Source organism: Nelumbo lutea, chromosome 3 (genome assembly GCF_056320005.1).
Source record: "Nelumbo lutea isolate HS-2025 chromosome 3, American lotus-T2T, whole genome shotgun sequence".
Lineage (NCBI taxonomy): Eukaryota > Viridiplantae > Streptophyta > Magnoliopsida > Proteales > Nelumbonaceae > Nelumbo > Nelumbo lutea.
This window is the reverse complement of record NC_142686.1, coordinates 50,155,732-50,299,910: the sequence shown is the minus strand read 5'-3', so window position 1 is coordinate 50,299,910 and position 144,179 is coordinate 50,155,732. Positions and strand designations below refer to the sequence as shown.

At 39.6% G+C, this 144,179-nt stretch overlaps 3 protein-coding genes and 1 long non-coding RNA gene across 6 annotated transcripts; 1 reads left to right on the top strand and 3 right to left on the bottom strand.

The window, feature by feature from the left end:
• The first annotated feature begins 4,932 nt into the window (after nucleotides 1-4,932).
• LOC148864890 (uncharacterized) lies at nucleotides 4,933-8,442 on the top strand. 2 transcript variants are annotated; one of them, XM_088974323.1, is made up of 4 exons: nucleotides 4,948-5,031; nucleotides 5,257-5,458; nucleotides 5,574-5,697; nucleotides 5,830-8,442. In XM_088974323.1, the coding sequence occupies exon 4, from the start codon at nucleotides 5,950-5,952 to the stop codon at nucleotides 8,245-8,247; it is 2,298 nt and encodes a 765-aa protein (XP_088830449.1). In that variant the 5' UTR covers nucleotides 4,948-5,031; nucleotides 5,257-5,458; nucleotides 5,574-5,697; nucleotides 5,830-5,949; the 3' UTR covers nucleotides 8,248-8,442. The 2 variants fall into 2 exon arrangements, with proteins under 2 accessions (XP_088830448.1, XP_088830449.1); XM_088974322.1 differs by lacking the exon at nucleotides 5,257-5,458 and having other exon boundaries at nucleotides 4,933-5,031.
• Nucleotides 8,443-37,540: 29,098 nt separating this feature from the next.
• On the bottom strand, nucleotides 37,541-77,685 carry LOC148864889 (flowering locus K homology domain-like). 2 transcript variants are annotated; one of them, XM_088979002.1, is made up of 7 exons: nucleotides 77,499-77,685; nucleotides 65,709-66,010; nucleotides 40,151-40,400; nucleotides 39,226-39,374; nucleotides 38,806-39,087; nucleotides 38,325-38,519; nucleotides 37,541-38,024 (listed from the first exon to the last, which is right to left on the bottom strand). In XM_088979002.1, the coding sequence occupies exons 2-7, from the start codon at nucleotides 65,988-65,990 to the stop codon at nucleotides 37,851-37,853; spliced, it is 1,332 nt and encodes a 443-aa protein (XP_088835128.1). In that variant the 5' UTR covers nucleotides 65,991-66,010; nucleotides 77,499-77,685; the 3' UTR covers nucleotides 37,541-37,850. The 2 variants fall into 2 exon arrangements, with proteins under 2 accessions (XP_088835128.1, XP_088835129.1); XM_088979003.1 differs by having other exon boundaries at nucleotides 65,709-66,037; nucleotides 77,499-77,636.
• A 4,557-nt stretch (nucleotides 77,686-82,242) lies between these two features.
• Nucleotides 82,243-93,327, bottom strand: LOC148864888 (uncharacterized). The gene is made up of 3 exons (XR_016108985.1): nucleotides 92,864-93,327; nucleotides 91,947-92,107; nucleotides 82,243-82,463 (listed from the first exon to the last, which is right to left on the bottom strand). It is a non-coding gene; the product is annotated as an uncharacterized LOC148864888 (long non-coding RNA).
• Nucleotides 93,328-118,287: 24,960 nt separating this feature from the next.
• Nucleotides 118,288-121,100, bottom strand: LOC148864887 (uncharacterized protein At2g34160-like). Its single transcript, XM_088979728.1, has 5 exons — nucleotides 120,864-121,100; nucleotides 120,064-120,112; nucleotides 118,969-119,031; nucleotides 118,808-118,872; nucleotides 118,288-118,677 (listed from the first exon to the last, which is right to left on the bottom strand). The coding sequence occupies exons 1-5, from the start codon at nucleotides 120,999-121,001 to the stop codon at nucleotides 118,576-118,578; spliced, it is 417 nt and encodes a 138-aa protein (XP_088835854.1). The 5' UTR covers nucleotides 121,002-121,100; the 3' UTR covers nucleotides 118,288-118,575.
• Between the last annotated feature and the right edge of the window lie 23,079 nt (nucleotides 121,101-144,179).

Sequence of the window (144,179 nt, the reverse complement as noted above, 5' to 3'; positions counted from 1 at the left end):
ACAACATGTATGCATGTATATTGTATATCAACAATTTATAGTTTAAAAGTTTTTTCTTCCTAAAACATGATCACTATGTTATTTACACATAATAATGTTAGTATTGAATTAACATGAATCCTACTCTTAACCTTTTCTTTCAAACCAAACACAACATTAGAGTCTGGAAAATAAATAAACTTAGAAAAAAGTAGAAAAATTGGACCAACCCGAGCCTAACCTGAATCAAACCCAAAGCTTTAGGGTTGGAGGTTCAACAACTCGATCAGGTTGGGTTAAGGCTGACCTCAACACAACAAACCCAGCCCAACTCGTACCATAGATCAGCTAGCATGGCCATGGCCATGGCCAGTTCTACTGGTTAAACCTCTTTTCTCAATTCTCATGTGGTGGCGTTTTAAGTATGTCCATGCCTTACCTTCAGAAATTGACGTGATTAGATTTGAATTTGTAATCATCTACGTTAGAGAAAATCCTGACCAAGCCATGTAATCAGACTATTGGAAGAATATACTGGTGAGGTGAGGAGTTGTGGACCGTTAGTTGTTTTTGGATCTAACCATATCTGCCCCTTGATCAATGATCTGCCATGGCTAATGGCTATGGGTCATGTGAAAGTTTTTCATTGATCAAATAGTTCCTATAGTTGTAGCCTATAGTTAAAGGTCTTCAATGTTTGGTTAATTGGATGTAGGGGTGGACACGAGCTAAATTTTTCACGAGTTATTCGAGCTTGGCTCTGCTCAGTTTAAGTCAAGCTTTGAGCCAAGCTGGAGCTCAATTTATAGGCTTGTTTTTTAATCAAACCAAGTTTGAGCCTAATTTATAGGTTTATTTGCTTATTGAACCAAGCTCGAGTTTAAAAAAGCTCAACTCGTGAAGCTCGCGAACCTAGTCAAGCTTCTACTTATATGTATATATGTATACATACATACATATAATTCTTACATATATATATATATATATAATATTTTTATTTTTATATACAATAATAACTAATTATTATAATTCTTACTTTTTTAAATATAAAATAAAAATAATTTATATATTTATTTATTTTTATAAAACATTTGGCTCACAGTCGAGTTCAAGCTTATTATGAGCTTTTGACTTAAGCAAACTTGAGCTTAAGCTTTATTGGCGAATTGAGCTTGAATACATAGCTATTCGACTCGGCTTGACTCGAATCCACCCCTAATTGGATCTTGTGGCGTGGGTGTTTGATTGATTAGGGAAGCATGCTCATGGCCATTATGCTGCATCATCTGTTCGGCATTCATAACTGATGACTCATATCTTTATGCCCCACCATGTGACTTGAAAAGGCCCTACACGGTATGTTATAGATCTTACATGGATACAGAGGCACTGTAGGCGTGGCTAACTAATTGGGTTGTCTTTATTAGGCAAGGCTAAGAATGAATTCACGTCGCCAAAACTAGGGTTGGATATGAGCAAAGCCAAGCCGAATATTTTGCTATTCAAGCATGGCTCATTGAAACTGCGTTAGGCTTGAGCTCAAGCTCGAGCTTGGTTCGAGATAGAGACTTAAGCTCGAGCTCGACTCGGTTCAAATATTTCAAGTTCAAGCATGGCTCGGCTCGAGCTCGATTGCAAGCCATATTTTTTCTAAAAAATAAAAATTATACATATAAAAATATTTTTATTATTTTACATACAAATATTAAGAATTATAAAAATTATTTATTATTATACATATAAAAAATAAAAAATATACATATAAAAACGTTTTTATTTTACATTCAAAAATAAGAATTATAAAAATTATTTACTATTATACATGAAAAAATAAAAATATTATATATAGTAAAAATTATTTATTATGTATATGTATATGTATATGCATAATAAGAATAACTCGTGAGAAGCTTAGCTTGTGGCCACCCCTAGCCATAACCCAGTCTTGGAGGGACCTCAATAAAAAGACACGTAATAGTGTTTGGTACCAAATTTGTTTCTCCAAAACTGATTTTGCCATTTAGGCGTTTTCTTTCTCTCCTCCATTTTTCACAAATAATATTAAATGCCTTGGGTTCTATTAACACCAAATATGCATATAATATGGAGTTACTTTTCCAAGCCAAAGACGGGAAGAACTCCCCATAGGCACCCCACGGCCAATCCCTCCCATGATATACATGGTAGATGTTTCCAATGCATGAGGGAGATGTGTTGTGGGACACCTAGGGTATGCTCTTTGGGGAGCCCATCCTAACTTTATAAGCGATAGTTGTCATACGAGAAAACAACTAGAGATGGCAATTTTCTCCATCCCCGACGGGGACTTGACTTCCCCGACCCGATGGGGTTGAGGATGGGGATTGTTTTGGCGGGGTGGAGACGAAGAATAATAGGAATCCATGGTCGGGGATGGGGATGGAGGTCCCCGCCTTGCCTCGACCCCGATATATATATATATATATATATAGTATCAAATCATATTTAAAACATTATTTATAATTTAAAAATTTTATTTATTTTAAGTAAATTTATTTTTCAAAAGTACTATTCTAAGAAAATTTTGGGGATTTGAGTCATAGCGGGGAAATCATTCCCATCGGTAAGGTGCAACTTGGGCGGGCCCAACCCGAGCTCGAACTGGCCCAACCCAGAATTTTACACGGGCTGGGCTTGGATTTTTGGTCCTTGGGTTGGGCTCGGGCCCAAGAAGTAGGGCTTTTTTACTTTTTTGGGTCGGGCTTGGACCTAGCCCTTCGATTGTCCGAACCCGACTCAATTATATACATTTATGCATATATGCGTATACATGTAAATGTAAATGTTGCATAGATATATTGAATGCATATTTACATACATACATAAATATATGTATATATATTTGCATAAATACATTTATATATGTATAATTTTATAGTGGGTTCATTGACCAACCCGAGCCCAGCTTGGGCCTGAGCCCAACTCGAGTGCATCAAATTATAGGGCGGGTTGGGAAAATCAGGCTTGACATCGAGCTTGGGCCTTAATCCCAAATTTTAGGGTCGGGCCTAGGTTGACCATAAACCCGGCCTAACCCACCCAACTTGCACCCCTACCCATCGAGGATCGGGAATGGAGGATAAATTTTATCCTTGACAGGGATTGGGGACAGGGATGGGGTTAATTTCAAAATCAGGGGCAAGAACGGGGAATAGGATCCCCACCCCAAACGTACCCCTTTGCCATTCCTAAAAGCAACAATGATATCAAATATGAGATAAATAGTATAATGTCATATCAACAACTGTTTTCTTATAAAAATGATAATAGTGGGATTCAAAACGGCACCACCCTTGGGACAATTCATCCAATGCACCAACTAGACCACCCCTTAGTTGGTTGAACATGAGATAGATGGGTCAAAGAAAATTATCACATGCTATTTCAGACTTATTTAGGAATAGCAATGGGGCGGAGATCATATTCCCAACCCCAACTCTGATTTTGAAATAAATCTCTATTCTCAACCTTAATTCCTATCAAATATAAAAGTTGTCCTTCATCCCTCATCCCCGATAGAGACTCTAACCACAAGGACCTTAATCTCAAAATATTTTTTAAAAGCTAATTTACTTAAAATAAAGGTAAATTTTAAAATATAAATAATATTTTAAATGAACTTTAATTGAGCCAGGGACTTTAATTGAGCCGCGGACTCCGTTGCGTCGGGTATATGGCGGGGATGGGAAAAATTGCCATCCTTAGACTTATCCTCTAAATAAAAAACACGTGGCAAGTTAAGTGGGTTTTTCTACGTGTACGCCCAATTCCTCGGACGTAACACGTAAACGCCACAGCGGCGAGATGGGAAGCGTGGGGTTGGAAAAAATAAAATTCAGTGTGGCGCTCGCTCGCACACTCGCACACTCGCACTCGCCGAAAGGAACGGGGAAATGTCGAAAGGACCTGGCTTTTGATCAAAATCTCTCTCAATTTATTCCGAAAAGTAGCGACCATTACGAAACTACCCTCCTACGATGCGGAAATAGGACTGCCCTTCATCGTCATATACCTCCGTATTTGCAAAAACAACAAATATACCCTTCTAACCATTTCTCTCACCCTTAAATACCCTTCCCTTCATAAAATCTTCTCCATTTCAACCTCTTTCCATCACAAAAACCCTGATTGCTGTTATTTTAGTCTGAAAGGGCTTTGAATCTAAAACATTCTTCGCGGGAAAATTGGTGATATTGCAAATTATTTGATAAATATAAGTCACGAATGCGATACCCATTTACCATATACAGGTAAGCAATAAATAATATTATTAGTACCAATCAGGTAGCATTTACCTCATGAACAGATTTCCCACAAGTAAAAATTTATGTGTGGAATATATTCTTAATGTTTGATTAGATGTTATATAAATAAAGTTTTTATTCGTAAAAATGAAGAAAAAAGAGTAAAAAGAAGGAGCAAGAGAACTGTAGATGACAATATTGATTTATGATAAATTAAAAAATCTTAGTTTGACAATATGGGCTTTAAATCTACTTCATAAACACTCGAATTGATATAACAACGAGATAATATTTGTGAAGCTCATCACCAAAAATTTAAAAATAAAAGATAAAAGAGTAGGTTAAATGGGGTCACATTAAAAATATTAAGAAAAAATAATTAATCAAAAAATAAGAAAGAAAATATGGCTGATTTCAATCAAAAAATGTTTTTTTATGTGGGGCCCTCTAAATGAAAAAAATATCCAACCATCCATCATGTAGTTTTTTTTTTTTTTTTTTTTCGAGAAAGAGATGTAGGGTATGTTTGGACCCGGCTCCATCAATTACCAAAGCAAATTAGGTCTTTTAAAAGACTAATTAGATGAGAAGAAAGGAGGGTAATTTGGTAAATGTGGAAATAAGAGGGGAAGAGGATTATATTTTGACGTAAATGCCCTCTTTTTAGCCTCTGCCCTAGCTTTTTCTCGCAAAAGCATTCGGAAGCCCTTCTTCCGCCCATTGCCCCTGCAATTCTCAATCTCCCAACCTCTACCCTTCCCTCTTTCAGGTATTCCTCGTTACCCGCCAAATTCCTCCTTCGGTTTTCAAATTTGTTTCTCTGCGTCTTCGCTTCTGCTCTTTCTTCTCTTCTCCCTCAAAACCCTAATCTTGGTTTTGGGGTTTTACTTTTGTTTGATCTTCTTAATTAGATCTCTATCAGATTATTCCCTGTTTCTGACCTTCGATTTTTTTTCTTGCTATTGTCTTTTTTTTTTTTTTTTTCTTTCTGCAGCGTCTACCCAATGGAAGTGCTCCAATCTTTCGAAGCAGTTTCTGTTGGATTGAGAAGTCGTGTTTGAAATTAGGGTTTTTTGGGTTCTTTTTTCTTTTCTTGTGGGAATCCGTTTTTTTTTTTTTTTTTTTTTTTTCTACCGTGGTGATATATTTGCCGGAGTTTCCGTATTGCTCGAGCTTGTCTTTCTCTTTTTTCACTTGTTAGTATATTTGGTTTTTGTTCGTTCTGAGTGTGGAGTTTTGTATTTTATTTCTTTGTTTCTTCCTAAACTTAACTTTCAGTTTTATTTCATGGGTTTCTTCTTTATTTGTCAGCGGTGGTGGTAGAAATCCATGTGTCAGTGGGAAAATCATAAGGGTCTCGAGGTCATTGTTCTTGGCGATTCACGGATTCGAGAAGCAAAAGACGAAGAAAAGAAGCTAAAAGACGATTACCCAGGTAGAAGCCTTCTCTCTCTCATGTTCTTCCCACTCTCTGGACTTATTTCTTTTAAATTATTTGTTGAAAGTTTGATTTTTTGAAGAAAAGCGAAGTTGTTGTTTTATTTACAATAACACTTTTGCAAGCCAGGTTTGCTTGGATAACGGGTATAAAGGCAGGATTTGCAACAATAAATTGAGCAATTCGCTTGAGAGATCGACGGGTTTTGTTGGTTGATATCTGTATTGTGAATCTGTGGTTCGTTTTTCAATGGCTAACCACGAATTGATTCTCGGGCAAAATCATGATTTAGCACTTGGACAAAATCAGCAGTTGGCTCTGGGGCATAATCATAACTTGGTTCTAGGACAGAACCATAATTTGGGTCTGGGGCAGACCCACGACCATGACTTGGATTTGGGGCAAACACACGACCGTGAGCTTGGTTTGGGACATGTCCATGACCATGAACTTGCCCTGGGGCAGTCCCATGACCGTGAATTGGGTCTTCGGCAGACACATGGCCATGATGGAAAAGAAGAGAATGAGTTAGCATTGGGTCAAAATCATGATTCTGATGCAGGTCAAGACGATGATGACATTGATGACAATGATCATGAATTGGCTCTTGCTGCACAGAATCATGAGCTGGTTTTGGCAGAGAACCATGAATTGGCTGCTACAAACAACCATGATCTTGATCAAAATTTAGAGCTGGCTGTGGTCCCGAACCAAGAGATGGGTATAGAACCTGCCCAAGATATGACTCCTCAGCAAACTCAGATAGTAGCTGCTCCTGTTCTTCAGACCCGGTCTCTTGTTTTAAGTCCAAACCACCAACTAAATGTTGGTCAAGAGTTTCCAGATGTCAAGAGCTGTCGCAGAGCATTAAGGGACACTGCCATTGCTCTTCATTTTGAAATACAGACGGTGAAGTCAGACAAGACACGATTTACTGCTAAATGTGCAAGTGAGGGATGCCCATGGCGCATTCATGCTGCAAAGCTTCCGGGTGTTCCAACGTTCACAATCAGGACCTTAAATGATCAACATACATGTGGAGGAATCACTCATCTTGGCCACCAGCAAGCATCAGTCCAATGGGTTGCAAATTCTGTGGAACATCGCCTTAGGGAGAATCCACACTACAAACCAAAGGAGATACTGGAGGAGATCCACAGGGTTCACGGGATCACCCTGTCATACAAACAAGCCTGGCGTGGAAAGGAGAGGATCATGGCTACTGTTCGTGGGTCATTTGAAGAAGGATATCGCCTCCTTCCACAATACTGTGCTCAAGTAAAGCGTACAAATCCAGGGAGTATTGCATCAGTTTATGGGAACCCAGCAGATAATTGCTTCCAACGTCTCTTTGTCTCATTTCAAGCATCAATCTATGGCTTTGTGAATGCATGCAGGCCACTTCTTGGACTAGATAGGACTCTTTTAAAGAGCAAGTACCTTGGGACTTTGCTTTTTGCCACTGGTTTTGATGGGGATGGTAATCTGTTTCCTTTGGCCTTTGGGGTGGTTGATGAGGAAAATGATGATAACTGGATGTGGTTCCTATCTGAATTGCATAACCTACTTGAAGTTAATACAGAGAACATGCCAAGGCTTACTATCTTGTCAGATAGACAGAAGGGTATTGTAGAAGGAGTGGAGGCAAACTTTCCAACAGCTTTTCATGGGTTCTGCATGCGTCACCTAAGTGATAGTTTTCGAAAGGAGTTCAATAATACTATGCTTGTCAATCTTCTTTGGGAAGCTTCTCATGCTCTCACAGTTATTGAATTTGAAGCAAAAATACTAGAGATTGAAGAGATCTCAACAGATGCTGCTTATTGGATTCGACGTATCCCACCACGTCTCTGGGCTACAGCATATTTTGAGGGAACACGATTTGGGCATTTGACGGCAAATATAGTTGAATCATTGAACTCTTGGATTCTTGAAGCCTCTGGTCTTCCAATAATTCAGATGATGGAGTGCATACGGCGGCAGCTAATGACTTGGTTTAATGAACGACGTGAAACAAGTATGCAGTGGACAACAATACTTGTTCCTTCTGCTGAGAGGCGTGTTTCAGAGGCTCTTGAACGTGCAAGGACCTACCAAGTGCTCCGTGCGAATGAAGCTGAGTTTGAAGTTATTTCTCATGAAGGAACAAATATTGTGGATATTCGCAATCGATGTTGTCTGTGTCGAGGCTGGCAGCTTTATGGTTTGCCCTGTGCCCATGCTGTTGCAGCACTTCTCTCCTGCAGACAGAATGTTCATCGCTTCACAGAGAGCTGTTTCACAGTTGCAACATATCGCAAAACATACTCACAGACCATTCATCCTGTTCCAGATAAAAGCCTCTGGAAAGAGTTATCAGAATCTCAGAATGGAGAAAACAAGACTGTTGAAATTATCATAAACCCACCCAAGTCACTTCGGCCACCAGGACGACCAAGAAAGAAGCGAGTTCGTGCTGAAGACCGTGGCCGTGTGAAACGAGTTGTACATTGTAGCCGTTGCAATCAGACAGGTCATTTTAGGACAACATGTGCTGCACCTATATAAGTATTTTTTTGTTGACAATCCCCTATATTAGCAGATTGGGGGTACTTCCATTCTCTTGTGCAAATAAGCTTAGGTCTGTTTAATATATCTGCAGTTTCTAATAGTTAGTTTTAGTGAAATTAGAGCTAGTAAGGTGGTTCAATTTCCAGATAAAGCTTCATAATAATAAAATGATTTTGAGGATTTGATTCATCACTTCAACTTTTTTTTTTTTCAAAATGTGTACAGTTTGATGGTCGTAAAATTTTTCATGGTTTTATTTTCCTACCTACTTCACTCTTAATGATTTCTGTTCTACATTATTCATTACATGGCATTTCATATTTGTAACCGGTCCTCAATATTTTACTTGCAGCATTCTATGAAATCTAAAATGTGATATTGTGCCTATTTTCCAGACCCATAGTTCTTTATGCTTTAATTAAGTGGTCTTATTTTTTGAACATTTACTTGATGCTTTTGTTACATACGACATTGTACATGGTTATAATAGGCACATGGCATGTCTGTTCAGATTATCCGGTCATAGTAAGGAACATATCCTTAACAGGCTACATCCTACATTGAAACCTTTGCTTCACTTTCTTTGAGTAAACTATGACTATGAGTTAATTGTTTTCCCAATGAAGTGATGAAGGTGCAAGACCTCTGTAGATGAGGATTATACAAAGCCAAGCAACAAATATTTCTCATCTTATGTTGGACTAAATTCAAACTGTTCCCTATTCTTGATCCTATGATCAAGAACATTTGGATTTTTAACTTTGTTAAATATCATGGCATTGGGGGGGATTCTTTGTACTATGCCAATCTTATCCTATGTGGCTTTTGTTGTATCAGAGGCTGGGACTAATAGTATTTCTGTCATATTTTTTGACTTCGTTTGCTCATCTGAAGTACTTGGTCCTCCCCTTTACAGGGAAGTAAGATTGTACTACTAATTGTTTTCGTTTAATAAAAACTTGTCATTACCATAAAAGAAATTGGCAAATGCTGTTTACTTGGCATGTGTGAGTATTTGACTTCGTTCTGTATAAGGAAAACAATAGGTGTATACTCTATAGGTGCACATTTTAATAGATGAAACAACCAAAGCGGCTATTCTTCACAACTTACAATGAATCAATTTGGTTACCAGTTTCCACGTTGAATCAGTTCAGAAGGCTTTGAGTAGCTCATGGGGCTTTTTTGGCAATCAGTAAATTTAGATTGGTTCATGGTGGATTACTATGCTAAAATAGTATGCTAATTTTTAGTATTTTTTCTGACATTACTTACAGATAAAAAGTCTTGCCCTTTTTTTAACCATGAAGAAGTTAATTCCGGTTCCACAATTTTGTATTTTATTGTGCTTCTTATTGATTTTGTCATGTCAAGTTTCGTCATGCTCCTCTGACTGCTATTTTAGGTATGTTATTGATAGTTAAAAAAAATATCTTAGTATCGTTTGTCCTTGGTCTTGCAAATAATTCTGTTTTTTCATACATGATCAGGTTGTCATGCACAGTTTGCTAAACCATTGCAGTTTTGATGTTTGTTTTTACATAAAAGCAGTGCTATATAGTAACTTTTTTATGCTATGATTCTCTCTTATCCACGTAAGTGGCCAGACAGAGTTCTTTAGTTGGAAATTGCCTGTTGTCCTTGGATCTTCACCTGTATAGTGGGGTGGTTAAAATCTTAAACTACTTCATGCATGGCCCATGCCTCAAGGATATATGATCAAAAGCAGAAAAAAGCAGTTTGACAAATAGGGTTAATTCTGTGCTGGGTTCTGACTCAGCTTGCTTGACATGTTGCTGGATGTCATACTTGTATGTTGGAACTGATCTTTGTGGTTCTTATCAGACTATTTTGAATTCAATGTCATGAGAGAAGAATAACGTGGTAAAGGAAATTTATTGATAAATAGAAAGCACCAAATACAGACACTAGACCCACACCCAATACAGCACACACAATCCACTATTTACAGATGAACCCTAAAAAAAAGGGGTTCTAGCTGATAAGGGCAACTTTTGGGCCCTAATATCAATAAAAATAATCTTTTTAACATAATTTCTAGAATAGGCTATTTTTTTTTAAATATCAAATAAGGGCATGATCACTGTTCATCTCCTTTTTCCCCAGACCACTGTACAAATCTCCACTTCCGATATCCTCTTCTCTTCTCTGCATCAGAATAGAACTGCAATGAGTTATTCTTCTGAAGCAGCTAGAAGAATACATGAAACACCATACTAGGTATACGAACAAATCGGTGGTTTGGTTCAAGGTACTAAACCTGTTAGAGGTATCTGAAGCAGTTTTGAATGTTATTAAAGCCTGAAAAATTGGGATTAGAAGAGGTCTGAGTATGTTAAGTAGAGAAGCAAGATATATATAATGAAATGCAAAAACACAAGAGTGGGTTTTGCCATTTTTGTTTGCAGCAAGCCAACAATTACAAGGGTGAACAAAAAAGTAGATATCTGTGATCAATATTTATTAATCTTGGGAGATATTTGTTCGGTGGTTTGAAGGAGAAAGGAGATGTACAGTGTTTTTGTTCCTATTTTAATAATTGTTTGAACAGTGTTTTTGTCCCTATTTGATATTTTTGTTCCTACTTGATATTTTTAAAAAGATTATTTTTATTGATATTAATGCCCAAAAGTTTCCCCGCTACAATCCCAAAAAAATGTAGAAACTTGACCAAAAAAAGTTTTGCTCGAACAGAAACTCCTATCCCTGACTGCTAACAAAGCAGCAGGTTACTCAATAGCTCTTGCTTCTGTTTGAAACATCTTATCCCCATTCAGGCCGATTCCAATGTTAAAAACAGGTATTCGGCCCTGCTCTTTTTCTCGTCCACAATTCTGCCATTTTTTGCTTAAAGATTGAAATCTTCTCGGGGTAGTTCCTGTAAAAACCAAATAATATTCTACACGGGTTTGATTCCTCAATATTAAAAATAGCATAATTTCTTGATTTCTAAATTGCCCGGGCAATTTCTATGATAAGGTAAGATAGATCTCGATTTCCTTCTCTACTTGTGGGAATTCATTCACAGCTGCAGCACTGCACATACAAACAAAAAAACCCGAGAGAGATTCAGAGTCAGGGACATCCTCCTTGAGAATGGGAATTGGAAAATATAGGCTCTGAGAGAGCTATTCAATGCGAATACAGTGGAGCACATCACTCAGATACATAAGTATTCTCAGATCAGTGAAAACAGGCTGATTTGGAAAGAGAAAAACAGCTACCTATTGCGTAAAATCGGGTTACAGATGTTTTACCGACCAAAACCCCTCATCATCACAACCAGCTGCTCCTTGGAAAGTCATATGGAATACAAAACTTCTTCCAAGGTTCCACTTATTCATTTGGAAAGTGATGAGGGCAGATTTGGCCCTCCGGTGGAATTGTGACACGTGGCACCTCGTAACAATTAGGCAAATACCCAGTCAACAAACTTACGAAGTTGGTGACCCACCCGGGCACTAGTCTGGCCGGCCTGGTGCGACCTACGCGCGGCCTACGCGACCTGCACGCGGCACGCGCGATCTGCGCGCGGCCTGACGCGCAGCACGCGTGATCTGCGCGTGGCCTGACACGCGGTCTACGCGACCTGGCACGCGGCTTGCGCGACCTGGCACGGCCAGCGCGACTTGGCTGACCTGGACCAGCCTAGCACATGATCCGGCCAAGTTGCCCATAAGACGCCCATCGATAAACTTGGCGGCATACATACCCCACGAGCTCGGTAGCTCACCAGGGAGATCACCAAAGAGCCAGGCAGCTCAGTAGAGCTCGCCACAAACAGTTCGACAGAGCTTGCCACAGGCAGCTCGCCCCAGGGAGTTCGCCCCCAAGCAGTTCGCCCCTAGATAGCTCGCCACTTGTAGAGAAGTTCGGTACATGAGTAGTTTGGCGTATCGCAGGAGGATCTCCTGCCTGACGACTTGGCCTAGACACTGACCCGCCGACTGACACAGGCGCCAACCTGACGACCTGGCCCAGACACCGACCTGCCGACTGACGTAGGCGCCGCCCTGACAACCCGGCCCAGGCGCCGACCTGGCCGCCTGACACAAGCGCCAGCCTGACGACCTCGAGGAGTTCACCACCGTACCTCGGTTCTGGCAAGATGTGACAAGTCTTACCGCTTGGAGGCTTTTCACCCACCTAACCCGCGAGGACTCCGGTATATAAAGACCTCACCCCCCAAAGGGAAAGAGGATGAAAAAAGGGAAGTAACCCCTGCTCTCTAGCTCTCTCATATTATCTTCAGAGCTCTCTACAATCAAAGTGCTAACTTAAGCGTCGGAGAGCCCCCGCTAGGAAAATACCCCCAGGACCTCTGATTCAGTTCTCGCAGGTCCCTTAGCTCCTGCCGCCTACAAAGAGGAGGAAAAGGTGGAGTTTTCGCAGGTCCCTCAGCTCCCGCCACCTACAAAGAGGAGGAAAAGATGGAGTTCTCGTAGGTCCCTCAGCTCCCACTACCTACAAAGGAAAGAAGACCGCCTCATGCTGAGGGCAGTTGGATTGCACCACACCAGGGAACTCCACTATTCTCTAAGTCACCGGTTGCCTAGTAGGGAGTTCGCCACCAGGTAGCTCTCTGCCAGGCAGTCCCCACCAGGCAGTTCGCCACCAGGCAGTTCGCCACCAGGGAGTTCGCCACCAAGCAGTTCGCCACTAGGGAGCTCACCACCAGGCAGTTCGCCACCAGACAGTTCGTCACCAGGTAGTTCGCCCCTAGGCAGTTCTCCACCAAGCAGTTCGCTAGTAGACAGTTCACCACCAAGTAGCTCATCACTAAGGCACGGCACCACCGGGTCAAATAACGAGATACTTAGCCAAAAAAATTCACGTCACAAAACATGATACATGGCCGAAAATGTTTACATCAGAAAGCTTGTTGGAATGGAATAAAAACGATAGATAAAATGATCTTTCTCAAAGAACAAGATCAATGCTGCTCTCTATGCAATGAGGAAAAAGAAACATGGCAACATGTGTTTTTCTCATGTCATTATGCCAGAGCTGTGGCTCCTTGCCCAAATAGGAATAAACCCAGATGACCTCCAGAATAGGCACCTTAATCAATATCTGCAATACTGGATTGAATCTAAGCTAAGCTACCTCCCTATAGCTAAGCTACCTCCCTATAGACACTCAGAAGAGCTACATTGCAAAATTTCTTATTCTTTTTAGGCTCATTTGAGACATGGGAAATGCAAAAGTCCATCGCCAATTCACTTCACACCTAGCCCAGTTACTTGAAATGGCCGATTCATTTATGAGCCCAGGTCCACATTTAGCAGAGAAAACACAAAAGAAAACAGTCTCTTGTCAACAACTGGACCACTTGATATTTACAGATGGAGCCTTCAGAATAGGTACAGGAAATGCGGCTATTGGTTTCATAATACTAGCCGAGGACTTATCAGTTGTGCATGCAGAAGGTTGAACAGTCAAAGCTTAATCAGCAGCCCAGGCCGAATGGAGAGTAGTAATCGAAGGGTTAAAGGCAGCAAGCACGCTTAAAATCAGATCGGCTTTAGTTTTTTGTGGTTCAGCGAATGTGGTACGAGCTATACAGGAAGAAGGTGATGTAGAATGGGACCTGTTACATCTCAGAGATCAACTTTGAAATATTTTGCTTGATTTTGGTAATATATGTATAAATCATATTAGCAGAACAGCAAATACTGCTGCCCATGAATTCGCATACAATGCATGTAAATATAACAAACCCCTAGTAGAGAGTAGCAGCAGCAATCCTATATGTAAATCGACATTGAATGATCTCTCCTTTGTCCACTCTCTCTCTTTTAAATTTACATATTCAAATTGGGTTGGCATTTCTTCACCAATTTTTTTTATCAATAACAGAAATTTTCATTGAATTCAATTACGAAAATATTACAAACAAGCGGATGACTGCATGAGCAAAGAAAAGAAAAGGTGTAGAGTTAGAAATAAGCTCACAACAAAGAATTCCTAGCCCATAAGGAATTTGCAGTTTTTTCACCCAGCTGTACTTTATCTCAAAATCTTGCTAACCAGTTGAACTTTTTCCTCTTATTGCTGTATTTTCACATGCTAGGCTTATCTTCCTTTAACTAGCTAGTTTACCACCACCTCTGAGTCATCTTCGATAATCAGCCTCCTAATATTCAGGTCTCTTGCCTTTAGACTCCCTTCCAAGACTACTAATATCTCTGCCGTAAAAGAGTCACCCTCACCAACTGGGCAAGAGAAAAGGGCTAAAGCATTTCCTTCCTCATTTCTGAAAATTCTCTCAATACCTGATAGCATTGGATTCCTAATGCTACTACCATCAAAGTTCAATTTTATATAACCAGTAGGAGGGGGAATCCAAGGACTTATGACCCTTTTATCCTGGGCAGAACTTGCTATTTTTTTTTTCCATTTTCTCAACAAATCATTCACAATAAAGTATGAAAACAGGTATAGGGATTTCAACCAATGTGCTAACCTTATTGGATCAGCTCTATTAAATTCTCAGCATTCTTCTCTTTATCCTCGGTGATTTTAACCTGACACAACTAGGGAATAGAATGGAACAAAATTAGACCTGAGATACATTCCGCTTCATTCCAAGCAATCATATTCTAGATGGACCGAACCCTATTAAGGCTGCAAATGGATTGGATCGAATGGACACAAGGAAGATCTAAATTTGATTTGTGTACATTCATATTCAAGCCGAATCTCATCCATCAGATTTGAATTGAATTTGGATTGCAATTTGATATTGAATATCATTAATAAATTAAACTAAAAATGACCAAGATATTTATATATAATTAATAAAATGATTTAAAAATGATTTTGATATTGTATATCATGAGCAAAATATATTAAAAATAAATTTTATGAAGCGTAAATCAATAACTCTTTAGTAAGGGCACAACATTTAATCCAACTTTAGACAAATAGTGAAACAATACATTTTAGGTATATACAAATATATACATTCAAGTCAAATCCAATTGAACTATATCAGATTGTATAGGTGTGGACCCATGTTCGATCCAAATATAAACGGATCAAATTCAAATCACACTTGAAGAATCCATTTTATATTCCAAATCAGATAATCAGATACCATTTATAGACATGCAATATAGATATTAAATAAAATAAGGGAATTGGATCCCCCACTTGGGCATGAATCCTGCTATGCATTTTTTTCAGTGGAACAGACTATGATACAAACATGTCAAGGAATTGGATCTTTCTTCTTCTTTGCATTACATGGCAGACATTACGGGTAGGAGTATCAATTGGACCAGATTTGGTCCAATCCAATCCGATTAAATATGAGTCCATTAAAGATGGACCAAGTCCCAATCCAACTTATCAATGCTCTGGAGATTTTGGACCAGTCCAGTTCAATGTATGGACTGTACAATCTGTTCAAATGTGTTTTGATTTAGATTGGTTCCAATCCAAACCTGGTCCATTGATATACTTGTATTCATATCTTCTATCAATATGAATCAGATATTGGTTCAATCTGGCCCAATCCAATATAAAAATCTATCATGATGGATCAGGTCCAATCCAATCCAATAAATACTTTGGACCATTAAATTTGGACTGGACCAATTCAGTATGACCTATAGGTCCATCCAATCTGTTCAGATTCATTTTTATTTAAATGGAATCCTACCCAAAACCGGTCCATTGACACCCCTGCGGACTCAGGCTATTACTTGGTGTAATGGTAAAATCTTGAACTAACAAGCATGAGAATGCAGACAAAATTTGAGGTGGTTAATTTGTGCAAAATAATATCAGAAACTTAAGGTTGTGCTCAGTCCATCCCTCCCAACACCCCGATAACTGGGACAGGATCATGTGAGGACTGCACTGTCTACCCTTCCCAAAACTCATGCAGCATTCTTGTGGATTTTTCTACTGCTGCACAAGGGTTGGATCTAATATGCTTGCAGATCATACATTTCTTTTAACAGTGTAGCCCATAGGAGAAGAATCTGGATCTGCTGTGAAGTGTTAACAGTAACAAATGGTGTAAGCCAATGGTAAGTTGCCTATCAACGTTGGGCAACCATCCCCTAATACGCACATTGACCCGAAATTTCCAGAAGTCCAAACAGCTACCCAACGCTGATGGCAACACAGCGTTCGCTTACAGCAAATCCCAGCTCCAGGAGAATGAACATTTTTCCCATATCATAAATTTTAGTAAATTTGTTCTTAAAACAACCTTGTTATTACTTTCAGGCAATGTTGTCAAAATCTTACGATTCACCTTGTGAATCACGAATCCTAAGGTTTCGATTTGAATCTTTTGTATAAATCATTTTTGATGATCTGCAATCCGGTTGGTCTTAGTTGCCGGTCATCTTGCCTTTGACAGAGCCGAAGATGCCTAAAACAATGAAGAAATTGGAGACTTTCGGGGAGGAACCCGGTTGGAACACTCCGAAGCTCAAGTCAGTGTTCTAGAGAAGGCAGGAGAAAATGAGACTTCAAGACCAGAAAGCACAAAATATCACATACCTCATTTGGAAGATGGGGGCCTTTTATAATCACCCTGTACACTCACTCCCATACTTCTGCCAGATCGGACATCATCACCTCCGCCAGATCGGGTGTCATCATCCCTGCCAGACGCCAGTTCGGGTGTCATAACCTCTGTCAGTTGCCAGTTCGGGTGTCATAACCTCTACCAGTTGCCAGTTCGGGTGTCACAACCGCCACTGTCCTTGTCAGGGCCGTCTCTGCCACATCTGAGATGGCGGTGGCAGGTGGCCATTGGAGGGCGACTGTCATGTGTTGGACCCCTAATAAGTCAGGCGCGCCGCCTCCATTTACGGGCTTCCTGGGCTTCAGGTACGGTTGTTCAGTCAGGCGACTTGGAGCCGAAGTGGTGTGCGAGGTGAAGTCTTGAGTTCGGATAGAAGTGTGGCTCGGATTGGCCTGGGGTGGGTCAGCTCGGGTTTTTGCCCTTTGAGCTCCTTGTAAGACTCAGGACCTCTAAGGGAGAGCTCGGGTTCTTCCTTGGGGAGCTCGGGTCGTGGGTTCCTTCTGTTTGGGGGAGCTCGAGACTCCTTTCCTCGGAGCTTGGGTTGTGGGCCCGCTGCTATGCCGAGCTGGCGCTTCTGCCAGGTCACTCTCGGTTGCTTCTAGTGTCGCATGGCCAAGGGGTCGGGCCAAATCTCCCTCCATCAATTGCCCCCCACTCCCCGTGCTCGGGGTCCTGACCCGGCGTGGGGAGTTCACGGGATGACGGGTGGATTGGCCTCATGACGCTTTGGCCTTGGTTTGGAGCTTCTCCGGTCTGACCTACTTGTGTTTTTGGCCCGATCAGGGTCGGCATGGTTCGACCAGGGTCAATCCCGGGTTGCGTGCAGCTCACACGCGGATGCCAAATGGTTTTAAAATTTCAAACATCGAAAATGCGCGCTAAACTGACTTCTCCTCAGGAGGCGTGCAGCCGGTTTTGTGGGGAGCCGTTGGATGGTTTTGATCTTGGACATTGATGCGCGAGTATAGTGGCTATAAATAGTGGGGGGCCCCTGGTCACTTTCCTTCTCCATTCTTCAGCATTCATTTCTTGAGCTCGCGCCCAAGGCTGTCAGCTCATGTCATTTTTCATAGTCCGGTAGCTTTTCCCGGTGAGTCCTCATCCCTTTTTTTGATTCAATGTCTAGCTCGGGTAGCTTAGATAGTCTTTTGGGGGGGGTCAGATGCTAGTTATACAAACCGAGCTACTGCCCCTGACAGCCTTAGTGAGTCCGAGGCGGGGCCCGAAGTAGAGCTCTAGGAAGAGCTCGAGTTCAAGCCCATAGGCCGAGTCACCTCGGGTAGCTTGGCATCCACCTCTCGTCGAGGTCAGGTGCCAGACAAGTTCGGGCCTTCCACTATGACGCCCGAGAGGCTTTGGTCCCTTGTCGCTTAGTACAACCTACCCGGGGAGTATACTTACATTTTACCCTCGGGCAACTTCCCTTGGGAGCACGGTCCGGATGAGATCGTGATATTCCAGGAGTAACTTGTTGCCTGGCTGCGCCTTCATTTCCACCCTCTCATCATCGAGGTCATGAATCACTTCGGCGTTACTGTTGGTCAGCTCCACCCGAACTTCATTCGTAAATTTGTTGGGACCATCTCTCTTTGTATCGAACACTGCCTTCTCTTGGACCTGGAAATATTTTCCGCCATTCTTATGCTCAAGAAACAAGTGGGTCCCCTGCCTGTGCGTAGGTGGGCCTACTACTTGTCACCTCATCCGAGGTTCAAGCTCTTGCACGATCTTCCAAATAAGGTCACGGCATGGAAGTGGGACTACTTCGTGGTTCGAAGTGCCATGGGATGGTCATTTTCTACCGAGTGGGCATTGGTTGTTCCTGACCCCGGTGCCACGTTAGATGAAGAAACAGTGAAGGGCCTCCAGGACTGGGCCCGGCTTGGACTCAAATTCGAAGTGTACCTGACGGAGGCCAAGCTTATTCAAGTCGGTCTGAGTTCGGGTAGGTTTCTTGCTCAGAGGCTTGCTTTTGCTTTGATTTTATTTCTGTCTTTTGACGTCGAGCTCCGTTTTGCAGGTGTTATGGAGGCTGAGAAGACTCGAAGTGCGAACTTGTTTGATGGTATGAGGAGGAGGAAGCGAGCTGCTAAGCAGGTCCGTGCTGATCCTTCCCGGGTTGCGGAGCCCGAGGCACCGAGAATGGAGCCTCCTGGGGAGCCCGAGGCGGCCCCTCCATTTCAGGAAGCGGCAGGGGTCCCCTATGCCGAAATAGCTTATACCCGAGTTGTGCCTTAAGGCTCGGGAAGTCAGGATGAGATTGGGAGCGTGCTGACGCCGAGCTACGCTCTCCGAAAAAGTAAGAAGGCTACTTTCCCTGAGGAGGTCGCAGCGTGGGCCGATCTTCCTACAAATCTCATAGGCGCTCGTGCTGCATCTCATGCCATGGTGATAATTCGAAGTTGTTTTTTTTTTTTTTACCGAGCTGATTTGTTCTTGTTCTGGCAGGTGAACTTCTCTATCCACGCTTTGGCAATCCAGGCGGAGAGGGGCTTGAAGCGAGCACAAGCTGCCGAAGTGGCTTCCCGTGCTGTGCGAGTCGAGCAAACGAGGTCTCGGAGGGACAAAGAGGCTTTAGGAATGGTGGTGAAACACATGGCAGACCTGAAGTTGGACCTGGAGCATCAGGTCAAGTACCTTCAGGATGATATCAGGGAGAAGACTGAGATCTTCTCTCAGGCCGTCGAGGAGGCGAAGGTGAAAGCCATTGAGGATTACATCATTTCGCTGCGCTTTGATGGCATGATGGTGGGTTCGTACAGAAGGGGTTTCAAGTTGAGTCGATGGATGATAAGGAATACGTACCCCAAGCTCGACATTAGTGCCATAACTACTTCGCGCATCACTTAGGAAATAGCTGCCGCAGCTGATGATGATGCGGACTCCCAAGATGAAGTGGGACCTTCGGGTATTATCAAAGTCCCTTCTGAAGGCGAGGAAGATGTACCTCTGGGCATGTGAGCTTGTTGCTGTTTTTTTTTTGTATGAAATGTAAACAAGATTATTTTGCAATGAATAGTCCCCCTTTTTTGGCAAAGTGTTGGGCAGTCATTTTCTCTTTTCGCCGAACTGACTATGTTGCTGAACTGCTAGACTTAGGCCCCAAGGCGAGTTAACATAGTAAGGCTATACGCCCGACCTGTTCTCGGCCCGGGTTAGTTAACAAGCTGAATTGGGCCCTGGGCTATGCACCTCAGGATCCCTACTCGTGCAGCTTGCTTCGTTGATGAGGTGCCAAGGTCATCTTTAGCTCGGTATTCTGGCCCTTAGGCTCTGGTAGTGGCTCATGACCTGCTTAGTTTGATAACTTATAGGTAATATCGTCTTAAGTTGACGATGTTCCATGCCTGGGGTATCTGTTTACCCTCCAGGGTCTCGAGCTTGTATGCTCCCCCGAGTGCTCTCTTTACTCGGTAGTGTCCTTCCCAGTTCGGCCCGAGTTTGCCAACGTCAAGCTTAGGTACCATGATCTTGTGAAGAACCAGGTTGCCAACGTGAAAGTTTCGTTTCTTAACTTTGGTGTTGTAGTACCGAGCTACCCTTTGCTGGTACACTGTGGTCCTGATGTATGCGAGGTCCCTCACCTCGTCAAGTAGGTTGAGGTTGGTACATAGCTCGTCGTTATCAGTATTGTCATTGTATTCTTCCAACCGAAGTGAGGGGATTTCGATTTCGGCTAGGATGACTGCCTCCGTGCCATAGGTGAGGTTGAAGGGAGTTTCTCTAGTGGCGGTCTTCTCTGTAGTTTGGTATGCCCATAGGATATTGGGCAGCTCATCTACCCATAACCCTTTAGCTCGGTCTAGCCTGGCTTTTAGTCCGCGGAGGATAGCTCTGTTTGTGACTTCTGCCTGACCGTTTGCTTGTGGGTGCGCAACCGATGTGAAGTTTTGTCGGATCCCCATTCCTTGACACCACTCTTGGAATTTGATGTCCTCGAACTGCTTTCCATTGTCGGAGATCAGCACCCGAGGTAGCCCGAAGCGGCACACGATGTTCTTCCAGAAGAAGTTCTGAACGTTTCAAGCTGTGATAGTTACGAGAGTTTCGACTTCAACCCACTTGGTGAAGTAGTCTACTTCCACTACTAGGAACTTCCTTCCTCCTGTTGCTGGTGGGAATGGCCCGAGTAGGTCGATACCCCATTGTGTGAAGGGCCACGGGCTGGTGAGGTACTTGAGGTCGGCAGTGGGCTAGTGGTGAATATTGGCGTGCTTTTGGCACTTCTCGCACTTCTTGACTAGCCCGACGGCGTCTGCTTTCATTGTTTGCCAATAGTACCCATGTCGTAGTGTTTTCTGGGCAACGACCTTGCCCCCCAGGTGTCCGCCACATAGGCCTTCATGAATGTCGTAGAGTACGAGCTCGACTTCGGGAGGTCGCAAGCAGCGCAGGTAGGGGAGCGTGTAGGATCTTCGGTACAACCGTTCGTCTATCATGACGTACTTGGCTGCTTGGCGCTCTACCCTCTTGGCGGCGTTGCGGTCTGCGGGAGGGTTTGATGTAGCAGGAAGCTCGCGAGTGGATCAATCCAGCTCGGTTCTGCTTGGGCGACAGAAGCGACCTCCTTTGCCCCCCGGAGAATGCTAGGCCGAGGTAAGTCTTCTATGTACATAGTTCTCATGGTGTTGTCACTGGTGCTGGCTAGCCGAGATAGGGCGTTGGCCTTAGTGTTCTCTGACCTCGGGATCTGCCTGATGAAGTGTGACTGGAAGCTAAGCAGAGCCTCTTTTACCTTTTCCAAGTAGGTGATCATAGTTGGCTCGCGGGCTTCGTATTACCCTGTAACTTGGTTGACCACGAGCTGGGAACCATTGCAGATGACTATGTGTTTTGCCTTTACGTCTTGCGCCAGAGCTAGCCCGGCTATCAGCGCCTCGTATTCTGCCTCATTGTTAGATGCCGCGAACTCGAAGCGTAGCGCGTACTCCAGTTTTGTGCCACTCGGACCGTGGAGAACTACACTGGCTCCGCTGCCTTGCTGATTTGAGGAGCCATCTACGTGAAGGATCCAAGGCTATTCATCCCAGTTCACGCTCGGCCTAACCAGGAGAGATACCGAACTGGGTGCGACCTCACGGGGCTCAGACTCAACCGGCCTGGGAGCATTGAGCTCACCCAAACTGGGGGTCTTGTGCTCAACCGGGCTAAGGACCTCAGAGCTGAACGTGCATTCAGCAACAAAATCTACCAAGGCTTGAGCTTTGATAGCGGTTCGTGGCTTGTACTAGAGGTTGTACTCACCGAGTTCGATGGTCCACTTCGTCAATCGATCGGAGACCTCGGGCCTGAGTAATACTTGCCTCAAAGGTTTGTCGGTGAGGACGATGATGGTATGGGCTTGGAAATACGGATGGAGTTTGCGAGCCGCAATGACCAGTGCATAGGCTAGCTTTTCTATCTCCGGATACCTCGTTTCTGCTCCCTGCAATGTTTTACTAACATAGTAGATGGGTCGTTGGACCCGATCTGCTTCCCTTACCAGTACCGAACTGACCACTTCGTCGCTTGCTGAGAGGTACAATTCTAAAACATCACCCTCTTTGGGCCAGGTCAACATTGGGATACTAGTAAGGTATCTTTTGAGATCGTTAAACACGAGCTGGCATTCTGGGTTCCATTTGAACCCTTTTCTTTTCATTGCCTTGAAGAAGGGCAAGCAACAATCTGCTGATTTAGACATAAAATGACTCAAAGCGACTATTCTGCCGTTTAATCTCTTAATCACTTTTACTTTTTGGGGTGGTCTCATATCTAGGATGGCTTTTATCTTGTCCAGGTTGGCCTCAATACCGCGTCGGTTGACGATATACCCTAGGAACTTACCCGAGGTGACACCGAAGACACACTTGTTTGGGTTTAGTTTCATGTTAAATTGACGCAGAATTTGAAAGACATAATGCAAGTCTTGTATTAATTCATGCGAAAACTGTGTCTTGACGACCATGTTGTCTACATAACATTCTATCTTTGTGCCAATTAAGGGCTAAAACAGCTTATTCACAAGCCTTTGAAAGGTTGTCCCAACATTTTTTAGTCCGAAGGGCATAACCTTGTAGAAGTACAGGCCAAACTCGGTTATGAATGTGGTTTTTTCCTCGCCGGACGGGTCCATCCTGATTTGGTTATAGCCCAAGTAGACATCCAGGAAGCTTAGCAACTCGTGTCCCGAGGTCGCATCCACTAGGCGATCGATCCTGGGGAGGGGGAAGCAATCTTTTGGGCAAGCTCGGTTCAGGTTAGTGTAGTCGACGCACATGCGCCACTTGCCAGTTGCCTTTTTTACCAGAACGGGGTTGGCTACCCAGCTCGGGTAATGAACTTCCCTTATGAAGTCTGCTGCGAGGAGCTTCTTGACCTCCTCATCGACTGCCCTCCAACGTTCTAGGGCTAAGTTGCGTTTCTTCTGTCTAATGGGTCTGACTATAGGGTCAGTATTGAGCTTGTGAGTTATGAGCATAGGGTCTATGCCGGGCATTTCTACCACGGACCAAGCGAAAACATCTAAGTTACTAAGTAAGAATTGCCATATGATGATGCGCAATCCGGTCGGTCTTAGTTGCCAGTCACCTTGCCTTTGACAGAGCTGAAGATGCCTGAAACAAGGAAGAAATTGGAAACTTCCGGGGAGGAACCCGGTTGGAACACTCCGAAGCTCAAGTCAGTGCTCTAGGGAACGCAAGGGAAAATGAGAGACTTCAAGACCAGAAAGCACAAAATATCACATACCTCCTTCTTTGGGAGATGGGGCCTTTTATAATCTCCCTGTACACTCACTCCCATACCTCTGCCAGATCGAGCATCATCACCTCCGCCAGATCGGGAGTCATCATCCCTGCTAGACGCCAGTTCGGGTGTCATAACCTCTGTCAGTTGCCAATTCAGGTGTCATAACCTCTACCAGTTGCCAGTTTGGGTGTCACAACCGCCACTGTCCTTGTCAGGGCCGTCTCTACCACATTTGAGATGGCGGTGGCAGGTGGCCGTTGGAGGGCGGCTGTCATGTATCGGACCCCTAATCAGTCAGGCACGTTGCCTCCGTGTACGGACTTCCTAGGCGTTAGGTACGATTATTTAGTCAGGCGACTTAGAGCCGAAATGGTGTGCGAGGTGAAGTCTTGAGTTCGGATAGAAGTGTGGCCCGAACTGGCCCGAGGTGGGTCAGCTCGGGTTTTTGTCCTTTGCGCTCCTTGTAAGGCTCAGGACCTCTAAGGGAGAGCTCGGGTTCTTCCTTGGGGAGCTCGGGTAGTGGGTTCCTTCTTTTCAGGGGAGCTCGGGACTCCTTTCCTCGGAGCTCGGATTGTGGGCCCGCTGCTGTGCCGAGCTGGTGCTTCTTCCAGGTCACTCTCGGTTGCTTCCATGTGTCGCATGGCCAAGGGGTCGGGCCAAATCTCCCTCCATCAAATTTCTATAAAAATTTTGTACTTTTTGTTTGAATCCTACAATTTCATTCATAAATCTTACGATTTCTACGATTCACTATAATTCAAATAAATTCAATTAAGAATTAATTCTATAATTTATCATTTTTTTGGTTATATTTAGTATTTCCAAGGGAGCCTTTTTTAAAGCCGTTACTAGAAAATGATTTGTTTATTCTATTTAAGACTAGAAAAGAAATTGAAATTATTTTCCATAATATGTAGATCAAAGAACCATTGTATGTGGATTCATTTGATTTTCAAGCCCAAACTTGATTATATCAACTTAGTCTTCTCACACTTTCATATAAGGGTAAAATACTTAAACTACCCTTACGTTTTCTTAAGTTTTCTGACAATGGACAGGGAGACTGTTATGGAAACTGGAAAGATGGAAAAACTATTTTACTCTTCATTTTTCTTCAAATTTTCAAAAGTGTAATATTTCTTCAAATCTACTCCTGTTCAAAGCCTGAACCTTACCATCAATCTTGCCTCTGAGTTTGTCCAACTGGGAACCACGGGTCAATAATGGGAACTGATGGAGGGTGATTTGGCACGACCTAGTAAGTAGAGGTCACATGGACACGATCAGCTTGAAGGATGACAACTCAGCGAGGAGAGCCCGGTCAACAAAAGTTTGAGCTCAGGTATTTTGTCACCTCGACCCAAAACTACCTCGGCGTAGAGTCGTCTCAGCATAAAGGCACCTCGGCACCCAATTTATTTCGGGGCCAAAAAACCGAAGTATCAGTTCTTGGCCAAAGAACCGAAGCACCACGTAATCGACTCCAGAAGCTTCTCCAATGAACTCTGAATTTCCCGGGATCACGACGCCTAATAACAGGGCTCATCCTCACTCCGCCCGAATTGGAGGAAAGGGATAAACCTTATCAACTGGCGCATTTCTCAACTTTGAAAATGGAACGGATCTTATCTATGCAGCCCGGAAATCCCAAAGCCTTTTTGTAAGGTTCATGACTACTCAACTATATAAGGGCATTGATCCTCAAGGTGACGGTACACGCGGTTACTCACATTCAAGCTCTCTAGCATTCATACTTAGCTCACAAACACACAGATTACTGACTTAAGCATCGGAGCGACCTCACCGGGTCCTCGACCCCGGTCCCTCTAAGCACTATTTTGTAGATTAATCTCACCACGCGATTATGTCCAGGCAGTTCTCCAGCTAGAAGCTTCTAGATCGTGCATCATCAATTGGCGCCGTCTATGGGAACTGATCAAAAGGTCATCCCGATCCCAGTTGTAGTTCTAGTTTTTGCTCCAACCTCAATGGATTCTTCCAACAACATCGGGAAAAACATCGAGATAAATGTCACCGGGGGGCAAGATCAATGACCAACCCTCCCCCAAGGCCCCATGGTATGTATTGGCCAGTTTACTATTCCCCTTACAACTTCAGGGGTCCTGTCACTATCTGTACCATAGGTAGAACTGTTCATGGGCCGGGTGGCTCGACGGGTCGGCCCGGCCCGGCTCGGCCCACGGACGGGCTTAAACAAACATATGGGCCCATGGGCTTAACATCGGGCCAAAAAGCCCAACCCACAATAAATTCGAGCTGGGCTTGGGATTTTCCAAAATAGCCCGGCCCGAGCCTGGCCCGGCCTGACCTATAACTAAACCTAAAAACCCTAGTCGAAGACCCCCTCTTTTTTCACCTCTTTGCCTCTTTACTTTCTTTTTTCCAACCGAACCATTCTTCTCCACATCCTCCACAGTTCTCATCCTCACACTCTCAAGCAGCCACACAACCGGCGAGGCGGCAAACGTTCACCGACACAACCACTCCGACGGTGAGTCCTCACTCCTCTCCTTCTCTCTCTCTCTCTCTCTTTCTCTCTCTTTCTTTCTCTCTCTAACTCTCTCGTTCCTCTTCTCAAATCTCACTTCTCTTTCAAATCTCAGACACCGGCGACGACAAGGCGGCGAATATAGGCACCAACGAGTTCTCTCTCTCTCTCTCTCTCTCTCTCTCTCTCTCTTTCTTAGACGTGGACTGATCACTGTTAAACTTAAAATCGCAAGTCACAGCTCATAGACCACAGTCACCGCGAACTCAGTTTCGGCAAACACAATCATCGGCGAACACATTCACCGGCGAACACAATCGGGCTTCGGCCTTTTTATCAGAGCCAGGCACGGGCCCAAGTTGTAGGCCCATTGGTCGAGTCGGGCCAGGCTCGGGATCAAGCCTAACAAATTTTCATTAATGAAGAGTAAAAGCCCAGTCCGAGCCTAGCCCGGCTCGGCCCATGAGCAGGTCTAACCACAGGGCACCACACAAATGAGCGTCCTGCTCCCCCTAGTGGGTGTGACTTTCTCTGAGCCATCCGTGGTCCCGTTGGAGTCGAGCACTCCCAATTTCATGACCTTGTTCAGTGCGTCCGGACGATATAGGTCCAACAGTTTCAACAATATCAGTAGTACTACCTATACCAGCAGTATCAACAGTAGTTCCCACCACTACAACCGAACCAGCAGCCAATTCCACCCCGACACCTAGGGTTGCAACTGGGCCAGAACCAAAACCCATCAGGGTGAGGGGACCTCGTAGGTGCCTGTCCCTCCCAGGGGTCAGACTCCACCTCATAGAAGGAGGGTCGATCAACATACTCCTCCAGTATCACAAGGAAACGTTAAAAATAGGCCTAAGGATAGCCAGTTCAATAGGGCCAACCCGCCGCGGCACTCCCAATAGGAGAACAATGGATTGTAGGGAGATAACAACTAGCCCGAAGCTAGAGGCTCGAACTCAAGGCCAATCCCTTCCATGCCTCATGATAGCAAACCAAACCGAGGTCAGCAGCACCAACGCTGAGCCAGTGAAGAAGCAACAATGGCAATGCCACAAGACTCATTGCTTCTCGTCCAGAAACAGTCTGCCAGCGAAGCCAAGCCAACAAGCAGAGCGATTAAAGAAAGGGAACAAGTGAGCTCGGTGGCAACGAAGACTGCGCCTCCCTTGCTTAGTTGGTCATCTCCTCTGTCTCCCGAGCTCCTAGCAACCCCAATGCTGAAAGATTTCAAGGTTTCACCACTAGACAAGTGTGACAGGTCATTCAACCCCAATGAACACGTTGGTTCTTTCTAGTCTCAGATGCACCTAGCTAGGGCTAACGAAGCTTGCATGTGTGTGGCCTTCTCCACCACATTCAGAGGAGTAGTTCGGACCTGGTATAGGAACCTCACACTGGGCTCCATTACGAGTTGGGCACAATTTGCCGATCTATTCACTGCACATTTCATTATCAACAAGAAATGCCCGAAGTTGCAAGAGAGCCTTCTGACGTGGTTCGGAGGGAAGGGGAGTCAATCAAAAGTTACATCAAACGCTTCTACGACACTTGCCTGTAGATATCAGTCCTTGATCCAGTGGTGCATCTCACTGCAACAAAGAAGGGAATCATCCACAGAGAGTTCAAGTGGCATGTGGTATCCAACAAACCAAAAGATATCACCGAGTTTCTTAAATTGGCAGACCAGTTCATTGGTACCGAGGAGGAGATTAACCAGAAGACTTATAATCCACCAATTGAAAAGAGGAAGAGAGAGAATGAAGGGATGAGCAACAATGTGCAGAAAAGAAAGAAGAATAAGTCCCCGAGCAGGGAAAGAAGCAAGTCAAGAAGCAGGTACCCCTCGCGCGGCCACAAGTCAAGTCGGCGTTCCAAGACTCCGCTAGTAGAGAGAACAAAATATACACCTCTAAATGCTAAGCGAGGAGTGATCAATATGAGCAGCTACCAGAGGAGAGGCCAGTTCACGGAGTGATCAATATGATCACTGGCGGGTCCATCATCGCGGGATGTACATTAGCAGTTGGGAGGACTTCAGTCTGTGAATTTGAGAATGAAGGCGAAAACCCGCCAAAACGACCTCAACTTGAAGAACTTATCTACTTCACTGAGGATGACGTGCGCGGGATCCAATACCTGCATGATGATGCTTCAGTAATGAAGCTAAGGATCAACGACTTCGAGGTGAAACGCATTTTAGTGGACTTAGGCAGCTCAACAGACATACTCTTCAAGGAGAACTTCGACAAATTACAGTTGCAGCAGAGCGACCTAAAGCCGACAGATACACCCTTGGTAGGGTTCAGCGGCAAAGAGGCCAGGCCTCTTGGTTGAGTCACAGTACACGTGGAGGCAGGCACGTGGTCGAATATTGTACGATTTGAGCACACATTCTTGGTGGTCACGACTCCGTCCCCCTACAATACAATAGTAGGTCAGCCTATCACACGTTTTACGTGCAATAGTGTCCACTTACTACTTAGCGATGAAGTTCCCAACTGACTACAGCGTGGGGGTCGTGCGAGGTGACCAGCTCTAATCCCGTAAATGTTACATAGCCGCTTTGAAAGGAAAAACAAAGCTAGCCGAAGACATCGCGCTCGAGCAACTAGCGGAGTACACCGAAGAGCGAGCTGCCCCGACAGAAGAAACGGTCTACATATCGGTCTCTGATGCTGAACCAACCAAAACTCTTCAGATCGGTGCCTCAATTAACGAGCCACTTTGAACTCAACTAGTAAGTTTTTACTTAAAAATTTAGATATTTTTGCTTGGTCCACGGTAGAGATGCCCGGGATTGACAAAAAAATAATAACTCACAAGCTTAATGCCGATCCTTTAGTTAGGTCAATAAGACAAAAAAAATGTAACCTCACCCCAGAACGATGGAGGGTAGTCGATGAGGAGGTGGCCAACCTGGTTCTGGTGAAGAAGGCCAACGACAAGTGGTGCATGTGCATTGACTACACCGACCTGAACAGAGCCTGCCCGAAAGACTGCTTCCCACTTCACAAGATTGACCACCTAGTGGATGCGACCGCAGGGTACAAGTTGTTGAGCTTTCTAGACGCATATTCCAGTTACAACCAAATTATGATGGATCTTGCTAACCAGGACAAGACTGCATTTGTAACTGAGCTCGGGCTATATTGTTATAAGGTTATGCCCTTTGGATTAAAAAATGTTGGGGCAACTTTCCATCACCTTGTAAATAAAGTTTGAGCCATTGATCAGCAATAAAGTAGAATGCTATGTTGATGACATGGTCGTGAAGACCTAGTTTTTGAACTCTTTGTTAAATGATTTAAATAACGTTTTTCAAATTTTAAGAAGATATAATATGAAATTAAATCCGAATAAGTGTGTCTTCGGAGTCACCTTGGGTAAAATCCTAGGCTACATAGTCAACCGACGTGGCATCAAAGCCAACTTGGAAAAAATAAAGGCAATCCTATATATGAAACCACCTCAAAACATAAAAAAAGTCCAGAGGCTGATTGGCCGGATAGCTGCCCTAAGCTGCTTCATGTCTAAATCAGTGGGCCGATGCCTACCCCTTTTTAAAGCAATAAAAAAGAGCAAGAATTTTGAATGAACCGAAGAGTGTCATCTCACATTTGATGAGCTAAAAAGGTACCTAAGTACCACACCGGTTTTAACTCGACCTGAATAAGGGGACGAGTTAAAACTATACTTCTCCACGAGTGACGAAGTAGTTAGTTCGGTATTGATCAAAGAAGTAGATCAACGACCCATCTACTAGGTTAGTAAAGTTTTGTAGGATGTAGAGACTAAGTATTCAGAAATCGAGAATCTAGCATACACGCTGGTCATAGCAGCCCATAAATTTCACCCATACTTCCAGGCCCACACTATCGTTGTTCTCACCAACAGACCCCTGAGGCAGATTCTGCTCAAGCCCGAGGTGTCTGGAAGATTAATGAAGTGGTCTATCGAGCTGAATGAATACGACATCCGATTCGAGCCACGACCAGCAATCAAAGCCCAAGTCTTGGCAGACTTCGTAGCAGAGTGCACATTCGGTGCACCAACCCCTGAACTGACCGAGCTCGCTCATACGTTGGAAGCGTCAACTAGTGCGACATCGGACCTAGTCAAAGTAGTCCCGACCTAGGACAAGGAGCCCTGGATTCTCCATGTTGACGGCTTATCCAACCAGCGAGGAAGTGGTGCGGGACTGATACAATACGACCCAAGCGAGGTGAAGCTAGAGTATGCTTTTCGGATCAGATTCGAGGCGTCGAACAACGAGGCAGAGTATGAAGCACTGATTGTCTGGCTGAACTTAGCAAAGGAAATGAGAGCAAAGCACCTTATCGTATGTAGCAATTCACAACTAGTAGTCAACCAAGTCATTGGCGAGTATGAAGCCCGCGACCCAACTATGGCAGCTTACCTGGCCAAAGTTAGGGAGATCCTGCATAACTTCAGCTCCTGTTTCATTAGGCAAATTCCAAAGTGCTAGAATGTTGAGGCCAATTCCTTATCATACCTAGTGAGCACGAGCGACAACACTGCGAACTGTGTACATTGAGGACCTACCTCAACCAAACATTCTCGGGGGGCAGAAGAGGTCGCTCCCGTGTTGCAAGCAGAATCGAGCTGGATTGACCTGCTCGCAATTACCTGCTCCATGGGACCCTACCTGCAGAACGCAATCCAGTTAGGAGGGTAGAGCATCAATCAGCCAGGTAAGTCCTCATAGACGGACGACTGTATAGGAGATCCTTCACGCTCCCTTACCTATGCTGTCTGCGACCCTCAGAAGAGCTTGTACTTCATGACACCCATGAAGGCTTGTGCGGTGGACCTTTGGGGGGTAGAGCCCTCGCACAGGAAGTATTAAGGCAAGGTTACTATTGGCCCACAATGAAGGCAGACGCACTTGAGCTCATCAAGAAATGTGACAGATGTTAGAGGCATGCCAATATTCACCATCAACCTGATGCCGATTTGAAGTACTTTACCAGCCCGTGGCCCTTCGCACAATGGGGAATCGACATCCTCGGTCCTTTCCTGCCGAAAACTGGGCAAATGAGGTTCCTGGTTGTGGCAATAGATTACTTTATGAAGTGGGTGGAAGCAGAGCCCCTGGTAACCATCATAGCTTGCAACATACAGAATTTCTTCTGGAGGAGCATAGTACGTTGATTTGGACTATCCTAGGTGCTGATATCCGACAATGGGAAGCAGTTCGAAGATATTAAGTTCCAAAACTAGTGTACCGAGATGGGGATTCAGTAAAACTTCACCTCGGTGGCACACCCTTAAATGAATGGACAAGTAGAAGTAACTAACAGGGTGATACTTCGCGGATTGAAAGTTCGCCTAGCCCAAGCAAAGTGATTGTGGGTGGATGAGGTGCCTAGTGTCCTTTGGGTCTATAGAACTACTATCAAGACTGCGGCAGGTGAGACTCCCTACGTATGGTACAGAGGTGGTGATCCCGGTAGAGATTGAGATACCCACATTGCGACTTGAGGTCTATGATGAGTAAGCAAATGACGACGAGCTCCATACCGACCTGGACCTGGTAGAGGAGGTGTGAGACCTGGCCTACATCTAGACTGCGACATACCAGTAGAGAGTAGCTCGGTACTATGATGCCCAAGTCAAGAAGCGGCAGTTTTGTGTCGGCGACCTAGTTCTCCAGAAAGTTATGGTACTTGAGCCTAGCGTGGGTAAGCTCGGACCGAACTAGGATGGTCTGTACCGTATAAGATAGGTGTTCGAGGAAGGCACATATGAGCTCGACACTTTGCAAGGGAAGTAGGTACCTCGAGCATGGAACATCGACAACCTGAGAAGGAACTACTTATGAGTCCACAACTCCAAGGTAAAATTCCTCTAAGTCTATGGGACCACCAAACTAGTCAAAAACACGACAAATCGGAGAGAGGACTATGAGTCACTCCCAAAAGCCTAAGGGCCACGGTGTCAAGCTAATAGAAGATCTTTGCACTACAATAAGTCCTAGTTGCCTCTTCGGCTTGGGCAAGTGAGTAGCCCGTGTATAGACAGGTCGGGTATGTACCCTACAGTGTCCGTCCACTTCGGCGTACAACAACACAGGGTTATTCCTACTTGGAGTCCAGTTCGTTAGCTCGGCACTTCAGGATAACCAACACTTAGAAAAATCTTTTGCACACATTTGCACACATAAGGCTTTTTAGAATTATGATGCTTCATTAACAAGAAGTTCCGAGTATATGGCAAAAAAACAAAACAAAACAAAACAACATATAGAAAGGAAAGCAACTACTACTACAACGAGCTCGAAGGTCCGGGACATACACTATATACAGGGGGTCCAAGAAAAGAGGCAAGTTCAAACATCAGACTTTCCAAAATCTCCTCCAGTAGGTAGGTCGGTCTCCATTTGGTCCTCCTCCACATTGTCTCGACCTGCCTCCTCTGACGGTCTCACTTCGAGGAGTTCATCATCACTTTCTCCCTTGGAGGAGTCAGGTTCCTTGTCGGCCTCCTTTGCCATCTCTGGAGTAACTGAAGACATGGAAATGGATCTCAGGTTAAGCTCGGGGAACTTTTGCCGCACCAGCCACCTACAGAGCTTGAAGCTCGATCGATACGAGCCAGAACCGTACTCGGCTTGGAGGTGTCGAAGATTTCGATGCGCTCCTTGATCATTGCCTCAAGGTTTTTGTTCTCCCAGTGGAGAGCATCCTTCTCCCCCTTGAGCTTCTTCTTCTCTTCCCTTAGCAGTATAATTAGCTCCTCCTGGCTCCGAGCTCTTTTATTTGCCCTAAGAATTTCACGCCAAGCTAAGTCCAGCTCACGGTAAAGCTTCTAAGCGTTCTCTTCGGCCTCCTGAGCTTGCTTCAAGCGGATCTCAGATTGATAGACTAACGAGTGGATAGCAGAGTTCACCTAAAAAAGAAAGAAAGCGTAAGTATCATTGAAAAAAGGATAAGAAAATAGACAAAGAGGTAGGTTACTTACCACCATGCAATAGCTGGCTGCTCTTCCTCTGAGCTGACTTGTTGGCATGTCAGCCCACTTCGCGACCTCCGTAGGAAACACTGCATCTTTGCTTTTAAGGAGCCCGAGCTTCAGAGTCATTATGCTTTCCTTTGCTAAAGGGGGTTGAGGCTCGGGCACTGAAGTACCTTCGGGTACACGGGGTGGGGTCTCCTCACCCTGATCTTCTTCCAGGTCAACAACTGGAGGATGGGGATGAACATCCTCCCCTAGGAGCTCGGCAATGGTTGGCTCTGGTGCTACAACCTCGGGCTCGGCAAGAATTGAAGAGGTAGCCTCCTCTAGACGAGATCTTCTCGAGGCCTTTCTCTTCCCTTTCTGAACACTCTTCAAGAGGTTAACAGCGTCAACACCCGTCATAGTTCCTACAAAAGAGAAGAAAAAGAGAAATTTTTTTTCTAGTCAGTTACGAACTGAAGTAAGCACAAATAAGAGAAAAAGAGAGAAGTAATGTGTGTGCCAAGGTAGAGGTCTACCAGGAGGACTCAGCCCAGCTCGCACAAGCTTCTCCTCAGCCAGGAAATCTTCCATCTCAAGGCCATGGTCCCTCCAAGAATGGATGACCGCCCTGGTCTCTGCATCCAGCCTCACGCCGGGGTCCTTAATGGCCACTCGCCAGTGAGTTAGGAATGGCCATCCTTCGGGGTTCTGAACAAAAAAATACCTTTTCTTCCAAGTCGATACCTTGTTCGGGTTATCGAACAAGACCTTGAATCCGAGGCGAGGTGAGATATAGTAACTTTGTCGGGTGTTGTCAAGCAGACAAGAAGAATTTTTCTTAATGGAACAAATTGAGCTAAAGGTATCTAGGGAGAGAGGTCAGTTATACTCGTGGAAGAGTGAGATCATACCAACAATAGTATAGATAGAGTTTGGGTGAACCTGATTGATAGTGACGTTAAAAAACTTAATAATTTCTATGATGAAGGGGTGGAGCGGGAAGCGCAGCCTAGGTACGAGCTACTCCTCAAAGACCGTGAGCTCATAATGGTCATGAACCCAAGGGTATTGACCCAAAGGAATGCTGAAGACAAGAGTATCGGGTAGACAATAACAAGCTATTAAGGACAACAACTTGTCTAAGGTCATCGTGGAAGGACCGAAGTTGTTTGGATCCCGACCTCGAGTAGAAGACGAGACCCCCTCTCCGTAGGTCGGCCGCTCGGCCTAAGATTCGGGTTCCTCAAACCGAGCTAGCCCAACATCAGGTAAAGGCATTTCTCCTGAAAGGTTCAAAGAGGAGCTCTTTAGCGAAGAGCTAACCTCACTAGTGGGAGCTAAGGGCAGTACCTTAGCACCCCCGGGCTCGCTAAAATCACTAAGTAGACTATTTGTGCTAACGCTAGACATATTGGACAGGAGAAAGAAAAAGAAAAAGGAAGAAGGGGACAACCAGCACAAGAAGACGAACTCACCAAAGAAGGCGGTAACGACCTCGGACACAAGGGGAGAGAATGGTGAGCTGAATGACTTTGACGCGATCTCAAGAAAGCTTAGTTACACAAATTTTGGCGAGGATAATGGGCCCTTCGGCCCCTATTTATAATCCACCACATCCAACAATCAATGATTGTGATCTGTGTGATCCAATAGCTCCCAAGAAAACTAGTTGCACGCCACCCGAGGATGAAATCAGTTGAGCAATCTAGGTCACTTCCTGGTTGAGCCGAATGGTTGAACAGGTCCGACCAACGGTCTACCCTCCATGTCACCTAGACTTCGTGCCAAATCCACCTAGGCTCGTCATGAACTCCCCGCACCGGGCCAGGACCCCTGGCACGAGGAGTGGGGGACAATTGGTGGAGGGTGATTTGGCACAACCTAGTAAGTAGAGGTCATGTGGATGCGATCTACTCGAATGATGACAACTCAGCAAGGAGAGCCCAATCAACAAAAGTTAGAGCTCGGGTATTTGGTCACCTCGGCGTAGAGCCATCTCGGCATAAAGACACCTCGGTACCCAATTCAATTCGGGGCCGAAAAACCAAAGTATCAGTTTGGGGCCAAAGAACCGAAGCGCCATGTAATCGACTCCATAAGCTTCCCCAACGGACTCTGAATTTCCTAGGATCACGATGTCTAAAAGCAGGGCTCATCCTCACTCTGCCCGAATCGAAGGAAAGGGATAAACCTTATCAATTGGTGCATTGCTCTCCTTCGTGAACGGAACGGGTCTTGTCTATTTAGCCCGGAGACCCTAGAGCCTTTTCGTAAGGTTCACGACTACTCAATTATATAAGGGCATCGATCCTCAAGGCGAACGTACATGTGATTACTCACATTCAAGCTCTCTAGCATTCATACTTGGCTCACAAACACACAGATTACTGACTTAAGCATTGGAGCGACCTCACCGGGTCTTCGATCCTGGTCCCTCTGGGCACTATTTTGCAGATTGATCCAGCTAGTCACGCGAGTACGTCCAAGTAGTTCTCCAGCTAGGAGCTTCCAGATCGCGCATCATCAGGAACCAACAGGAAATTATAGAGGAATAAAAGGTGAGTTATAGAAAGGGAGAGGGTTGGGGAATGAGATGGAGATATTTCAAGTAGAAGAGACCGGTTACAAAGAGAAATTTGAGGGAACTGTCTTTGTTTAGTTTTTAAAACTGTCCTGGAGAACGAACCGATCAAGGGTCTGGTTCCCAGGTCGAATGGTCGGCCTTTTCTGACAAAAAATAAAAAAATTAAAAACAGTCAAAACCGTTCAAACGGTTAACCTTCCGGGTCAATGGTTTGTTGACTAATATGAATGGTTTTTGGGAAAAATCTGGTTTTGGGGAAAAACGGAACCGGTCATTTTTCAGTCCAGTCCGGTTTTGAAAACCATGTTGTTTACTAATACAAAGAAGAAAATTAAATAAATAAAAGGAAAGCAAAAGAGAGAGAGAGAGAGAGAGAGAGAGAGAGAGAGAGAGAGAGAGAGAGAGAGAGAGACGACAGAAGAGACAACCACCAAGGAGCCTGAAGAATCTGAGCGCATGGAGATGATAGATGTTCAAGATGCATGGAGAAAAAAGTGGGTCTAACAGACATCATTCAAGCAGAAGCAGGGGACGTGGGCACTGGTATTAGGTGGAGCAAACCACCTTGTGGTTTTGTGAAGATTAATGTAGATGCAGCCAAAACGAGTTCAACGACTAAAGTGGCCTTAGTGATTCAAGATCATACCGGTACCATGTTGCTAGCCCGATCTTTGCCCATTCATGCTTCTTACTTGGATTCGGTAGGGGGCTAGAGGCAATGTCCTTCACGGTCTTCTTACAAGAGATTGGTATTAAGGTGATGCTTATAATATTGCTCAACCTACACCACCCACTGTGGCAGCTTCAAATGGTGCTGTATAGACCATTTACTTGGTCCTCTATTCCATCTTTTCTTTCTAACATCCTTGTATCAACTATCAAATGTTTCATTGAGTTAGTTGAATGAAATTGCCTTTCGGCTTCTTTTCAAAAAAAAAAAGATATCAGGTTCTATTGTTTCTCTTTCACCTTCAATCTTATAGAAAGAAATATGCAACAAATCAAGAGATAGATTGTTGGCAGTTTTGTAACTGATTTGACAAGTATGTTTTTCAAAGAATTAAGGGTTTGGGGACAAATCAAGGACCCTATTTGAGAAGGATGATTGGGGTGGAATTGTCTTTCTTAGTGTGCTTGTTGACAAATTAGAAACAATCGTTGAGTAATTCTACTGTATCATTAGTGCTGTAGTGGTTTTAGGTCATGGGATGAAATTATTTGGAAATAAGACCAAGAAAACTTTTGGTGAAATCTCTTTTTAGAGGGAAAATGAACTTTGAGAGACCTGATTGTACATGGAGCATAATAGTTGAGCCTTCTTTATTGGCTGGTAAAAATATCAGAATATTCTTGTGAAAAAAAAAGATTATAGTAGATTATCATGGCTGATCCATGGCGTAGAAGAAATTGAGATACTTGGCTTTGTTTTAAAGGAATGCTTTCAACTTCAATATTTTGAAAAAGGGAATTATAGCTGCTGATGATGATTACAGCTTTCTAAATATGTTTTGGGTGGAGAAATGTTTTGAAAATTTGAAGAATAATGAAGAGTAAAAACATAAAATAAACACTTTCAACCATAAAAAGGTAAAACTGAGATTTTAAAAAATATATATATAAATCATCTGACATCACATGTTAACGGATCGTAACGACATATTAACAGAAGATTTTGTTCATTGTCAGAAAATTTAAGGGTATTACTGTCGATTTGCTAAAGCATAGAGGTACTTTAAGTATTTAACCCTATATTTAGCCTTTTTTAATATATCTATATTTACGTTTTTTTGACATGTTTGTAAAAATTGCAAATAATCTTACGTTATGATAACATTAACGATTCGATTCAATTTTCTCTACGATTTTCAATTCGATTACAATTTTCAAAACATTGCTTTCAGGTACGTTTCCCAGAAAAAGAAAGGGGCAAGAATGACAAGAAAAAAGGAATGGCATCACTCGAAAGGGAATCAATACACAAGAATCAAGGTTGGATACTCAGAATAACCAAAATGTGAGAGCAGCTACATGAGTGAAAGAAGAACAATGGACCAAAAGTATGACCAATGTTCGCCTATTGTACAAATGAAAACTAAATGGTAACTTTTCCTAATGCTAAAGCAGACAGCCACAGAGCAACATTTCGATGGTACAACTACCTCCCTACAATTTTCTGGTCCTTGTGACCAAGCAAGTCCGATCTAAGCTTATTGTCTCAGTAATGATCAGATCTTTTTGCATACCTAATACCCATAGTTTGTGCCATAGGTTGAGTCATAGACTCCAGCAGCTTGCCCTGCATTATTGGATGGGGGAGATGCGTACATGGTACCGTAGGTTGGAAAAGCATTATAGCCTTGGTCAGTACACCCACCAACTGAGTTCTGTGTAGGGCCTGCAGCTTCGGCCATGAAATTCTGCAAACCAAGAATATTAGTTATTAGCAGACAATCCAACAAAATGTAGTCATATGCTTGAAGAGCAGTAGAAACACAAGGCAACATGCATTCCCCCATCCATGCATCACAGAGACCATATGGGTGTCATGCAAATATGCAAAACGGAGTAATTGAAAGATAACTTCCAAAATTTATGCCATTACTCTCCCAATTAATTCAAGCTAAAGGAACATAGAAAGATGAAACAACTTTGGTGTTATAGTCAGATAGATAGATCAATGAAGAGAAAAAAAAATCTTGTTGACAACATAAACATGCCTGTATCAACTGTTGAGCTGTCTGAACTTGAGAAGCAGTTCCATTGATCTCGACAGTCATTTCCCCAGGCACACCCCTTGATTCCTGTATTGTAATGGTTGCCCCACTGGAACGCCGGATATAGCTTATATTTGCACCAGCAGTCCCAATTACAGCATCAGCATAGGATAGTGGAATTTGCATGTGCTGTGTGACCTGCAAACATTAAGAAAAAATAGCTTTAATATCAAATTATTCTGTAGACTATGTTCAATATGGCAGAAGTTGAAACGTCAATTCTTCTATTTGTTTATAGCCTTGAATGAGAATGATCCAAGTCAGGCTGTGAATGTTCACATCTTTGGTAGATCAAATTTTGGAACAGTTTTCTAAATAAAGCACTTTCAAACACCAAATTCATTATCTTTAAATTTATTCTCTTCATAGATTTATAGATTGAGTTTCATCCATAAAGAAAACAACATCAAGAAAAAAAATGTACCTGAGTGATCATTGGTGATGGATGCTGCACATTAGTTGAAGAATGAACTCCCAAAGGAGCCTCTCTTCCATATGCAGAGAGAGCCTGGTGAGGTTGTTTTTCCAAAGGTGGCAGATCAGCTGATGGATAATAATTATCGTATTGCCGTGGGGGTGGCATGTGTTGAGGAATAGTCCCAAAGCCAGGACCACCACCAACATTTGGGGGTAGCCCTTGTGGAGGGGGGCCCCAAGACTGATGTGGTGGCATGTTCTGTTCCATTTGGGGATTTGGCATTTGCATCTGCAAGGGGAAAGTCCAATAACTATTCAAAACCAAATCACTTTATTTAATTGCATGTCCTTGTTATGTAATCTCCATGGGTCAAAATGACCTTTAAGATGCTATTATCCAAAAAAAAAAGGATGAGAATAAACTTACATGTATTTCAAAAACTGGAATTACACTGTGATCAACTAAAAACTTCCTGAGATGAGAAGCAATGAGCTCAACGGCTTTGTGCACCCCAGCAGGTTCCCCTTGTATCTCAACAACTCTGTCATCTTGTAGTGCAACAACTGGTAGATGTTCTGTATTTCAAAACAGCTATGAGACAAAATGAGGAGTGAAGAAAATATAATGCATATGCAATTTGATGGCAGTTTAAGAAAATATGCATACTCCCACGCACATGCAGAATTTAATAAATAGGGGTAAGGATTTTCTTCTCTCAATAATGCACAAGGTTCTGGCAACAAGCCATACCAATTGGGTGTAACTGTTGAATGGCCAAAGAAGACATAGATGTTCCCTGCATAACCCAGGCACTCCTGAGACAATTAAAGACTGTTATTTTTCCCCTTATTCTGAGCAACTCTCAGAAATGAATTAGGAGCTATTTTGGACTTGGTGTAATGGTAAAATCTAAGTCCTACAAGTATACGAATGCAGGTTCAAGTCTGAGAGCAGTCCTTTTCTTTTTTGATAATTTCTGAGAGTATTCACTTTGTGTAAAAGACGGGGGGAGAGGGGGGAGAGACAAAAGGTTATGGTTGTATCCAGTTTACTCCTGGTCCAGAACCAACGTTGAGTAATGGCCTATTTTTACTCTGAAATGAATTGATGAGGTTGCAAAATCTGTGGCCAAAATAGATTTTTGAAGGATTGGACATTATTCACCTTGTAATGAAACAGGCATTTGCCCAAATCCTTCCTGGTTGTGCATTTCAGATCTCCTATGACAATTCTTTGTTAGTCTTATCGAGGGAAAGGGAAGCAATATAGATTAAGGAAAATTTAAAAGAGAATGTGAAGAAAAAATGATCTAGCTCAAGATGTACATGTTAGGGATTGAACTGAATAGTACCTGGTCCAAGAACTCGAATGACACAACTTGATTCTTCTTGAACAGATTTAATCGTTGCTCCCTGCCTTCCAATCAAACTTCCAGCTTGTGAAGCTGCAACTAGTAGCCTTGATGAAATTGTGCCACCAGAACTTGGAGGACGAGAAAAATCACCATCTAAACCATCAACAATGCGCTTATGAACTCTCAGCAGAGCATCCATTGCAGGAGGCACTGAAGCATCTGGCTCTTCCTTTGCCGAAATCATTACCTATTTAAGAATTAAGCAGTCAGTAACTAACAAACATAGCTAGGTTAAATTAATTTTACAAAAAAGCAAAACCTTTTTCTAGTTCAGATGCACAATTGATACAGACCCAGACTCCTCTTTGTTTTTCAGAACAATCTAAAAGAAAAACCTTGCATATTATCTCTGAAGCTTGGTCGAAAGAGTTAACTTGATTTGAGAGGATCAAGCAGAACCACTAGTAAGAACCATAGTTTTCAAGGTGCCAAGGCAAGGCTAGCCGCCTAGGCGATGGATTTTTTTAAGTAAAAATTACATATCCTAGGGTATTTCCCTAGGTTCCATAACCAACTTTCTTTAATAACAATCCATAATTTTCATAAGAAAATTATAAACTTCATGTTTAAGTCAAGAAAATCAACATATTTATGAGAAGAAAAAAAAGAAAGGAAAGAAATTCTAAAAATATAGAGGCCGGACCCCTATTTTTGTTATAGGAAAAGAAGAAAAGAAAAGGTGGAAGAAAAGAAATGTGTTGATTAGACAAAATTTTAAGTTCAAAAAATATAGGGGCTGAACCCCTATTTCTGTTATAGGAAAAGAAGAAAAGAAAAGGTGGAAGAAGGAGAAGAATTAAGAAGAAGAAGAAGAAGAAGAAGAAGAAGTATTTTATTACACAGTATGAAAAACTCCTTGGCGACTGGGCGAGGCGAGTCTCCAAGGGTGCCTTGTCGCCTAGGCATTGCCTCGACAACTATACCAAGTAGCCACAAACAAAAAAAAAGTGAAAATGGGGTAGGTTTTCTATGCTAGTTTGGTAGCACTTCATGAAGCCAATACACTGGAACTGCATCATACCTGATAACTTAGTATGCTTAGTGGATTCTTGTCCATCAAGACTCAAGAGATTTTAAAAAATGGGGTATGTTATCTACCCTAGTTTGGTAGAACTTTATGAAGCCACTACATTGGAACTACACCATTCCTGATAACCTAGTATGCTTAGTGGATTCTTGGCCATCAAGAAATTTTAGCAAACAGACTACAATCTTGTGGAATCTGAATCCTTTCATCATCTTCCAGTGCATTTGGAAGGAGACATAATAGGATGTTGGAAGGCAGATGGCACAAGGCTCAAAAGCTTATAAGCATAGTTGAAAAAAGTAAAAAAAAAAAACAGTGTTCTCATGTCATGGTATCAATATTAAAAGAGTTCAAACTTCAACTGAGTCCAATTTTCAGACTTTGTAATGGCAGAGGAGCCTTTGCTTTGGCAGATTAGGCTGATGGTTCTTGTTGTTTTTATGTTCAATATGTTGCAGACCCCATGTAATTCAAGGCTTCTTGGCCTCCTTTCTCCTTTTATTAATAAAATTTTAATTACTTATCAAAAACCAGGAAAGTAAATAATAAGATAATAAGAGTTCCCATTGGTAACCAAAAATATATAAAAAACAAAATTGACATGCAAAGAAAGCCCAAAAACACAGGCTCACAAAGAGCCCAAAGACATATGGGCATACAACAAACATACACAGAGCAAGGTCCTTAAACCACCAAAGCACCATCCAAATACATGGAATCTCTATCATATTTTAGCAGATCTAGGGACACAATGGAACAGAAGATTCAGCCTATATACCAAAGATGTAGCAAATTAGAAGCTTAATTATGGACAGTGGACACTATCACTTGAAATAAAACATTGGCATGTTGATTTGGGAAGCATGACCCTACCCAAAGAATAAGCAGTTCAGCTTCATCTGGCTGAGTTCATGATACAAGACAATTTATATAGAGCCCAAAGAGGCTAAGGCAAAGTATGCAAACACACTATAAATACTGAGATGCAACCCCAACATTTTGGCATACCCCAACATTAAGCTGTAGACAGACACAATCAAGATGTTCATAGGTGCTAATAAACCCATTTATGATACACTCTCTAGACCAAGGATGCCCTTTTATTAACAGTAAATGGGAAAAATATAGAGGTGCAAGTCAGGTTGTCCAAGTTGAAAGACTTCAACTATTTTGCAGGCCCATTCAAATTTTGAAAATGCTTAACCCAACCTGACCAAATTGCACCACTAAAAAGAAAGTCCTCCCCCCCAACCATTCTTTGAACTTACATATTCTTGTTGACCAATAAAAAAGGACAACGCAATCCATGCATGGGTCCTTCCCCTCTTTTGTTTGGCAGATGTGTGAATTACACTCTTTCTCCTTTCTACTTAAATGGAACAAAGACATTCTTTAGCAAAATAACAAATCAATACACACTTCGAAAACTTCACCTGAATTTCTCTCAAGGAAGTTAAGTGTTAACTTCATGTTTGTCCCCCAGTATCAAGCTAGATGTGATTGAGGAGATCCACAGGTGGCAATGGGATGGACATAGGACTCGTCAGGGAAGTGCTTGGTTCTGTGCACATCATATTAAAAGGGGCTAATATTTGGATTCCAGAATGACAACTTGTTAAGATGGACTCAAAGGTTGACAAACTAATTTGCAGATACCCTTGACAGGGGTGGTTATAAGACGAATCATTCATTTTGAGGATTGTTCAGTTTAAGATTCAGGAAAAATGCAAACCATCATTCAGATGGATTCCTAAGGTTGGGAACAAAGGGCTAAAGATCTGAATGTTAATAAATTGATCATAGAAGGAGACTCTGAGACTGTAGTGAGCTGGGTAAAAGAAGACAACTCTAGGCTTTGGAACTACAGCAATGAAAAAAGGAAATTTAAATAGCTGACTAAGGACATTGAAGTTCGATACATGGGTAAAGAGAAGTGCAAAATTCATTTGCAGATGGCCTAGCTAGGCAAGGGTTGAATAGGAGTTCTGTCTTTTGCACTCAGTTGTAATTGTTCTTTTTATTTTGGGTGTATGTTGGCATTTTTGGGGAGTTAAGATATTTTAGCTGACCTCCTCTGTAATCTTATTCTTAATTAATGAATCTTATTGTTATAGATTAAAAAAAAAAGGTTGGGAACCAGCAGTCCCGTGATGGTTTGCTATACTTTCTTTTAACCTTTCTTGTATGCCACATATACAGATATGCATCATCTTTAACTGGCTTGGCCTTTTTTATCAGTTTTAATTGGCTTGGCTTTTCTTCCATTTCCATTCACACAAAAGGTATGGAATTTTTACCATCCTCCACTAATTATTCTCTATGTTAACAAATCTTTCTTTACCATCCTCCCTAGAATCATAGGGAGCTGCACCCCCGCTGCTGTATGTTGGAAAATCTGGAAAGAAAGAAACAGAACGCTATTTGCACAAGTCAACAAAGCAGATTTGGGAGAACGTTTTTTTATTTTTTATCAATAACTCAACATTTTATTAATATAGATTTAAAGGTACAAATCACAAGTGTTTATGGAAGAGATAGCAAGTCTTTACCTACTTATCACAAAAAAAGCAAGTCTTTATCTCCCCCTACAACTTTCCTTACAATTGTGCCCAAAAACTTTGTTCCCTCTGTTGGCTGTCCTTTGAACCCACTGAAATCTCACTTCCATCTCTCTAGTCTGCCATTGGAACTTCTTCAGATCATTTCTATACTGCCATAGTGCTGCCTTCCCACTCCTCAACCACTCCACCATAGTTCTCAAGGTGACCTAGGCGAATTTTAGAGATCACCTCACCCAACGCCAAGGTGTTTTTGTACTAGGCGCTCACCCATATTATATATATATATATATATATTTCAAATGTGCATATGTTTTATTGGTTTGTTTTATTTTATTAGAATACACCCCGTTGTATGTTATCATTTTTTATTAAAGTGATTCTCTTTTATATTAAAACTACGAAAGTTTCTTTGGGTTCGAGACTTTGAGTTCTGAACCAAGAGCTGAGAAGAGAAACCAAGGGCTGAGAAGTTTCGATTGTTCAGTGCAAGTTGTCGAAGACCTCCAGGTATGTTTCTAAAACTTTTTTTTTTTTGATAAATGAGTAAGATTTTATTAGACCAGTAAATAAGAGTTACATGCAACCCATGGAAAGGCACGAGATGCGACTGTTTCTAAAACTTTCATGTATTTTTTCGCACTATTTTTTAATAATGCGTTTTTTGAATGAAACAGGGTCTCCACCCCCTTAAAAAAAGTCCAGGTCATCCTCTTGGACAACTTATTTTGGGAACAAAAACAGGGCTCTACCCCCTTATTTTTCTCTCTTTTCTTAGCTGCACTCCCCCATTTTTGTTGGCCTGTATGTTAGCTATGGCACTTTATGTTTTATTCAAATGATTTTATTGCTAGCATACAGGTATGTTGGTTAGTATAAAAAATCAAAAAAGTAGCTTAAGAGGGGTTTGGATATTTATTTTATACTTTCAAATTCCACCGCGGCATCGCCTAGGTGCCTTGACAACTATCCACTCCACCACTACCACTGGAACTTATTTGGGAGAAAGTTTTTTAGAAGTGCTTGAATTACAAGATTGTAATTTTGATAATTTCTTTGGTTGAGTGGTTCCTGTTCTTGGGTATTATCTTGACACCCCACTAGTTTGTAATTCTTTTTCTCTTTTTCTCTAATAAGGCTACGAATAAGCGCTTCTGGGGCTTAGTGTGTTCAAGAATCCAAAAGCACCCAGATATAAATGCTTGGTAAAAAAAGGCAAAAATGGGTTTTTTTGGACCCAGAAGCCCGTTCAAAAAAGCCAAAAAATGGCTTTGGCTTTTTGCATTTATGAGAAGTGTGCTTTCATATTTTTCAAAGAAAAAGCCACACCTCCCCAATCTATAAGCATAACAAACGTTTAAAAAAAAATACAATTGACCCAACAGGATGTATTTCCTTTAGAACCTAGATTTTCATATTGTTATATATCAAGTTTTCTTTCAGCTTTTTTATATAGGTGGAACCTCACTTAGTTCAGGCCCCTCTTACCACACCTTGTGTCTCAGGCTCTAGGAACCCCTTGTGCCTTCGTTTTGCTTCTTGCTTTTAAAACACTTTGTCTATTGTGTACCCATGTGTTATGTATGTACACCTCTGTATAATTTATGGCTATATATTGGTAAGTATATATATATATATATATATACTGTTCAATATATAGTATAGTCTCGTTAGGTTTAAAATGTCGATATCAGTGGAAATGTCGGTCATCCAAATATAAGAAACATATCGGAAATGTCAGAAATATCGTATGGAAATATTGTGAAAATTATAGACGGTGGAAACATTGTAAAATATGCAAAATATAGAATAATATTTTATGAAATGACAAAAGAAGCATAGGCACAGATTTTTAAATTATTATCTTGTTCCAAGTTATTAAACAAAACTAAGATACTAGGGTTATAGACAAAAGAATACGTTCTGAAGTTGCCTTGTAAACCTTAAGCTTTAGAACTTCATGATAGAATTAGTTAAAGCAAAATTTAAACTCGGAGAAAATGTAAATGGTTGTAACAGATCAACCAAATAATCTTACTACAGAAATAAAAACTATTATTTAACTTCATGTTTGAAATGAATATTGAGCTAGCTCAAAGTTGTAATCATGTAAGTTAGGTGGACAATAACTTGTTACTTCACATATGTTATAATACTATCACCAACTTAGGTGGACAATACTGTCACCAACTTATGTTATAATACTATCTCTTGTACTCCACATAGTACTGGTAGTGTTCAAAAGGAATATGTCAATTCTGGTAAAATTACATGTTGCTACCCATGGAAGTGAAAATGGAAATATGTCGTGGATACTATCTCTTGTACTCCAAGTAGGTCTGGTAGTGCTCATTGGGGAAATGTCGATTCCAGTAAAATTTCATGTCACTACCCATGGAAATGGAAATATGTTGTGGAAATATTAAGGAAATCAGGGAGATTTTAAACCATTCTCGTATATATTACTGTACATGTGAACTGCATGCATGTTGTTTGTAAGTATCTATAAACCAGGCTCGGTCCAAAATGACCCAGACTTGAGTGAATCAGGAAGCATGATTCAAGAAATACTATGCCCAGCCATAAAGTCCTTTGGGCCACAATTGGGCCGGCTGAGCCAGATGGTTCAGAAATAAAAGCCACCCCTAACTGGGTATTCTTATTCTTCCACAAAATGCCTTTTGTTTTGGTGCTGGATTGGGACATAAATATTATTTACATCATAGATTGAGAAGTATCTTTGTTCATTTTACTAAAATTCCATCTTAAATAAAACTTACTTTTTTTTTTGAAAAAGGTAGGGTAAGTTATTAAGAAATGGAAATAGGATACAAAATAGGTCCCTTTTAAGAGAAGCTAGGCCCAAAACCCAGACTACATTACAACTCAAGAAGACTTCTAGAGTTCAGATGGGCTCCAAACTCCCTGGTTTGGAAGCCTTTTACAGATGCAGTCCAAGATACCACTTTGCCAAAAGAATTAGAAATGAGGTTGTCCACTTCTTTAGCCTTGTTCTGGAACACTATTGTTGCTCTCCACCCAGATGGTGCTGATCACTGCGGCAGGAATTGTTCTCCATACACTTTTGGCCAAGTTGGAAAGCCTTAAACAATCCCAACACCATAGCAGATCCAACACAGGATTTGGCATGACCCAGGATACACCCACAGAGGAAAGATAGTGATTCCATAAAGACATGGAAACAGAACAGTGGGGGAATAAATGACTGTTATCCTCTTCCTGCTGACCACATAACACACAATTTAAGTCTTGAATCGGAATTCCTCTCCTCATCAGGTTTTCCTTAGTGAGGCATCTATCCAGGGCAGCAGCCCAGACAAGAACATTTACTTTGGTAGGGGCTGTCGCATTCCAAATAGTAGCAGCTGGAAAATCAGGTTTGTTACCTCCTTCCAAACATCTGGCAAAGGACCTCACTTGATTAATCAGCTCAAGTGAGGTCCAACTATCTTCTTCCAGCAGGCTTATGGTCTGATTGGAAATCAGCTCAAACAGTTCCCTCACTTGATTAATTTCCCAATCCTGAAGTTTCTTCTAAATGAGGGGTTGCAAGATGGAGTTGTTTAAGACTTCATAGCACTCAGCCACCAAATCTTCCTGATTGTCAACCAGGGGATACAAGTGAGGAAACAACTCTGCCAAAGACCTATCTGAACACCATTTGTCTTTCCAGAGTTTTAAATGCCGACCATTTCCCACCTTCAGAATCAAACCCCTATTCAGAAAGGGAACAAATCCATGATCTTCTTCCAAAGGGAGCACCCTAAGGAATCAACACTAGAGCTAGTTATCCAGTAACCTCTGTCTGTGTCGTATTTAGCTGCAACCAGTCTCCTCCACCAGCTATCCTTCTCTGTCCCAAATCTCCTGATCCATTTTCCAAGGAGGGCTTCATTAAATATTTTCAGTCTCCTAATCCCCAGACCCCCTTTTCCTTTGGGAGAACAAATTTGGTCCTAACCGACCAAGTGTACTGTTTTTCCCTCATCCCAGCCTTTCCATAAAAAACCTCTCTGGATTTTTTCCACCCTTTGGGCCACTTTTGTTGGAATAGGGAAGAGAGAAAATAAGAGGGCATATTTGAGAGGGAGTTTTTAAGGAGAGTGATCCTGCCTCCCAAAGTTAAATATTTGGCTTCCCAAGAAGCTAATTTTCTTTCCAGCCTTTCCACCACCGGATCCCAAATCAAAGATGAAGTACACTTAGCTCCTGGAGGCAAACTAATATGGTAGGCAGAAATCCAATTTGACAGGCAAGGACCTCAGCTAGAGATTTGAGATTCTCAATCCTGCCCACTGGAATTAGTCTACACTTAGACCAATTTGGTCTCAGCCCTGCAACCACTTCAGACCAACTCAGAACCCCAAATAGAATTTCAAGTTGATCTACTTCTGCATCAATGAAGCAAAGAGTGTCATCTGCAAATTGGAGCAGCTGGACTTCCCCCCCCCCCGGGCATGACAGGCCCAACTCATCTACTTTGTTCACAAAAATAGTTAAGGTCTCCATCACACAGATAAATAGAAGAGGGGAAAGGGGATCCCCTAGTCTAAGGCCTCTGGTACTTTTGAAGAATCCCGCTGATTGGCCGTTCACTAAAATTTACTTTGGCATAAAATGAAAGATGCTAACTGCTCTATAATTCTGAGGATCATAAATGGTCAATATTTGGGCATACAGGCAAGTTGTATATCGATCAACCTTTTCTTTGATCAGAATAGCTTGAATTACAAGTTACATTAGAGCCACATATTAGTAAATTTATTCACAGGGCCATCTTCGCCTTCCTTTCTATCCCCTTCTGATTATAAAATGTTTTTTCATCAGGAACAAAACAATTTTGTTAGTTGTTATAAAAGACTGTTGTACATGTATAAATGTGCAAGCACCCCAACTAAAGGGTCTACCAATGCAGCCCATCCCTTTTATATCCTAATTATAATATTCTGTGTTACAAGTTCCCTCTTTTGAGGGATCAAACCTCAATGTGCATGGTTCCACCCTGCCCCTTGTTTTGCCAAGGTATCAGTAGCACAATTAGCTGACAATGTACACCAAGTAAAGGTTGTTGTTATCTCCTTTACCAATTGTTTAATCCCTCTATATCTATGCTCCCAAGGACCCAAGAAGCCATTCCCCTACCAGCCTATAACCACTCATGAGTCACAATCCACCTGCAGGTTCCTGAGACTAAAGGTTTTTCCAGCTTTAGCCTTGCTGAACCACCAACAGTTCTGCCCTTAAGGAATTGTCAGAACTTGTAGGTCCTGAATATAGTGCTAAATGCCCAACACTGTTACTGTTTCTTAAATCACCCCCCAGACCTGAAATACCTGGGTTGTAAAGCCGCATCCATCAAAATTTAATTTTATTGTATTAAGGTGGGAAGTGAACCACCACAAAATAATAATACTCCTTGTCAAAGAGGAACAAGCAACAGCGTGCCAATTACTAATTATATCATCAATGGAGAGTGAAGAGAAAACATCCACAGACTTGACTCAACATGCCACTCTAATATGAATGTATTCAATGATAATAGCTCTTATAGATTATGCTTTCTCATCAAAGATTTTGCATTCCTTTCTTCCAGCACACACCAAAGAATAGCAGCAGTGATACAGCTCCACAAAATTTTCCCCCCCGTGTGGAGAGAATAAAAATGTGCTGAACAAGGTATGAATATATTCCCAGGAAGCAAATAAAATGTTAAGGTGCTGTTTGGATAGAGTTTTCAAGAATCCCTTTTGTACTTTTGAAAGCACAAAAAGATGAAAAGTAGCACCTTTACAATTTTTTGCACTTTTAAAAAACAAAGTACAAAAACCGCCAAAAGCACAAAATCACCTTTTTATACTTGTGCTTTTGGGCCCCTAATATACTTTATACTTTCTAAAACATGGCCTAAATGTTCGTATCAAGGATCACTTTAATTTAGTTATGTCCATGGATTAGATTTATGAGATTGGCACTTGGTGTTGCTCATAATGTGGTCTGATGGTAGTAGCATGAACCTAAAAGCAGGCCCGGGCTTGATCAGTGTTTCAAGAGGATGGATAACCTAGGCTCACAGCCTCACAGTAAGGCTCATTTTATAGCATGCACTTCATCTGAACCTAGATGCACTCTAACCTGGTTCGTAGCTATGTTTTGATGAATTAACCTTAAATTTAATGTTCAAAAGGGTAATTTACTATATTCTAGGTTGTAACTAAGATATTTAGATTTTAAACATTTTAGCCTAAGTATGGACTTGAATGCACAAGGCTATAACCCTTGTGTCAATAACACAACGCTCTAACCAATATAGGTAATAGGTGTTCCGAAATATGTTATGTCTTTCAGAGTTTAAATTTGCATGTTTTTGTATATCAAGTTTTTTCTTTTGTTTTTTTTTTTTTTTTCAAATGAAGGGCCTCACTTTGTCCACATGCAAACTTTTCCTTTGCACCTTGCACCACAGGTTCTAGGAACCACTTGTGCTTTAGTTACAACTTTAACTTTTAAAATACCACTCCAAAACTTTTCAAAAGACTTTTAACAGTTAAGGGCTTAAGGCAAAGGTTAACTCAAAAGCAATATAAGACAACAAAAAAAAACCTTTGACCCATCTTAGTCATAATTGTCCTAATCATACTTGCATCATGCTAAACACTCGTTTGGCCGCTACAGGTGTGCCTGTGGATGTATAATAATAAAAACAGTAGACATACATACTGAACAGTAGTCAGAAGATGTAACCATTCACCTTGTGTTATATGTATGTGTGGACCAACCCATTATTATAATGAAATGCCACCAAATCAGCTTTGACAGAGGCATCTGCACACTTGTCTTGATGTTGAAGCGAGGCAAGCACCATTAATAATGTCTTGACCCACATGGGGTTCTAAATCTAGAACCCCATGGTACAAGATTTGGCTTGCTTCTGAAGCTGAAGCATCGCTTTGGGGAAGACGAACGGAGGTGGGGGATGATGGTGAAGTGGCAGGGTGGAGGACACGTGGCCAGCTAGGGATGGAGAAGGGGAAGTTCGGCGGTGTGAAAATGGAAGAGGAACAGTTGCAGGAGGTTAATCAGTCCCGAAATGCTCTATTTAAGGCAATAAATTCAAATATTTTTGAATTAAAGACTTTTATTAATGGTGGTCCTTCCTTTGCTGGCGTGGCCAGGAGAGGAGCCGGCCCGGTCGGTCTCAACCGAGTGGCTTTATCTGAACCGGCTGGAAGTAGGGGCAGCCCAGCCTTTAGACCTTTGAAGACTTTAAGTGAGCCACGTGATAGTTTAAGTTGTCACGTGGGTCAGGTTAAGGAGAGGGAGATGGTAGACAAGACTTACCATCTATCATCTTCCAAATCAGGTGTGTATGAAACGAACAAGGTTCAGGGGCGGCAAACAGAAGCTGGAACTAAGTCTCTGAGCTGGGCCTCTCAGCGGGATGTTGATGAACAGCTCTCTCTTGCAGTAGATCACCCAAATCCGCGATACCTGAGGGACAGAACAGAAGAAAGGGAGGAGGAAGATAAGGGTTGGTTAAGGTGTAGTTCCGAAAGTGAAGATGAGAAGGAGAGTTCAGAAGAAATTTCAAGCAAAGGGAGTTTGGAAGACGATGAACTCCAAGGAGATCAAAACAGGGAGACTCTAAATCTGATGGGTCTCTTTCTTGGAGATTGGGAGTGCGCACAAGTGGAGTCTGGGGCTGATCGGAAGGAAAAGTCAGTGTTAGCCAACAGCGCAGATCAAACCGACGGGAGGCAATTCCAATGCCCACAAGGGGATAAGCCTTCACCAAGTCTTGAGGCCAAGCAAGAAACTGAGATGGCGGCAGATCATGTTAACCCAAAACCGAACGGGGATACACCTCTGAGAGGTAAACAGTCGGGTAAGAGAAGCAGCCTGCGTGTAAACCAAATGACGGGGAATGTTTCCCTCCAAAACGAAGAGACAGAAAACTCCAATTTCTCTTTACTGGGTTTGGCTTCCACCTGTCCTCCCTTGCATTTCGCTCTCCCAGTCGGTTTCAGGTAAATCTGTCAACTTTGTAAATTCATTTTTTTCTACTGATGAGGTTGCTTTGTCCCTTGTTCCAGATTCCCTCCCCAGTTCAAAGTCTGAAGCCCATAGTCAGAAGACCACAAGAAGTTTTCAGAGGGTGTTGGAAGGGGAGATGAAGGCAAAGGGAACTTGCAGGGATAAAAGAATTTGGGGAATCATTGACAGTATAATGGGAGCAGTTGAAATAAATGAATTATGGAGGAAGGCTACAACTGGGACAGAATCGGCTTATAGTGGGGAGGCTGAGGGCAAAGTTGAGGAGATGGCTAGGAGTGGAGAGAACAAAGATATTAAAAGAGGGGAGGATAGTAAGGAGGACTCAATAGCAGAATTTTTTGGCAAGCTAGGGTGTAAACTTAAGAACCCAAATGACCTAAAAACCTTTCTACAAAAAAGGAGGAGAGTAAGATTAAAAGAAGAAAACTGAGTGAAGTTGAGAGGTTAAGGAGAGATATTGAGGGGGATAAGAAGTTTGGGGTGAGAGGGGAGAAAAGGAAAGGGATTAAATAAATCTCTGGTGAGTTAGGGTTGAAGCCTAAATTTGAAATGCGGATCCTAAGCTGGAATGTAAGGGGGATGGGTAGTGCGAGGAAGAGAGCAACTATCAAAGAGGTGGTTAAGAAGTTTGACCCGGATGTGGTGTTAATTCAAGAATCCAAGAGATCTGATTTCGACAGTAGATGGCCAAGAGGTGTGTGGAGATCAAGGGGGATAAGGTGGGCGACTGCTCCATCATGGGGAGCTTCAGGTGGGATTGTAACTTTGTGGAAAGAAGATGTGGTTGTAGGGGTCGAGGAATTAATAAGAGATGGTTTTGAATGGGTCTTAACAAATGTACATGGCCCCAACGACTACAGGCAGAGAAAGAAACTGTGGGAAGCGTTGAGTGATATTAAGGGCCTCTGGGAAGGACCCTGGTGCGTGGGAGGGGATTTTAATGTGGTGAGGTTCAAAGAGGAAACTAACAATCCGAGTCCGAGGGTGATTACAAGCATGAGGAATTTCAATCAATTTGTGGACACCTTTGAACTTAAAGAAATCCCTCTTCTAAATCACAATTTCACCTGGTCCAACCTACAATCTAGGCCGTTTTGCTCCAAGCTAGATAGATTCTCGTTTTCAACAGATTGGGAAGAGCACTGGGGGAATCTAACTTCTAGGGCACTCCCTAGACTTACCTCAGACCATTGGCCCATAGTGATGTGTAAGGAGGAATTAAGAGGAGATGGACCTACCTCCTTTAGGTTTGAGAACATGTGGCTGGCTCATCCGGGATTCATTAAGAAAATCAAAGACTAGTGGGAACAATGTAATCGGTCAGTAGAGTGGGAGGGTATGAAATTCCACAAAAAGCTTCAATTTCTAAAATACAAGATAAAAGAGTGGAATCGGCAGGAGTTTGGAAGATTGGAGGAGAGAAAGCAAACTTTGCTGGAACAATTAGAGGACTTGGATTTGAAGGAAGGGGTTCCTTTGGAGAGGAAGACAGAGAGTTGAGGTGGAGTGTGAGGAAGCAGATGGAAGACCTTTCGCTCTAGGAGGAAATAAGTTGGAGACAGAAATCTAGGTGCAAATGGTTAAAGGAGGGAGACAAAAACACGAGGTTTTTCCATTCTTTAGCAAATAGCAGAAGAAGGAAGAACTTCTTTTCAAAATTGGAAGTCAAAGGTGAAGTAATTTCCCACCAAGCAGAAATAGCAGAGGCCTTTGTAAATCATTTTAAATCTATTTTCAGAAGGCCGGTAAATGTGATGGTTTGGATGGAAGGGCTGGATTGGCCTACTCTAAGTGTAGCGGATAGGGAGGGGCTAGATAAGGTTTTTGATTTAGAGGAGATCAAGGAGGCAGTATTTATGATGGATAGGACAAAAGCTCCAGGCCCAAATGGATTCACAATGGCTTTTTATCAGGATTGTTGGGATATTGTGAAACAGGATATTATGCGGGTATTAAGGAATTTCATAGGAGGGGAGTAATTAATCAAGGCTTAAACTCCACTTTTATTGCTTTGATCCCAAAGAAGAAAGAGGCTTCACACCCAAAGGATTTTAGACCTATCAGTTTGGTGCATAGTTTGTATAAGATAATTGAAAAAGTGTTGTCTCTAAGGATAAAGAAAGCTCTTCCTTCTATTATTGCACCCAATCAAGGAGCGTTTGTGAAGGGGAGGCAGATCACTGATCAAATCTTGATTACAAATGAGAATTTGGAAAGTTTCAAGAAGTCCAAGAAGAAGGGTGTGGTTTGCAAACTAGATTTAGAGAAGGCCTATGACCTAGTTGATTGGTCTTTCCTAGTGGAGGTGATGAGGAGTTTTGGGTTTCGAAACAGATGGTGTAAATGGATTTGGGGTTGTGTTAAGAGCTGCTACTATTCAATCTTGGTGAATGGAGCTGTAAGGGATTTCTTTCATGCCTTGAGGGGAATAAGACAAGGAGACCCAATCTCCCCCTTCCTATTCACTCTGGTTGTAGATGTTTTGGGCAGACTAATTCATAGAGCTGATGCGAGGAACTTAGTAAAAGGGTGGAAAATAGGAAGGGAGCAAGTACCACTAACACACTTATAGTTCGCAGATGACACATTTCTTTTCTGTGAAGGTGGGGACATAAATTGGATAGGGAACCTGAAATTGGTCGTACAATTATTTGAGCAGATGTCCTATCTAAAAGTGAACTTTGATAAGAGTTGTTTGGTGAGTGAATTTGGAGGAGAGAGAGGTAAGTGAATATGCGAGGTTATTAGGGTGTGCAATTTCGGATTGGCCATTAACTTATTTGGGTCTCCCCTTAGGAGATAACCCCATGAAGGACAACTTCTGGAACCCGGTTCTAGAAAGACTTGAGAAAAGGCTTACCTCATGGAGGAAAAATTATCTCTCTCTAGGGGAGAGAATCACTTTGATTAGGTCTACCCTAGCTAACCTTCCTGTTTACTTTCTGTTGATGTTTAAGATTCCCGCAAAGGTCTCAAGTAGAGTGGAAAAGTTAATGAGGGATTTCTTGTGGGAACCAGGAGAGGAGAAGAAAAACCATAGGGTGAGTTGGATGGTGGTAACTAGAAGCAAGCAGTAAGGAGGGCTTGGGATTGGGAATATCAGGAAAAGAAACATGGCATTGTTGGGGAAATGGTTATAGAGGTTTCCAATGGAAAATGACAAACTCTGGACGAAGATTGTGGCTAATATACATGGGCTAGAAGACAATGACTGGGATCCAGGAATCTTGGCAAGGACTACAACTGCTTCTCTTTGGAAATCCATTCATGATTTGCTTCTGGTTTTCTCCCCTTGGAAAAAATATGATCTGAACTCTGGTAATCTCGTAAAATTCTGGGAACAGCCTTGGGTTGGGGACTCATCTCTGATGGACCAATTTCCTTATATGCGTTGTTAGATCTGAAGAATGAACCCATTTCTTCTTTCTTAGTTCCTTCTGATTCTAATTTCGGTTTTAGATGGAATCTAGGGTTGAGGAGAACAATAAGGGATACGGATTTGGGATGCTTATCGTCTCTACTAGCCACCCTTGAAAATGTTTTCTTGGACCCGAGTAAGGATGACTCCAGAATTTGGACCCCATCCTCCAATGGTTCCTTCTCCTGTGCGTCGTTTTTTGAGACCTTGGTCCATCCTCCTGCTCCCTCTGGCTTTTCCTTCCCTGTTAATGAGATTTGGAGTAAACCCATTCCTCCTCGGGTTGGTAGTTTTTGTTGGGAAACTTTCCTTGAAAGAATAGACACAACTGACTTGCTTCAAAGAAAGAGACCTAATTCTTGCTTACTTCCCAATAGGTGTCTTCTTTGTAAAGCTAATGGGGAAACGGCTTACCACCTTATGGTTACTTGTCCGGTTACAAGACTATTTGGGAGTGGGCTTCATCCTTGTTTGGATGCACTTGGAATCCCCCTGTGAATTTGCAAAGCTTGTTCTCTCCTTCGTTCTCAAGATGACCTAAGAAAAAAGGGAAGATCATGTGGAGAAGCACTAGGGCGGCGCTGTGTTGGTCCGTATGGGAAGAGAGGAACTCTAGACTTTTTTCAGACAAGGAAAGATCTATGGAGAATTTAACTGAATTGATACACTTAAGGGTTAGTCACTGGCTGAAATCTTTGGAGCTTTTTTCAGATTTCTCCATCGCTGATCTTTTGAGAAAGTGGAAAAGAGGGAAGATCATGTGGAGAAGCACTAGAGCGGCTGTGTGCTGGTTCGTAGGGGAAGAGAGGAACTCTAGACTTTTTTCAGACAAGGAAAGATCTATGGAGAATTTAACTGAATTGATACACTAAAGGGTTAGTCACTGGCTGAAATCTTTGGAGCTTTTTTCAGATTTCTCCATCGCTGATCTTTTGAGAAAGTGGAAAGAAATTGCTACCTCGGCTCAGTGCAAAAGGACCTTTGGACCTTCTTGGTCCCACCCCCCTCCTTCAGGATTCATGAAACTGAATTTTGATGGTTGTAGTTTAAGGAATCCTGGGCCTTCTGGGATTGGGGGAGTTTTCAGAAATGAGGCTGGGATTATTTTTGCTATGTTCTCTGGCCCTAATGGTGAGGGTGACTCTCTTAGGGCAGAGATTTTAGCAGCTTTGGAAGGAACCAAAAGAGCAAGAGAATTAAACATTTGGTGCTTGATCATTGAAGGGGACTCGGAGGTGGTAATTAGGTGGTTGAAGGAAGACAGCAATGGTTTCTGAAGCTACAGAAATGAAAAGAAAAAATTTAAATGGCTGAGTAGGGATATTGAGGTGAAGTACAGCTGGGTGAAGAGAAGTGCTAATTCCATGGCTGATGGCTTAGCCAAGCAAGGGGTGCTTAAGGATTCTTTGTTTTGGGCCACTTTTTAGCTTTCTTTCTTGTTCTCTGTTGTGGGGGAGTTAAGATATTTTACCTCTCCTCTCTTGTACTCAAAGTTTCACAATTTTTATAATCTAATAAAGCATTCTGTTATTGATAAAAAAAAACTAGGAAGTTGCCTCATGAATGCGAGGGGTTCTAAAGTTTCCAGCCCCACTTCAATCTAGAAAAAAAAAAGTGTTTTGTTGCTTGTTATTAAACAAATTGTTTGCTGTACTTTCTTTTATTTTAGGATGTATGAGTACTAAATGTGTGCTCGAACCCCAGATACTTAGACAAAGGAACCAAAAGCCTTAGACTTCTGGAGGAACCCTAACCCAATCAACTGACATCAAGTTCCACTGCTACTGAAGGTGCCAGTAAGCTTGCTGGTTGTAGTGAGATCTGGACTGAATCTCTTCACCACGGTTGGGGAGTTTGGGGAGGACTACCCCCTGTTTTATAGCTTGTTTTCCTAGCAAAAAGAAAAGTTCCATTTCTGCTGGGCAGTTGTTAGTTGGTCCTCATACCTTTTTTTATCAGTAACAAGAAACTTTATTAATGATGTGAAACTATATGAAACTTTAAGTACAAAAGGGGGGAGGTAAAATGTCTTAACTCCCCACCAACAGAATACATTGGAAGAAAGTTAAAAGTTAGCCCAAAATATAGATTCCCTATTCACCCCTTGCTTGGCTAACCCATCAGCAAATGAGTTAGCAGTCCTCTTCACCCAGCTGTATTGCATTACAATATCCCTACTTGCTTGGCTAACCCATCAGCAAATGGTCCTCCTCATACCTCAAATAAGTTCCTCTTGTTCTTTCCAACCCCAGCCTTATTCAGTTTTTACTTGAAAATGAGATCTGCCCTTCTCACTCTTCTATTTCTCTCATTCTTTTTTCATGAAACAGAAGCGCGAACCCTATTCCATTTTTTCCTTGTCTTCTATTTCCATTAATTTTAAATGCATGCCCATAAAAGGGGTCCCTTGCCTTCTTATTCTCTTCCTCGTCTTAATGTGTATAACTTCTAATCTTCTTGTTATTGATCAAAAAAAATGTTTACAACTTCTACCCTTTTCATATAATAGTCAAATTTGTAAAAATGAGCATTTTCTTATTGCGTCATATATTTTTAAGAAATGTATATTTTTGTTGTTTTCTATATTTCGTTACCTTGCATTTACACAAACACTTTATTATCACCCCAAGGAGTTCTCTGTCAAAAGGAAAACAACCAAATAATTACATCCATATCATGTATGACCTTTTGGAAGATCAAAAAGATATAATGAATTTTCTAGAAAATTATGTAGAACAGATCATCACAATCATCAACACATACAAACACGGAAGATTAGATCCACTAAATGGTGGAGTCATAGACCATCTTATATATAAAATTGTGCATGATGGATAGGATGGATCTCCATCTTCCAGAAGTTAAACTAGACCTTTTTACATGAACGTCAATATATTGTTATTCTTAAAAGAAGTAGATTTCCTTTCTCTGGCCCTGCTCAGGTAGATGACTCAACTAGGGCAGAATTGTGGGCTGACTGTAATTGTGGATAGGATGGATCTCCATCTTCCAGAAGTTAAACTAGACCTTTTTACATGAACATCAATATATTGTTATTCTTAAAAGAAGTAGATTTCCTTTCTCTGGCCCTGCTCAGGTAGATGACTCAACTAGGGCAGAATTGTGGGCTGTGCTTCAGGGCCTAAGAAGGGCAGTCCTTAAACCGTAGGGGAATTATTAATATATTATTGGAGATTCTTGTGATGTAACAGGGTGGCTGAAAAGAAACCAATAGGGATCTTGGACGTATAGGCATGCGCAATCAGGGAGATAAAAGAGCTAATGAAGGAACTGAGAACAAGTGTTAGGTGGATAGATCACTACTAACAGCTTGGGAGACAGTTTGGCAAAACAAGGGGCATTGAGCAATCACGTGTACTGGGAACAAATACCCCATGGGGAGGAAATGTAATTTTATTTTAAAGGCAGTTAGCTGAGGCATTGATTAATATCAGAATCTTTATCAGTACATTGATTATTACCTTTCATGTTAGAATTATGAACAGTTCATGGGAATATTATCAGAATTTTTATCAATCCATTGATTATTACCTTTCATGTTAGAATTATGAACAGTTCTTCCTTTTTACATTAATGGTGTCTTCACAGCACATTTAATAGGAATCAAGAGCACATACCAGCATGGGCGTATTAAGAAACTTAAGAGTTTCATCTTTGACTTTAAAACTTTAAATTACCGAGAAACATTTCATGCATGCTAAAATTTGATACGTAAGATTGTATTTATGATAAATTATAATAATATGATGTCCTAGAGAGATGATTTAAGGGCTTTAATGGACAACATTGAACACAATTTCTTTTGTGTATCATAAATTAATTAATAATTTGAGAATTAAGTTATGCTTATTAAAAGCGCATGTTGGTGAGTGGTCAGATATGGGAAGCAATATCAGGCTAAGATTTATGAATAATCTTCGATATCATACTTAAGCTAATTATGAGAGGTTTCTTAAAGAAATTTGACCATGTTTGGCAAGACATCAGTCAACCAAGTTCTGAAGTTACCAGATAGAACTGCTAGACTTCTTGAAACAGATATTTGTACAGGGTCTCTGAATGCTTAGCCAGATCAACTTTTCAGCACTTGCATGCTCAATGCTGATCCCGGCAATCTGGATCTTTGGTTCTTCTAGTTTGGAGTCACTTTGGTGATTAGGTTCACGGACAGAACCTGCACAGATTCATTTCAGTTATTGTGACGAAAGGCACTGTATTTGGATTAACGTCTGGTTTAAAGTCATTTTCCTTTACATGTTGCTTCTTAGTCCAATTCTTAAAAACATACTTTGAATGTTAACATGATATTTATTACAGGTTGCATTTTCATCATTATCATTGCATTAGTTGTGGTAATGTATATGAACTCTGGTCTTGTTTTAAATGACTATTCTTAGCAAAATAGGTAAACAAGGACTTTATGAAGATGCCTCATGTTATCATATCAGTATTTCCAGGTGTGCTATCCATTACTCCATCAACTGTTGAAATAATTTAGTTATTTGTGTTAGGGTCTGTTTGGCTAGTTAAAGCCTTTTTTATTTTCTGTTATTGTACTTCACTTACAGCAGGGGCACAGGTGTCTTTTCCCTTCTTATTTCTGTCGCCCTATATAATATAATAGAAGCTGGCGCCGCCAGCACTGTTCCATTGCTCCAAACCTTTTCTTCTTCCTTTCTTTCTTCTTCTCTTCTCTCTTCTTCCCTTCTCTTCTCTTCTTCCTCATTTTTCAATCGGATTTATAGCCAAGATGGTATCAGAGCAAGGCTGTTGAATCTGAGCAACCAAGTTTTCTCTTAAAGTTGCTGAATCTGGGCGGAACAGAGGATTGAATCTGGGCTGATCAAATCAGATCTGCAACTGATACAACCCTAAAGTTTTTTTTGCTTTTATTTCTTTCCTTGGTCGTGTACCAAGTGGAGAACAAATGAATCCAAACCACTGAATGTCAGCAGACTTTTGTGAGGGTTATACCTCTTTTATTTGTTGGATCGTGTGATCCAGTACTTGTGAAAATGTGACTGTAGGTCACAGATGACCTGTTTTCTCTGCTTGTTAGTCTGATTTCATGTGTGTTAGGATCTCTCTTATTGATTAATGCTATGGAGCTTAGTGGAAAACCAGTACGCTGGGACTGTTCTTCATGCAGATCTGAAAATTAGTCTTGTCAAAGTTCTTCTTTGGAAATTGGTGCTGTTTTTTGTGCTCAGATTAAGTCCAGAACTGAATTGTTGTGTGTGGAGTTTTTGTCGATATAAGGAGGGATCCTAAGTTGAGAGTTTAGATAAAAAAACTCTGTGTTTACTATGTCGTCTGAGAATTCTGCTACTTCAGAGATTTCAGGGAGCCACAATGGAGTGAGTGGGGGAATGGATATGAATTTCCCCATGGCTGTTATTCCCTTTGATGGTCTGAACTACCTTGAGTGGTCTAGGGGAATAAAACTCTACATCACTGCTAGGGGGAAAATAGGATACTGGGAGAGTGAAGGAACCGAAGAACGGAAGTGCTGAATATGATAGGTGGAACCAAGAGAATAGTATGGTGATGTCATGGCTCTTGGTTTCCATGCTGCCACAGGTAAGGAAGACATTTATGTGGGCTGAAACTGCTTGTGAGATATGGGAACAAGCAAAGTCCACCTATTCAGAGCAGAGACATTATGCCAAGATATACCAACTGCAAGCCAAATCCTCTACTTGCAAGCAGGGGGAGAGGAGTCTCTCGATATACTATTCTGATTTGACATCGATGTGGAAAGAACTTGATCACTACTAGAATGTGAATTGGAAGTATGATGAAGATGCAAAAGCATATAAGTCACTTGTATCTCAGCAACGGGTCTTTGCCTTCCTCCTAGGGCTGAATCCTTCATACGAGTCCATCAGGGTGCAGATCTTGGGTAGTAAAGACTTTCCATCAGTTCAGGAGGTATATGCCTTAGTGCAGTCAAAAGAGAGTAGAAAGTGTGATGAATTGTGCAGAGGGGGAGTCAGTTGCCCTAGTTGTTCGGGGAAATTCAGATACAAATGTCGGAGGTGCTTTTAAGAAAGGTGACTCTCAGAAGAGAACAAATGATAAGAATAAACTTTGGTGCACTCACTGCAAGAAGACAAGACACACCAAAGATACATGTTGGGATCTCCATGGAAAACCTAAATGGGCACAGGATTTGGGTAAGAAGTCAAAACCTGATCAGGGCAAGAAACCAAGTCAGTAGATGGATTGTGGTCCTACTCCCAGAGACTAATCCATTGGTAACTCAGGAGAGGCATCCCAGTTCTGACCCTAAGGAAGAAATTATCAATTTCATGACCATTTGGAATTGTATGGTAGGACTCTCCGCCAGATGGATTCTGGTCCTACTCCCTCTACCTCTTTTGCGTCTACATCAGGTAACGCTGCCACTGCCTTCCATCTGCCATCTCATACCACTAATTCTCCTTGGGTTATTGACTCTGGAGCCTCAAACCACATGACCGGTAAGTCAAATTTATTTCAGACATATAACCTTCTCTCTAGGAGAGATAAGGTGAGACTAGTTGATGGTTCTTTCTCTACCATAGCTGGCCAAGGTACCATACCTCTCCCACTCAGCCTTACCCTTTCTAATGTACTGCATGTTCCGAAATTACCTATAAACTTGTTGTCCATTAGTAGTATTACTCACTCCTTGAACTGTTCAATCAGTTTCTTTCCATCTTCATGTGTGTTTCAGGATTTGGCCTTGGGGAAGACGATTGGTAGAGGAAGCATAATAGATGGTCTCTACGTGTTGGAGAATAAAGTTGGTCTTGTGGCTACAGAGTCCATGAGTTCGTCCAGTGAGAGTCAAGCCTATTTATGGCACAGTCATCTTGATCATCTTTCTTTTGAGTCATTAAAAGTTATGTTCCCAAAGTTGTTTGAGTCCTTGTCAGTGAATCAGTTACAGTGTAAGACATGTCAATTGAGTAAACATTGTAGAAGTTCTTTTCCTTTGAGAAATAAAAGATCTGAATTTCCATTTCATATTGTTTATTCTGATGTTTGGGGCCCTGTTACTCTACCTACTGAGGCTGGATATAAGTACTTCATTACCTTGATCAATGATTACTCTAGATACACTTGGGTTTACCCTATGCAATCTAGAGATGAAGTGCCAAAAATTGTGAAAAAACTTTCAACGCATGGTGTTCACTCAATTCCAAACTGAAATCCGTATCTTCCAGTCGGACAATGCGAAGGAATACTTCCATAGTGATCTCACGGAGTTTTTTGCTTCGAGTGGGTCACTTCAACGAAGCTCTTATGCCTGGACACCCCAACAAAATGGTGTTGCTGAACGAAAGAACCGTCACCTTCTCGAAGTAGCTTGTGGCTTATTAGTTCATATAAATGTGCCAAAACTTTTTGGATGGATGCAGTTTTGTGTGCTACATACATCATCAATTGTATGCCATCTCGGTTACTAGAGTATAAGGCCCCACATCAGCTTTTGCTTCCTACAACTCCGTTGTCCACCATTCCAATGCATGTTTTTGGGTGTCGATGATTTGTCCATAACTTGTCCCCTACTCGAGGTCAGTTTGATCCTCGGGCTATTCCTTGTGTTTTCCTTGGTTACCCTTTATCTCAAAAGGGGTATCGTTGCTATGATCCTACCTCTTGCAAGTACTATCTCTCCATCGAAGTATCCTTCTTTGAGAATCAACATTTCTTCTTGGTTTCTCCTCAGGGGAAGAATAGTGTTGAGGAGAAACAGGCGGCTCAAACTCAACTACCTCCTCTACCGATGCCCCTCCATTTTGTGTCTTTCATCGCCGCCATAAAAGCCAACAGAGTTCAAGAGCCGTGGAACCTGACACTATGCAACCAACATCATCGGATTCGCCAGAAGCAGATCCTTCTCATCAATCAGGTACACTTGCTCTTATTGATATGCCTTTTCCTCTCAATACCGATTCCCTTATTAATGATCTTGATGTTCCTATTGCTAAGAGAAAGGGTGTTAGATCTTGTACCACTAATCATCCTATCTCTAATTTTGTCTCCTATGATCGCATTTCACCTTCATTCCATGCATTCCTCTCTTCTGTGGACAATGTCCCCGTTCCTAAAAATGTGGCAGAAGTTTTATCCAAACCTGAACGGACAAATGCAATGTAAGAAGAAATCGATGCATTACACAAAAATGGCACTTGGGAGTTGGTGGATCTTCCTGAAGGGAAGGAGCTAGTGGGTTGCAAGTGGGTGTTCATAGTGAAACACAAGGCTGATGGAACTGTTGAAAGGTACAAGGCTAGACTGGTAGCAAGAGGTTTTACACATGTATATGGAGTGGACTATGTAGAGACTTTTGCTCCAGTAGCCAAGATGAACTCTATCAAAATTCTTCTTTCAATGGCAGCAAATATTGACTAAGAACTTCACCAATTGGACATCAAAAATACTTTCTTAAATGGAGACTTGGAAGAGTAAGTATACATGACCCAACCTCCAGGTTTTTGTGCCAAAGGCAGTGAACAAAAAGTGTGCAGATTAAAAAAATCTTTATATAGGTTGAAACAATCACCTCGGGCCTAGTTTAGTAAGTTCCACTTAGCAGTTCAACAGATGGGGTTCGAACAATTCCAGTCAGATCACACTCTATTTGTGAAAAAAAGGTGAAGGGAAAATTGCAGCTCTAATTGTGTATGTGGATGACATAGTGATCATAGGAGATTGGGAGGCTGAAATACAGAGACTAAAAAAATTTTTAGCCACTCAATTTTAAGTGAAAGATCTAGGCCCCTTACTTTATTTCCTTGGAATTGAAGTTGTCCGCTCTCACAAGGGCATCTTTATTTCCCAACGGAAATATGTACTAGATCTACTAGAAGATACAGGCAAGTTGGGGGTAAAACCAATTGACTCACCAATTGAATCTAATCATCAATTGGGAAACAATCAGGGAGAGTTTTTGAAAGATGTGAAAAAGTTCCAGAGACTTGTAGGGATACTCTTGTATTTGTCTATGACTAGGCCTGATATTGCTTATGCAATGGGTGTCCTTATTCAGTTCATGCACAATCCTAGGACAACTCGCTTTGAAGCTGCAGAGAGGATCCTTAGATACCTCAAGAAGTTTCCCAGAGCTGGTTTGTTGTTCCAGAAACATGGACACTTAAAGGTGGAAGTATATACTGATGTTGATTGAGCAGGGGCAGTTGATGACCGAAAGTCTACCAGTGGGTATTGTGCCTTTGTAGGAGGAAACCTGGTCACATGGAGAAGTAAAAAACAAATTGTGGTGGCTAGATCTAGTGCTGAAGCAGAATATAGAGCAATGTCTCATGGGTTTGCTGAAATCATGTGGATAAGAAATCTGTTAGGTGAATTGGGTTTTGCAGTGAGCAACCCTATGTCACTCTATTGTGACAATAAAGTTGCCATCAATATTGCTGCTAATCTAGTCATGCATGATAGGACGAAGCACATTGAAGTGGACAAGCATTTTATTAGAGATAAACTTGTAAATGGAGAAGTGTATACTCCATATGTCAGCTCAGAAGAACAACTTGTAGATATCTTCACTAGAGGTCTTAATCATGTGTGGGCACAATGATTTGTGTGACAAGTTGGGCATGATTGACATCTATGCTCCAACTTGAGGGGGAGTGTTGAAATAATTTAGTTATTTGTGTTAGGGTCTGTTTGGCTAGTTAAAGCCTTTTCTATTTTTTGTCATTGTACTTCACTTACAACAGGGGCACAGGTGTCTTTTTCCTTCTTATTTATGTCGCCCTATATAATATAATAGAATCTGGCGCCGCCAGCACTGTTCCATTGCTCCAAACCTTTTCTTCTTCCTTTCTTTCTTCTTCTCTTCTCTCTTCTTCCCTTCTCTTCTCTTCTTCCTCATTTTTCAATCGGATTTATTGCCAAAAGCAACCATGTAGCTCCAAGAGGGATTTACCCAGTGAATGTCAATGACATAAAATTTACATTGAAAGACCTTGTTTTAGTATGTTATGTTGTTGGGGGGGGAGAAAAAAGACAGAAAAGAAAAGTGTTTTTTCAATATGATTGTTATAGGAAGCAAGATGCCTTTTTTTTATAAATAACAGCATAAACTTCATTCAGAACAATACAGCTGTCAAAAATGCTGGATATAAGAATAATACAAGAGACCCAAGGCATCATAAATACTTATAATATAAATAGTAAAAAGTGACTGCAGAATGAATTTGATACTTTTTAGAAGTGCTAGAAAGTATGGATAAAAGAACATGAAGAGAAAATGATATGCAAGGACAGACTCTAAAAGCAAAAGAAAAAACAATATGCAATGAGCATCAGCTGGGCCTGGACTAGTAGTGTAGCCATTAGTTTATTAGTCTCCATTAAGAATGGATAGAAGAACATGAAGAAACTTACAGCTCTCTCTGAAGTCCTTGGAGGACCATCTAGAATCTTGATGCGAGCCCTTGTCTCCTCACATATTCTTTTAATGAACTCTCCCTTGCGTCCTATGATGCCACCAACCTTCTGTGCAGGAACCAGCATTCGGAAAACATTATCCCCAGGCCATCCAGGCCACCGCTTTTCACCCCCTGCAGCTCCTATGTCATCTTCATGTCCTTGTTTCTCCTTGGGATGGGAGTTCTCAGGCATGCCAGTCATGTTATGTTCACCAAAATCTTCCCCAGGTGCAGCCATAATGTTTTGCAATTATAATGCTAAACAACAGAAACAAATAAAGAGAACTGGCGAACAAAAATATTATAAAATCTACTGCACAAGCCAGAAATGAAATTATTTCTATTGTTAAGAAACCAGAATATAACATTATGAAAGCAAACCAAGTTAGAGAACATCCAAGTACAAAAATAATCCCCCATTTAACGCATTAAGAGGCAAAAGTAGATAAAAAGAAATGACAGAGTATTTCTTTCATCATTTCCTAATATGGCCTGATGGGTCAAAATGAAGTTACCCATATGAAAAAAAAGGAAAATAAATTGCTGCATTTAAAACTCCTTCCTACATTTCTGGCTGATTGGAGTTTCTTCAGAAAGCATGTGACTTTTTTTTCCTTTCTTTGTTTATATTCCTTTTTGGCTGCCCAGACAATGTTGCATGGAAACAGACACAGGAGTCAGAACCCAACGCATGTCCAAGAGTCTGACTTGGAAATATCAGAAGATATTGACTCACAGACATGCCTATGAAAAGTATATACTATTAAAATAGTTCGTATTTATTGAATTCTAACATTATATACCTGCAAAAAAAAGTTGCATTTGTCATCAAGTAAAATTTGATATGAAAGTTGGCATTTATCTCATACACTGGCTGTTCATTTTATGTCAAATAAGCCATGAGATAAAAAGGAAATGCTATGTAGAAGTGTCCTCAACATTCTCTGGAGTGCCAGACAAAAAAAATGTGTCCAACATATACATGTAATTTATTTAGGAGAGCCCATGCAACACTAGGCCCATATAACCATTACGTATTGCCGCAAGGAGGAAACCAGAAAAATACAAGAAAAAAGACTGCACTTTGAGGCAGGGGAAAATAACCAACCATTTGATCATGCAATGCTATCATTTTCCTTTCTGGTTAAGTTCACCTCCGCTAAGCCAACACAACAAGCTTAACTTTGTCAGCAGCAAAGGACCAAGATATATCTGGTTACCTTCATTCTTTCTCTCTTTACCAAACTCCCTTTCATAGTAAGGTAAAGTTTTCATTAAATTGGCTAAACTCTCACCCAAGCTCCGTTACAATTGGGTAGAAAAGATTAACTAAAAATGCAAATTTTATAATATTAGGGCTCTCAAGGCACTTGGATGGATATAAAACTATTAGACAGGGAAAAGAGTATTTGCAACCCTCTTATAGGAGTTCCTCAGGACAGGTCCAGTTTTCTGTTCTTCAGGGTGTACAGGATATTCTTATAGTACTGAAACCCAAAACTCCCAATGCAAAAGGGCAAAGCTAAATAGAGATGCCTACTTCGTGCAATTATTGGGGTTCATGGGAAAAAAGAAATGATAGAACTTTCCGGGACAGGGCATGATCCTACCAGACTATGACCAAGAATACCAAGTCGAAGAGATTTTGCATGCAATAGAGCCTTTTTGGATAGCCCTGGATTCACTTTTTTATACCAGTTATTGGAGCTTTGGATATAGTGATATACATTTGTTCATTGTATATCTTGATATAATAAATTTAACAACAGTAATCATAGAGGGGGGAAGAGAGGTTTCAACTCTCCAAAGAAGGACTATTTACATTCTTTGACCAATAAATTTCATGTTGATTACAACTAAAAGGAAGAAGATGGTCAATCTAATGTTGGCTATAGATTTCTCATTCTTTTTCAATTTGTAAGGTAACTAAATAAGAAAACTTTATTAATGAAAGCTGATAAAAAAATTTACTAGTGAAAAACTTTTGTGCCTAGTATCTACAAAACTTTATTATGTCCCCTCCTTAATCAGCCAAGCCAAAGGGGCTTCTATACAAGGGAGACAAATAACAGACCAGATTTTGATTGCTAACGAGTGTGTGGAGGAAATGAAAACATCGAAAAGAAAAGGCTTTGTCTGTAAGTTTGATCTTAAAAGAAGCTTATGATCTGGTGGACTGGCAGTTCCTCCTACATGTTTTGAGAAATTATGGTTTTAGGGAATAATTGGATATATGGTTGTATTAGTTCCTGTCATTACTCTATCTTGGTTACCGGAGTGGTTTACAATCGCTTTTCGGCCTTTAGGTGTGTTATCCAAGGAGGACCCTCTCTCACCCTTCCTTTGGTTGACAAGGAGGATGTAGTAATAAGGTTTAAAATTTCTTTCTTTTCACTTATTAGTTCTCTATGATGGGGGTGATCTTGAGAAGGTGAGAAATCTAAAGGTGTTGGTCAGAAGCTTTGAAAGGATTTCTAGTTTGAGAATCAATCATGAAAAGAATTGCATAGCAAGTGTCAATTTTGGAGATTAGAGAAGTGGAGGCTATTGTGAAGTGTTTTGATTGTTCCATCTCTACTTGGTCTATGACCTATCTGAGGCTTCCATTAGGGGCAACAATTACATTTCGTCAGGGGGTAGAATCACCTTGATAAGAGCCACACTTGCTAACCTACCAACCTACTTCTTGTCTATCTTTAGGACCCCACCTAGGGAAGCCAAGAAACTAGAGAAGTTGATGAGAGACTTTCTTTGGAAATCGAGGGAAAGTATAAAGGACCACTTAATTAGGTGGGAGGTGGTATGTTAGAGTAAAGAGGAGGGGGGATTTGGCCTAGGGAATTTAATTCAAAAGAAAATAGCTTTTTTGGGGAAGTGGTTGTGGTGGTGGTCCTTGGAGAGAGAAAGGTTGTGGCATGGGGTGGTAGGAAGCATTCATGGTCACTCGGAGAATGGGTGGGGTGCTGGCATATCTCGGTGGGCAACCTTGGCAAACCTTGGAGGCAAATAAGAGTATTCTTCTACAATTTCTCAGCTTTTCAACTTCCTTAATTAAGTTTTTCTTCCTTTTATTTCCTTTTCCATGACTCTCTTCCATGTAGCATCTTCCAGGCCATGTCACCTTCTTCTTCTACCTCTACCTTTCTCCCTTGCATCCAAAGCGCCACTTCGACTTCCAACACTACCCACACCTTCCGCCACCTTCTGCAAATAACTCCAAAGATCTTGAAATCTTGTCAAACTTGGCACTCACAATCTTGATTCTGGCAGCATGCAAGTCAAGAGGACTCACAGCATCAAAAATCCCACTACAGGCTATTGCAATTTGAGACATGCTCCAACCATAGACTGAAAGGCAGGCTATGGTTGATAAATACAAGGATCTTCATAGATCAACCAAAAACAAGGATCGTTCTTTTTTTATCTAACTTCAATGTGACATTTATCTACTTGCTTATTTGACATAAATGAATAACTAATATACACAATGAATACCATTTTTCTTGAAATAACTATTGAGTAGCAAATTAATAAACAATAGGTATATAATGTAATAATTCAAAAAATATATATAGACTATTTTAATAGTTTATACTTTTCTATTGGTGTCTACACAAGCCCGTGTAAGAGTCAGATTCTCAGCACATGTTAGGTTCTGATTCCCTTGTCCATGTACATGCCCATAACTGTGAAACACTGGGGATAAGATAAAAACACAAAGTTTGAGATCTTCTCATTCCTTCACCGCTAAATCCTTCTACGTAGTGTTTCTGGAAGGAAGGAATGACTCTTCTCCTTGGAAGTTGATAGGTCTCCTGACATTCCCTTTTTTCTGGTAGGAAGTCTCCTTGCATTCCAACCAAGATATGATTCTTCATGTGGACATCTTACCTGAACTATCTGTTTGCTTCTTTCTCCATTGGTGATATTTTTAGAAGGTGGAAATTAGTGACTGAATCTTCTACTGGAAAAAATAAATTATTTTGCTGCTTGGCAACCTCCACCTCTATCCTATTAGAAGCTGAATTTTGATGGTCCTGGCAACCCAGGATTGTCATGACCAATTAGTGTGAATGATTCCACAATAGCAGAGCTAATGGCAGTGTTAACTGGTTTAAGAAAGATTAAATCTTTGAACTATTTAAAAGTTATCATTAAAGAGGATTCCAAGGTAGTCACAAACTGGTTGAAGAGCAATCAAAAAGGACCATGGCTCTATAGACATGTTATAAGGGAAATAAGAAGCATCTTGAGGCAGATGAATACTAGCATTAGTTGGGTTCCAAGAGTGGCAAATAGCATAGCTGATGGATCGGCAAAACAGGGGGTAACAAGAGAAAATATATTCTGGGGTGTACTTATATAAGGGGTTCATTCTGGTATTGTATTGGTCGAGTAGCTAGCCAAGGCTATACATCTATATAATGTTACATGTTTTTTCTTCTTATTAATAAAATTAATGTTTCATTACTGATCAAAAAAAAAAAAACAAGCCATAGCAAATGAATGCATGCTGTATGCCTCAACCTCTTTTTTGTTTTTGATAGATAATAGTGATTTTATTAAATAAGAACACAGGATACATATCACAAAACCCCACAAAGAAGCGTGAGGTGCCGCCTCTAAACTATATCATAAAGCTTACAACTGAGCCCAAAAAAGCTGATTCTTATGTACCCCGTATTTGGCTAAAGAATTTGCTAACCCATTTGCTGATCTTCTTTCCTATTGAGTTGTGACTGATATATTTGACGTTAACCATCTCAACCTTCTCAAAGCCCCTCTATAGAACCAGGCTGCAATCTCCGGCTCTTTTAACCACCCAATAACCAGTTTAGAGTTGCCTTCAATGATTAAGTGTTCCATCCCCAGCTCCTTAGCAATCTCTACTCCTTTTAGAACAGCTTGAAGTCCTACATTAACTGAATCTCCCACACCAATAGGACCAGAATATAAAGCTATAATCTGGCCCTCAACATTTCTTAATACATTCCGGACAGCCCTGGGTTACCTAGGCTGCTGCCATCAAAATTTAATTTAATAATGCCTTCTCCAGGAGGCTTCCACTCCACCAAAAGCTTAATTCTAACAACAGAACATTTGGCAATTTGCTCCCAATTCCTCCGTATTACTGATTATCTGAAATCTAGGGGATTTCATATGGCAAGCAGGTGCTATTTATGCATGGAAGAGGAAGAAACTGTGTTCCACTTGTTCTTCTCATGCAGCATAGAAAGCTTTATACAGAAGTTCTTTTCCTTTTTATTTGGGATGTATGGCTTCTAGCCTTCAGTTCCAGCAGAACTTTTTGCTCTGTGGCCAAAGTTCAGAGGAAGTAAGAAAGCCAGTATTGTTTGGAGCCGCATCCCTTTCGCAGTATGTTGGTCTGTTTGGAGGGAGAGAAACAGAAGAGTATTCGAGAATAGGGCCAACAATATAGAATACCTGGTAGCTTCAATGTCCAATCTGATATCAGAGTGGGTCCTTGGGCTCCCAAATTTTGATAAAGTCTCCAAAGTTGATTTAATGAAAATTTTCTGGGAGTCACTTGAGTTACAGCCTTGTAATGTAGATGAATTCTCAGTTTAATGTTTTGGTCATGTAATTGAAGAATGTACTTGAAGTTGTTGGTGTGTCATCTAGACAACCAATGTGATAGGATGTAATCTTTTCTTTTAATAAATTTTCTTTCTTCTTGATTCTTCAATATATATATATATATATATATATATATATATATACTCATCCCTCTCCTTAACATTGAAGATTCTGGCATTCGTTTCCTCCCAAATAGTCCACACCGAAGCAGCTCTCACACACCTCCACAAGACTTTACCTCTTTTATTTGGATACCTGAAGGTTGTGGGGTCAAAGAGATTACAAATCTGCATTGGTTTAACCCACCTGCACACAAAAAGATCAAAAAGCTTCTTCTAGAGGCCTACAACAAAAGGGCAACAGATTAGTAAGTGGTAACAGCTTCCTTCATTTTCTTTGCAAAGGGTACACCAGTTTGGGGAGACGCAAAGACCATATTTCCTTTTTGCAAGACTCCCAAAGTGTTTATTTTTCCAAGAGACACTTCCCAACAGAGGGCTCCCACTTTTGGAGGGATAGGCTTTGACCACTCCTTGCTATGAAATGGCTGAGGATTAAGATTTGAGCACAGAGACAAGAAAAAGGGGCATGGGAGAAGGAACCCAAGGAATTAGGCAACCGAACCTCCTTGTTATATGCCTCATCCTCAGAGATAGTTCAGCATATGCTTATTCATTGTGGATTTTCAGCCTGTGTGGTAGCGTTTCATTAAGCCTTTTGGACACCAGTGGGTCAACCCTGATGACCTTGTACTTGCGGGTTTAGTGGATTCCTAGCCACCAAAAGGTTCTAGCATAAGAGGGAGTATCTTATGGAATTTTACTCCTTTTGTCATATGCTGATGCCTCTGGACAGAAAAATAAAAGAATCTTTTACAGGAAGAGATACAAAGTGCAGTCAGTGATTGGTCCATTTAATGTTTGATTGTTTTGTAGTCTAATCACTATAGACTTTCAGTTGATGCAATATGTCATTTAATGGGTGGGAGTCTATCATCTTTTATAGTTAGAAGGAGTGTTTGTTTATTGTTTTTTTTTTTTTTTGAGAAAAGGTTAACTTTATTCAAAAATAAGAGGTACATGAGGCAATGTACACAACAGATAAACACTCAAAGAGTTACATAGGCATAGAGCTATCACTAAAAAGATAATCCCTGTGAGCACCAGATTTAGCAAGACTATCAGCTTCAGAGTTTAGTTCCTTCAGAATCCAGACCACATGGGCATTTAAAGAAGCAAGAATTTCTCTCGCTTCAGCCAGGTAGTGAGCTAAGGCTCAAGTAGGGGTGAGCATTCAGTTAAAAACCGAACCGAATAAACCAAAATTTTTAAAACCGAAATTCATAAATGAAAACCGAACCGAAAACCGAATTATAATAAAACCGAACCAAAATTTTTCGTTCGGTTTTTGGTTAAAAATCGAATTTAATTAATATATACATAATATTATATATTATAACCTATATAATATATATATATTATAATATATATTATGAAATTTAATTTCATTATAATACATTATATATAATATATTAATATATAAATATATAACATATTATATATTAAATATTATATATTGTATATTATATAATAAATTTTAGTTAATTTGGTTTTTTCGGTTAACCGAATTTCTAAATCTAAAAACCAAAACCGGAAACCAAATTACCCAAAAACCAAAAAAACCGAAAACGAAATTTTTGGTTCGATAATTCGGTTTTAACCGAATAATGCTCACCCCTAGGCCCAAGTCTCATTTAATGGTAAGATTTAGTAAGCCCATGTCTTTTGCAATCTTGATGCCGGTTAGAGCTGCCATGACTTCGACCTTTGTTGAGGAGACAATCCCAATCAGCCCACTAAAAGCCCAACTGATACCATTTCTATTTCGAATTACACCTCCAATACCCGCTACACCTGGGTTTCCAAAAGCACTCCCATCAAAGTGCAAGGTCGTCTCACCATCCACATCCGATCTGAAGCTACGGGGAGTGATGAGTTGTATTTGATTAGAGTGAAGGAAATTACTGCATTTCTTTGGAGGTCATCAAAGGCTACACCTCTGAAGTGAGATGAATTGGAAGTCCACAAGAAGCATTTGTAACATATTAGAGAAATCAGCTCCTCAAAGTCTTTTGTCCTGTTGGTGAACACCTGGTTATTTCTCTATTCCCAAATGCTCCAGAAAATAGCATGTGCAGCAAATTGCCATAAAATTTTCCCTCTTTTGCTTAATCCTCTTCCTAACCATTGCCCTAAGCATTTAACCACATTTTTTGGGAACACCCAACTGTATTCAAATAATGATAGAAAAAAAAAATCCACAATTTTCTAGTTTCCTTGCAGCAAAGTAGAATATGGTTGGTAGATTCCCCAGCTTTAAGGCAAAAACAACAAACATGTGGAGATACATAAGACCTACCATGGTTCTTTTTCTGAAGGAGGTCATAAGTGTTGATTTTCTTTAAGCTGGCTTCCCACAAAAAAAAATACAAACCCTGGAAGGGATATGAGCACACCGGATTCTCTTGTAGGGGTATTGATCAGTAGTTTGTTCTTCCCTAACTAAAGCCTTGAAGCAAGATTTAGTTGAAAATTTACCTGATGGGTGAAGAATCCAAACACGAAGGTCAGGGGAATTTTGTGAGAGGTATACCTCTCTCAGGGTGTGCAAGAAACTAGTGATTTCACTAAGTTCCAGGTCCCTTAGGGGTCTCCTAAGGGTTAGATTCCAATTAAAATAAGAGGGGAGGGGGATAAAACCTGAGATATGAAAGCTTCTTGGTTTAAGGTAAGGCTGAATAAGCAAGAGAAGGTGTCGGCTAAGGTAGAATTACCCCACCAAAGGTCAGTCCAAAACTTATTCTATCACCCTTTCCCACTTTATATCTAATAAAGGATATGAAAGAATTGTAAGTCGAGATTATACCTTTCCAAGGATGGGTGTCTTTGAGTCGATTCAAGTGAAGCTTGCTATCCCACCCGTTGGCGTGCTTTCCATATTTTCTAGTGATTACAGTAGTCCAAAGTGCACTTGGCTCTAGAGGTAATCGCCACAACCATTTACTGAGAAGCATTGTGTTTCCTTCTTCCAAATGACCTACTCCCAATCCTCCATCCTCCTTTGGTTTGCTAACCTAAGACCACTTTTCAAGGTGAGAGCCCCTTTCCCCCCCTCCTTCCCAAATAAAGTTTCTCTGAAGTTTTTCTAACTGAATGGCTATCTTGTTGGGCATGCAGAAGATATAAAGGTAGTAGGTGGAAAGGTTTGCCAAGGATACTCTAACTAGAGTGAGCCTCCCCCCTTTTGACAAGTAGTTCCTTTTCCATGTGGCTAGTTTCTTCTCACATTTTTCTAGAATTAGATCCCAAAAGCTTTGATTTTTCGGATTCCCTCCAAGAGGTATCCCCAGGTAGGAGAAGGGGAGATTCTCTGCTTTACACCCCAAGAACTCTGTGAAAATATTCAAGCATTGAGCATCAGCTAGATTTAGGCCAACAATACTGCTCTTTGAGAAGTTTACATGCAGTCTAGAAATCCAATCAAAACAGGTGATGACCCATTTTCAAATTTGACACAAAAACTTCATCAGCCTCTAAAAAAGGATAGTGTCATTGGCAAACTGGAGATGAGATATTTGGGTGGCTTCCCGTCCGACTTCAAATCCTCTCAATATTCCAAGAGAGGTAGCCTTATTCACCAGTTGGCTAAATATTTCTGTGACTAGAGTAAAAAGCAATGGGGAGAGGGGGCAGCCTTGTCTTAGGCCCCTGCTGGCGTTAAAATATCCTTTTGGCTGCCCATTAATTAAAACGGAGAACCAAGTGGAACTTATACATCCCTCAACCCATTGAATCCACTTGTTTCCAAATCCCATTAGTCTCATAATTTCTATGAGACACTCCCAATCTACTTTATCATACGCTTTTTCCAAATCGAGTTTCACAATCACACCTGGTTTGCCATTCAGCTTCCTCTCTTTAACGCATTCATTTGCTATCAGGATGCTATCAATGATTTATCGCCCTTTGACGAATGCAAACTGATTCGAGGAGATGATTTCACCTAAAACCTTCTTTAATCTTTTAGCTAGAACCTTTGCTAAAATTTTGTAAATAGTCCCAATCAAATTGATAGGTCTATACTCTTTTGCTTCTAAAGTACCCTTTCTCTTGGTAATCAAGCATATGAAATTGGAGTTATTTCCTTTGTTTACAATGGATGAATGATAGAAATCATTAAACACTTGTATTAAATCTGAATTGATGATGCTCCAACTAATTTGGTAAAAGAAAATTGGGAAGCCATCAGGGCCAGGGGCTCTATCTACATCCATGCTAAAAACTGCATCCTTTACTTCTTGTTCTTGAAACTCTCTTTCTAGCCACAATTTGTTCTCCTCAGACAGTTTGAGTCCTTCCCAAGAGCTTAAAGAGAGTTTTTTGTTTTCTTTCTTTGAATAAAGATCTTTGAAGAAGTATAAAAAAGCTTTAGAAATTTCCTCACGGTCCTCCACTTCTCGTTACCCGATTTTTAATTTTGTTATAATATTTCTTTTCCGCCTACCAGATGCATATATATGGAAGAACCTGGAGTTATTGTCCCCCTCCTTTAACCATCTGACCCTAGATCTTTGTCTCCAGTAAACTTCTTCTCTCCTTATTACCTTTTCCCATTCTTTGCTTAGCTCGAATCTTCTCCTTCTTTCATTCTCATCTAGATGAACAATCTGCTCCTTATGGTCTAAATCATCCAACTCAAATAAGAGTGCTGATTTCTCTTCCTTGAGGCTTTAAACTCCTCTTTGGCCCATTTTTTAACTTCCTTTTTATAAATTTTAAATTTTCCAGAAATCTGTACCCTGGCCAACCTTCTGACTTACATTCCTCCCACCATAAGGCAACCTTTTTGCAGAAGTCTTTGTGTTCCATCCAAAATTTTTCCAGCCTGAAAGGGGTTTTCCCTCTAATCTCCAAGTCTGTACTTAAAGTGATAGGCCAGTGACCGAGGTACATCGGGAGCGGATCTCTTGACAGGTCAGGGGGTAATGGGCTTCCCAATCTGAAGTAATTAGAAATCTGTCAAACCTACAACTTAAGGCATTCTCCTGCATGTTCGACCAGGTAAAGTTGCCATTCCTTAATGGGAGGTCATGCAACCTGTGTCTGAAAATAAAATTGGAGAACTCCCTCATGCTTCTATTGACCCTCTTCCCCATTGAGTGTTCTTGACTAAATCTCGTGACATTAAAGTCTCCTCCCACAACCCTGGGAAACTTATCATGTTCATGCAATGAATCCAGCTCTTCCCAAAACCTATTCCTATTTGATGGATCATTAGAGCCATAAAATTCTTCTCAATTATCAAAAAATAATATCTCCCACATTTTCTTTAAAAGAAATGGAGAATTTGCCTCCAATATGCACATTCACTGGTTGCATTCCTTCTTTGTGCACCTGCATATTTGAGTTTCTTTAATGATATCTAATTGGTTTTAGTTTCCAGCACGGTTCAAGGTACCAGCAAGCAACATATGTTCTGGTAAGCGAATCCACTGCTTCTTAACCCATTTAAGATAAAAAGAATAAGAAACTCAATACGATAAACTGAAAATAACCGTTATGTATGAATATGTTCATTCTCCTAACTGGCTAATCTCGGTTCATTCAAGAACCATACTGAGCATAGTTATTATATATAACTGCAAATCCTCTAAAGAACAAACCATTGTCAACCCATCGAAAATAAACAAAGTTGAATCAACTTTAGTTGATAAGACACACAAAGGTCAACAGAAACTAATAAGGAGATAACCTCAGTAAAAGGAAAATGGAGATATCGCTGCTCTTACTAAAACCCTAAATCCAGATGCCTAAACTCTAAAACTCCATATCCATCAAGCCCAAAATTCTCCTACACGTTAAGTAATTACCGCTTTTGAGAATATAATATATAAAATTTACACAGTCCCTCTCTATGTGTATACATGAGAAAGAGAGAGGGAACATAATTCATGGGACTGTATATGAGAACAAGTGAAGAAAACACTGCTGATAACTAACGCCGATAAAAGAAAACATACAGATACAAAGCAAACAAGAATCGTTAATAATAGAACTACAGCTGTAAGTAAGTTTCCTGTTTCACTCACATGGTCGACGAGGAGAGCTTCCAAACACTACAGAAATGGAATAGCCCCAGGCACCAGTCGAAAGCAATAGAGGGGAAATGAACGATGAATATGTTGTATAACTTGTATTTTTAAGGTTGTGAGAGGCTAAGGGCCGATAGGCCGCGCCGAGGATTAGGAAATTGACGATTTGGCGACATTTTTAATCAAATATTTAGTTAATAAATTTCTTAAATTATCCCTACTATTTAGTTAATTGACTAACTGTATCCTTACCAGTTATTTGACCTCCTTACCATTAATTTTCTATCATACTCTCATTATATATGATATTACGTGAATGACAATTATTTTAAAGTTCCTAAAATACCCTTATTTATTCACTGCCGTTGTTGTAGGTTGCAATAGTGGCATTGATTTTGGTATGATTGTCACAGCCTCATAGGCGACACTAGCCACTGCAACTTCCAAAGGACAAAAGTTTGGTGAGAAGGAGGTGAAAAAGGTCGAAGGAGAGTTTGCAGACACCAAGGTGCCTAGCATCAGTACTTGACTTTTGCAGACACCAAGAGGATAAGGAGAAACGATGAGGGGGAAGATGAAACCCACCTCACACAACATTGATCAATATCCACCCACTCACCGCAATAGATCTGAACGTCTATCTGGATTTCCAACACCTCAAGAAAACTATAATCTTTTAGACTTTTGTGCTTGTCTTTTTTTTTATCCTTTGATTTCTGTTGATACGGATGAATTCAAGGACCCTTGTCCTCTACACTACTCCCCTCATCGTTTCTCTTCCTCATCATCTTCCCCCTCATCGTTTCTCCTTATCCAACAGTTTCACGAAGCTAAGGTGTTTCTTCAATGTTTGATAACCTCCCGAGACCCTTGTCCTCTACTTCTCTTTATCTATTAACACCCAAATCTTGGATGTACATTCCACCATTCTCTTAACACCCATTAATAAATTTGAGTGCTTGACAAAAGAAAATTTTCATGATAAAGACAAAAACTATAGTTATAAAATGGCGGAAATGACTAAACTCAGGCGGTCTTACCCTACTACAGTGCTACTAACTTGAATCGTTGTGTAAAAAAGATTCAAGGAAAATTCTTATAAGGTAACCTAGTTTTGCACACCACCCTTTCGCGCTCAAAGTTGTGAAGAAATGTAGCTTCCACTGCAATTTTTTACACTAATTTTCGTGCCTCTTGCCCCATTGGGAGGGTTCAGTTCTTTCCCGTCTCAACCACCCTTTCTGAAAAATGAATAAAGAAGGAGAGAGAGACGAGAGATTTGTTCACTCTCTATAATCTGAGTACAGAATTGGTGATTGGAGATGGAGTAGTTGGAGGAATCCCTGATGAAAGATGAGGAGAGAGTCCACTTCTGGCCGAGAAATGTCGTCGCTGTTGACAATATGATTTTTGGTTTATTTGTTCATAAGTTGGGTTTTATTTTGAAAATTTGATGAATAGTGAAAGACAACTTTGATATTTCATTTTTTTCATTAGTGTTTACGGGCATGTCAATTGTTAAACAATATGTAAACAGTAAAGATAGAATTAGTCAATTTCACAAATAGTAGGGGTAATTTAAGAAATTTATCCTCACTTTTAATTTCAAACCTTGGAATTATTTTTTGGGTAAATTACAAAGATCCCCCATACGATGGGGACAGTGATAATCACCCCTTAATTTTTTTTTTCATTGTCTTTTCTCTAACCTTACTTGACCCAAAAATACCTCCATTTTCTCCATAAACAAGAATCATTTCACTAATATGAATTCTTTAAATTTTTGTTCCATTTCTCTGGCATGAATGTCTCTTTTCATCTTAAAATATAAAAATTGATTACTCCATTCTCAAAAAAAAAAAAAAAAAAGAAAGAAAAACTAAATAAAACCTTGAATTTATATCTATCAAAACAAAAACTTCTACCATTTCATCTGAATATTGAATCCAACTAGAGATCTAATAGAGCAACTGAGAGGACTTCAATGTTATATTTAGAAAACTAATTGAATCATTAATCGTTCAAATAAATAAGGGTAGTTTAGGGATTAAAAATAAATAGCTATATGAGAATATTTTTTGAATTTAATTGATGAAACTCTAACAAAATCGGCATTTTGTCACAAAGTGAAAGCTTAGGAGGTCTTTGTTGCAAATGAAAGATCAAGGGATAGTTATTGTTACCCAATAGTAGAGGGGGTCTTTGTAATTTACCCATTATTTTATCGGAGAAGTACACTGCAGCCCATTGCAAAATTCTGAAATTACAGCCCCCCATAGTTTACTAGTAGCCCTTCTATAAATTACATCTTGCCTGTGGATTTGGCATCAATCCACAGTCAAGATCCGTCCCACTTATATGGTGGTGCTAAGAATTCTGAAGTGGGCTGAATAATCATTCTCCCTTATTTAATTGGCATAGATGCCTCTCTTATTCATAAAAAATGAGCATGGACGTGTTGGCCATTATTACAGGGGTTGTTGTTGCAAATGAAAGATAAAGAGGGTAATTATTATTATCCCATAGTACAGGGGGTCTTTGTAATTTACTTATTATTTTATTGGTAGAATGGCCTCTCCAATTCATAAAAAATAAATGAGCGTGGATTCGTTGGCCAACGTCCAATGTTCAAAGAATCGGATTGCACATGAAACCAAAAAAGATAGAATCTCACAAAGCATAGGTTCAAACCAAGGTAAAAGTGATATTGAAGAATCAATTTTGTCCAGCTTCGAGTTGCCCTCAATAATAATTGGTCATTTCCTATCTCAAGCAAAAGGTGAAAACCCCATGGAACCTGAGAAACGTGATTTCAAGCTGCATTCAAATGAGGGATTTGTTCGTAAGAGGTCTATCGTACCATCATGTTCTCCGGGAGGCTAATCAGGCTACCGATTGGCTTGCGCATGAAGCTCAATTTTCTCTTTCGACTCATTTAGTTGTAAATCCCCTTTCTCTTCCTCCTTCCCTTCTTCTTGTTTGCCTTCCTGACATTTGATGATGCACTATCCGCAATTGTATGTAGTGCAATCTTGGTTTATTAAAAATAAATAAAAAAAAAAAGAATCAATTTTGTCAACCAAGTGATTTTAAGGTTTTCTTTGGTTGCAGAGCAAATTTGTCTGCACTAATATAAATGTTTGAAAATGCAAATGTAAAAGATGCAAATTCGTGTTTAATTTTGTTTTAGATTTTCCTTTATTCTGTTTCATGTCTTAATTTATTTCATTTGTAATGCAATCAAACAAAATAAGCTAAATTTCGAAACAAAAATAGGTCAGAATTTACACTTAAATCATTTGCATTGCCATGGTTTTGCATAAGTGCAAATTTATTTACATTGCAACCAAAAACAACTTAAGGGCTTCAAGGGAATAACATTTTTGTAGTATAAGAAAATAGGCAGTCAAAGCATAATAGACCCGATTTGAACCACCTCAAGCCAAAATTGAGTCAGTTGGGTTTAATGACCAACATCTATCATCAAGTAGTAGTTTAGAGCAAATTATAAGAAAAATTTAAGGCTAGTGTGGTTGATAGCTGGTCACCTTGGATGATGTGGCATGAAAGGTCTCAAAAACCTCTCCGGCTAAGAAATTGAAAAATATAATAGATATTTGTGAATCAAATGGGGTAGTTATTTTATGTCATTGGATTTGCATACCTATTAATCACTATTTCATTAAAAAAATTGGGGCAATTCTTTCCCTCCCATTTTAAACAATCCCTCGTTTTCTTCCTTCCCTCCCTCTCTCCATTAGCATCTATCTACATCTAATAAAAACCCTCTTAGTTCTTAATTACTAATAAAATCTATCATTACTCTAAAATCAATCAACACCCTCCCCCCCATGTGTTTGTAACATCTCCTCTCCCCCATTTAATCCCTTGTTCCCACTTAAATCTCCATAAAGCAAGGGTATACATTAGATGGGTTTGGATAAGGTTAAGAGCCAAGCCAACCTTAATTTGGAACCTAGCCTGGACCAAACTTATATCAAAACCTAATGAGGGAAAGTCACTACAAAAAAAAGGCTTTTGAAAACAGTCAAAAATTGTTGTCAAATGTTTTACTTACAATTGAACAAACTATTGCTAGTGGATCCGTTGTTAAAAAGATTTTACAACCGATTGTTGTGAAATATGTTTATAACAATCGGATCAATTGTCGACAACAATAGTGTTTTGCAACAACCAATAGCAATTGTTATCAAAATGTTTATTTTAGCAACAATTACTTAAAACTGTTATTCTATATAGATTTTAGCAACAGCAGATTACTTGTTGCCTAACGGTACCATCCCCAACAATTTAGTTGATGCTAATTGTAAATTTACAATAGTTAAAGAATTGTATCTAATAATCATTTTAAGTAACAACCCTTGTAGATTGTTGTCAAATGGGCAACAATCAAGCAATTATTGCCTAAAGTTCAATGTACAACAATCACGTTAGTTGTTACCAATTATAAAAAACTATTAATTAAATAACAACAATCAAACAGTTGTTACCTTAAAGTTCCATTCGCAACAATCAAATCAATCGTTGCTAATTGTATAGTAGTCACATTATCATTATCATTGATTGTTGTCAATTATCATTTTAATTGTTGCTATTTAATTTAATAAATTGTTGCAAATATTGTAATACCTATTGTTAAAGAAGCAATAAATTAGGAGTTGTTTGATAAATGTATATAACACAACATACACGTGTTAAGCATCTAAATCAAAAACACATGTAAAATGTCAATGTGTGATTCATTAGTATTATAAAAAAAAATTACATTCCAACTGCAATTTATACACAACTTGATATATTATAATTTCCAAATTGTTATCATATAAATAATACAATTAACAAATAGAAATTTGATTCAATGTCTCCATCTATATATTCGCAGTTGTGCCTTGGACTAAATAACCATGATAACTAGTTGGTTAAAAAATGATGAATACATTCCTTCAAAAAATAGAATATAGTAAGTCAAAAACAAAACAAAATGAATCAAGCATCAAGCATACCATAGGCTAGATCTTATATAAAGGAAACATGGCTAAAGCCTAGTTGAATTGGCTAGAATAAGACAAAATGCTCCAAGAAGCAATTCAGGCTAAATGAAACATCTCTGTAATTTTTTATCCCTCAAGCAAAATCCACAAGTCAAGTGAAAATTTTCATTATGTTAAAAACACTAGTTTAAGTCTAAGAGCATTCACTCCATACAAAACTACCCGAGGTTATATCTGCATCTAGCCCATCCCTTAAAGACCCAAATAATAGGGATACATTGGTTAATTTCCTTTTAGGTTTGTAAAGATTTCTCGTATTCTTTTGTCCAGAAAATCTCTAAGGATCATATAACTATTAGTAATAGAAGATTTTTTAAGATTTAAAATTTATTTAAAAGGAATTCAATAAGCAAATTAAAAAAACTGTGTATAGTTAGGGGAAAAGATTACATCTATGTTGATCATGATTCCAACAACTGCCTTGGCCTTTGCAAAGTCCATTAATTCAGATAGCGTCAATAACTTACACTTATTCTTGTTTACTGGATGTCTTGGCAAAGAAACATTGAATACTAGGCTTTGCAAGTCAGCTAAAATGATAAATCTCCAATGTTGGGATCTCTACAACTAAGTAGATAAAATATCTCTTTAACAATTTAAGTTTTGCATCAAGTTAACTGGTCTATTCTAACAATGATAAATTAATTTCTAAATTACATTTTAGTCTTTTGTATAATAGTAATTCTACTACTTTAAATGCACATAATAAGTATATTTGGTCAGCAAAAGTAGCCTTCTATTATTAGTACCTTTGGTATAGATAACACCATCAACTCTAGGCTGATTTAGAGTTGTCAATTGGTTGGGCATTCCCTATAGAACCAAATCAATCAAACTAATTATGCCAGTTCTGGTTTTGGGGTTTGGTTCCAAATAATAATTAGAAGTGGACTAGTTCTTGCTATTACAAATTGATTCAAACACAAACTGGTTATATAGTCAATAATATAAGGCCTCTTAGTTTTCGCATAAAGTTTGTTATATCTTATCCCTGATTAGGGTCCTAGTCAAGAAACTATCATCTTCCAATCTAAAACAAAGGATCAAGATCTCCCTATGCATAATTTCCTAAGGCAGATGACCCCAAAAAGTCTAAGATAATTGATCTGTTGTTGTCATAAGGAGGCGACGGTAGGATCAGCTGAAACAATAGCTTGTTCACATAGGAACCACCATCTTGCATAAAGTAAATGCAAATGCCAAATCTTGAACTAGCCTTTTGGTGAACCGTGCCACCAAAAGTCTGTAAACCTTAGAAGTATATCATATGCAACATGTACATCCAGGAACTATACATCAAAATCAGTGAGGCCATCAAAATGAGCTTTCCAACACCAAAAAATGTTCACAAGGAGGTCAAAATCAGCTCATCTGTCTAACCAAACCGTTTTATAAGAAATTATGCTGAAGAGATCATTGACTGACAACTAGGAACAAATAGCAGATATTTCATGTCCGTTTAAGGGATTTTCTTCCTTGAGCTAACATGTTCCTGTTCTCATCTTATTATTAAGGCAAAGTTCCCATAATGAAGGTGGAAACTGGGGCATGACCACATGAACCTAAAGCCTAATAAAAATCTATATTCATGGCATTTATTAATCAAAAGCCATCACTTACCAAACATAAAGAGCTTAAGGCTCCAACTGGAAGACAAGATTAAAAAAGAAAACACTAGTAAATTATCATCTAGCAAGAAAATGAAAGCTCGGTAGTCATTTCTTTGGTTCCCCTGGCAGTTCTAGGACCAATGCCCTCTCCACTTATGTGCTGATGTCAATTCCAAGACTAGATGTTGCAACTGCACTTGTCCTTGGAGTTTAAAGTTCTGATAAAGCTATTATGACATTGACCTATAGGTTTTTTCTTGAATTTTGGATGATTTTATTTTCGTTGGTTACGTGGCTTTCATTTGGTCTTTCTTATCAATGTACCACTCCTTATTTATGTCTTCTAACACAATTTGGTCTGCTTTGTATTGAAGATTAATTAGTTTTATGATGTTTTTCTGAGTAGATGTTTTATGTTAGTTGTTAGATGGGAGGTGGGGACCACAGTAGTTATGTGAGTCCAAATTTTATAATGTTTTTTGAGTGTTATATATGTTGTTTTATGTTTTGCCATCCTATAAGGGCATAGTTGTCTTTGTACTGTTATATTATTTTAGTATAAATAATAAGTGAAGGGGGTGGCCAGATCATTGCTCTCTTTTCTTTTCAACTTCTCTCTTCTCTTCAAGAAACTACTTTCTTTCATATTTTTTAATTCAGCAGATTCCTACTTGGTATCAGAGCATCGGCTAGGGTTTCTTGAAGCATTCTCATGCAGCCCTAGATCAGCCGACTGCATTAAGTAGTAAAGGGCTGATCGATCTGCTATAGATTGCCTAGTTCTTGGAGTTTTTGGTGGGATGTAGACATCAGGAAGGTGATCTACTGTTTGGCATCAAAATTAGGAAGAACTGAAATACAGGGAAGAGTCCCAGAAACGTTGGACTCTTTGTTTTTTATCTGATCTTGGGCGCCCGGGTATTGTTAGTTTTCTTTTGATTTTCTGAAGAGGGCGGTTTGGTTTCTGAAATTTTCTAGGCCTCCCAGAGTGATCGATTCACTTTTCTCTCTGTTGGGAGGCGTGGGGAGGAGAGAGATTCTCCTTCAGCTAGAGTTTTCTTCTTCCGAAAGGGTTGGTTTCTGTGTGTGTGGTATTAAATTATTTTTTGAAGGTCTCCAATCTAATTTTTAATACTGTTGAACTGTTTGAAGTAAAATGGAGAGTTGGAATACTGAGATGAAATCTACTGGTACTGTGGGACGGGGTGTTGGAGGTAGTAGTGTTATTTTTGGGTCTGGGATCATTACTACAGTAAAACTTGATGGTACAAATTATTTGGAGTGGGCACAATCAGCCAAGATGGCTGTTGGTGCCCGTGAAAAATTAGGGTATCTCACTGGGGAGGAGAAGAAACCTGATACAGACTCTTCCCGATGGGTGCAAGAGAATTACATGGTAATGTCCTGGCTGTGTAATTCTATGTTACCTCATATTGCAAAAAATTTCCTATGGGCTAATACTGCTAAAGAGATTTGGGATGGAGTGACTAAAACCTACTCTTATAAGCAAAATGAAGCCAGAGCCTATCAATTAAGAAATCAGGTGATAAGTATGAAATAGGGAGAAAAACCTCTTGTTGTGTAATTCTCCATGTTGAAAACCCTATGGCAGGAAATAAATCACTTAGAAATTGTGGTATGGGAAAGTGTAAATGATGTAGCAACTTATCACAAACTGGTAGAGAGGAATAGGGTTTTTGAGTTCTTGGCAGGGCTGAACCCTGAAATTGACATTACTAGGCAGCATATTCTTTCTAAGGAGGGTGTGACACTCTCTCAGGCCTATGCTTTTGTATCTGAAGAGGAGAGTAGGAGGAATGTAATGCTGAGACGGCTTGGGATTAACCGGTTGGCTATGGTTGGTACAACAAAACCTAAGCCGAATGGACACAGGAAGAGTAGTGAGACTAGAAGGGAAGATAAGAAGGACTTGGTGTGTGATTATTGCAAGAAGCCTAAGCATACCAGGGACACTTGTTAAAAGCTTCATCCAAATCATATGCCTGCTCGAATAAGAAGGAAATGCAAATATAGCCACTACAGGAGATTCTTCAGCTCCTCTCTCCCAAACTGATTGGGAATCCATTGCAGTAGCAGCAGTGAGAACAAAATTGGAGAGGTTTGGACAGCTTATGAGTAAGAAAGATTCACCCAACTCTAGCCTTCCAGATGGATAGCAGAATGCAGGAGCCAACTACACCACTTCCTTTGCACATACAGGTAGTTCATATGCAACTGCAAATCTTGCATCCACTTCAAGTAAGGAGGGGCCTCCCTGGATTATAGACTCAAGAGCATCTGAGCATATGACTAATGCCCCTACCATTTTCAGTTCCTATCAGTTGTGGTCTGGAGTCTCTATCGCAAATGGTTCACATATGTCCATTGCTGGGAAAGGGACAGTTAGAGTGACCAATGATATAACTCTGTCTTTTGTTTTACATGTCCCTAGACTTCATACTAACCTATTGCCCGTTAGTTCTTTGACAAAAAATTTAAATTGTTATGTGACCTTTCTTCCTAGTAATTGTGTTTTGCAGGATCTAGAGTCAAAGAAGATGATTGGGAGTGGTTGTGAGGTGAATGGAATCTACCTTTTGGATGAGATTCCGAGACATCAGGGCCATCATGTTAGCAGCAGCAGTGGTAGTGGGTCAGAGTCAGTAAACTAGATTATGCTTTGACACAATCGCTTTGGACATCTTTCTTTTAGTTCTTTGAAATGTCTTTTCCCAAAGCTGTTTGAGTCTGTTCAATTATCTACTTTGGAGTGTGAGAGTTGTCAGTTAGGAAAGCATTGTAGACAGTCTTTTAAACCAAGAAATAAAAGAAGTACTTCTGCTTTTAATATTGTTCACACTGATGTATGGGGGCCATATCAAATCCCTTCCATGGGAGGACTCCGCTACTTTCTCTTGTTTGTGGATGATTATACATGATATTCTTCGATATATTGGATGAGATCACGTGACGAGGTTCCTAACTTAGTACGACAATGCTAGAGAGGAAAAACATGGTGTAGTTCATTAGAGCAGTTGTGCATATACAAATAATGCTAAAGAGTACTTTGAGAATGACCTAACCACGTATCTCTTAGAACATGGTGTAGTTCATTAGAGCAGTTGTGCATATACACAGCAACAGAATGGAGTTGTTGAGAGGAAAAACAGACACATTGTGGAGGTGGCAAGGAGTCTTATGGTGTGTGCTTCAATTCTTGTGTAGTTCTGGGGAGATGCAGTTCTTACAGCCGTACATGTGATTAACCGTGTTCCTTCACAGGCTTTGGGGTTTAAAGTGCCATTTAGCCTCCTTTTTCCAAATGGAGAGATATTTCATATACCTCTGAGGGTTTTTGGTTGTGTTTCTTTTGTTCACATTCTTGGCCCTCATCGCAAGAAATTGGATCCTAAGGCCAAGAAATGTGTTCTTCTTGGGTATGCTCAGAACCAAAAGGGGTATTGCAGTTATGACCCAGTGTCAAGGAGCAGATTTGTCACTATGGATGTTACCTTTTTTGAATCCACATTCTTCTTCTCGGGTGGTTCTCCTCAGGGGGAGAGTTTTGGGGAGGAGAATTCACAATCTGTTCCTCTTCCTATTTCTGTGGTGCCTCCATCAGTTCAGTCAGCATCTACATCAGTTCAGCCAGCACCTGCACCTCCAGTTTCATTACCTGAGCCACTACGGGCAGCTTCACAGCAATATCAGCGCCGGTAGATGATGGTTGACTCCATACATCCTCGACCCACACCACTCTCTGTCAGTCCTTCTGAAACTCCAGATTCGACAGATACAGTTCTAGGTATTCCTCTTGAGCCTGAGCCTGTTATGTTTTATGATAATAATGTTTATGCCCCTAACACCATTGTTGCAGTTGATCCCACTAACCTTGATCTTCCCATTGCACTTCGTAAGGGGAAGAGAAAATGTACAACCCACTGCACTTCACACCATCTTTCCTACAGTGCCTTATCACCCTCCTACTGTGCTTTTCTTTCTTCCCTTGATTTTGTGTCTATACCTAGGAATGTTACTGAGGATCTCTCCAAACCTTAGTGGAAAACAACCATGCAAGATGAGATGGATGCTTTGGTCAAAAACAAAACTTGGGAAATAGTTGATCTCCCCCCAGACAAGGAGACAATCGGATGTTGATGGGTATTCACAGTGAAGTATAAGGCCGATGGCAAGATAGAGAGGTACAAGGCAAGGTTGGTAGCAAAAAGGTATACTCGGACCTATGGTGTTGATTATCTGGAAACCTTTAAACCAGTAGCTAAGATGAATTTAGTTCATATCCTTTTATCTCTAGCAGCCACCTACTCATGGCCCTTGTTCCAGCTTGATGTCAAAAATGCTTTCTTCAATGGTGACTTACAGGAGGATGTATATATAGACATTCCAGCAGGCTTTTATGAAAATGTTAATAAAGGAAAGGCATGCAGACTCAGAAAATCTCTGTACGGACTGAAACAATCACCTAGGGCTTGGTTTGACAAGTTCAGAGGGGCACTCGTCCATTTTGGATACACACAGACACAGTCTGATCATACCCTCTTTGTGAAGATGAGAGATGCTTTGGTGTCAATTCTGATTGTGTATGTGGATGATATAGTGGTGACAGGAAATGGTCTGGAGGAGATTGATGATCTCAAAAAATCATTGCAGCAAGAATTTGAGATCAAAGATCTTGGTCAGCTCAAATACTTCTTAGGGATTGAAGTTGCAAGATCCAAGCATGGGATCTTCATTTCATAGAGAAAGCATGTACTTAACTTACTGCGAGAGACTGGGAAGCTGGGGACCAAACCAGCAGACACTCCTATTGATCCAAATCACAGAATTAGTGGTGTGGATGGTGAATTGGTAAAGGATGTGGGGAGATATCAAAGAATGGTGGGCCGACTGTTGTATTTGTGTATAACACGACCAGATATTTCTTATGCTGTCAGTGTTGTGAGTTAGTACATGCATGCACCTCGGGTTCAGCACTGGAAGTTATTGAGAGAATACTTGCATGCCTGAAAAAGCACCTTGGCAGAGGCATTCTTTTCTCAAATCATAAGAATCTGAAGTTAGAATCCTATACAGATGCAGACTAGGCAGGATGCTTATATGACAAGAGGTCTACATCAGGAGTGTGTACCTTTGTAGGTGGAAACTTGATCTCCTGGAAAAGTAAGAAGCAAGCGGTTGTGGCAAGGTCAAGTGCAGAGGCTGAGTATAGATCCATGGCTCATGGTGTCTCAGAACTTTATTGGGTTAGATCTCTTTTGAATGAGATTGGGGTGAAAGCAGAGGAACCTATGATGTTATACTGTGACAATCAGGTTGCAATCAATATTGCCCACAATCCAATTCAGCATGATAAGACAAAACACATTGAAGTTGATAGACACTTTATAAGAGAAAGGGTAACAACCAGAGAAATTTGTTTGCCTTATATCTCTTTAGAGTTGCAACTAGCTGATGTTCTCACTAAAGGGGTGGCAAGGAACAAGCTAGAACATGATCTACGCAAGTTGGGAATGTATTGACGTTTACTCCCAACTTGAGGGGGAGTGTTGAAGATTAATTAGTTTTATGATGTTTTTCTGAGTAGATGTTTTATGCTAGTTGTTAGATAGGAGGTAAGGACCACAGTAATTATGTGAGTGCAAATTTTATTATATTTTTTGAGTGTTATATATGTTGTTTTATGTTTTCCCGCCCTATAAGGGCATAGTTGTCTCTGTATTGTTCTGTTATTTTAGTATAAATAATAAGTGAAGGGGGCAGCCAGATCATTGTTCTCTTTTCTTTTCAACTTCTCTTCTTCTCCTTCTCTCCTCCTCTCTTCAAGAAACTACTTTCTTTCATATTTTTTAATTCAGCAAATTCCTACCCTTTGTATAATTTGCTTTATGAGTTCAAGATTTTTTGAGCTACCACTTTAGGCTTGAGAGTCTTGAACCAGGAATTATTAGAGAATGACCCACTTGAGAAAAGTACACACATTTCTTTGTTTGAGGGAGGTTCCCTCCTAATCTTAACACAGTACCTCAAGTAAATCCTTCCAAGCCCCTACCCCTAGCTACAAATCCTATCATTATATTTATCTCTTTCTATTCATTGTCTACCCTTCTATATTTAAATTGTACATTTACAATTTCAGAGAAGCTCAAGTATCACCATTATATGGTAAACATAAATATATCTATACTGAATGAAAGAAATTAATTTCAAAATTATAATTATTCATTTTCTTTCTAAATGGGAGACACCACTAATCAATGGTCAAGTTACTCTTTCAAAGGGAGATGGTTTTGTTAGTTGGGTTGGTAAGTAAGTTTCCCCAATAAATGTATGACAAATCCTAGTTGGCAAATCAAAAAGTAATATCCCTATTCCTTTCCCCACCCTTCACTAGTAGTAAGAATTTCAACTCAAACAAACCTTACCATGGGTTGAAACTTCAAAATAGTGCTGCTTTCATAGGCAACTTTTATGCTAAAAAACATCAACTAGGAAAATGTACAAAACAAGGTTGGATAGAGGAGTGGAGAAAAGTTTTCCTTTTTTCAATGTAAGCAATGTTAGAAGTAGCCTTAGATCAATAACCAACCAGAAGCCATTTATCTCATAATACAATAGAGGCAAATTTCATGTATAGGATATGTGCATAAAAGGGACTTAGTAAAAATATACTAGGTGATGATTTAAGACTAGGAGAAATCTATGATGCTGAAAAGACACGATACTCTCTATGAGCAATGTTTAGTTAGAAAATAAGAGAGAAACAGAAGTTGAGGAAAAGTTCTTAAAGAGATATTGTGAAATTCTTAGAGCCTTCCCCATTTTCTGCTGCTCTCTTATTTTCTATCAAATCAAGCACAACCTATGCGTCCAAGGTAAATGTGCCAAGAACCTAAGGGTTAAGGGGGATGGCAATTGACAAATAAAAAAATAAATACATAAATAAAAAGATGTAGTCTATGAATACAAGTACATTACAACTAGAAGCAAGTACACAAGAAAACTTTGGCAAGCTGTTGGGAACATTCTTTAGCCACGACAGGCCAACCCATTCAGTCCCTTGTCTCTTTGGTCAAAAGAATATTAAAGGAAACTACTCTTTTTCCCCACACCCATGTCCATGCATTTATATATAAATGTGTTCATCCTCACTCCTCTCCATCACCAAAACTAATTCTAATTCACTTCACTACTTTCTTTTATTTAGTTTCTTCTCTTCCACAGTTCCACCATGGCTGCAGATGTATTCTAGTTATTCTAGTTCTCTTCACATCTTCCCTTGCTTGTTTTTATTAACAGTCACCTATTTTCATCACTTGCCAAACTTTTGTATAGAAAGGCTAGTTATCCCTTTTACATCATGGGAATGAAGAGGTTTTTTATATATTGGCTGCGTTTACCATGTGTAAGATTCATACACATACACATGAACCAATAATTCAATGTTCCTATAACTATTTTTGATGAGATAAGATAATTTCATTTATAGAAACAACAAATAATGTGAGAGATGACAAGGATTTCCAGTTGAAGACAGCTACTCTCAAATCCCCTCAAGTTAAAAGGTGAAAATAGTCAATGTTCCCGAGAAGAAAGATTGTTGATTCATTCTTGACTAGTGCAGAGCAAGTTTAAGTTCCAGGTTTGAGATATAAATATATACAGTAACAGATGAGACATTAGATGAACCATTCAGTATAATGGTCATACCATTATATGTAAAACATCTAGAAATCTAGAGTTACCTTTGTTCCAAACATAGCTATCTTTCAACTTTATTTCACAATGGCCAAAACATCTGCAATTTCCTTGCGTGGATCATTCAAGCAGCAGCAGCTTCAAGCAACTCCTTTTTGGCACGCTCCCTGATCCTATCCAGCTCAGGTCTGAAATGCCTGATGAGTCCCTGCACAGGCCAATCAACAACATCACCCAATACATGCCTGCCCTTCTACCTAATGCTCAAGTAAAACAGAACCTTAAATGAAATTGATCACCAAAAAAGGTTTAGATGGCTTATTCTTTATAAAAACAATAGGACCATTAACAAAACAAAAAACTAATCATTAACAAAAGGGAAAATCAAGTCTTTCTGGTATAAGTTTCTCCAAGTTTTTATAAAAACAATAGGGTTGATTGGTTATAAGTTTCTCCAATATCATGTCTTTCTGGTATCATAGTTGACCCCTTAACAAAATATTAGAATGCACCTACTCTTACTAGTTTTCTAACTATTAACAATATAGTGAAAGTAGTCATTTTGATTTCCATTAACCAAAAAAATATATACTAAGGATTGGTAACCTTAGTCTATTCTAATCGAGACATATGAAAATAGAGAGGTAAATAAAGGCAAATCCCATAAATAACAAAATGACCTAAATGGGGATTACTCACATTGTTCTATTATAATTGTTGCTGCAACATATTAAACAAAATAATAAGAAACAAAATGTAGACAAACTGCTTAAACATATTCAACAATTCAGCCGGGTACTATACAAGAAACTAGATAATCACTGAGATTAATTGATTAACTATTAATCAGTACTCCGAATCACATGAATCGGAACATATAAACCATTTGAGACAAATAGGAAAAGCTATTTGCTATTGCCCTTGGTCCTAGTAGGCTAGGAGTCTGGAGCATTAAAAACCTCACATTGGCAATGTCATAGGAGACATCTCGATGATGTATTACTCTTTGAAAGTTGGCCTTGATCAAGTTGCACAGTAAAGAGTCACAACCAACTATGGTCGTAGCTACCAAGCTTTCCCTAGGGTTTTGGGTCACAATAAATGGGAAAGAAGCTCCAACAAGGGAAGTTTATAGTAAAATGGTTTTATTTGAATCAAATCAGCTGCCTAAGTTCGAATGGCGATTGGGGAGTGAAAGCAAAGAAGAAATAGAGGATTGTCTCAATGACTTAGCACTATCGATGGGGACACAGTTACGATCCAAACGGAGATCCTTGAAAGTCCAGCCAGAAAATGATGAAGGATGGCCGCTACTACAGGTTTGACAGAAAATATTCAGTGATGGTGCCTCTTCCGGTGAAGGCTGCAGAGTCGATAGGGATTAGGGACTACGATTGATGGCTAGAGTTGCTCTTCTAAGGATGCTCCACCGTAAAGAGTGAATGGAATCTCTCTTCCGTACCGTGCCACGGGCTGGGCTGGTCCGTGGGTCGAGCCTTGGGTTAAATCTGGGTGTGTATTGGATCAAAGCTATTTATTTAAAAAAATTGATAAAAAAACTTATAATTTTAATTTTATATGAATTTTGTGTATAAAATTGTTTATATATGCAATAATTAAATAAATTAGTATAATATAATTAAAAAAATGTTTATTTTATTAATATATTATATATTATATATTATTATATAATTATAATATATATAAAATATACATGGGTCATGCGGAGCTGCGGGCTGAGTTGTGCCGGTCTGTGGACCTAAAATCCCAGGCCCAGCATGGCCCGCATGGTCATGCCGGGCTGCGGGCGGCATGGCCCGATTTACACCTCTAGGCATGTCTATGTTTTACAAAAAAAAAAAAGTTGGTAGGGATGGAGATTAATAGAAATCTCCGATTAGAATGAGATCCGACCTTGCTCCAACCCCAATTATATATATTAAATATTATTTATAAAATATATATTATATATTAAATATATTTATAATATTAATCATATTATTTATATTATTTATATTTAAATGTTTTTCTTTATTTTGAGTAAATTTGTTTTCCAAAAAAGTTTAATTAAAAAAAAATTAGAGATTCGGGTCCTCAATGAGAAATCCATCTTTATCGGGGATTAAGGATGGAGGATAACTTTTATTATCAAGGTCGGGATGGGGACTTGTTTCAATGTTAGGTTGGATGGGGAGTATGGTCCCTACTCTAAACCCACCCTGCTGCCCATACTAGACAAGGTGCCTTGGTAATGTATAAAAAACTACCCAAAATAATAAAAAACAATTTAAACTCTAAGTGTGAAGTTCAAAAGTTGGGATATAAGTTAAAATATTTAATAGAAAGCAATTAACTTTATGAATCTAGTTCATCAATTCCCAATTGGCTAGTTATTGGCTTATAGTTTTTCACCCTTGGTTTTTTGGAGCTTAACTAAAGAGGTTAGCAGATTGATTCACAATATTTTTTTGGTCCAACTAAATGGTTCATTTCAGTTCTCCAAACATGTCATTGATATTTCGCCATTCATTTGTATATTTAAGCATATTTGAGTGAAGGTATATATATCATGGTTTTAAAAACCAAATCGAACCATACGGTCAAGGAATTGGTCAAGAAACTAGTTCTGATTCACCCTACAATCATTATTGGGTCATAAATCGTTGATTTGGTTAGCGATCTACTAATCCAAGCGATTGAACTATCGACCTGAATAGTGGTTTTTGGCCATTTTTTATTTTAATTATTTTGTTATTTTTTTAAAATTGAAATGGACCATCTATTTAAATTAGACGATCGTATCATTTGATCTGGGAACTGGTCCCCAAAATGGTTAAGTGTTCAATCTAGTTTTTAAAAGCTTGCTATATATAAATGTTTTAGATCATGTTGACTTAGAACTGTCCAACCCAAGAACCAATCAAATTTCTTGTTCCATTTATACTATGGCATAACATTATGGGAAGAAACCATTGAAATGGTCAATAAATTTTCCATTTAGTTGTTCAAACAATTGAGACCTAAACAAAGGTTCATTAGACAAGTTAGATTTGGGTTGAGACAAACTTGACCCTCTGACATCCCTATCCCAATTTAAGCCACCCCAATAAAAATATAAAATAAGTTTAGAGGCATCAAATTTTGTGGCTTTTATATGATTGATATTGTTATAGTTAATCTCCTCCATTAAAGTGATCTATTGTTCTTAAGGTATGTGTTAGCAATTCTCAAATGTTTCTAAAGGGTTAATGTCATTAATGACAATACCTGTTACTAATACAATGGTTTAACAACACTGCTTGTCAGTTGTTGCTAAAAGCTCACCATCAGGGGCAAATCTGCACACAATTAGCAACAGTTAGATAATACCTGTTATTAATACATTGGTTTAGCAAAACTTTTGGTCAGTCGTTGCTAAAAATTACCTTTAACAACAATCATTTATAACTGTAATATGGTGACTGTTGCCAAAGGCCAACTTTTTTTTTGTAGTGAGTGAAGGGTCCTCTCAGGACAAAGTTCACAGGGATCTCTTTCTATTCTCATTTTCTCACACATGTGGCTTTCTATTTTCAAATGAAAATATTAAAAAATATAATTCACGATAAAAACTAAAAACCCTCGCAGGTCTTAACTTTCTCTGATAAAATTCATCATTACTCTCTTTGATAAGGTCATTTTTAAAGCTCTCCCCCCCCCCCCCCCCCAAGTTGCAAAAACTATATCAATCACAAGCAATGTTCAAAAAGTAACATGGAAGAATGAATGATAACTTTTTCCTTGTAGTATCTAAGTTCCATGGGTTAACTTACATCACTGTAAATATAATATTAAAAATAAAAACATATAAAAGAAAGAAAATATAAAAAATTATAGAAAAATTAGGCATGCCTCTAGTATTATATGCTCATCATATTAAACAAAACATAGGTGCCATAATGAAAATGGTTATTATTAATGATGAAAATGGCTAGTCGTATAAAAAAGAATAAGAAAATTAATGTCTAATCCATGAGACAATGAACAAGGTCCACCAGTTAGCAATTCAAATAGTTGGATCATTGGGCTGTTGACCAAGTCAATGTTTCTTTCTTTCCTTTTTATTTTTACTTTTTATTTTTGCAAATAATGGTTAAGGGGCTAAATAGATAAAAAAAAATGTTTGAGGAATGTGTCAATTGGGCTAACTATCTTTTTATAGGTAATGGACTACACATTAGGAGGTAGCTCTCCCAAAACCATTAAATCCCCTCAACTAGGGTGAAGGTAGGACTCAATCCCAAGTCTCTACTACAACCAGGTAAAGACTTTACTAGCAAGCTAGCTAGCTACTTGTACCAATTATCCAATTCAACCATTGGTTAAAAAATATTGCTATAGAGGATATATATCTCGAAGTGTTCGTCCAATATCTAATTATGCATCCAATAAATATCATATCCAACACCAATATAGTAGCCAAGTATTAGAATATCATAGTGCACAAGCTAGTATCTCCAACAAAACCACACCTACAAGCTGTTTTGATTATTGAAAGATATTTATAGAATTATGACACAACCAATGTCAAGTGGCTGAATTGATAGGTATTTTTGCTAGTTGTAATGGGACCTAGGATTCAACCCCACTACCACCAAGGTTGGGGTTAAGGGTTTAAGGGACGGACTACCCCCCATTGTGTAGTCCTATGAAGCCAAAAAAAACACAGAGAGCATGAGATTAATAACCAAGTTAAAAGACAATTCCAAAATTGAATTAACGAAGATAACTAAAGGCTTAAGGCTCACATTAAGTGCTTTTGGAATGCATTTTATTATTGAACCTGAACAATCCATGAAAAAAAGAACTACATTAAATTAATAAAAAAAGAGAGAAAATTCTAATAACCAATGGAAAGGAGAAATAGTTTCTTTAGACTTTTATAGATGAAAAAGACTAGTTCACCCCATGTATTGGATGGGCAAATTTGGGTCCAAGCTCGGTTTCATATGTAGAGTTGGCCCTTACCCTAACTCAATCCATTTAATTTACTCTCATACTTTATTAAAGAGAGGTAAAAGAGATCAATAAAGATTTAAGACAAAATGAGGGATTTAATGGAGAGGGAAGATGTTACAAACATTGATTATTAAGGTGGGTAAAGGGGTGGAGGGGGAGAGAGAGAGAGAGAGATTTAAGAATGATCTTATTAATTAGAGAGTGAATATGGATTTTATGAGAGCCAATGAAGATCCATGAGGGATTTAATTTTTACTTGTTATAATTTTAATGATTTAATTTAAGAGTAAATATGCACATGCTGACAAAGCAAAGAAAGAGGTACTTGTTAGCTCTATGGTGAGAGGACCCCTTACTAGCCCTCTTTCCTATTTCTATTATACTAGTGGGGCCATGGATTGCATGGGAAAACCCAAATCCAATATGATAACAAAATGGATTAAAATAAAATGAAAATTTTACATCATTTGTCCATTGCAACACAAAGTACTATATGTACAAAAAATAGATGAAATGTTTTCAATAGCGTATGTAATGGATACAGAAGTTGGATATCCATTTCCAAAAAGCATATACACCACACAGCTAGAGAATGTAGGTGACAAACGGCAATGAAAAAAAAAAAAAAAAAACTTTAAAGAGCATGTTTTGTGGCTTATTCCATTAAAAAAGTAATAGGTAAAATACAAAAACCTTTGACAATCCTAAAAACTTCCCCTAGATTTTTAAAGAATGTGACAAAAACCTCCCTTCAGTCAATAATCAAGATGAATAACATCAATAGTTACAAAATTACCCATGTGTCATTTAATGATTTTGTAAAGTACCATATTTGTCCTAATCGAGCGACAAAAACCTCTCTTTCCCGGTCTTTCTTTCAACCTTCTTTCTCTGTTTCTTCAGAGAGAAAAACAAGTTTTGTTTTCCCTTCTATTCTATTCTTTTCTTTTCCTGCTTCCCACCTTCGTTAGGGGAAAGAAAGTGATGCGAAGGAACAAAAAAGTGGGCTGGGTTCTCTACCATTTGATCTTGTCCAATGTTTTTCCTAGCCCCACAACTGTTATTTTTGGTACCAAGTAATCTCGACCAACTCATTCGGTCAAAAATCCATGTTTGAAAGAACCTGGTGCTCTCTTAACCGGAGTTGCCTTTGTCTCCAATGTCGCTTGAGCAGAACCAATCGGTGCACTCAAATCTTTTGCTATAAAATTAATACGCATCGTGAAATTGGAAAATGAATGCAAGGAAAAAAAACAGGGCAGAGAGAAAAGTCTATTCAACTAGTAGAGGGGAAAAATGCATGCGATTGCTTTGTTACGAATAAACTGTAGGCTGTAGCAATTATGCAAATGAATTGAAGTATGAAGGCTACCTTCAGCATCGGGCTTCGAATCAATCTTAGGAGTTGTGGGCTCAGCCAATCTCGACCAACCGATTCGGTCAAAAATCTCACGAAATTTCCTGTTTTTTTTTTTATTAAACCAAAGGGATTCTTACTAATTCTTGTTGTATAAATAGATTGAGAGAGGTTTCTTCTGGCCAGTGAAGAACAAATAAGGCAAAAATTCCCTTTTCTTTTGTTTGTTTGTTTTGACTGTGTAGTTAATTATACAACAGTGATAGGTAGCAAAACCACATGTGATAAGGGAGATGTAGGTGTTGAAGCAAGAAACAAGGGACGGCTGCGTCGCAATGACGAAGGAAATTGGGTGGGTGAACCGGATATACGTAAGAAAGCCACACAATTCATCACAAAGTTCTATGCAACCCGCATCTCGGATCCTGAATGGCAAATTGTTAAAATTTGATGGATTGACTAAACCATCAAGGATGGGAGATTGAAAGAAGGGGAAGGAATCGACAAAGAAATAATATGAAGAAATGGAAAGGAAAAGAGGTGCATGTTGTATTCCTCTTTGAATCGATGGAGTTTGGATGAGAGATTGCATGTTGCGTTCCTCCTCTTCAGACTGGATAACTGGGAAAAGAGGGTAGAGAGGTCGACGAGTGAGAGGATAACATGTGGTAGGTAGGGGTATTTTAATAAAAATAGATGCACAAAAGGGTAAAATAGGTATTTGAGAAAAATTGATTCATCCATTTAACATTTTTCAGTCTTGGTCATTGAGGAAGGAAGGTTTTTGTTGCACCCTTTTAAAATTTAGGGGAGGCTTTTTGCTAAAATGAAGCTATAGGGGAGGTTTTTATGATTATCAGAAACTTTAAGGGAGGTACCAAAAATGAATTTATTGAACTTGCTGACAATTTATTGAGTTGATGAGAATAAGTTGAAGAGAGAAAAAAAGAGAATCCAACTAGAAAATAAATCAAGTAGATAAAACTGATCTTGTTGCATAGAAACCCTTCTCCCTGATTCTTGTTGGATTTATAAACCCTAAAAATTAGAAGTAGAATGGGTAAGAGAGAGGGAAAGAGGGAACTGTCTATCTAGAACTAATTATTGCCAATTCATATTTACTGGTAAATTATTAGTAATTTTTTAATGTTGCTTATTTTCACTAATTATTCATTAACTATCACTAATATTTAGTGCTTTCAAACATGCATTGACTCGGATGGTCGAACTATTCGGCCCGGGAATTGTCTAGGCAACCGATTTCCGTTTCATCATTAACCCATTCTTTGGCCAAAGACTATTAACTTGGTTAGAGATCCGCTGGGCTGAGTGGTTGAGTCGACCCATTCAACCTGGACAATGGTTTTTAGCCATTTTTATTTTAATTATTTAAATTTTTAATTTGGGATGGGGTTCCGATGGCCAAAGCGGTTCTGGTTTTGAGTCGACTTTTAAAACATTGCTAATTTTGACTAATTATCACTATTTTTCACAAAATTTCCACAAATTTTCACTAGTTATTTGAAAATTTTAAGTACTTATTTACTAATTTTAAGTTATTATTTCCTAATAATTATCTCAGTAAGTATAGCAATTGATTATTTACTTATAATTATCAATAACTTTTAGTAATGATTTATTGAAAATTATTTCAGTAATTAAGTAATGGAAATTATTTCAGTAATTAATATTATTTACCAATAATCATTCATTGGTAAATGTTAGTAAGTGTTTACTATTAATTTTTTTACTGATAATTTTCATTAATTCTTGATTGTTATTATTTGTTTATTAATTTACTCAATTATTTACTATTATTAATAATATAATATGATATAATATTGATTTTGAAAAAAAATGAATATTGAATTAATTTAAATAACTGGATTAATTAATGTTAATTGGAAAAATTAATTACTATTAAGTATTGTTGATTAATTAAAGAGTACATTAGAAAAAATTTAAACCAATTAGCGCAAGTAATTGACTTAAGTTATTGTTAATTAATGTAATAATTAGCATAGTTAATTAATGTACATTAGAAATTGTTATTAATGTGATTAGTAATTAATTAAAAGGTAATTGTCCAAAACCCACCATCACTTTTTATGATTTCTCTTAAACTCATCGTAACTTTTCAAAACGTCCAAAACTCACCATGTTAGTGAAATTTTATTTTCTAAAACTCATCATCCGTTAGAACACCATTAAAGTTCAATGACCCAAGTTGTCCACATTAACCTAAATGCATGTTTCATGACTAAACTGCCCCTAAATGGTGTGAAGCTCGTATATGACTTCACTAAAATCATGCCTGCACCACCAGCTTGTTTCACTACGAAGCCCTTTTGAACTCTAGCATTAAGCCCTTTTGACCCACCAGAATGAGAGGAGTTGCTTCGTGACGCGATAGTACGTTAGTGAGCATGCCTTTCGTGATATATGCAGAGAAATGAGTAGAGGAAGGAGGGTAGTTGACAGTTGAGCACATTTAGAGGTGTAAAGTGGTCTATCTGCACGGGCCATTTCGTGCTGTGCCACACTCCCTAGTGAAAAATTTGGGGGTTGGCTTGGCATGACCCACAAACCAGGCCCGTGCGGGCCCATAGGTCGAGCTTTGGGCCAGGTCGAGTCATGCTTTGGGCTAAAGCTATTTATTTAAAAAGTTTGACAAAAAACTTAAAATTTTAATTTTATATGAATTTTGTATATACAATTGCTTATATATACAATAATTAAATAACTTAGTATAATAACATTAGCAAATTATTTATTTTATTAATATATTATATACTATATATTATTATATAATTATAATTTATATAATATTATATAAACATATATAAAATATATACATGGGTCGTGTTGGGCCGTGGCACAGCCCGCAGATCATTGTGTCGGGCCAATCCAAATTCGTACCGGGCTGTGTCAGACCGTGAGCGGCCTGACTGATTTACACCTCTAAGTGCATTCAATTAATGTATTATTCTGGTTGATTTTCTTCTCTCAGGCTAGAAGCAAGAGCAAATCCATTAGAAGAGATGATGTCGGGGGAAAGGTTTTTTGTTTGTAACTCAAAAACTTCCACCAGAATTCTTCTATTGATTTGCTTTAGATTCGGACGATAATGTCCATACGTTTCTCTAGACCATTGGTATGTATAAGAGCAATACTAAAAAAAAACCAGTTAGTGATGACCGGTCTCTTGAATCATTTAAATAAAGAAGTTACAAGAGGATAACTATGTACAGAAGATAACAATTAAAAAGTTAGAGTTTATCTAGGAAATTACATGATAATGAAATAAGGTGACCACTTGTAGCTATCCTAGATAACCATGATTACTTATCTAGGATAACTATCAGAGATACCCATCCCAGTTACAAGTCTATCATAACTATTGAGATACTCTAACATCCTCCCACAGGCTTAGCGGTCTCTTTGAGACGGTAAGTTTGGTTGTAAGCTCATGAAATAGTGTTGAAGGCAGCGGTTTAGTAAGAATATCTGCAATCTGATCATGGCTGGGAATGCGATTGATCAGCAAATGGTTGGATGCAACTTTTTCCCTTATAAAGTGAACATCCAATTCTATGTGCTTGGTGCGAGAATGGTGGACAGGATTGGAGGAGAGAAACTTGGCACTCAAATTGTCGCACCAGATGATGGGTGGGCAAGGGAGCTTCAATCCAAGCTTCATGAGTAACAACTAGAGCCAAAGAATTTCAGTGGCAGTAGATGCAAGATTACAATATTCTAATTTTGTGATGGAGCGAGGAACCGTAGACCGTTTACGAGAGCTTCATGAAATCAGATTACTACCCAGGTAAACACAAAAACCACCTTGAGAGCGACGATCAACAGGGCAACTAGCCCAATCAGTATCATAAAATGCTTCGAGAGCCAATTCTGGAGAAGCACGAAAAGTAATGACGTGATCAATTGTGGACTTGAGATAACGAAGGATCCGGTTGACTGCACTCCAATGAATAGCAGTGAGTTCTTTCATAAACTGACAAACTTTGTTAACTGAGAAGTTGATGTCTGGCTAAGTAAGGGTAACATATTGTAGTGCCCCCACCACACTGCAATATTCGGTGGCATCTGGAAGAGGAGAACCATTGCTCACATCAAGTCTGGTAGATGCCACCATCGGTGTATGAACGGGTTTAGCCTCATGCATCTTGGTCCTGTCGAGAAGATCATGAATATATCTACGTTGGGATAGGTGCACCCCATCTGAACTCTGATGCAGTTCCAAACCCAAAAAGTAATGATCTTCCTCAAGATCTCAAAGAGCAAAGGTGGTAGAGAGCTGAGAGATGAGCTGAGTAAGTGCGGAAGTAGAGGAGCCAATGATCAATAAGTCATCCACAAATACAAGAAGAAAAATGACATCAATGCCAGTTTGCCGTATGAATAAAGAATTATCTGCTCAGGATTCCAGAAAACCAAGGCGAAACCAATGATCCCTTAATCAAATTAACCAGGCCCGCGGGGCTTGTTTCAAATCATAAAGGGAACGCTTAAGACGACATATAAAATGCGGCCATGTTGGATCAACGAAACCCATAGGTTGTTTCATAAATACTTCTTCACTGAGATAGCCATGAAGGAAGGCATTGCTCACATCAAATTGTCTAAGATTCTAGCCATAGTGAATTGTGAGAGATATTATTAACCGAATAGTGGTTGATTTAACCACCAAACTAAAAGTCTTAGCAAAGTCAATACCGGCTTGTTGAGTAAACCCTTGCGCCACCAATCATGCCCTGTATCTTTCAATGGACCCATTTGGACGTCTCTTAATCTTATAAATCCATCTATTTCACACAATGTTCTTATGAGGAGGTGGAGGTACAAGATCCTAGGTATCATTGCGTAACAATGCTTTGTACTCAACTTCCATGGCGAGTACCCAATAGGAATCTTTCATGGCAATAGTGTAGTAAGAGGGTTCAACGTCGGGGCTAACAAAGGCTTCCAAAGCATACCGAGGGTTTGGCTTACGAATGTCACTCTTGCTCCGTGTCATCATGGGGTGAGCATTAAGTGGGGTCGCAGTAGAGCAAGAGGGCATATCTGAGGGGTTGATGATGATGGTAGCGATTCGACAGAACTAACACCAGCAGATATAATAGGTGGGCTAGGGGAGGTGGAGTCTAGGGGTATGGGAATGGTTTGAGGATAGGTGCATAGGTATGTAATGATAGGAGGGCCAACCACAGTGTCGGTGGACGATTTGGGAGGTGGAGTTGAGCTGCCAGAAGTGCATGGGAAGGTATGTTCATAAAAAACCACATTACGGAAAATATATAGACGTCTAGATGTTAAGTCTAAGCATTTGTACCCTTTGCAATGTAAACTGTAACCTAGAAATAAACAACGCTTGGATCGATAGAACAACTTAGAACGATTATAGGGTCTGAGGTTTGGATAGCAAGCACATCCGAAAGTGCGCAACATAGTGTAATTAGGTTTAGTGCCAAAGAGACACTCTAAGGGAGAATTCATGTCCAGTATTGGAGAAGAGAACTGGTTAATTAAAAAAGCTGCAGTCTCAAAGGCATCTTTCCAGTAATGTTGGGCATTGAAGCCATAGCTAGGAGGGTGAGTCTCATTTCAACAATATGGCATTCGTTCTACAACCCCATTTTTTCATGAATATGAGGGCATGAGAGATTATGGGCGATGCTCGAATCATAGAGAATAGGGAGAAGTGGTTTGTATTCTGTACCTCCATCTGTTTGCAAAGTTCTGATAGAGATGTTCAATAAATTCTCCACATTCGTTTTAAAAACAACAAAAATAGAGACAACCTGAGTTTTAGACATCATAGTAAAAATCCATATATACTTGTTGTAAGCATCAACAAAAATCAAATAATAGCGAAAACCATGTCTTGTAGAGACAGGCGCCCCAAACATCAGAAAATAAAAGTTCTAATGGATACTTTGCAACAAAAGTACTACTAGAAAATGGCAATGTATGACTCTTGCCTAGTGGACATGATGGACAAAAAGAGATGTCTTTATTTGAAATTGGAAGTTGAAATGAAGATAAGATGTTGGCAGCTATTCGCTTGCTGGGATGTCTTAGCTGTTGATGCCATACTGAAAACGATGCTTTCTCACCAATGAACGTCGATGGAGCTGCAAATGTGCAATTTGCCTTTAGCTGATAGATCCCTCCCTTAATCGGCCCTTGGAGGAGAGTTTTCCCAGTCGCTTTGTTCTTAACAGAGAAGCCAGTAGCATCAAAAATAAAAGTTGCATTATTATCCTTACAAAACTAGCTGATAGAGAGTAAATTCTTAGATATATTAGGAACTCTTTGAGAATATTTTTCAAGAAAATGGACATAAAATCAGTATTCAAAATAGAACAGCCAATATGAGAAATGTCTAGACCTGTACCATTGCCGACTAGGATATGATCAGTTCCATGATATTCATCATGAAGAGAGAGATTCCCAAGATCTGAAGTCATATGATTGGTTTCTCTAGAATCAGGATACCGATTTTCGTCACGAGTAGATTGTGAAGATGAGGCTGTATGAGCTTGCTTGGTAGGCTTATTGGCAGTGAGTTCCAGATAACGGCGGCAAGTAGCTGCTGTATGGCCAGGATACCCACAAAGTTGACAAACCACAGTGGTGTTCTTGGAATTGGATTTGCTGTGGTTATTGTTATTATATGAAGTTTTCTTGGAGTTGTCAAAACCACCATCATTATTAAATTGTCGAGGCTTATAAGAAGATAACTGATTGTGATTGAAGGTTTTCTTCTTATTGTCCAAATTAGCAGAAGGAGAATCCAATATAGACTTCGAATTTGATTGTGATTGAAGGTAAGTAACAGACTTTGAATTTCAACAAAAGAAAGACTATTTAGTCTAGTAGTCATAGAGAGCACAAATGTATCATATTCAACAGGTAAAACACCAAGAAGATAATGAATTTGATCAACATCAATGAGAAACTGTTCAGAAGCAGCTAAAGCATCAGATAAACTTTTAATTTTCTGAACATAATTAGTGACAGTTAGAGTATCCTTTTTTAGATAAGCTAATTCTAATTTCCAATCATGGATTCAAATTTTACTGGTAGATGAAAATAGAACATGAAGTCAACCCCATACCTCTCTGGATGTCTTACAACCAACTATTTGGGCCAGAACTGGCTCTGTTAATGAAGATAATAACCAGCATATGATCAACTGGTCTTGTTTGACTCATGCTGCATGATTTGGGTTGTTGTGGCTGGATCCTTGACTACTACCATCTTCCAAGAAGATGGAGGACAAGGAAAAGATCCGTCCACATAGCCGTATAAACGATGCCCTTTGAGAGCTGGTATAGTTTGAGAGCTCCAAAGCAGGAAGTAAGTACGATCCAGTTTTACTAATACTACATTCATAAAACTAGAAAAGGAGACCGCCATAATGGTTCGATCATCTATTGATCTGGGCCGCATTTATTTCTAGATGGCATGAGCAATGTTGCTTGTTTCTGAAGCCATGACGTTTGTCAAAATGGCTCTGATACCATATAAGAGCAATACTAAAAAAACAATGAGAATGGAATAACTCAGTCAGTGATGACTGGTCTCTTGAATCATTTAAGTAGAGAAGTTACAAGAGAATAACTATCTACAGAAGATAACAATTACAGAGTTAGAGTTTATCTAGGAAATTACATGATAATGAGATAAGGTGATCAATAACCATGATCAGTTATCTAGGATAGCTATCAGAGATACCCATCCCAGTTACAAGTCTATCATAACTATTGAGATACTCTAACAGTATGAGTTAAATGAATGGGTCGATGGGTCACGGGGTGTATACAGAGAGATGTCTACCTTTCTTTTTTACTGGGTTTCATTTTGCAGTGACTACAACTGCATTGGTTGGTTTATTGGGTTTCACTTTACTGTGTTGCGGTGACTGTAACTGCAACTGCAGTTAAATGAACATACAGGTCTCTATTTTTAGTAGTTTTTAAAACCTAGAATCTTACAAAAAATTGGAATTTTGATGGCTTCACCTACCTTCTCGTCTCCGTTCTCTGCATTCCTCTCACTGCCTTCTCCCCCCATTCTAACTGCCAAGAGAGCTTCCAATAGGAACAGGCGAGGATTAGTAAAGCAAAAGAGGTACTGCATCCCTCTGCATCCCTCACACTGCCTTCTCGTCCCTCTGCATCCTCCTCATCACCAAAGAGGTACGGCATCCCTCTCACCTTCTTCTCGTCCCTGTTCTTTGCATTGCTCTCATTGCCAAACCCCCAAAGAGGTATGACATCGGAGAGTGCCAGGGCGAGTGCTGGCCCACTCCGGCTGCCGCTGACTTCGGTTCTGACGCTGTCGTGGCTTGAATCTAGTGGCCCCTCTGATTGTTGTGCCGAAGGTATCACCTGTGTCTAAAACTCCGACGATCAGGTAAGACAGAGAAGTAGTGAATAACGTTGTATATTGTAAAATGGACCGAATATAATAAAGGGTAAAATATTAAATTAACAATGCCCGCTAGTCAAGTTATTGTTATCTCGGTGATATAATGAATTTTGGACGTTTTAAAAAGTTACGATGAATTTAAAAGAATTCATAAAAAGTTTGTGAGGGTTGGTTTTGGACAATTATCCTTATAATTAAATATCCATTAGTTATTGTTAATTAATAAATACCCATTAATTGGTAACCAAAGGAATCAATAATTGGTTTCAAATTTAAGTAGCCGGATGAAGTGAGTTAATGCACGTAGTCCAACAGGAGAGGACTAACATAATTTAAGTTATATGGGGCGGTTTGGTAGGGAGTTCCTAACAAATCCAACCTAAATACCTGATAATCCCTTCTTCTTAACCCGAATGGCAACTATGGAGTCTACAGTGTTCACTCCATATAATCATTTGGATGTGGAAAGGAGTCATTACTAATTGGTAAACCTTTTTAAAGCCGTTTTTTATCATATAATCAATGAAATGAGCTACAATAGATTAATCATTGGAGCATTGAGTTTAACATTTTTTTAGTCTTAAGAAGTGGGGTTGAACTCCTATTTCTGTATCTCCCTTGCAAATCTGAAAAACTCTCAGTCAATATCGGACATGAGGAGAAGCTTCAAATGAAAATCTAGAAGAGAATAAGAGATGGGATTAACACAGATATGAAGTTAACATCGGTTTCTTGGTTAGTTAGTTCTTGAAGCATAAAGTAAAAACACAATTTCTCAGTCTGATAGATTTCGAAGCATGAAAAAAAAGCAAATACGAAGAAATGAGGTTGAACACAGAATGTGGGTCTGTTGTCAAAGCATGAAATAAAAACTCAGCACAAAGTTGTTGCTAGTCATAGAATTATTATTATTTTTTAAAGTTGTGAGAACAGGCAGTACAAAGCTTGTGACGTAGTGGAAAAAAACCAATTTCTCTCTCTAAACAGGGGAAGAGTCTTCGTAGAATTGTAGTCATTTTTTCGGAGTTTTGTTTTTACATAGTGTTGGGGACATGGCTGAATTGGCCATGAGGCTCCTGGCCATCTGTCACAGCTCGGCCATGTCGGCATAGTCCGATCGGGCTACGGCATTGCCATGATTCCGCCGACCACGTCAGCTATGCCCCTCACAGATAAGCCTGCCTAACGAATAGGGATGGGAAGACAACTCTACCGAGGAGTAGGACTCTATTCCTGTAACCTCGGCAAGGAACTCTGCCCTGATTTCCCTGGAAACCTACTCCGATCAGGATACAGACCCTCTGGCTATAGAAAGATACTCCATGCTCAAGGTAAGGGACTTTTGACTTCGAATACCCACGCTGCTAATTAGCCCGGACCAGCATCCTTATAGCTCGGCCCGGCCATCCACCACCTCTTACTGAGTTGAGCGTCGGAGTATTTACCCGGGGGTAATTCCTCGGGCCTTTGACTTCTTCCTTGATCGCAGATCTTGAAGCGCAGCCTTGCCCTTGAAGCTCGGCCCCGACCTGCTAGCGAGGACTATCTGATTGTCATCCTCGGTTCATGCACTACCTCGGATTAAGCATCATCAGATTGGCACCGTCTGTGGGAACGATACAAAAAGCCTTTCCCAAAAATCTCATTCCTCGCCATGCAACTAAGAAAGCAATTAAGCTGCCTAAAATACAATCTGAACGATCAACTGGCCATTCCCTGTCTCGGAAAAACCAAGAAGCCACACAACCTTCGCCGTAGTAGATCTAGCACAATTCCGAGCCATGCAGGAAAATGTTGATAAGATCTTCGAATTCATGCAAACACTAGGGTCTGTCACACCACCCAACAGGGTTGTCCCCCCTCACACCCCGACGCGCATGAAGGACGACCCTCAGACCGAGGACCCCAAAGCACGTCGATCAGACATAAGGGGAGAGCAGTCTGAGCGTATGAGGTAAGACACAACCCGAAGGCCCGCCGCCACCGCCCGTTCCCATGGACAGGACTATCATAGCCAGACACACTAGTCAGCACGCATCCCCGCCAAAGAAAGGCTTGACAAAAGGATGCCGCCCTTCGTAGTCTCAGTTGTCGAGTCAAGCTCGATCAAGGATCACTCCACACGACAAAAAATGGAGGCCATACACACTACAGCCCCAAGCAATAGAGATGTCGAAATTAAAAAGCTCTGACAATGTCTGGAAGAGTTAGAGCACACTTTCGCCCATAAGAGCATAATTCCCGTAGTAGACCAACCTGTGCAGGCCACCGCGCATATCACCAAAGAGCCACCCTTCATCCAGGACATAGTGGACGAGACACCCCCTGTCGGATGGCGAGCCCCCCAATTAGACAAGTACGACGGGAACTCCGACCCTTTCGACCATGTCGCGACGCTCAAAGCCCAGATGATGCTACATGGTGCTTCAGAGGGATTGATGTGCAAAGCCCTTGTAACCACACTGCAAGGCCCAGCCTTGGCAAGGTACTCCTCCTTGCCGCTGAGGTCTATAGCATCATGGGCCCAACTGGAGACACAATTCCTGGCACAATTCACAGGTAGTCAGAAGCATTGGAAAACCTCAACCAACCTTATGTAGCTTCGATTGAGAAAGGCAGAGTCCCTTAGAGATTACCTGGCGAGGTTCAACAAAGAAGCACTTCAAATCAGGGACTTAAATCAATCATTTGTGGTGACAACCATACAACACGGACTCTGCCCTTCCCCATTCAACTTCTCCATATCCAAGAATCCTCCTCAAACGTTGGTCGCACTAATGAGCCACACACAAAAGTATATCAACGTTGAAGAGGCCTAGGTGTAGCTCAGAGACGAGGATGAGAAGCCTGATAGAAAAAGGAGAGAGAACAACAAGCGGAAGGCCGAGAGGTCGAACAAAGAACACAAGAGACAAAATCGCCGAACCGACCATAGAACTCACACCCCTCCATCGACCTATCGGAATTTCACGTGACTTAATATTCTGCGGTCTGAAGTTCTGATGCAAATCCACGACTGCAACTATGTCAGGTGGCTCGAGAAGATGAAGATGCAAAGTAACAAGAGGAACTGAGACAAATATTGCAGTTCCACAAGGACCACGACCACAATACGGAGAACTATTTTGACCTATGTAACCATATTGAAGATTTAATTAGGCACGGTTATGTCAGCGACTTCATAGACAGAAAAGAGAAGACAACCCAAGAGGAACGAAGAGCGGACGGAGCTCGACAGACCCCACCCCAAGGCCCACCAGTCGACATCATCCACGTGATATCGGGAGGAACCGCCTCTAGAAGGGAAAGCAACTCAGGACGGAAAAGATATGCTCGATTGTGCAAGACCGACAACCGAGGTCACAGGAGGAGGCACGACACATCTATCACCTTCACCGATGACGAACTCCGAGGGGTCCAGACATTGCATGACGATGCATTGGTCATCACAGTAGAAGTGGCCAACTTTGAGCTACAGCGGATCCTAATCAACATGGGAGTTCCGCCGGTATTGTTTGAAGATGCATTTGAAAAGCTCAGCATTGATAGACAACGACTTACACCGGTTAGCACTTCCTTGATGAGATTTTCGGGAGAGTCCCTCCAACCCACTAGAAGGATAACTCTTCCCCTCTTGATCGGAGACAACGACGGCCATGGTAGACTTCATCATGGTGCGTTACCCCTCCTCTTACAACGTGATCCTCGGTAGGCTGTCACTCAATGCCCTGTAGTCTGTAGTCTCAACATACCATATCGCCATGAAATTTCCAACCAAGTATGGCATAGGGGTGGCATGTGGAGACCAGAAAACAATGCTACATTGCTATCAGTTATCTTGTCGAGGACCATATCCAGCAACTGAGACATTGATGGTGGAAGCATATGGCCTGTGTGATGAAGTAAAGGCACAACACGGCCAACCAATGGAAGACCTCGTCCAGGTACCCCCTATTTGAGGAAGATCCCGAAAAGACGGTCCAAGTTGGCTCCCTGCTAGGCGACCACCTCCGAGAGGAACTTGTTCGACTACTGAGGAATCATGTTGATGTATTTGCTTGGTCAGTAGAGGACATGCCTAGAATTGATCCCGAAGTTATCACACATTGGCTGAACGTTGACCCCTGTTACCAACATGTGAAGTAGAAGAAGAGAAACTTCACCACAGAGCGATGGCAAGTGATCGCTGATGAAGTACAGAAGTGGCTTGACGCCGGATTCATTAGGGAAGTCAAATACCCCGATTGGCTGGCCAACGTAGTGATGGTGAAGAAGTCCAACAGAAAGTGGAGAATCTGCATTGACTTCACCGACCTAAATAAGGCTTGTCCCAAAGACAACTTTACTCTGCCAAGGATTGACCAACTCATTGACGCAACAGCAGGACATGAGCTCCTAAGCTTCATGGACACCTTCTCAGGCTATAACCAGATCCGAATAGATTCGGATGACCAAGAGCAAACGACTTTTATCACTGATCGCGACCTATACTACTACAAGTTAATGCCCTTTGTCCTAAAAAATGCCGGCGCCACCTATCAGTGGTTGGTGAACAAGGTATTCAAAGAACAACTCGGTAGGAACGTGGAAGCATATGCCGACGATATGTTCGTGAAGAGCAAAAAGGCCAAACACCACCTGGCTGACCTCCATGAAGTCTTCGACACAATTAGAAAGTACAAGATGAGGTTAAACCCAACTAAGTGTGCCTTCGGGATTGACTCTGGCAAGTTTCTGGGGTTTACGGTAACACAGAGAGGAATCAAAGCAAATCCGGAGAAGATAAAAGCCATTCTTGACATGCCATTCCCCTAGACCCACAAAGAAGTGCAACGACCCACCGGAAGAATAGTTGCCCTTGGCAGGTTTATGTCCAAGCCCGTGGACTGGTGCCTCCCCTTTTTCAAAGCCCTCAAACGGACAACGGACTTCCATTGGACAGAAAAGTGTGAGCAATCTTTCCAGGAGCTAAAGCAGTACCTGAGCTCGCCACCCCTCCAAACTAAGCTGAGCCCAGGTGACGAGCTATTGCTCTATCTTTCGGTCGGAGATGAGGTCGTTAGCTCAGTACTAGTCAAAGAAGAGGAACTAAGGTAGAACAAGCTCTACCTTTTGGTCGGGGACGGGTACAGAGGCTGATCTACTACACCAGCAAGGTCCTCAGTGGCATAGAGACCCAATACTCCAATCTTGAAAACTTGGCTCTAGCACTCGTCACCGCAACTAGAAAACTCAAATCCTACTTCTAGGCCCATAGCATTCGAGTACTCACCAGCCAACCCCTCAAGCAGGTGCTACAGAGACCGAAAGCGTCAGGCGGTCTAGTCAAGTGGAGTGTGGAGTTGAGTGAATTCGGCATCGAGTACGCACCCTGACCGATGATCAAAGCCCATGCCTTGGAACCGGCCCCACTGCCCCCAGCATGGACCAGCAAGGCTGCGGCGCTGTCCTTATCCTCCTCGACTTGGACGATGTAGTGTTAGAGCACACCCTCAGGTTCGAGTTCAAAGCGTCCAACAATGAGGTTGAGTATGAGGCCGTGATTGCTGGGCTCCACCTTGCTTTAGACCTTGGGGCATGATGAATCAAGGCCTTCACTCTCAGATCATGGTCAACCAAATCCACGACCAGTTCAAGGCTCAGACTCCCTCTATGGCGAGCTACATACAGAAGGTGCAGGAGCTCATTCATAGCTCACTGCCTTGCCGTAGTTCGACCTTGACTCAACTGTCCATTTAGACACGCTGGCCCAGCTGAGCATCACACCATCAATCATCCTCACCCTTCCAGTGCAACATTGGATGGACCCCATAATCGAGTATCTTCGAGAGGGCACCTCCTCTAAGGATCGAGCAGAAGCAAAAAGACTCTAACACAGAGAAGCTAGGTATTGCCTGGTACAGGGTCAACTCTACTGCCATTCCCACACGCTTCCCTACTTGAAGTGCCTCCACCAGCTGAGGTATACTACGTCCTTAGGAAAATACATGAAGGCATTTACGAAGATCACCCTGACCCACGTGCACTAGTCCATAAGGTGCTCCAACAGGGGTATTTCTGGCTAACGATGAACCTGGATGCTGCTTAGTTAGTCTGGAAGTGCGATAGTTGCCAACGTCACTCTAATCTACATCACCAGCCTGCGGTCCCTTTGAGACCGATCACCAGCCCATGGTTGTTTTCCCAATGGGGAATGGACATCCTTAGCCTCTTCCCCACCGCGGTTGCGCAGAAGATGTTCTTTCTCATAGCAATGGACTACTTCATGAAGTGGGTAGAAGCCGAAGCCCTGGCACACATCACCGCTCACAATGCCCGAAACTTCCTTTGGCTGGGAATAATTTGTCGCTTTGGTATCCCGCGTGTGCTCATCACAGACAACGGAACATAGTTCACCGACAAAAAGTTCGAGGCCCTCTGTGCCAACCTAAGGATCGATCACTGGACCACCGCAGTACACTGACCTCAAAGCAACGGGCAGACCGAGGTAACCAACCACATCCTACTACATAGCCTGAAAACACGCTTAGATCAGGCCAAGGGAAGGTGGGTTGAGGAGCTGCCGAGAATTCTTTGGGCTTATAGGATGACCCCGTTAACTGCCACTAGAGAGACCCCTTTCAGTCTGACCTACTAGGCCGAAGCCATGATCCCCGTGGAGATAGGTTCTCCAACCCTTCGGAATGAGCTCTTTGGCGAGGGACAGAATGACAAAGATCTATGCGCGGAGTTGGACCTAGTAGAAGAAGCTCGAGACTGAGCACATGTGAAGATGGTTGCACAACAACAGAAGATGGCATGACATTACGATACTAAGGTAAGAAGACATGAATTCAAGACAGACAACTTCGTTCTATGCAAAGTCATAGTCCCAGCAGCTTGGAGCTCGACCAACTGTGCCTTCTTTCATAGATACTCAGAGTGTTCCCGCTCATACGGTGACCGAATGTATTGGAGATGATCAACCAGCACGACCATTGCACAAGAATTCTACAGACGAATATGATAAGTATACCAAAAAGGAGAACAAAACACAAGGAATAAGAAGAAAAGGATTTACCTAGGCAACTGACAGCAGCAACGTACACTACAAGGCTCCACTACCCACCCTGATCGATTCCTGAGCTATTGACATTGTCATGATTCCTTGTAGTAACTGCTCAGGAACCCCGAGCATCTCTAGATTATTGTCTACGCGAACCGGCGACCTCAGTACGTGTAGACCCGAGTTGTTTCCTGCCTCAATTATTGACACACCAGCAGGACAACGGACCCCTTTTGGGGTCAATCACAACAGCGTCGTCCTCATCGACCTCTCGTTGTCGAACTCTTCTTCGCCGACGAGCTCCCTGTCTTGGATCGTGGCCGCTCTTCTGCCTTGGGACGAGCCTTCGGTTGCATACCGGCTCGTTCCTGCATTTTTCGAAGCGCCTTCATCTGACAGACAAATTCTTCCTCGCTGGCCATACTCACACTTGCAACGTAGGATATCCAAGATAAGTACAAAGCAAACAAGGTAAATTTAACTTGGCAAACAAAAGTAAAAGAAATAGACCGGTCACCCTTTCCATTAACTCGACGGGCATCAGCATCTCCAAGCATGTGTACGCGATAACATTGATTTCGTGGATCATGCTCCGGGCTGACCTCTCCTCCCAAGTAAGCACCGACCATTGGGGCTCTGGTAGAGTCATCCTCGGCTCCCACAACTCGGCAAGAAAAGGGAGACCCCTGAGGATTTGCACAAAGAAGAACAACTCCTTCCAGTGCTTCACAGAAGAAGGGGCCCCAACCAACGACCGAATATTCCGCCGGGTGGAGAAGTAATAGTACCCCTACTAGTGGTGTTTTAGGTGGAGCATAAAGCTCACTATCCCCAGGGTTAGTTTGATATCGCAGACGACACAATAGGAAATAAGGCCGAGCAAAAACGTAAAGGAGTTCAACATCAGCTGCAACGACAACACCCTATACCAGTTTAGCACCTCGGCAAACCCCTCGTTCAATGGGAACCTCAGCCCAGCCTCCAAGTTCTACTCATAAACACACAGCTCACCGAGCTGAGCATCAGTGGCCATCTCCCTAGGCAGTGGACACCTCATTTGGTATTCCGCGAGAATGGCGTACATAGCTTGAATCCGAGCCATATCCTAGGGTGTTAAGACGTTGGGCATGGTACTGAACCGGCTACTTGCCTGAAGAGGAAGCTCTATCTCCATCCCTGAAGGACCAGCCTCGGCTTGCTCAATTTTGGCAGCCACAAGGTCTCTAAGCTCAGGCTCGTAGGTCGAGCCATGACAAGAGCTGGAACCAGAACTACTGGAGGACCCGAATGAGGAAGAGGACCGACGAGACGAAGAGGACATACTGGACAATGTACAGAGCTAAAGAGTGAAAGCTACCGAGCTATCTGCCGAGATGTCTACTAAGCTATTTGTTGAACTATGTGATCGACAAATCTGTTGAGCAGTGAATGCCAAACACTCTTGCAAGCAATATTAAGGATAGGGGCCCCCCTCTTCCCTTTTATAACCATTAGGGGCACAAACTGAGGAGAGATCAACGATGTAGATGAAGCACCCCTAACAACGCCTTGGAAGGCCAACAGACGCGACCAATAACGTACAACAGGAAGCCTTGGAAACCAAAGCGGCACCCTCGACAGGTAGTGGTTGCGCCCATTAATTGCTCCGGTTCAACTACAGTACCGGTCCAACCTTCGACGCGGAGACCCGTAGTATAGGTCTTGTCTTCGACACATATCCTCAGCTAGGTCACTCAAATCCTCAGCTAGGCCACTCAAATCCTCAGACTAGGTAGCTAACGGCCACAAGGCCACACAGTAGTCTGGCTAAGCACTCCCCCTCCTCGATAGTAGAACTGGGAGAGTGGTTCGGGAACCAAAATTTTGGTTCTTATTTAAGTTCTACAGTCGATGATTGGAGGACTCCTCGGTAACGACCAATACGACACAAACGATATGCATGCTCGGAAGTTCCTCAGCCGGGCAACAAACCTAGGAAACCTCGTCCCTCGGCTTTGGAATTGGGGGAGTGGTGTTGGGGACATGGCTGAGCTGGCCATGAGGCCCCTGACCATCTGTCACAGCTCAGCCACATCGGCACAGTCGGCCGGGCTACGGCATTGCCAAGATACTGCCAATCACGTCAGCTACGCCCCTCACGGATAAGCCCGCCTAATGGATAGGGATGGGAAGATAACTCCGCCGAGGAGTAGGACTCTACCCCATGTAACCTCGGCGGGGAACTTTGCCCCAATTTCCCTAGAAACCTACTCCGATCAGGATACATACCCTCTATCTATAAAAAGGTACTCCATGCTCAGGGTAAGGGGCTTTTTATTTCGAGCACCCACACTGCTAATTAGCCCGGACCAACATCCCTATAGCTCGGTCCGACCATCCACCACCTCTTACTGATTTTAGTGTCGGAGTACTTACCCGGGGGTAATTCCTTGGGCCTTTGAATTCTTCCTTGATCATAGATCTTGAAGCATAGCCTCGTCCTTGAAGCTCAACCCCGACCTACCAATGAGGACTATTTGATTGCCATTCTCGATTCGTTCACTACCTCGGATTGAACAACATCACATAGGAAAAATGAGGTTCTTTCAGTAATAGGGAATAAAGGAAGAAGGAAATCATTGTGATAGGTTTCCTATAACTGTGCGTTGGTTGGTTTAAGGAAGTTGTGTTCTGCTACAATTCTGAAATTGATAACGATGATGATATGGTTAATGGAGATGAGTAGAACCTTGATGATGTGGATTAATAGGAGGGTGAGGTAGGGGAAAAGGAGGAAGACAAGAGACTTAATGAGAGATGAAGGAAGAGGTAAGAGAGAGCTTAAGGAGAAAGCAAGTTATGGGGAATGGAAAAAGGGGAGGGTGTGTGACATGGACAATTTGCTTTATATATATATATAGTACAGATACATAGATATACACAAATAGAGTTTTTTTCTTATACCTTATAACCGGAGAAGATATAATTAAATTTGTCCTAAAAGTTGATTAACCCAAATTTAATGTCTCTTTAAAGGGTACCACTATGATGCTAGAAAGACATGATATTGTAAAAATATATGACCAATCAACCAAATATCATAAACATGTTAAGCAATCTGGTGGAATTTATCAAAATTCAATGGTGGGTTTTGATTGGTCACCATACATTTTCAGCTCTTCAAAACACAATATGACAGAAAATGGGCTCAATAAAATCTTTTGATTGGTCAATATTTTCGGCTCTTCAAAACACAATATGACACAAAATGGGCTCAATAAAATCCCTCAATAGTTACTAAATAACCAAAATAAATATTTTTATTGCATTAAAGATTGTAAAATAAGTGCGAGATCACATCAACGCCACAAAGGTGCCTCACATGCACATCTCAACGTGCATTGGGAACACATCTCTCGTACCTGTGCTTGTCACTGGGAGATGTTCTTGGGATGTGCTGTGGGGGCATGCCCTGTAGGTAGAGGTGTAAAGTGGGCCGTGCCAGCCCGGGGCCATGCCAAGCCGGCACGGCATGGCTCATTGGCGGCCCATGCAAAGTGTTAGTGAAGCCATGCTGGCCCATGGGCTGTGCTACCTTCCCGGTGAAAATTTTGGGGGTTAGCCTGACACGATCCATGGCCCAGGGCTGTGCGAGCCAATGCCGTTCAACGAGCTAGGCTGGCCCGTGGTCTGAGCTTTGGGCCAGGTTGGGCCGTGCATCGGGCCAAAGTTATTCATTTAAAAAAATTGGCAAAAACCTAAAATTTTAATTTTATATGATTTTTGTGTATAAAATTGCTTATATATGCAATTATTAAATAAATTAGTATAATAAAATTAAAAAAATATATTTATTTTATTAATATATTATATACTATATATTATTATATAATTATAATTTATAAAATATAGGCCATGCCAGCTCATGGTCTGTGGGCAATACAGCCCACTCGATCGTGCCATACCATACCGGCCCGTAGACCTAAAACCCCAAGCCCAAGATAGCCCGCATGGTCGTACCGGGCATAGCACAGCCCGCGGATCATCATGCCACCGGCCCGATTTACACCTCTACCGGTGCCTATCTCAACTCAAGAAGCACCGATTGAAAAATATTAAAAACACGGAAGAAAAGAAAAAGTGGAAAACTAGCTTTTTAAAATCATCATCCACATGGTATCGGCTTTTTGCCATTCCATTCTGTTTGGATATCGGAATTATCATATGTATATATAAATTGGTTTTGCAGGTTATAGCTTGTCATTTAAGAAATAACTTACCGGTGGATCTCACAAATAGGAATTGACGCTGACTCTTGACAAGACATTTCATGTAACTTCCCCATTGCATCCTCATTTTGAATTGCTCAAGAGAGGGGCCCTCCATGTAATTTATTAGAAGTTTGGCACGTATATATAATCAGCCAATTTTTAATTCTTAGAGAGAGGAACTGATTCCTGTGGTTGCATATTTTGAATTCCTTATTGACGATCCGTATTTAGGTGCAGAAGGCTGAAAAGTTAGGCCATACTTGAATGAAAATGCCATAGGTCTGTGGTTCAACCATCAATCATCATTTCATTTGTATTGTCGACTAACCAGATTCAGTTACATGCCTACAAGAAACAAGATTACAACTAAAGAAATGAAAAGATGATAGCGAGAAACATAGAAATGAAAGACAGGATCCCCCCGTGCGAAGGTGGTATCTCTAATCTCTTAATTCCTCCTTCATGTTAGCAGTAGTGGCTCAAATTGTAAAGTCCTACCCTCCAATATCAGTCCTAAATGTAATAAAATTTCGTAAACATCAGATTACAGAAAATGGATGTCAAATGTGGTCTCATAATTCCTTCTTGTCATTATTTGTAATCATCTCTGGTGCTGTTTTAGCAGAAGTCATCAGATTATCGAAACTGGTAGCCTTCACCAACAATATTTCAATCTACAAGTGATTAAGAAAATAAATAATTAACCAGAAGTAGAAAACGAATCATGGTTATTTTGACTGCTTCTACTTTGTATGTAAAATAACTGGATAATGAACATCAACACAAGAATGAAAACCAACCCACCTTGGCTTTTGGTACCATGCGGCCTTTGGTCTCATCTTTCATGTCAACTGTAGATGTTAAAATTTCTGTTCCATTCATAGAATCACTGGTTTAATACTATCAGTTTCCTTAATTCTTGTACAGAAACTAATAGATAGCATTAAGAGAATGAGATTTCATACTCTTCTGGATGGCCATTCTATTGTTCTTCAAAATCTCAGCAATTGTGACAACCGTAGTAATAGCTGAAAACAGATTTCAAAAATATTAATGAATGTGAATAAGAAAATATTAATAGATGGCTTCCCCACTTTAAAATTGAATAGATGAATACCCCTACATTTGATTGCGATTCTGGGTTCTTAACAGGTCCAGAGTAGGATTGCAACTCTGACAACAGACTCTCCAATTCCACTGTTATAGTAATTAACAAGTGAAACCATCAAAGATCATACTTTGATGGTTTCACTTGTTAATTACTATAACAGTGAATAGATGAATACCCCTACATTTGATTGCGATTCTGGGTTCTTAACAGGTCCAGAGTAGGATTGCAACTCTGACAACAGACTCTCCAAATCCACTGTTATAGTAATTAACAAGTGAAACCATCAAAGATCATACTTTTCTTTGTTAATATTAATATCAAAAAAATTTGAGGTTTAATAAAAATTTCAGTGACACTGTCTAAATATCTTCATATGCAGTTGCTCGGACTACTTACCTAGTATTTCTAGAGGCCACAAGGTTCTTTAATGGCTAATTAAGGACCATATTCATGTTTTTGCTTTAATCTTTTTATGCACTCATGTTTTTACTAAAAAACACAAGAGATCGATTGAGCCACTTTAATAATAGGCTGCCTAGAACTAATGGGTAACGAGCTGCTACTTGAAGATTGGAAATGCCATAACCCAAGTCTCTCATCCCACCTTCCCCAGGAAAAGTGAACAATGAAAAACAAAGAAAGAAAGAATAGAAGAAGATTAATTAAGCTGCATCTATCTACTTGTTTTACGGTAAAGGTTTATAGAGTTATGTAAAAAATACAATAATGGGCTCAAAATTCTGTTAAGTCGATCTCACACGGAGTTTTGTCTTTCTTCCAAGCAAAGTGATGTTGTGAACTATAAAAAAAGATCAGAAAAAAGGAGGGAAAAGGAAAAGGAGAAAGTAAAAGAAATATTTCAAAATCAAGAAAGAAAACATGGAAGCATCATAACAACCAGAGATTCGTCAATAAAGAAGGTTTGGAAGATAGTTCCAAGAAAACTTACCCATGCCCAATGCAGAAAGCTCAACCTCGTCATGCTGCTGTATGTACTTCTGCAAGACAAAAAAGAACAGAAGATGATTCAGTTCGAAAAACTAGTAACTGAATAAATTCTCGCTTCTCGGAAATGTTTCATGCCACCTACCAAAGATAGCATGAATTACCCTTTTTCTGAGAAAGGAATAACAAAATAATTCATCACTCTTGCATAAGGAAAAAGAAGATCAAACGATTCACATCCAAAAACAAAAGAAAAACGAGCTCTGCAAATGCCCCTAGCTACATACTAGATATCCATGCCTGAACTGCTTTAATAGAAATTCTGAACCAGAATTATACACATGCACGAGAAACGGCGGTAAACAATCTTTTTCTATCATCACCAGGACATTTCAACCATTCAGAGGAATACATGTAGAGAATGGTTCGGATCCAAAAACGAAAATAACAAATAAAAAATTGATCAAGAAAACCCTAGAATCAAATCTCTAGCATTTATTGAAAAGATCTGCCAACAAGGTTATAAAAGTAAAAGGAGAAAATCCAAAAACGATCGGAGAGAAATGGAATCAAAGCCAAGCACCTGGATCAAAGTACGGGAATCTCCTTTGGTTGTAAATAAATAAAATCCAAGAGGTGCAATTCAAGTAATGATCGAAAACCACTCCGTATCCAGAAAAAAAAAAAAAGCAAAATCAGAAGATCTTGTACCACATGGATCAAGAACAAAGATGTGAGAAGAAAACCCTAACTCGAGCAAAAAAGAAAAAAAAAACCGACCGAACATAGAAGAGAGAGGATCACCTTGGCAAGATTGACGTAGAAGAAGAGCGGTTTCTTGGTGTTGGAAACTTGAATTCTGTACTTCCTAGGGCTGGCACTGGCAAGCTCAGTCTTGCCGTTGTCTGTGGCCTGTGCTACTACTAGAGTCGCTTCCTCCATGAAAACCTCTTTTGTAGACTGGATTCTTCTGATCTATCTCTCGCTCGCTCTCTGCGAAATGCTACGAAACTTTGCAACGCTGGAAATGAAAGTGGTATGGAACTGTGAGCGGGTGATTTAAATACACTTCTGACACGTGGATGTGTTTTATTGGATACGTGGTTTTGCGAATCTTGAGATCTTTCTTGGTAGTTAGTGTGATGCGCGAGTCTTCGTTTGGGCTGACTTTTGAGATTGGGAAAATCGTACGGGTTGTTATATTGATTCGATCGGATGAATGATGACAGATTTTGCCCTCCTTCATTTTCGATAATGGCGATATCCCTCCTGTTTCTCTTTCCGAGCAACTTTTCTTGCCGATGATCCAGCAATTCGGTAGTAGTTCAGCGAGGGCTGGAAATGGGTCGGGTAGACCCGACAGAACCTAAACGAATCAACCCAATTATGTTGGTATGGAGCCTCCCGGGGACTAGCTAGGCCTCTAACTTACGGATTTGTTGTTAAAATGCCAAGCTAGGGGGCTGTTTGATAACAGCTGAATAGATAGAATATAATGATTTTTTTGCTTAGTTTTTAGTAGATAAAAATTGTTAATTAAGAAATAATTTGGATCGGTGGAATGCAATGGTTATTTAGTTGGTCGTGGAATCAATGATAACACTTACATAGTCCCATAGTGAGAGATTTAGGCTCCGTTTGGTTTGTGGGAAGATTTGGGTGGGATTGAAAAAGATGTAATGTGATGAAAAAGTGTAAAAATTTATATTTCTATTGTTTGGTTTTATATATGGGAAAATAATAGGAAAACACTGTTACGAAGAAGAAGTGAGAAGAGGAAGATGGAGGGAGAGATAGAGAACTCCATGGTTGAAACTTCGAAGAGGTCCTCTGGCACCAATAGTCCCCCCTCCTCCGCTGGTGCTTAATCGACCACCGTGTAATGGTCCCCCTTCTTCGCACTTTCTCTGTAATAGAGGATAATCGGAGACGAATAGTTGTAAAGCCAGAAACAATGGATGATCGGAGAAACTAGTCAAAACCAGTGAAACGGTTGTTGGAGACGGTAGGAATGATGGAGTATAGCCGCTGTGGGGTGCTCTATTTCACGAAGAGGAAGATGAACAGTAGTTCATCGACGGAAAGCGAAGATGTAAAGGAAGGGGGAAGAACAAGGAAGTAGAGAAAATGGAAGAACAGAGAGGTACTAGAGGGTAAATGATCATGGTCACCGCCGCTAGTATTTCCTGTGTTTGTTGTCAAGAAGACGATGAACAATGCTTTTTGTGGGCATAAAACAAAACACAAGAAGAAGAAGAAGAAGAAAGAGAAGAAGAGGGGAGAAAGGGAGTGGCTAAGAGGGGGTGCCACCGCCGCTGCTCTGCTTTTGGGTTTGAACGAGGAAGGGGAAGTAACAGTGGTTTTTCAGTTTTTCCGCTAGGATTGCACTGTTTTGGTGCGACCCCGATTCCACGATTTTAAGATCTAGCATCCCACATTTTTCTCATCACATCCCTCTATTTCGCTTAAAACAAACAAGAGAAAAGGAAATATTTTTAGAATATTTCATTTTTCTCATACCCATCCCACAAACCAAACGAAGCCTTAATTTATGTTTGGTTCCATGGACATTTATTGAAAAAATGCCGCCATATCAATGCCACATAAGCATTGTTATTTATTGTGCATGAAACCATGTTTATCAAATAAACACTATAAAACATAAACACTTGGATTTATGTGGATGAGGCATTTGGGAAAACACCAAATTCTTGTTACCTCAAATGAATATGTGTCAATCCGTATGGGGTGTTAATCTAGGTGTAAAGTAACTTTATGGACTGTTACCTAAAACACTCGGGAAATGTCCAACCAAGCAACAAAATCAATAAACGTTTAAACTAATATTTTTTTAATAAACATTTAAAGCAATAATACCCCATCTATAAATGCCCATGAAACCAAACACATACCTAATGGTTTGGTCCCTATGTATTTTATGATTAGCATGGACATTATCATTGGTTCCACGGCTAGCTAAATTGGCATTGCATTCAATTTTTTTTTTTTTTTGAAAAGTAGCATTCAACCAATCTGAACTGCACTTTGGAGTTTTTATGGTGCTTACATCAAAATTCCAACCAATCAGAATCAGGTTAAAGGTGTACCAACCACATGGTATATTAAAATTTTTCAATGGTTCATGTTTTTACGACGGTACTTATAGTTAAAGATTTTAACAACATAAAAAATGTCATTATAATATGCCCCTTTATTACTGGTTTATTATGATACAGTGATTTTCATAGAATGTACTATAGATTTTGCTTTAACAAAATATTTAAAGCATCCCATTTCAAAGGTGCATACAATAGAATCGTATTCGGTGAAGATGCAAGCTGATTAGGCGTTCAAAGTTGTTTGACTTACTTTTTTTCTTTTTTTATTATTATTATGATGATGACAACTGCATGACATCTCAAAAAGGGTGTCACATTCTTCAAATTTGAATGTGCCACATCGCCTTAGTGATCAATGCAAATCATCAGTTTTGGTGATTCAAGAAAATGCCTCCCTTCTCGAATCCTAAAGCTTATTATTGCATCAACTTTTTTTTTCAAACATCATTGTGCCAAACATGATTTTTAAGCATGTCTATGTTTTCCCTTTATGATGTGGCAAACTTGTGAAACGGACCTATGAAACGCTCCAGTGAAACACCCTCAAAGTAATCAACCCAACTTTAGCTTTAGAGCTCACAAATTCCATGATAATGACTTATTCACTAAAAGATATAATTATGTTCTACATGTATTATTTTACATTTAATTTATGTTTTTTAGTTCTGTTTTAAAATTTTATTTGAAAAAATATATTAAAAATTGCAATTTGAGGCAAAAAAGGGCTTTTTGGTGAAAATAGGGGGCAAGGCACCTATGGTCCCTTGTGTATCTCAAAAAGTTTCCCAAAATAAAAAAAAAAAAACCTCAATCGGACGTCAAAGTGCAAAGTTATGGCCTCTCAAAGCCTACATACATATTTATTGTTCAACTCGTGACTCGGTCACTAGGTCGAATGGGTCAATGGTCCAATTGTCCAGATTATATGGTTTTTGACAAAGGCAACAATTTTTAACCGGCTAGCAGTTCGAGCGATTTAACCAGTTGGGTCAACAGTGGGGTTGAAAACATTGGTTGGTCGTAGTCAAATCAAGTCCCAACCCATTGAAAACCCTATACATGTGAGCCCTAGATCCACATATAGGTTCATTGTCCTCTAAAACTAAGCTTTAACTAGACCTTCACTCTAAATGTATGAGGAAAGAGACCATCCTTTGTTTCCATGTCATGAAAAATTGAGGTCGACCATGGGCCATTGATGCTAGTGGTTCCAAAATATGGCCTAAAGTTTCACCCATTTGTTCCTAGTCTTCATCGGTAATGTAGCAACATGTTGTTCTTTGTTGTTCGATAGAACTAGAAGAGAGGAGAGAGAAGAGAGAAATCTATTCAAAGTACTGTAGTTGGCGACGCCTAAGTTAGTATTTATACTTAGGGTGAGAGCTCATAACTAATACGATGAGAAAAGACAAAAAAAAAAAACCCTTACTAGGTCGTAGGACTCTACACATTACAACACTCCCCTCAAGTTGGAGCATATATGTCAATCATGCCCAACTTGTCACATAGTTCATTATGTCGCAAATAGTGAAGACCCTTTGTAAGGACATCAGCTAGTTGTTCCCTGGAACTGATGTAAGGAGTACAAACTTCCCCCTTTTCAAGTTTCTCCCTTATGAAGTGCTTGTCAACTTCAATATGCTTAGTCCTGTCATGAAGAACTATATTGGCTGCAATATTAATGTCTGCCTTGTTGTCACAATAGAGAGACATTGGGCCATCAACCGAGAGGTCTAACTCTCCAATCAAATTCTTCACCCATTGTACTTTAGCAACTCCATGTGCTATGGCCCTATACTTGGCCTCAGCACTAGATCTAACCACTACACTTTGCTATTTTGCTTCTCCAAGTGACCAAGTTTCCATCAACAAAGGTACAATATCCACTAGTTGATTTCCTATCACCAATTGCTCCAACCTAATCTACATCTGTGTAGACTTCCACTTTCATATGATCATGTTTCTTGAAAAGTAACCCAGTTCTTAGATACTTCTTTAGATATCTTAGTACCCTCTTAGTTGCCTCTAGATGGGATTGGTGCATGTATAAACTGATTAAGGACACCAACAACATAACTTATATTTGGCTGAGTCATTGATAGGTAGAGAAATCTTCCTACCAACCTCTGAAATTTCTTAACATCTATCACTGATTCTCTAATACAGTCACCAAGCCGATGATTTTCTTCAATAGGAGAGTCTACAGGCTTTTCTCCTAACTTTCTTGTATCCTACAAAAGATATAGGACATACTTCTTTTGGGAAATGAAGATACCATTTTTTTTTAGTGAACAACCTCAATACCAAGGAAATAACATAGTTTTCCCGGATCTTTCACCTCAAATTGCATAGCAAGGGATTCTTTGACCATTTTAATATTAGAGTTACAATTCCCCATAATCACAATGTCATCAACGTAGACAATTAATACTACAACATTCTTCTAGTTTCTCTTGACAAATAGAGTATGGTCAGATTGCCATTGCTTGAACCCAATTTGTTGTAGAGCCAAGTGAAATCTACTAAACCAGGCTCTTGGGGATTGTTTCAAACCTTATAAAGATTTTTTTTTTTATTTTGTAAACTTTCCCTTTACACCCTTGTGTTACAAACTCAGGAGGTTGAATCATGTAAACTTCTTCTTCCAGATCCCCATTTAAGAAAGCATTTTTTATGTCTAGTTGGTGGAGCTCCCAATCAAAGTTAATAGCCAAGGATACTATAATCCGAATAATGTTCATTTTAGCAATTGGGACAAAAGTCTCTACATAGTCAACCTCATACACTTAAGTATACCCTTTTGCAACTAACCTGAATTTATACATTTCAACCGATCCATCTACTTTATGCTTTACCATGAATAGCCACTTGCATCCCACTAACCTCTTGCCTTCAGAAAGATTCACTAACTCTCAGGTGTTGTTTTTGTGAAGAGCACTAATTTCTTTCTTTATTGCCTCTTTCCATTCAAGTATAGATAAAGCTTTTGTAACACTTTTGGAAATAGAGACGGAATCAATGGCAGTAAAAAAGGCACGAAATGTAGGAGCAATGTTTTTATAGGATAAGAATTGAGCAATAGGATGCTTAGTGGTACATGATCGAACCCCATTTCTATGAGCAATTGGGACATCAAGATCATTAATAGGATCATTAATAGCAATAGGTTCAGTAATATCAAAGGGAACAGGGGTACTTGGATTTTCCTTCAAGGAGTCAGAAGGTGATGGATGTATAGTCTTAAGTTCCTACATAGCCTTCGAATTTAGCAATCCCTTATGGCGCTTCAAGAAGACATTGAATGGAGAGGAGTCAAGAATAAAGGAAAAAGGGATTCGAGGAATTGGAACTTGCCTCTCCTCCTTCATACTATTCTTCCCCTGAGGAGAGGCTTGAAAGAAGGGTTTAGACTAAAAAAATGATACATCATTCGATACAAAGTACTTATGTATGACCTGATTGAAGCATTTGTAACCCTTCTGGGAAGAGGTATAGCCCAAGAAAACATATGGAACAGATTTGTGATCCAATTTACCCCGATTAGGAGATAGATCATGAATAAAGCACTTACACCTAAACACACATTGATGAATGAAAAATAAAGGGGATTGAGGAAAAAGAAGTTGATGTGGGGCCTTGTATTGCAGAAGGCATTATAGCATACGGTTAATAACATAAGTTGTAGCAATCACAGTATCAACCCAAAACCATTTTGAAACATGCATGTGAAGTATCATACTACGAGCAACTTCAAGGAGATGGCGGTTTTTCCTTTAACAACTCCATTTTGTTGTGGTGTTCTAGCACATGAGCTTCTATGAAGAAATTCATGTGAGGAGAAAAACTCGGCTAAGTTGTGATGGAAATACTCATTTGCATTATTCGATTGGAAAATTTGGACTTCAACATGAAATTGAATGAAAACCATGTGATGAAAATATTGCACAACCTTTGGTACTTTTTCTCTCAAATGCATAGGATATATCCAAGTGTATCTTGAATAGCCCTAAATAAAGTTGATAAAGCATTTGTACCCACCCTTAGTATGTATGTTTATAGGGCCCCAAACATCAGAAAAGACAACATGGGAAGGCAAAGTAGATCTTTTATTATTTGATGAAAAAGTTGTTATATAATGCTTACTCAATTGACACGTTTCACAATGTAAACTAGTAATAGACATCGACTTGAACAATTTAGAAAACAAAATTTTCAAAGACTCAAAGGACAAATGACCAAGGCGGTTATGCCATAACCATAGTTGATTGTTTGTAGATTGACTCATAAGACTTACAAAGGCTGATGCCGTAAGGCCAGTTTTATTCTCCAGGATGTAGAGGCCATTAACCATATGTCCTTTACCAATCGTCCTCCCTGAGGTTAACTCCTGAAAAACACAAGAATGAGGAAGAAATGTTGCACAACAGTTTAAAGACTGAGTAATATTGCTTATAAATAACAAATTGATAAGAAGTTTAGGAACATGAAGGGTATGGGATAAGGCAAGGCCATCAGGAAGGGATACAGATCCCTGACCAGCAATGGTGGATAGAGACCCATCGGCAAGTCACACTTCATCCCTTCTAGAGAGGAGCGTAGGTCTGGAAAAGATTTGACTTACTAGTCATATGGTTTGATGCCCATGAGTCAATGACCCAAGGTGACTTAGGAGCAGAGGTACACACATGAAATGCAGAAGCACCTTTACTTGATATAGAAGCGAATGAGGTAGAAGGGGTAGGAAACGACCTATCCAACTGCCCGAGTGTCCTACCATACAATTCCAAATGATCTCTAAAGTAATTGATGATGTCTTCCTTGAGATAAGAACTACTAGGATGCTCTTGAGGAAACACGGTATTTTGATTATTTTGTTGATAGTTTTGTTGGCCATATTTCCATAAGTAAATTTCTTTTGAGAGGCTTCTTTGAAGTGTCTTGATTTTGGTTGCCCACTTTGGCCTACCCACTAAATCCCAACAGGTTTTCCGAGTGTGTTTAGGCTTCTGGAAGTGAATACCACAGTATGTCCTTATCTTCACCTTTCCTTAGTTCTCCCTTTTTCATTCCTATGTTACCCCCTCTTGCAGCTAGGGCAATAGATTGTTTCTCATCAGAAACATTCATTAGATTTTTTCTACTCTCTTCAGATTGGACTAGGGCATATACTTCCTGAACTGAAGGAAGTTGCTTACTTCCTAAAATCTGCACCCAGAGAGGCTCATAAGCCGGATTCAGCCCATGCAAGAAAGTAAAAACCCATTGCTGGGAGACAAGTTTTTTGTAGGCCTAGGCATCTTCATCATTCTTCCAGTCAATAGTCTAATAATAGTCTAGTTCCTTCTAAATTGATGTAAGGGCTGAATAATATGTATATAGGCTATGGTCCCCTTGCTTACAAGTAGATGATCATGCTTGAAGCTGATAAATCTTGGCAAAGTGTCTCTGTTCAAAATAGGTTGCCTTGGCTTGTTCCCAAATTTCACAAGTTGTGTCAGCCCCATATGAATTTTTTCCTACATGAGGCAACATGGAGCCTAACAACCATGACATAACCATGTTGTTATCTTGATCCCATCGGTCATGTTCAGCAGTACCAAACTTTGGTTCTTTTATTTTTCCACTTATATAGTCAACCTTCCCCTAGCTGTGATATAAAGTTTGATGCCTTTGGACCATTTCAGATTGTTCAGACCATCAAATGGGGTAAAAGACAGAGAAATTCATGCAATCCATTCCCCCATTTAGGTTTCCTTGCTGTGAAGTAATGCCAGAGGTTGTTGAATCCTTAGTATCCATTTCCACAGAAATATTACTGCTATTTTTTCAAAAAGCCAATTTGATATAGAGGGTTTTTTCTTTTGAAAAATAAGTAGGCTCCAAAAACACAGGTTTAACAACAATGTAGGTCAATAATTCTTAGCTGAAACACTTCGATTTGCAAGAGCAGAGGACAACCAGTCTCTACGAACTCAGAACTATGACATTCATAGTGGTCAAAATTTACTTATTAATGTAATAGTGCATACCTGGCTTCCACGACCCACAACACATAGAATACCCTCAGAAAAGACAAGTTTTAATGCATTCGACTGCCACCACAGACTCAAGAAAACCCCTTACTGCATTCGGTTGCCACCACAGATCTAGATATATCATTTAATGCATTCGGCTGCCACCACACCCTTCTTCTTGGTACAATGACCAAGAGAGAAGAAAGAAAAATAAAAGAGGGTTGAAAGTTGTGCCCAGAAGAAGCACACAATGGAGTCTTCAATCATAATAGTTTTTTTTAGAAAAGGAAAGAAAACAAGATATGAGAAGGTTGCACCCAGATTAGTGCTCTGATACCATGTAGTTCGATAGAACTAGAAGAGAGAAGAGAGAAGGGAGAAGGGAGAAGGAATAAGAGAGAAGAAACCTATTCAAAGTATTGTAGCCGGCGGCACCTAAGTTAGTATTTGTACTTAAGGCGACAACTCATAACTAATACAATGATAAAAGACAAAAAAAAAACCCTTCTAGGCTGCAAGCCTCTATACATTACAACATTCTTATATAGGGTCATTTACTATAACACCCCTATAGTTTCAAGATTTACTTAAACTTATCCTATAATTTTTATTTTACTAAAATACCCGTATATTTGCAACCTATTTCCTTAATGACCTATTAAGATGTGTTTATTTTTCCATATAAAAATAATAACTTGATCTCCTAAACTCAATGAAAAATGTTCAAGGGCATGGGCCCATAATTGTTTATTCCAAAATTACCCCATAACACTTATTTATACCGTAAGAAGATGGACCAAATGGAGTGATTGCTCATCTTACTAGGAACAAAAATGGTATTTTCATTTCTTATTTCTTTTGATGAAAATTATTCAAATAAACATTAGGGTGAAATCGGTCACTTTCCACTATTATCTAATGAAATGTCCATTAAGTAAATTGATAGCAACTCTATGGTAAGTTTTAAACTTTTAGTAAATCTATAAAACTAAAGAGGATGTTTTTAGTATAAAGTTGTAAGGATATGCACAATGGAGACCACTTATAATGTGAGTTGGCATTACAAGTGGGTTAGCTATTAAATAATAGTCGGAGACTACTTCACACGAGACCTTAGCCACCCATGCAAAAACTATGCAAGAGAAAATGAATGAACATCAACTTTCGGATGATTAATCATGCTACAGCTTTGGCAAAATCAGAGGTTACAACGATGGAGGAACATGATGTCCTACTCTCAAAGTCGTCCACCTTGAACACCGGGTTGATGTTCTATTTGAATTTGATACTGTTATTGTCTGCGTTAAGCATGAACAAGAGTCAATGGAAACAGAGGGCCAATTGAAGGTTTTTGAGGGTGACGTGCAATAAGTTATTGCAGGACACTAAAAACCCTTCTTACCTATACATGAAGATGTTGCTATGGAATGCATGGTTTTCAAAATCTGACCAGACGGTTGGACCAAAAAAATCGGAATCAGCTAGGTGACTGGTGTTGTTTTATTCCAGATCCATTTTCTCCCAAAAACCGTTGATTTGGTCAGTAAATCACTGACCCAAGCGGTTGAATCATTCAAAAGTTTGGCTAGTTTTTATTTATTTTTTATCATAATGGGTTGTTCGTTCGATTCGAACGATCAGATTATTTGACCCAATAACCGAACCCTGACTAATTCGTTGTACGATTTGGTTTTAAAAAACTTGATGGAATGTTCGAGGTGTGAGAAATAATGATTTTCGAAGAGCCCTTATGGATATCACCCACCAACAAAAAAACCTATAATTGTGATTATCGTTGAAACGCAAATGGTAACCAACTAAGGTTATTTCTAGACTTGGATACTTAGGTTATTTTATTATTGATCAGGAAGGTTTTTCTGGGGTCTTTGGCTCTTATGGAAAAATGAAGATATCATGGTATGAGCGTTCAACATTTTAGACCGTAACATTCATGCTACAATAGATCTCCATCCTTCCCTTCTATAGGGTGCAAATGGACGGGATCAATAATCCAAGATCCAGATCTATTTGATCAAATTTGGATCATTCTTGTTCGGATCTTTGGATCATATTAGATTTGGATCGTCCCTTTTTTATTTGAGAATATTTGATCTAATACATGTTTTATATTAATAAATAAATAAATAAATATATATATATTATAAATTTGCTATGTTATTTATTTATAAAAAGCACGTATATATATGATGAAAATAATTAAAAAATATTTATTTTTTTGTTTACTTTATTTAAATTAGTATATTTTATTTTTTAATAATTTATTAATCTTTAAAGAAAACAAGTCAGATCGGATGAGATCTGACTTACCGATAGGATTCAAATTCAAATAAAGTCCTATCAGATCCGATAGGACCTATCATAAATAGTGTCAGATTGGATTCTAATATAACCTAATTTGAATCCGATCCAGTCCGTTTACAGCAATCTACCCAGATAAGAGAAGATAACCATCAACCTGGGTGGAACTTCATCAACTTTCTAACAGTATGTAGCACTGTACCGTGGCTCTGGATGGGTGACTGCAATGCTGTCGTTGATCCATTTGAGAGCAAGGGGGTGGAAGACCTAAGGCTTAGTTTGAAAAGAGTACAAATACAAATTTGTAGAATGTAAAACCTTATATTTTGCATTATTTTGTATGTATTTATTGTATTTGTACTTTTTCCAAACTGAGCCTAATGGACGTAAAATAGATGCTTTTTGTAAGGTAATTCATGATTGTAACATGATGGATCTTGGATACAATGGCCAGAAATACACATGGAGGAATGGCCAACAAGGGTTAGGAATGTAAAGGTTAAACTTGAAGAATTCAAATCAGCCCCCCATAATATTGCCCCCCACAACGTTCCACAGCATATCTCCACCGTGTATTAAAAACATCTTCTAATGATGGCATCATCATTCCTGGTATTATCATAGGGAGATGTTCTATGGGACGTTGTGGGGGGCTATTCGGTCTCAACTTGCACGCATGCTTGCTTGCCAACCCTTAGTGGAGAATACTCTACCCATTGGCCTTTACAGCACCATTTACAAAGTAATTGCCAAAACAATTGTTAATATATTTAAACCTTTACTCCCACAATTAATCTCTCCTTTCCAAACAAGTCTTGTTCCAGGTAGGCACCTCAGGGTTAATGTAATCATTCTTCATGAAATTTTACACTCTTTTAAAAAGAAGGGGAAAGAGGGCTTCATTGGGATTAAACTAGACCTAGAAAAACCTATGATAAATTGGAATGGCCATTCATTTTTAAAATTCTTAAAACTTTGAACATTCCCTTAAACTGGATCAACCTAATAATCAATTGTATTACTACTATGTCCCTTGTTATAAATTCTCTGAAACTTTCAGTCCTATGAAGGGGCCTCTGGCAAGAAGACCCTCTATCTCCTTATATTTTTGTTATGTTTAGAAATCCTCTTGGATCTAATCAACACTAAAATGACAAAAGGCCACATCACCCCCTTTTAAGTGCTCTAGGAATGGCCCAAGTCTATTTCATATTTTCTATGTCGACGATCTCTTCATCTTCACAATAGCTTCCATTTCACAATTTAACAATATTAGATAGATCCTAGATACATTTTGCTTGGCTTCTAGGTAAACAATTAATTATGAAAAATCCGTTCTTTTCACTTCTAGAAATGTTCACCATAGACACACTTGGATCCTTACTAGGAATTTAGGTGTTAGGCTTCTCACTAGGGAAGGCAACGAGGCGGGTTCGGGGATGGTTTTGTAAATTCTACACTCTATCTGCCTCCCTAAACCTCCCAACCCATATCCGCCCAAAACCCATAGCGGATTGGATTTTGAGAATCCAAACCCTCCTCGCACATGAAAATGCAAAACCCTCCCCGACCTTACCCTCCCCAAATTTAAGGGTAAGGCAGGTTGGGTTTAGAACCTGCATCTAATTTCCTTTTTTTTGTCATATAGAAACAATAAATAAGTAAAATAACACAAATAAATAACAAAATTTCCAATTATTTGATTAAGGCATGTAAAAACACATAAGCTATAAATTATCTTTCACGTGAAATTCAAACTATTATTAAATTCAAGACTTAGTATATAAAATTTATATGCTTTCCAACAATATGCAGGTTGATTTTAGCCTAATACTGTACTTTATCCGTACCCTACGGGTTGTAAAATTCCAAAACCCATCCTTCAAGCAAAAAAACCTGCTCCATCGGGGAGGGTAGGAGTAGATACCCACTGGATAGGGTAGAAATTGCCATCTCTACTTTTCAACTGTTGTAAAAAATATATGGGACTTCCAATGCTCAGTTCAAAAGTCACTAAAAATACCTTTAAATTCTCAGTTAGCCATATGGATGCAAAACTGATTGGTTGGAAAGCATCTTCCCATTTCCTTGTAAGGAGATATATCCTACTTCAGTCCACTCTCTCTAGTGTCCTATATCATGAAATGCAAATATTCTAGCTTCCTACCTCCATTAATCAGAAAATGGAACAAATTAGGCAAATATTCCTATGAGGGTCTTCACCGGACAAGCATAAAATACATCTGATCAATTTGGGTTAAGATCACTCTTCCCAAGCTTTTGGTAGGCTTGGGAATTAAACTTTTTAAAGACACTAATCTTAGCTTTCCTTACTAAATTTTCATGGTGTGGATTTGTGGGCAAGAATTCTAATTAGCAAATATAAGTTGAACAACCACTAGAATCTGGAAACTAACAAGAGGCCCTCAGATTCTTGGATTTGGGAAGGAATTTGCAAAGGATTCAAGTCTTTAGGGAAGGTTTGATGAAAAACATTGGTTTCAAAATTTTCAGTTTCCAGTGAGAATCCAAATATTTGGACTGACTGTTGGATAGGGGTGAGCATTATTTAGTTAAAATTGAAAATCAAACCGAAAATTTTGGTTTTAAAATTTTCAGTTTTTGGTTTCGGTTTTTAGAATCAAAATTTTGATTAACTGAAGTAACTGAACTTTCTATTATAATATATAATAAAATGAAAATTGAGAAAAATGCATGCATTGGGTCAATGTGTTGAAAGTAAAATGGATAACGTTGTTGCAGTTTGACTTTAATTAAAATAGAATTTAGCTCAATTCATCAATATAAATTTATTATGAGGAAGATTCTATAACAGAGACACCCATTTCAGGGATGATCATGACCGGGCCAAGGCCAGGTTTTCATAAGGGTGTAAGAGTGTTTTGTGATCAATAGGGGCTCGGATCTGCTACACACATGCTGTTCCACACATATACCCACTTGACATTACAGCTGCACATTGGGAACACCTCCTCCATTGTTACTCATGGGGAGATGTTCCCAATACATGGTGGTGGTGCTCTGTGGGTAAGAATGTGAGAACAAGTTGTGGGTAGCAGATCCAGAGTGGTTTAATAGGGCTGCAAATAGATTGGATCGGATTTAGTAAGGGTATATCTAATCCAACCTGTTAAGAATATCTGATCGATCCGAATCTAATAAAAATATGCCGGATTTCAATAGCATGTTTTGAATTCGAATATATTATTGCATATCCAATTCGAATCCGATTCAATTAGAATTGTAATAAAAAATAGGATGATGTAATAATATATTATATTATATAAATATATAATATATAATATATAATATATAATTATATAGATAATATATAGAATATAAATATATAATTTATAATATTTCATAACTAATGGATCATATCAGTCTATATTCGAATTCAATTTGTTAATTTGCAATCTTAGTGCTCAATACCCCAGCCTACACCATGCCTAATAATATATGCCCATGCCTACTTCTATGGTAGGTACCTTGAGACTTATGCCTTGTCTCTGTTTTCAACTTTTCAAAAATAGAAAAAAGAAAAAGAAAAAGAAAAAGGAAAAGAAAAAAAAAAAACTTTGGGCCCTAGTCTTGCTTAGGTACAAAACTTAAGCCCAAAGTTGGAGATTTGCGGAACACACTGAACTGGACTTCAAAAGAAAGAAAAGGAGAGTATAATTTCAGGCCCACGTCTGGCTTAGATACAAAACTTAAAGTCTTAAACCCAAGCTTGAAGATTTATGGGCCATGCCGGACCCAGATCCGGACCCGACTTAAAATGATTACCCCTAATGTTAGCACCAGGATTCCAGGAACAACTTTTGTATGAGATAATCAAGCACAAGAAAGACATTAATAATACATGAATTAGCATCCTTAGACTCTCTTATGAATCATTTTCACAGTTTCAACTTTCAGCATAATAGGGGTTTGAATTTAAATTACTTTTATGAAGAGGAATTCCTGCCCCAAAAGCTATTTGGATCGAACATGAATGCTTCTGCTTAGAAGTAAAACAAGTTTTAAGTAGTTGGATGGAGCTGCAAAATGATGAGCTATAACATAAACTGTGAAAACAACATTGTAACTAGATTCGTTTTTACACAAAAAAAGAAAATCTAACTAAGTGTATATAATCGTGTTACAGAAAAGCAGACCTGATTGGAATTAAACCCATTTATTGGGACCTAGTGGGACTAAGAATAGGCAAAAGAAAAAGGAGAAGATCCAAGCAGAACTCATGAATTTCCATCAACCATTTGAGACATGTAATCGTGTTGCAGTTAATGGTGTCAATGGACCGGTTTTGGATTAGACCCCGTCCAATCCCAAATTAATTTGGATAGATTGGACAGATCAATAAGACATATTGAATTGAACCAATTCAGTCCAATTCTAATCCATTGATATAAGATAAGCATATAGGTGTCAATAGATTGGGTTTGGGTTGAAACCAATCTAAATCAAAACGAATTTGAACTGATTGTACAGTCTAAAATAGTTCAAAATAATCATTGGATTGGATTGGATTGGACCTAGTCCAATTATAATGCACTCACATTGGACTGGATCGAATTGGACCAAATCCAGTCCAATTGACACCCATAGTTGCAGTCCAAAGCCCCTTTCAAGATGAAATATTGAAATTAGCCATAGCTTGATCCGTAGTTGCAGTCCAATCGGCACTCTTGTTTGGGAGGGCTGACCTTCAAGAATTCACATCCCCACAGCACATCCCAACTGTGTATCGGGAAAATCTTCCAATGACAAGTATGGAAAATGTCCCCAATACACGATTGAGATGTACTGTAGAACACTCTCTGCAGGGCACAGATGTGAACTCGACCTGTTGTGGTTTCTAATTTTCCAATGTGGGTCCCACACAAACAGCCTATAAGATTTATTTATTGAAAAAAATTGGGGAGCTCAGATCAGCTCTCCATCAAGGCTTACCGTATAATCCTCTTTAATAGTTTCATCTGGAGTGCTTCAAAGCGGCTGAACTATCTTAGCTGAATCTTCAGCTCAGCCTTCACAAATGGATCCTTTAGAGCTTTTAACACCTGCAGTTCTGACTCATTGTGAGTGCATGAATATTTTCAGTGACAAGCATTGGATAGTTTTTGGGGCATTATGTAACTTATTGCCCAACATCCATTAGAATGTGTTTGGTTTGCCAAAAAATAAGAGAGATAAAGAGTTGAGGGAAAGTTTTTTAGGCAGTGTTTGATCGCAATGCAAATAAATTTGTATTAATGTAAAACTATGGCAATGCAAATTATTTGAATATAAATTGGATGCATTTTTGTTTCAAACTTTAGCTTATTTTGTTTGATTGCAAAATAAATAAATTAAATTAAGACATGAAGCAGAATAAAATAAAATCTAAAGTAAATTTAAATGAAAATTTACATTTTCTTTCATTTTCATTCTTATGTATTTGTATTAGTGCAAATAAAAATGCACTGCAACCAAACACAGTCTGAAGGAATTTTGTAAAAAGACTCGACTGTATCCTTGACAGCAAACTTTTGCTTAAACTTGCGTTATACTCTACTCACTACAAATGCAATGCCTTAGCAAATTAGCCCAGTGTTCTATATATCCACCACAGAATTTCATGTTTGTTTTGATTCATCACTAATACTTATTTCAATCAAACATAATACTTATTCTTTTTAACACTTTTTAACAGCAAAAAAGGAGATAAATCCTTAAAATAAGGAGTGCCAAATGCATCCTTAGCCATGAGATGTAAAGATTGCCGCTGCCATTTTTGGCCATTGCCAATCCCTTAACGATCTTGTTGAATATGATTTTTTTGGTATTAAACAATACACATTAGAGGGAATGCAGGGTGGATAAGAGTAGGGTGCACATGAGGCCCATTAAGGTACTAACAATACCAGGAGTACCTACAGTTTTGAGGGCTTAATCGTACTGGGTGATTCTGCTTTTCCCTCTAGATGGTCGGTTAGTGGTTCAACCATTGACATAAATGGCTAAAACATACACACACATAGAATGTTTAACATATGGCTTAGGGATGGCAATTTCTACCCTACCCAGTGGGTACCCACAGGGACAGGTTTTGGGATTCTAGAATCCATAATTAAACCTCAACCCTCCCAACCCACATATTGTTGGAAAGCATATGAACTTTATGCATTAGGTGTTGGACTTAATAATATTTTAAAATTTATGTAAACAATATAATTGACCTTTTGTATGTTTTTTACATGACTTAATCAAATAATTGGAATATTTTATGTTTGTTCATGCTATTGTACTTATTACTTATATAACAGGAAATAGTATAAAATTAGATGCAGCCTTGGCAGGTTATAAACCTAACTGACCACTCTACCCTTAAATGCAGGGATCGAGGGATAGGTTTATGAAAAGTTTTCCATTTTCATGTGTGAAGAGAGTTTGAATTCTGAGAATCCAATCCGCTATAGGATTTGGGCCAATATGGGTTTGATGGTTTAGGAGCTGAAATGGATAGAGTCTAAAATTTACAAAACCCCCCCGAACCTGCCCCTGCCCCTTTGCCATCGCAATCACGACCTACTACTTGATTCAAGAAATTCAATAATTCAACTGGTCAGACCATCGGGTCATTAAGCCAATATTTCTTTTTTGTTTTTTTAGGTAAATCGTTCGAGGGCTTAGTGAACCTCAAAATCTAACCGGATGATGGGTCAACCGCAGGTCAAAAACATTGATACATTGATTATCTTTTTATAAGATGATTCTAGGGTTTCCTACCATGTTTATAATGCATTATATGACATGATACTCAACGCATGGTATCACATGTAAATACTTTAAAACTCATGGGTGATTCTAATCGTACGTCCACCAATTTCCTTTACATTCTACCTGTCCACAACATATTACTTTACAACATAATTATTGATGGTTTGAATATGTTTATTAATCAATTAAAAGAAGACTCTTGGTTTGGAAGGCTAGACTTTTAGGCCCTTGCTTTTTCATTAATCAAAATTGAATGGACAAATATTTCTGGATTTTTAATCCACGGAAATACTACATTATAATACTCCTAGCACGTTTATTCTTAAATTACTAGTTTGAAAAAAAAAAACTAAAAGACAAATATCACCCCTATGAATCATGCGGTATACAAATATTTTGCATGGTGCACATGTGGATACTTTGAGCCATGGAGGATTCTAAATATCCACCAAGCCCCAAGAAAGTACATTACCTACCCATAACATATTACTTTACATTATCCAATAGTAATTGATGGTTTGAACTTTGAATATATTCATAATTAATCAATTAAAAGAAGACTCTTAGTTTGGAAGGCTAGACCTTTAGGCCCTTGCTTTTTCATTAATCAAAATTGAGTGGACGTAAATATTTTCATAATGAAATAATCTTTTTCTTTTTTTGCTATAAAAAAACTTAAAAGGGATCGAAAATAATAGCTTTTCAGATTTCAATCTTGAAATTTTTTAGGTTGTGTTTGGTTTGAAATAGAAAAGGTAGAGAAAGGAAGGGAATGGTAAGGAAATCTGTATAGCAAGACAAGTGAAAAAGCAATAGGGGTGGATTCAAGTCGAGTCAAGCTAAATAGTACGGGGCTCAAGATCAATCTCGGTTCAAGCTAGAACTCTGTGTTCAAGCTCGACTTGAATAAAAAACTTGTAAGTTCAAGCTCGATTTGAGAATAAATGTTTTATAAAAATAAAAAATTATATATAAAAAATATTTTTATTTGATATTTAAAAAATTAAGAATTATAATATTTTTATTTTATATATATATATATATTTGAGCTCGATTCATTTATTAATTGAGCCTGTAAATTAAGCTCAAGCTTAATTCAAAGCTCGATTGAAATCGATTCGAGTCAAACCGAACTCGAGTAACTCTTGAAGAACTTGGCTCGTGGCCACCCACAAAAAGCAGTCTCACAAACCTATTCACCTTTAATGTACATTAATTAGTATGTGGTGACACAGCCGGTCCAAGAAACCATCACTTAAAATGATTCGAAACAAATGCCCCACCCTACCGCCCTACCCTTGAAATGATTCAAAGTAAATTCCTAAGACAGCTCATAAAATTTTATTGAGTGGTTACGATCAATGTACTTACGAGGATATGCCTAGGGCTGTTGACAGACCAGATATTGGTCGAACCTGATTTGGACCAACGTGAGTCCATTACATATGGACCAAGTCCAATCCAATCCAATAAATATTTTGGACTGGAATGGTCCAATTCAATATCTTATTGGATTGTCAAACTTGTTCAAATTAATTTTAATTCAGATATTGCATCCAATTCAAACCTAATCATTTGACACCCCTAATATTATCTTTTGTCAATGGAATGGATATTGGTTCAACCCAATCTAGTCAAATATAAATACATTACAAATGGACCAGATCCACAAATAGATGTACTAAGAGCAGTATTATAATGTTTAAACCTATTAAAAAAGTTATTAACTCTTATTATTTAGCATTTCATCAGTGACCCTGCCATTTGAAATTCTTAGTCTTCTTAATTTGATCGGATATAGAGGGTATACTTGTGTATCAATATATGTGATTTTGTTGACAAAACAAATAACATATTAAATAAAAAAAGAACAAGTTTCTTTTTACTTAATATCATGCATATTGGCAAGCAACCCCTTAGACTCAGTTTGGAAAGAGTATAAATACAAATATGTACAGTACAAATACATATAAAATAATACAAAATACAAGGTTTTGTTCTCTACAAATTTGTATTTATACTCCTTTCAAACTGAGCCTTAGGGAGTTAGGTGCCCCACAGCACATCCCAACTCTCTATTGAGAACATCTCCCAATAATAAGAATGGGAGATGTTTCCAATGCATGCTGAGACGTGTATCCATTGTGATCTCCCTTAGAGGGCAATTGTTTTGCTACACATTTCCCCATTTGAGGGAATTACCCTTCTCACCCCTCTCTTAGGAATAAAATCCCATTTCCACTTATTTCAATTTCCATTCTCCTTCCTGTTGAACCAAACAGAATATAGGAATAAATCATTCTGATTCCAATAATAAAAAAAATTTAATTCCAATTCCAACGGCAAAATAAACGGAGCCTGAGTCATGCACCTATAGAGACTCTCAATCTCATGTGATTAAAGGAAAGCTTTCAAGTGAATGACGGTGGTGAAAGGTACCCACTGACGCAGTTATTCACATCAGCTTATTCTCTCTCATCTTCATATTGCTTCTCAACCCTTACAATTTTTGTAAATTTTTAATTAAAAAATCAAACATGTAATCACTCCCCTATAGAATATGCTTTTTTTAACACCATTTTCCGTATATAGCACGGATCCCTTCTAATAAATATAAAAAGAATAAAAAAAAGAATCGGAATATAAAAAGTGGAATATTTCATTATCATGATTAAAATAAAAAAAATAACTATTAATAATAAAATACCCCAATGGCCACATCAAGAAATATTAAACCAATATGGCTATTGGACAACCGATTTGTGGACTCTCTGATCTCTCCCTCTTAATTTATATATATATATATATATATATATATATAAAGGGGAATGTTAGCTGTACAGGGCCCAGTATCTTACTAGTCTAATTAGCAGAAAATGATAATCAATCAAGATAAAGCCGAAAGCCGCTTGGACAAGAAGCGGCCAATGTATGATAATATAAGCCAACTAATAAACTCTAAGTTCGAGTTCGGCTGTCCAAATCAAACTGTCATACAAACATGTTTTGAGTCTTTGTACCTGTGGGTCATTTCTGACACACATATTCTCAAAAAGCAATATAATATCACATTCCATTGCAATTGAAATTCTAGTATTAAATAAATGGCCCGCTTTGTTTGAAGTGTAATTTACTGTGGTTTGTTTGTAGGGTTAGACTATGATGCCGAAAAGATATGATATCAGTATCATAAAGAGTGATGGCTGATAACTAATCAAGTGGGTTTTCATCCAAATTTACCGGGGGTGATTGGTCAAAGCCTTTTTAGCTCGGTGTCATATGATAGGCTTAGATTTTATCTTAATTTTCTTGTTTTTAGTTTAGATGAAATAAAATAACACACCAAGCAAATTAAAGTAAAATCCATGCAAAATTGAATTAAAATTTGCACTCCTATGTATTTGCATTGTTGTAAATGAAAATTGGAGTGCAAATAAATGAGAAAATATAATATCTACATACCTAACAGACTTACATGGCACAGATGTCTTACCAAACGTTGTACTAATACCTTGTTAAGTTGCATACCAGTTACCAGATACAAATCGTACTAGAACTTTTATGTTGGGGTCGGTGTACCAATACCGATTGCTCCGATGCAATTCTTGGCAATTATGGTCAGAATAGCCAATTTACCTTAATTTTCAGAAAAAAAATATTGATAAATAAAATCAATGATAAGTAACGTATACAGATTTATTTATTTATTTATTTTGTGCATTACAAAATGTCTATATATTTGAAATATTCTATTTTTTCAGGTGGATTCCCTATAAATAAGAAGATTGGTTGCTTTATCACTTATCAATTTATCAAATTAAAATAATAAATAAGGAATAGACGTCAAAAGTGTCATTTTCAAAAGTACATAGAAGTGAATTTGGGATGGTACAAAATAAATAGGTTGTTTAATTGAAATTAATGAGAGAGGTGTTAAGGCTTAATCAAAAGAGAGAGATTGATTTAATCAGGGTGGCAGTTGCCGGTTGGCAAACTGAAATGAGGTGACAGAATTGCAAATAATTCCAGTAGAGCTCAGATCTAGTACGCACAGAGGCACTACAGCTATTAGTTGGGAATATGTATTTCCCTTGTCGTTCATGGGAAACGTACGTTTTCAATGCATTGTGGTAGTGTTTAGTGACTCCGGATCATCTCTACACCTCTACCCACAATGTAATCATAACATGAGATGTTCTCCATGTGTGGTTACAATATTATGTGGATAGATACGAGCAGAGTTTGTATGGGCAGGAGATCTAAACTCGTATTTAGTGGGCATGGATGTTGGAATAGTTTGTAGGAAGGATATCAGAGCGAGTATTGAGGTATTGATATGATACTCTTATGCATATTATATCCATATCCATGGTCATGGATATGGGATACGTCACGACCGGATACATATCCTATGAGTTGTGCGAATCGACACAATACGTCTCCGTATCGAGCCATATCACACTGTATCGATGGATACGGTCTGATACGCATAAACACAAAGGCATATTCCTGCCTCATTTGACAAAATTTTATATTGACTACATTCAAATTGCTTTCATCTTTAATAAAAATAAAAAATATAATTATAAAAACTGAAATAAATAATTTAAGATTTAACTTTTTCCAAAATATTAATAAAAACAAAATATTATTAAAATAATATATTTCATCTACCTTATATGATTTATATATTTTATTTTACTTTACACATAATTATATGTTAAAAATGAAAACATAGTTATTATTTGAAAAAATAGAGTTACTATATAAAAATACTAAATAAATAAAATTTCCCAACAAAATCAATGGAAAATAGAAAAGTATAATTATATAAATTGAAGTGAATAATTTAATATTTAATTTCCCCCAAAACTTAATAAAAACTGAAAAATATAAATAATTTATTTTATCTACCTTAAATGCTTTATATGTTTTATTTTACAATTATATGTAAAATAAAAGCATTATATGTAAAAAATGAAGACAAGTTTATTATTTAAAAAATAGTTATTATTTATATACAAATATTAAATTAATAAATATTCTAAAAAATTAATAAAAAATTAAAAACTATGATTATAAAAATTGAAAGAGTGATAATTATTATATGATGTTTGAATGTTCTAGAGTCCCAATATTGTTTATTGTAATGTTTATCTTCATATAACCTATTGAAGTATGCATTTCTCATGTGTTTATACATTATTCATAGATAATTCAACTCTTGGTTTAGTATTATTAATGTATTTATGTGATTTGTATGTATCCATATCTAATTTGTCCAATATGATACACAACACCGATACTTTGATCCTTGTGTCGGAGTCAAATAAACTTGAATTAGAATATTTTCAAGGTTATTTACTAAGACACCTCATAGTTTAACATATTTACTAAGATCTAGCCTTTAGTTTGTGTTTTACTAAGACACCTACTCTTTTTTTTTTTTTTTGCAACTACTTTACTTAATCCACCTACATTATGTTGGTCTAAACAAATATTTGTAATTTGAAAATACTCCTAGCAAGATAATGGCTCTGGAATCAGTTGTAATGGAGTCTAGATCTGTTGACCATGATACATTGCTGGCCACACACATCCAGCTATACATCGGGAATATCAGTGTTTTAAAGTACAGCCAATATTCTTGATATGCGGTAGGATGCTCATGGCCAGCAATGTGTCGTGGTCAACAGATCCGAACTCATTGTAATGGGTCCATTTTGTTTTAAGGCCACATGTCAGAAGTTTGATTCATATTACTTATTATTGGTTTTTGATTGTGTCAAATTTATTAGACTTTTGACAAGTTGTCATGGAAAGAATAGGAACCCATTGCACTAGATGCAATAGGCATGGCTCTTAGGTGACATTTGATAAATTTG

Excerpts from the sequence above, each read along its gene's own strand:
- LOC148864890 (XM_088974322.1), top strand. The coding sequence starts at position 5,950 with ATGGCTAACCACGAATTGATTCTCGGGCAAAATCATGATTTAGCACTT.
- LOC148864889 (XM_088979002.1), bottom strand. The coding sequence starts at position 65,990 with ATGGCTGCACCTGGGGAAGATTTTGGTGAACATAACATGACTGGCATG. Across the intron at positions 40,401-65,708 it reads CAAGGACTTCAGAGAGAGCT|GTAATGATTTCGGCAAAGGA; the intron begins GTAAGTTTCTTC and ends ATTCTTAAATAG. Across the intron at positions 39,088-39,225 it reads TTCCAGTTTTTGAAATACAT|ATGCAAATGCCAAATCCCCA; the intron begins GTAAGTTTATTC and ends TTCCCCTTGCAG.
- LOC148864887 (XM_088979728.1), bottom strand. The coding sequence starts at position 121,001 with ATGGAGGAAGCGACTCTAGTAGTAGCACAGGCCACAGACAACGGCAAG. Across the intron at positions 118,873-118,968 it reads TAGAATGGCCATCCAGAAGA|AAATTTTAACATCTACAGTT; the intron begins GTATGAAATCTC and ends TGAATGGAACAG. Across the intron at positions 118,678-118,807 it reads GCATGGTACCAAAAGCCAAG|ATTGAAATATTGTTGGTGAA; the intron begins GTGGGTTGGTTT and ends AATCACTTGTAG.